Source organism: Gossypium raimondii, chromosome 5 (assembly GCF_025698545.1).
Source record: "Gossypium raimondii isolate GPD5lz chromosome 5, ASM2569854v1, whole genome shotgun sequence".
NCBI classification, from domain to species: domain Eukaryota; kingdom Viridiplantae; phylum Streptophyta; class Magnoliopsida; order Malvales; family Malvaceae; genus Gossypium; species Gossypium raimondii.
This window is the reverse complement of record NC_068569.1, coordinates 14,449,398-14,568,972: the sequence shown is the minus strand read 5'-3', so window position 1 is coordinate 14,568,972 and position 119,575 is coordinate 14,449,398. Positions and strand designations below refer to the sequence as shown.

Genomic DNA, 119,575 nt, shown 5'->3' with positions numbered 1-119,575 from the left:
AATGGCTCTCCGGAGCTTCCTGTTATATGGCTCGAGAGAGGGCTTTCCAATTATGTGCTCTAATGAGCACCCCTGAATATGAATTGACGAATTTCAGATTCGTACACTTCATGTGTATTACCCTTATATCCATCGATATTTTAAATGATTCAATGAGAAAAGTTCTGATATGAGATTATATGAATTTAAGATGAATTACTATGAGAAATACTTGAAATACAAAGATATGATATGTACGTGTTCATGGATACTTGCAGTGATAAATGCATGTATGTGGAAATTGAATATTGATGAGCTCATTCATGTTTCTTGGTATTTATGTGAATTACATGACTAACATGCTTGATGAGCATATGTGCTAGGCAATTGGCCAACTTGGTTTGTGCATGTTTATTTGCTTACCTTAAATGTGAATTAATTGGTATGTTAAATTCAATTTTGTACGAACTTACTAAGCTTAAATGCTTACTCTGTTTTATTTCTCCTGTTTATAGTATTGGAAGCTCATAAAAGTTGGAAGTTGGTCGGAGCTACATTACACTATCCATCGGCCCAATTCGGTATAAATAGTAAATTACTTTTGGTTATAATGGCATGTATAGGTTAATTAGCCAATGTTGACAAAAACATGTTTGGTTGTAACTAGTCATTTGAAATGACTTGTGATTGATATATTTTGATGTATATATGTGTGCGTGTGTGTGTGTGTCTTTATCTAGTTAATGTGAATGGTAAAATGATTGAAGTAGAAGTGAGGATGGATTATGCATATGATTATTTGATCAAATAGGTAAGTAAGTTTGTATTCCTGGTTATATGAGGTATTATATAATGCATAAGACTTGGATTGGCTTGTGAATGTGTTAAAGTGTAAAGACCAATTGGGTGAGAAATATAGCTTAGAAATGGTTACTTCGTCCACACGAGCAGAGACACGGGCGTGTGTCTCGCACACGGCCTAGCATATGAGCGTCTGTTTTGGCCGTGTGTCTTCTGCATCTTTAAAATTTCAAAACAGAATGCTTAAAATTAATCACACGGCATGGCACACAGGTGTGTGGCTTAGCCGTGTGACCCCTGCACCTACACACGGCCTAGCACACGGACGTATGACTTGGCCATGTATCCTAAGTTAGAAAGTTACACGGGTATGGGCACGGGCTGAGACACGACCATGTGCCCTATTTCGAATGCCCACATGGCCTAAGACACGGGCGTGTCTCTTGGCCATATGAACCACTCGGCCTGACCACATGGGCGTGTGTTCCCTGCACCTTGAAATTTTTTTGAGATTTTGCGAAAAATTCTTTAAGTACTCGGTTTAGTCCTAACTTGTTTCTAATGTATGTTTTGGGCCTCGAGGGCTTACATAAGGGACAATATGATTGATTTGATTAATTTCTGATATGAATGCTAAATAATATGAAATGTCAGTATTTAATCTGTTTATTTCGGTAATGCTCTATAACCCTGTTCTGGTGACGAATATGGGTTAAGGGTGTTACAATGTGTCTCAGTCGTATGTGACACACGGCCAAGTGATACGGCCTTGTGTCCCCTGTAGCTTAGTAATTGTACAAGTCAATATACCCAAAATTGTTCACATGACCTATCACACGGGCGTGTGGTTTGGTCGTGTGTCTCCTGCATCTCATAAATTGCAAAACAGAATGCTCGAATTATTCACACGGCCTAGCACACGGGTGTGTGGCTTGGCCGTGTGACCCCTGCAACTTATTAAAAATAAGTCAGTATGCTCACACGGCCTAGCACACGGGCATGTGGCTTGACCATGTGCCCTATTTCGAATGCCCACACGGCCTGAGACATGGGCGTGTCTCTTGATCCTGTGAACCACACGACCTGGCCACACGGGCGTGTGTCCCCTGCACCTTTAAAATTTTTTGATATTTTCTAAAAAAAATTTGAGTACCCGGTTTAGTCCCGACTTATTTCTAATGTGTATTTTGGGCCTTTAGGGCTCATATAAAGGACTTTATGATTGATTTATGATATGAATACTATATGATGAGAAATATTTGTTCACTTGATCTGTAAATTCCGGTAACACTTCGTAACCCTATTCCGGCGACGGATACAAGTTAGGGGTGTTACACGAGAAAAGACCTAGACCGTCTTCACACAAATCACGGTGTAATTTTGATTAAAGTTTATTAGTATAAATATCGCTATGGTTCGGTTCTAAGAAAAAATTAAATTCTCGCTATGCCTAAAAACACTATTTTTCTAAAACGGCTATTCCAACACTTCATGCTTGCCTAAGCTTAGTCTAACCTGAATTATAGGTCTAAAATTTTACTAAAAAATGCTCATATTTGAAAATAGGTAACCCTACCCCATTTTAGTTACACCCATATTATTTTCAAGTTTTTTGAAAATATTATATTATATTTAATTTAACATTTAATAAATTTATTTTTTTCATTCATTAAAATTTTATTTATAGAGAATTGAACATCTTTATAGTATGTTTACATTATAGTATTATTTATTACTATAAATTTATTTTTTATGGATTAAAAATTACTTAATATATATACAAAACATAATATGATATAATATAAACTTAGAAAACGGTCAAATTGGGTTCAAGCTTTGAATGCATGAATTCAAGCTTGATATATATTTGAAACGGACCTAAGTTTTTGCCTAAAGTCATTCTTCATACTCAACTTTTTTGCTCAAACTCTTCCAAATTATAAGCGAACATTTAAGCTTAGATGAAAAGTTTGTCCCATAAATAGATTTACAACCCATTAGTAATTGATTTTTTAAACAAAAAAATGAAACAGTTTGAATATTAAGGGTCCATTTGGATGAGCATTTACCTTTAATACAGTTCGTTTAGTTTTATTATTATTATTATTATCTTTCGTTACAACATCGTTACACTATTTAATTTCACTATCACTACTACTTTTATATTAACCGCAAGTAAACGTATTTCCCCATCCAAAGAGACTAAGAATATAAGTATCTCATTGTTGGTCCTTCGGTTTATGCAGAAATCTAGGCCAGCAAATTACACAGACACGAGCGATTGCACATGTTATGACATCATTTGAAGATCATAAACCTGGTGAATGATTTCTTGATATTTGAATAATAGTTAAGCCAATAAAATTTTAACAGCAACCAGTCACGTGCCATTAGGTGAGAATAAGCATCTCGTTAAGAGCGAGCCAATCAGGTGATTGATTATGTGGCGTGCCAAGTGCGCCCTTCTTAATTCAATAGACCATCTGATGATACAAAGTATAAAATGCCACGTCATGTGAAGGTGTCTGAAACATAAAAATGAAACCCAGTTTGCACGTGTCCTTCACGTGTTTGGTTAGGTAAGGGGTTAAGATGGATTTTGTGAAGAAATTATAACAGAAGCATTGTTGGCAAATGAAATGGCAAGCGCTCCAGACATGACAGAACTTCTGGAGTATATATAATTGAGATAAGAGTTCAAATTAAGTAACCAGATTCTTTCGAATTAACTCAAGTTGCAACCTTGGAAATTGGATTATTGGAGTAATCCAAAATAAAATTAATTCATTGCCTGACCACCTTTAAATCACATTATTTTCTTTTTGAAGATTTAAATGGCATTATTATGTAGGTGGTTAGCTGGAAAACGAGATGCTAAATTAATATGGGTTATTATTTTAGTGCTATAAAAATTTATAAGCCACTTCAATTTGTTATTATATTTTCTATAAAATGAGTAAATGATTTGAATGCGATAATGGTTAAAGTTTTTATTAAACATCACCGTTTGATATGTATTTAAATTGTGTAACTCTTATATCGGGTTCTTTTATAAAATTATTATAAAAAAATAAAAAAATAACCAAAATATTATAACTTTTTTTTATTTACCAAAATATTTTAAAATTTTTTTATTTACCAAAATATACCAAAAAAACAAAAAACAGAAGAAAAAAAACCTGACACAGCCTGATCAAGCCAATCACATTGGCGGCACCAAAGGTGCCAATGTGATTGGCGGCACCAATGGTGCCAAAGGACTAAAATGTTAGTTAAGGGTAGTTTCAAGGACCTGAGATGAAAATTACCATTTTAAATTTTGAAAGTGAATTGATGCTGCTGTGCGTGTGGGGCGCACTAAAATTAAAATGTGGCTAATTGCCTTCTAAACCCTCCTTATTTATTATTTTCTTTTTATTCCACTTCAACTCACTTTTTTATTTAATAAACAAGCCCTCAACTTATTTTTGTAGTTAAATAAGCTCTTAATCTATGATTTTTACTCATAAAAGCCCTTTATTTTATTATTAAAGTAAATATATTTTACCTAAAATAAAGCTATTTAAAAAGTATAAACTAATTAGTATTTTATGTATTATTTTGATAATTTGATGAGAATAGTTTATTTAAAAATTTACTAAATAGAGTTATTAAGAGTATATAATATAATTATAATTTATTTTTCTATTTGGGTTACATTTATGGGTGATCAGTTTTATTATTACTTCGGTTTTCAATAAGGCATGCACAGTATTTCTATTAATTTTTAATTAAATCTAATATTAGTTAAGTGATAATTAAGATACTTAGAATTCTAATTAAGTAATAACTCTATTTTAATTTAATAAACTCTTCTCATTTAATAACTCTATTTTAATTTAAAATATAAAATTCTTGAAATATAAAATTTGTTGCTTCATAATATCTTAAGAGACTATTTTAATTAAAATAGTCTAACATGTTTATGTTATAAGTCTATTAAGAATATATTAAATTTATAAATAGATAAAATAGTTTATGTTTCCATTATTTAGTCTAACATGTTTATGTTATAAGTCTATTAAGAATATATTAAATTTATAAATAGATAAAATAGTTTATGTTTCGTTATTTTTTCCTTTTGATTTAATATTAGTTAAGGAATATATTAAATTCAGAGGATTAAAATTAAAATAGTTTAATTTAATTTTTTAAATTAAAATAGAGTTATTAAATGAGAATAATTTATTACATTAAAATAGAGTTATTAAATTGAACTATTTTAATTTTATAAATTTAATATATTCCTTAACTAATATTAAATCAAAAGGAAAAAATAATGGAAACATAAACTATTTTATCTATAAACATAAACTATTAAATTTAATAAATTAAAATAGAGTTATTAAATAAAAAAGTGCGTTGAAGGGGAATAAAAAGAAAATAATAAATAAAGAGGGCTTAGAAGGCAATTAGCCATATTTCAATTTTAGTGCGCACAGCAGCAATTAACTTTCAAAATTCAAAATGGTAAATTTGCATGTCAAGTCTTTGAAACTACCCTTAACTAACATTTTAGTCCTTTGGCACCATTGGTGCCGCCAATCACATTGGCACCTTTGGTGCCGCCAATGTGATTGGCCTGATCAGGCTGTGTCAGGTTTTTTTTTTCTGTTTTTTGTTTTTTTGGTATATTTTGGTAAATAAAAAAAATTATAATATTTTGGTTATTTTTTTATTTTTTATAATAATTTTGTAAAAAACCCTCTTATATCCTACCTTAATATCTTTTTTATACAATGTTAGAACTATTTATAACCTATTTTCAACCCTTAAGTAATAGAATAAGCACACTTTAATGCTTTTGAACCCACGTCCTCCTAGATTGACAATAATGTCGAAGTCAATTGAGTTGAGACTCAATCAGTTCAAAAAAAAATACATTTAATAGCATAGTTAGGGCCTAGAGGTGTTCATGGGCCGGTCGAGTCGACCCTGGGCATGACATTAATTTACTTTGTGCTTGGCCAAGCATGCATAACTCGACTTGAAATATGAGTCTAAAATTTTACCCAAGCTCATACATATTTGCAAAAGACTATGACAAGCCAATTTTTGCCCCGTCCATATTATTTTTAAATATTTAAAATATATATTTATATTATTTTAATTTAATAATTTTTTATATAGTCATCTTAATATTATTTTAATGTTAACTTTAAAGTAGTATGATATATTTAGTATATATTTATTCTTTTATGTGTTTTAAATTACAAAATATAAAAAATAACATAATATAAAGTATTATAAACTTAAAAACTGGTCAGGTCAAGCTTTAAATGTTCAAGTTCGAGTCTAACTCATTTTTAAACGGGCCTAATTTTTTGTTCAAGCTCATTTTTCAGATTTAATATTTTTACCCAAACCTTCTCAATTTTCAAGTAGATCTGGACAAATAACTCGATTCATAAACCGCCCAAACGATTTCCAACTCAAAATAAAGCCCACAGGACTTGAAACTTCAGAGGGAGTCTATACATTAGTGTTAGCCATTAACACGTAGCCCACAAATGCTCCCTTCAAAAAGCTTGCATGAGAATGAGATAGTAACACCTCTTAATGATTAAAATTATTACCTCAATTAAGAGTCATTAAAATAGTGACAACATTTGGGCAAACCACAAATCAATTATAAATATAAAGTTTTATTCTTACCACAGGTATGATCTCTCCTACACATACTTTTACTCTATTATCTTCTCTACCAAAAAACTAAGTTAAGCATCAGACACGATTGGAGCATTTTAACCTGCAATGATCAATTGATCATTCCATGCATATTTCAAATTAGGTTAAAATGTGTTGTTAGTCTTTGTACTTATATAAAAATTAAGATTTGATCCTTATACTTTAAAAGTTAAAATTTTATATTTTTACCTTTTTAATTTAAAAATTATTTAGTCATTATTGTCTCTAATAATTTTTGTCAAAATTTATCAATTTAACATGTTTATTTTATATTAATCATATGTCCATAATATGAGGATAACCTAATAAAAATTTTTAAAAGAGTATAACGAGAACTTAAAAGAAAATGTATAATGAGAAATTTCAAAAATTGGAGGAGACTTAATTAAAATATTTTAAAAAATTCAAGAGAGAAATGAAATTTTCCAAAATAAAATTGAGAGCCTAATTGAAAATTTTAAAAATTTTAAGGAATAAATTAAAATTTCCCAACATTTTTAGGGCGCCATAACAAATGGGTTTTGTATTTTTATTTTCATTAATTAAAATAATTCGCCTACTTTTAATCAAGAATTTAAATAACAAATTGTAAATAAAATTATAATATTTCGAATCATTACATTTTATATCAAAATATAAACAAAGTTTTATCTCTTTGAATTTATTTGCTTATAATATAACGAATTTTTCAATATATTACTAATAAAAATAATTGAATAATAAATGCGATTAATCCGTGTATCTCATGGAAAAGTAAGATATGATAAAAATAATAGTAATAATTAAAATAAGTTAAATTAAAATAATATATTAAATATTCCAATGAAATAAAATAATGAAAACCATAATTTAATTATAGTTTTAGGAGACAAGACGTTGAGAGCATTGCCAATGCCAAAGCATGCATGGGGGAGTGAAGAGACCTCAATAGAGGAGAGGACAGGACAATGCCCTGGGGCTGTGCCACTCTATAAATGCATGCAATCTGCAGATATCCAATCCAAATCAACAGCACATTATCCCTCCTCCACTAACATCTAACTTTAACAACTAAACCGCTACTCCGTACGAACACGTGAGCAAGTATGATACTCGGGCCTACAGTACCCGATTCATTCCATTGTTTGTAATGTAATTACGGGGCCCAAACATCAGAATTCTTATTGCTACCCTTTGTACTGTATTTGTGTGCAGTCAATGGATAAGGTGCCGGCCAGCCCTCTACTCCACACGCCATGCATTTCACTTATTATACAAAACTCAATGCAAGCTCAAAGGAAATGGAATATTGGATCGTACAGTGAGATTCAAAACTGATGCAGGGAACCGGAAAAGCCGCCTCACCGGCCAGTGAGACTCAAAACTGATGTTAGACCCGACGAGGCTAAGGACAACCGTCGTCCGGTGACGGAGACATTGCTATCACTGCTGTTTTAATTTATTGATTACTGCTCTGTTAGTATTTTTCCCTTTACGGTTTGGTATGGTAGGAAGGAATTAGGTAACTCATGCTTTCTTTTACTGCTTGCCTATGCGCATTAGTGAAGCAATAAAAGAAAAGACAAGTTGTAATTTGGTGTGTAGTTGAACTGAAAGGACCAAGCACTAACCAAACACATTTGATGTGAATATCAAGCATTGAAGAGGAAACTAAAAATGATTTATTGTTTGCCAGTTGGTAGTAGTCACTAGCACAATAATTAATTGGGAAAAAGAAAGTGAAATTTCCTAGTAAATATTAAAAGCTGAAGTCAAAAGTAGGAATAATATAAATGAAGTGAAACAGGGTGAGGGAAGCTGGTTCATATATTAATGTGTGATTCCTAAAAATAAACCACAAAAGCAAAAACAGGAAATATAAAATGGATGAAAGAATGGTATAGTGACGAAGAAATGACAAGTGAACTACCAAGAAATAGATGAGTATGGGTGGCCCATGCGGATGGTGTTACTGAGACATCACCATACATATACTGCCAATTGCCTATTTAGTATATCCACATTGATAGTTTGGTTTTGACAGTTTGGTAACTCGACCTGCAACCTTTTGCTGACCCTTTGGTTTGCAACCACCCTTCCTACTTCGTTCTCACATTCGGTTGTTTGAGATGAAGTTTTAAGCTTTCTTCCCATGCGTCGCCTTTCTTGTTTTTGCCGCTTGTTATTTAAAGCAAATCAATAATCTAGTGCAGGGGATAGTGGTTAGCTGAAGTATCTGCAGACTCGCAATGCCAATCCCTGAAAATTTAAGACAATGTCGGGAATATTACATTACAATGTATAATTCTGTGCCTTGAAATAATATTTGTTATGATACTAACTATTATCAACCTATTTGCATTGTGTATGGATTTGCACATGAGTAGTACTCGCACATTCGTAGTATGGGCAAGCCCAATATGAGGAAACGTAATGTGTAATATGGGTTCGCCTACATATGGTGCAAACCTTATGTATGCAAACTCACTTTAAGTATATGCGTGTTAACCTTAAGATAAGGTACGTGTCATTATGCATAAAAATTTACTTAGCATGTCATATTTATAAACAGTAACTGTATCATATAATTACACAAAATTAACCATGCATGATAACATGTATCATATAGATATGATTATTTTACTATTTAAATTAAATTAACCGTATCATATAAATACACAAAAAGAAACACTTAACAAAATTAAATTAAAAATATGAAAACTACAACTTAACATTATTATTTTGTTTTAAAATTAAATTAAAAATATGAAAACTACAACTTAACATTATTATTTTGTTTTACATGGTTAAAGCGTCAATCAAAAACCTTAACCACTTTGGATATGATCTGACTTATTTTCTTATCTTTATATTGTTTTCATATTAATGAAATTTCTAAATTGGAAAATTAATTAAAGAAAAATTTACAATTCCGAAAGAACGTACTTGCTGGCTACACTAAATAAGCTTTGATTCTAAAGAATAAGAATCAATTTTGTGAGACGCCCAACCCCAGTCCACAGATTTCCTCCGGCGTAGGTGCCTCCCACTTGAAGGCCTTTTTCTTCATTTCTCTAAAATCACCAATACATTCCTCCAGCTTCAAACTTTTAACTCGCTTCCTCTCTTGAGCGAGTTTTTGACCCGCAACCCTATCGAAAATCTTCTCCCATCCCTTCTCCCACTCGCCTTGAGCGTTGCATAGCTCAAGAGTCCCGTTACCCCAGTCGGTCCAGCTCCATCCCTTGTCAAGCGACGACATCACGTTCGCCACACAACCGTCTTTACATACAGGGCTGCACGGCCTGCATTTGGCCCCACTCAGTGGACCCAGGCTCGACATCGCCGCCACCGGCACACCTAAACGGGCAGGCGGGAACTCGTACGTCCGATCCGTCACCACGCAGAACGGTAATCTATTCTCCGCATAGGATATGTTTAGGGTGGTGAGTTGGGCTTTGAACGCAGATTCCGAGTTGAGTTGCCTGTACCCTGCCTTGTCGATTTCGGGGATGAGAGCAAGGCGGGAGAGAGCAATCTTGGAAGTGAAGAAATCGCCGATGCCGAGGCGGTCATTAAGGCCACCGTAAACTGACCCAGATGGGACGGTATATCGACCCGCCACGAAATGTCGGGGATGTAACGGCGCACTCCAGTAACCGTCTACTCTGGTCCGAACGATCCAGTCATAGGTGAAGCCGTGTTGCTTTTGGTGTGACTCGATCATCGTGATGCATCCCTCCACCAAATTGAAATACTGCAGAAGACCCTATATACCAGAAACGTGAATTTTAAGATTACAATAAATTCTTGGAACCATAAACGTAAAAAATGGATCTACAAAAACTCCTTTTCCCCCCTTCTTTTTGCTTTCGGGAGTTGAAAAGAGTCTGTCAGCAGGATCATTCAATACTAATTTACTGGCACTGGCAGTTTCCTTCGACAATAACATATGGATACCAAACATGAATTTATATGACTTTACTAATAAGGTTTGGTCAGATGCTAAGGAACGAATGGATGTATCAAGCAACGCAAAATGTGTAAATTTGAAGAAAATTGGAGAACAAGTAAACACCTCCCAAAGGAGTGGGCTACCAACTCCAGCTCCAAAATATCTACCAACTCAATAATTAAAAAAAATACAAATTAAGCTTAACCAAGCATGTTAAAAAAGTGAACAGTTTCTACCTGGATGCCATTAGGGGAGTTGGCCGCCGTGAGGACACGGACTTGCTCCCCCGTCTCCGGCACTAGTTTCTGCTCGAAAATTCGAACAGAGGCGAGCCTGGGGGCAGTTCTTAGAAGCGATAGTTTGAAGGCATTTTTGTCCATGGGACAATGCAAAAAAAGGTCTGAATTGGGGTACCGTTTAAGAACCTTCTCCACGATGGAAGGTCCCGTCAGCTCGAACCTCCTGGCTCCACCAACCAAGCAAACCGCAATCCTCGACCTGTCCAACGACCGAACAGCGTTGGCCGAGTGGGGATGTAAACTTATAAAATCCGACAAGTTGCTGAAGATAAAGGAGCGGAGCGAGACGACAGAATTGAGATGCGTAGAAGTTAAGGAAGAAACAAAAAACAGAAACGAAAGGGGAACGACGACTAAGAAGAGAAGACGCCAATCAAGCTCAGACCATTTTTTAATAAACATGTTGACCTTTTGTGGCTTCTTTATCATCTCTCCTTTAATTCACTTCCCTGTTAGCAGCTTTTTATAGTTTCACTTTTACCCATAAAGAGAAACTGCAAAAAGATGGTGATGAAATGAAAGGTTTAAGAGGTATGACGGGTACAAATTAGGATTAGGAAGATGATAGACAAAACTTGTTTGGCGAGAGTTGATGATGGTTAGTTGGCGGCAGTTATACAAAGTTGAAGGGTAATTTCAGAATTTCAATTCACTGCATGCTTTAACGTGAAGGCAAATAGCACGAGAGAATGTCGTTTGGATTTTGATCCGTCGTTTCGTAGATACTGTGGCCGAGGCTTTCGTTACTTTACTCATAAATTGTTGCATACTTAACGTCCCACTTTTTGCTGTTAGCTTTACCCAATTTCGGGCTTAAAGCAATTTTTTTTCTTTCTACTCAAAGCAATTAATGGCTGACGAAAACAAGGAAAAAATAAAGAATTATGCTTTTTCTCAATTTTTTTAATATATATCACTAATAATTTTAATTTTATATTTAGTTTAGATATATATTAACATTCAGATGAATTCATTAAATTTATATTTATAATTTAATTTAATAATAATTAAAATATTTTAAAATTAATTATATATTTCAATATTTTAATCTAAAGCTATTTAATATAATGATTAATACATAATTTGGTGCATGAGTTTCACATTTTTTTCTAATGTGGTATTTGTATTTGACAAAATTATACATTTTGGTACTGAAAGTAACATTGTTGATTTTTAGTGTTTAATTTAAGTTTTAGGGTTAATGAGAGTTAAATTGTATCTGTTGGGCTGTACTTGATAAGTTAAATACAAAACTAACAAATTTACAAATAATACTAAATTTATTCTATTAATAAAATCATAAAAAATCAAACTTAATATTATTATAAATTAAATTTCATCAAATCAATTCTAAAATTCAAATTAAACACTAAAAAATCAACATTATTATATTTGAATACTAAAATATATAACTCTTTTCGAATACATATACCAAATTAAAAAGTGTCAAATTTGAGTATTAAATGATATATTAAACCTAAATACAAATACAAAAGATAACAAAAAATAAATTAATAATTAATAAAGATTAAATTTATATTTTTATTTACCATAAATAAACCTTAAAGAAATTAGTGCATTTTTTAAGATAGGTTTTTTTTCCTTAAGAAAGTGATAACATCTTTTTTAAAGTATACAAGGGCACATGAATCTTTATCAAATCTTGGAAAATATTTCTTCTTTTCTTTTAAGTTGACTTTCAAAGATATAAATATATGTCTTAATATTTCAATTTCTTTTAGTAGTTATTTATTCAATACATAAGCACGTCACCTTACCGATAATTCACTTTTAAATTCAAATTTTACTTGACTTTAAGAAGTAGATGTGATCACCCCCATTAATTATGCTTTTAAAAAAGTTGGCTTAATGACAAGTTTGGCCACTAACGTTTTTATATTTTGTCAAAATGACCCTAATTATATTTTTGAGTCTTTTTACCATCAACCATTGTTATTTTTTCAACTACTTTTTTACAGATTTAATGAAAGTGGGTTAAATAAGTTAATGGAGATGATGTAGAATATTTTTAATGAAATGTAATCTATTACTTAAATAACCCAATAAGATAATTGCATGTAGAAAATAATAAAATAAATAATATATTAAATTAAAAACAACTCTTAATAATCTAAAGAAAATAAAAATAATTATCTAAAAAATCAACTCTATAGAAAAACTTCTCAATAAACAAATGTATGAAAGATTGAAACATTAAGTTTATTCATTAAATCTGTTAAAAAATACAATTAAAAAAATTAAAAGTTGATGGCTAAAAAATACAATTAGAACCATTTTGACAAAAAAATTGTAAATATTAATGGTCAACTTTATCATTAACCGGAAAAGAAGAAGAAGAAGAAAGAAATCCTTTGCTGTATAAGGGTGGGTTTGGATGGGTGATTGGGTGCGGTGCGTTTAGCTTACTTTTTGTCTCACGCTACAGTATCGCTACAGTATCTAATCTCACCGCCACCGATATTTTTACACTACCCGCAGGTAAACACACCGCCCATCCAAACTCACCCTAAATCTCGCCCCATTCTCTGCATGCTACGTGCTTTGTCCAAATTTAAAATCACAATTTAACCTCAACAAAGTTTTAAATAATTCATCTTTTATTAAGAATAAAATAATATTTCTAGTTTCTAAATTTCATAATTTTTCAACTTTACTTGAAGTTGAATTTGATTTTTAAATTTAAATTTTGGGTTTTTTTTAATGTAATGTTGTTAAGAGAGGATGGCATATCATTTTCAAATTGTGTCACTTACCATATAAAATTTTATTAATGTATTTATATAAAAATCTAAAAAGTTTAAAATTTAATTAGAAAATTGTAAAAGGAATCTATGTCCGTCGTAATCATATTTCATCTGGAACAAGCATTAATTTCAAATGTAGAATTAAAATATTTACGCTAATTCAAATTTTATAAATTTATTTTGTTATTAACTATAAATTTTTAATATTTTTGATGTTTATTTTAAAATTTACATTTAAAATTTGTGATTATTTTCTTAATAATATTATTTTCAAAATTCAAACTTAAATCATCTTACATTACTTCCAAGTTCCAACCACCTCACACAATTTCCACCAGAACGTGATATTCAAATTTCCACTATTTCACGCGATTCACTCAACGAATCATGATACAAATGTTGTACCATGCATAGCATATACTATATTTCCCACCATATTTGTATTAAATTGATTTTTATATATACAAAGACAACAAAGTAAATTCCTGGAATTCATGTGCAATTTGCATTTCTCTCGCTCTCCCTCTCTCCAAACTCCACGTGCTGCGATGCCTATTTTTGTTTTTCTTTTCTTTTAGCTTAAAAGAAGGTTAAATTCTGCTATTAGTCACTGTACTTTACGAAAGTTATTGATATAGTCCCTATATTTTAATTTAATCAATTTTAATCTCTATACTTTTCCAATTTTAAAATTATAGTCCTAACCCAAACGACAATACTTAATTCCACTAGGTTAAATTCAATTGTTAGTCTTATATTATGTGTACAGTCGTAGATTTAATCCATATTTTCCAGTTGGATCATTTTAATTCTCAATACTTTTTGAATCTTAAATTTTCATTAATTCAGTTCGACATGGCATCATGCATATGATATTATGTCTGCCCCATTAGATTTTGAAAATAGTAAAACTTAATGAAATTAACAATTATTATTTGGTGAGTATTGGATTCTAAAATTAAAATATAGGAACTAAATCCATAACATTTAAAAAAGTACATAGAGTAATAGTAGAATTTAACCTAATATTAGTGTATTAAACATCAACCATGTATATTTTAAAATCCAGCCTACTGTTTATCCTTTGAATGAGGTTTTTTGGAATAAACAAAATTGCAGTTCTCTTAGTTTGAAAATATTGTATGCATATAGAGACAATTCAACTGACCAAAGCTCTTAAAAGAATTGCAAATGGGTTTAGAATAGTTTTAAAGGTTATGAATATAATTGCCCTCCAATTATGCACAATGGCGTAGCTGTTGCAATCTTTTTTTAACATTTAATGGATTTTTATTAATAATAAATAAGTTAACAACCTCATCCATGGGCTGTTCAGCATCGAGGATTAATTATTTAAAGGAATTCAGATTCAGAAATTATTTTAAACAACAAAAATTCAAATGGAGAAACATTATTAAATTGCTCAAAACAAATAAAAATATAGAGCTCTTAACAAATGGAAAGTATAAAAAATATTACGTTAAAAGAAATTGAAAAGGGAGGAAAATAGAGAGAGAAGCACAAGAGAATAAAAAAAAATTTAATTTGTTTAAAACGAAAAAATATGAAAACTGATTGTATAAATTAACCTAGAATTTTTGTTTGAAATAATTATTTAAAGTGTTACGTCAGCTTACTGTTATACTGTTGACGGCAATTAATGGCTTAGTGACTAAAATGTTACAGCGTGATAACGTAAGTGACTAAAACGTAATATTTTAAATATAAGTGACTAAAATGTAATGCAAGGTAAACAAAAATGACTGTTTTAGTAGTTTATCCAAAAGGATAAGAAACGATCTGTAACTATAAACAGTAAAGCGGGCTGCGCAGAGGTTGGCTAGGTTTTGATTTCTTATTCGTTGAAGTAAAAGAACTGGAAGAAGTTCCAGCCCCCCAGAGAAACCCCAATAATTTTAAAAAAATTATAAAAATACAAAACATCCAAGTTTAGACAAAACTTTCTCCCCACAAACCCTATTTCATAATTTTTTGTTTTTTTTTTGTTTTTACTTAACAGCCACGTCATTTTCCGTTACACAGATAACGAAAAAGTACACAAAAAAACAAAACAAAATCGAAAGTTAGGTGACCAAAAACTAAAAATTGATAGTTGAGTGGCTAGCAAAGAAAATGAACTATAGTTAGATGACTTGTGGTTGAATTTATCCTTAAAGAAAACCTAGTTGTTTAGAAAAAACAGAAAGAAAAGCTAGTGAGGTCGTGCAATCCATAACGGTGGTCGGTAGTCAGAGTACAGTACAAAATAATATAGGTTAAAATCTGATATAAGTCCCTATCCTTTTCATAAATTAGGAATTTAGTCCCTATAGTTTTATTTTTAGGAATTTAATTCCTTTATTTTTAAAAATTTTAAAATTCAGGTCCAACTATTAAGATTATTTTGTTAAATTCAAGTTCATTGCAACATCATTGTTTAGTTATGTTGCTACCAAGTGAGTATTTTTATTTCAAAATGTCTCACCAACAAATTTAACAAAAAGAAACAATGTTAACAATTAAACTTGAATTTTGAAATTTGAAAATAAAAGGATTAAATCATTAAACATAAAACTATAAAATTAAATTCTTGAAAACAAAACTATAACGATTAAATTTTGACTTTATAAAGAACACGAAACCTATAACATATTTTAACTTGTAATATAATAAAGTATAACATACATTGTTTCAGCATCATTCCTTCAAAAATTGTAAATAGAAAGGAAGTCATATGATTTTAAAAATATAATTATTTGATACCAATAAGTGTTGAGGTAGTGGTAAGATATATTACAATATTAAAAGAAAATACAAGTTCGAATTTTAGAGATAATATTATTGAAAAGAACAATCATAAAATTCAATATGAAATGTTAAATGTATGCAACAAATATTAAAAAGTTATCATGCATCTTAATTAATATTTAAAAAACTTTACAGACAGAGACGATGAACAGTGCCTCTAAAATAGAAAAATATCACTTTGATCTCTTTAAATTTTATAAAATTATATATTAATAAATAGTAAAATAGATAAATTTTAATTTAATTATTTAAAAGTTATAAAAATATAAATAAAAAAATTGAGCCTCCAAAGATAATTCTGACTTCACCTCTCATTACAGGTGTCAAATAATGATCCAATTTTAGAAATATCTTACAAACCATTTATATGGTAAAATAGTAATGTGGTGAGAGACTGACTAGAATAGACATCAGACAACCTTCTAGGCCTTTATGGGCCTAAGTGTTTGATTAAGTTGGGGGCTTTTCCGAAGTCTATTCGGCTCACATTGGACTGTCAAATAAACATAGCATATCATTTGCAGCGTGCGGCGTAGCCTATCCAAATCCAAATGTAAATTCAAAACGTTTTAGCAACAGCATCCGGAAAAATCGCGGGTGTTGAACGTTGTACTGTGTTAGCTAAGAAGCGCTAGCTCAATTGAATCCCCTGCTTCCTTGGCGGCGCAAGTGCACCGAAGTTCAAGTGTTTTTATGCCTGTATTAGTTTGCATTAGTTGTTTCGCTAATGGCCTTTAGCAATGACATTGACCTATATGAAGTCTGGTGGCTAAAAGATGATCGGTGGCTGTTTAATACTTTTCTTTGTTGTTTTGAAGGTGAGTCTGCAATATTGCACATCCCTGAGCTAATGGGCAGTTAAATTCGTCCCAGATTGAACGAGTTTCTTCCCTTGATGCTCATGTTGGTAAGATTAATTGGCGAGTTTCTGTGTTAATCCAAAAAGCTTGTTCTTGGCATATAGTATAGGGCTTTTTTCGTAAAATCTACTTTGGCTAACTGTGTATATGTCTATAAAAACAGTGTTCTCCGGTGGCCATCTGGAAGACATGATAAATTGATTAGCATTGATGATGAAAATATTTTCTGATGGAGTTTATATTGTTCAAAAACAAAGCTGCCCATGTTACTAGCTGAATGCATTATCTTTGTCTTTCCGTCAGTGGTCTGTTTAGTAGTATGTGGCCAACTTCTTGGTTTTACATTGACGGTGGCAATGCATCATCACTAGAATACCTTCCTCAAAGGCGCAAAAGAGAAATTTGAAATGGGTACCATTAGTTACTCATTTTGTCCTTTTTATTCACTCTCGATATATTCAATATAGCTTCACCATGTCTTTTTTTGGAAATTGGTAACTTTGCATTTAGTTTAGACTCCATTTTCCATGGTATTGCAGTGGAACATTCACTACATCTCAGTGGCAATTACTATAAACCAAAAGTTTCTTTATACTCAACGGGGTATAAATTTTAATTCCCTTTCTGATGCTTATTTGGATCTTATTGCGGAAATCTGGGTGCAATCTATTCAGCTGGTATGCTTCATTACTTATTTGGTATTACACCGGATTCACATTACATAAACGCTGTTGTGGCAACTTGTGAATCGTCAGTCAAGTTTTGGAATCTACGTATAATGATGTATGTTGCCTTAGCATATCTTAGTTTTTCTATTAGTTAATAACTGTCTGATCTTATAGCTGGTGGTCATGTAATTTAGTACTCCGTTTCCCTCCTGATTTGTACTCCTTATCCGGTTCAAGGGGTTTCTATTTCCTCACCTGCCTTCCCTCATTGGAAAAAGGAGGGCAAGGGAGAAGGATCTTGTAACTTCTACCTCCATTCCTTGAGTTTTTTATGCAGATTGTTATTCTTAAAATTTTTAACCTTGATAGAGTTTTTCAATTTCGCTTGTTGTTTCGCTGTGGGTGACAACAGTTATGTATAATCTCAAGAAGGCAAATGCATACGAGTGTGCCATTATATGCAATGCTAACTATGATGTGAAGATAAAACATATACTTGTAAGTATATACGTTGCATATTATTCTACTTTAACATCACCTTAAAATTCTCTAGTGGCCGTTGCCGTATTTGCTTTTCTACTTGAATTGTTGTGATGCTCGTAGGAACATTGAATTTTAATGTATGGATGAAATGTTATGTTACTTTTTTCCTGTTTTATTTCTATAACTATGTGAACCTAAGATCTTTCATCTTTTATGGCTAGATATTTTACGCATCCAATGGTTATATAAGTTACAACAGTATCACTGACATGGTAAGGATGAGAAATTGGTAGTATATTTATACTGACTTATTTAAAATGTACTTATCGTTCTATTTCTATATGGTAAAAAGCTGCGGCCAAGCAGGAAACTCCCTGTCGAAAATCTTCCATGCACACATGTACACTTGCAAACCTCTAGCTTAATTATTTGCACATAAAGGGCTTTGAATCACTATCCCTATTATTTGCCAATATTAATAAGGTTACCGAGTATTCAGATGTTCATCGCATTTTCTAAAACAAAAATTTATCAATTTTCACGGGTGTTTGGGAATTTCAAAGAATGAAGTCAATCCTTTGTATTTTCTCAATAATAAGAGCCATCACTTATGACAATTAGTTTCTGAAATCAGTGAAAGCAATATATATCAATTAACAAATGGTGATAGCAGTTAGTGAATGAACCAATTTAAATGAGATGGAATTTTTGCTTGTTATTAACTCTGGGTTATTATTGTCACTTCTGTCACATGTCACTGCAGAAGGCGATCTGTGATACACTAATGGAATCACAGAAGGCCAGAATTCCTGTCAAAGAGCATCCTGGGCATATGCACTGGTAATTGAATTCCCCATCTTGTAGTTCTTTTTGCTTGAAGTCATTTTATGTTTATAAACTTTACACTTTTCCACTTAATTGTGTTATATTGAATTCCCAAATTTGAGTTTATGCCTTGATCTATTTGTCTTAAAAGGAAATGGGACTATTTTATATTCAGGTGCTTTTAATTTAATGATTGGTACTTGTTTAATAATGTGGGCAGGACATGGGCTGTTGCGTTTAATCCCGAGTATGATTTGCTATCTTGTACTTTCTCTTTTTCTTTGAAACTATTTGGACCCTAGCCTTTATCTTCAATAGTTTCTTTTTTTGGTACAACTATGAGGGTCTTGGCTTGTCTAGTGTTGTCAAGGCGTGTGCCTAGATGTGCTTGTCCCTTAGCACTAGGCAACAAAAGTGCTTCAAACTCATTTGATCAGGCGCACTCTTGGTGCACCTAGGCACACTTTTTTGTAAAGCAATAGGTATAAAAGGCTGCTTGATTAAAGTTCTTTTAATTTCTTTTATTTTCACCTTTACTAGTAAGAAAGAACTCTATACTTCTAAATATTTGAGTATTCAACTCTAGACATTGACCATAAGGAAATCATGCACATTAACTAATAAAAAAATGCATGTTTTCCGGATAAACTAGACAACACTTAAGAGTTTATTATGTCTTAAGCTTTATACACTCACTGACACACGCATATAAAACCTCACACATATCCATTTTGCACTTCACTCATGCTAGCGCTTTTTTTGCATGTGCCTGAAGCAATATAAGGGTTCTAGTGCCTAGAGTACCCCTTGTGCCGTTGACAATGCTGTCTAATCTGGTTACAAATATTCGTCTGAACTATGCCTGACAATGTCTTGCTCATGTAAATGCCATCATCTCTCTGCACGATGGTCACCATAAAAGAAACTGCAAATTCTTCTTTCATTTGTATTCTGGAGTTCTATCAACAAGAATTTTCCTTCTACAGGGTGCCGACACAAACTCATCTGTTAACTTGTGACTGGCTCCTATATATTCTGGTGATGAATCAACCTCTGGAAGGTAGTTTTATATCCTACATGTAAAATCCTCCACTTACTTCCTCGTTTATTTTTGGCCTACTCTGATACCATTTCCTTAACGTTTATTTTAACAGCACAGCTGAATCACCCACTCACTGGGCAGACCCATTACCTAATTCACCCTACAGTGGCCCTTTAATTTTTACAAGATTTTAATTTAGTAAAAGGTAAAATTACACTTTAGCCTCTTTAAAATGATAAAATTTTGATTTTATCTTTTAAAAATTATAAAGATATAAGCTATTAAAATTATAAAATTATATTTTAGCTCTCATAAAAATATACAATTTAATTTCGGATTACACAATAAATTTTTTGCTTCACCCTTCCCCAGGCCTTGCAATTTTTGACTTCGCCCTTCCCAGGCCTTGCTTGTTCTGATGAGATTTGTAAATTTGCTTCATTGTCCTATGATGGCAAGGTAAGAACTCTTAACCGTACAAGTCTGAGAACTAGAAACGTAACGAGGCTTACAGGCGGTTGTAAGATCAGTTTGATTGATACTTTTCATTTAATTCAGCTGGTCGTTGAATCAATTAAGGCTCTCCTTTCAAGAAAACAAAGGTTATTTATTGTCTAGAAAGTACCGGATCATTAACAGCGTCATTGTGAGGATGTCCAAAATATTTAGGTAACTTAGGGTGGGTTTGAATTGGCGACTGAGTGTAGTGTGGTGCGGTGTGTTTAACTTATTTTTTGTCTCATGCAACAGTATCGCTACAATATTTAATCTAACCGTCACCGTTGTTTTTACACTAACCGCAGGTAAATACACCATCCATCTAAATTTATCCTTACAGTCTTTTTAATACAATGATACTGGCAGTTTGACACGGTGATAGGAAGCAAGTAAATGGAGTGCTTTAAGGGCTGGTGACATTTGCAGCCACTCTCTTCTTGATTAATGTTCACACTAAAAATACAAATTACCATGAGACGAAAATAGAACTGTGCTTTCGCTCTCTACACTTCACTTGTGCGACTTACAGGAATTTATTTAATTGAAAATTTTCTAAAAAATGGTCATTCAAAATCAAACCATCAGCACTACGACACCACCAAATGTTCTTTTCCCATTTGGACAACTAATCAAAGATTCCGCTGGAGAATGGACTAGCATGATATCTAATTGTTTTATCAGGTGGCGATTTGGAAAAGAAGAAACATATAACCATAAGCAAGGCATGGTAAAATATTGTATGTGTACAAAAGATTGCATAATTTTCTTTACGTTTTGGAGGAAAGTCTACATGGGAACCCCCTTTTTTGAGTGATATACTAGTGGTTCTGATTTATTGAATTGTGAAGTAGAAGCTGATGCAAGCAAGCAAGCAAAGTCTCGGAGGGATAACATCAACTACATGGCCACTAGTAAAATGTAGGGACTTTTGTGTTGCGCAGCGGGTCACTATTGAAGTGAAAGCAAAGGGTGGTGAAAAGTACCAACAATCCACAAATTTAGATTTGGTCTATAATTATACGCAACACACAAACACAGAGCAAGTAATATTCTTGATGAGACACGAAGCTTATCCAAACAAATGAAAAGGTAATTTGATTTTTCTTCGATTTAGTTTCCTCGTCCAGAGGCAGAGGCCTGAGCAGTGGCAGGGTGCTTTTTTTCTTTTTCTTACACTTGGCAGTTCCGGTCACCACAAATGTCTTGCCACGTTTTACATGACACGCAAGCTCCCTCCTTTTCAGCTTATCCGCAATTAAATCTCATGGTAAACAGGTGGCTTGCCATGTCATTAAAGGGTGACGTGTTGACACGCAAGTGGAAGGAAAAAAGGTACGCGCCGCACTCGGCAGCCGTTTCAACTTTCAATTTCTCTCTCCTTTTGCTTGGATAAGGTGGGGATATTGAAGTTTAGACTTGAGACCTAGCGTTTTGCATCTTTTAAAAATAAATTTCAATCAAGGAGTCCGTTTCAAATCTGTGCCCTCTCGTTTCGGCTTTGCAATGGGTATAAGCAAATCTAGTTTTGACAGTGAGAACATAAAACTATGATTATTAGCCTTAAAAAATGTCCTAAAATTAAAAAAAAAAAAGTAATCATAAGAATGAAAGATAGTGACGACAGATGTGGAGAACATGTGGCAGATCTAGAGAGGCATAAAGGATACAAAAACCCGCAAAGCGGGACCCGATTGTATGATTAAATCCCGGGATTCGCATTGCATTGCCAAGGCCAACAACCAACCAAGCTCAGAGGATCAGTTTCAGTGCTGAAGAGCTGAGCCACCGATCTGATTTATTTCTCTCGACCCACCCCAGTCGCTGGGCTAGCGAGTCGCACTTACCAAAGAAGGTCATCTCTCCGTCAAATGTTTGTATTCCCTCTTCAACCCAAAGATTCTCCCCAAATTCTCTCCTCCGTTTGCATTGCCCGACCCTCCCTCTAATTTTCCGATTCCCCCTTTCTAACTTCTACCTAACCTCTTATCTTCATCTCTCTCTGTCTACTAACGCCTCGTTTCTTCTTCTTCTTCTTCTTCTTCTTTGTTCGTATAGCTTCAAGGGTTTCTTTTGGCAAATCCATGGCATTATCTTAATTATGGTGGCGAGTTCCAGAGGATTCACGACTCAGCTTGAGTTGAAGCTCTCCACGCTCTTCATCTCCTATGGATTGGCGCCGAGTAAAAAGAAGAGAATGTGCTTTCCTCGTGATCCGCTCACTATATTGAGTCGAATCAGTTGCTGCTGCTCCGAACCCGTGGTTCCGGTTCGGAGAGGCAGTGGTTCAGGCAAGAGCAATGAGAAGGTGGAGGATTGGCGATTCGACTCCAAGAAAAGCCCTCACAGGGTTCGAGTCCAGGCCTCTTCCGCAATGCCGTTCGCTTCAGCTCAGTATGTCGCGCTCTTCTAACACTATTTTGTTTCACATCTATCTTGGAATGTGTTTTGCGTATAGTATATTCTTCCAATTCGCGTATATTTATACTCATATTGCTCGTTGAAGTGCATAATGGTTTTCTGAATTTCTTATTTATGTGTACTTTTTTTTATCGAAACAACAGGATGAGTGACTTGCTGTTTTAGGTGTTCCATTTTGAGAATAGGATTTGAATATTTTCTTTTCAGGCTCTGAAGTTAATCTCTTTGTTCTTTATCGCCACATCCACAAAAGCTTGTTGCTTGTAGGATCTCTTTTTTGTTGAATGAAGAAAATTAAAATGTTGTGATCACTGCCAATTTACCATTGTTTTTACGTTATGATCGCTACAGATCTCGATTTCCTTCCAAACAGGAAAAGTTCTACTCTCGGTGCACCCCACGGAATTCTGGTCCTCAGTCTCGTGATACTCCACCAAAAAGAGGTAACAAACGATGCTCTTTAAACTGTGGAGAGCTTTTATTATGAAATTCTCGCTGTGATTGTTTATATCTTTGGAATTTCTAATGGCATTTAATTAACCATGCCTAACAAGGACAAGGTGGTTGTTCCTTTGTTTCTTCATTGTAGACACTGGTATAGCAAATGAGAAAGATTGGGGCATTAGTTTGTTAAATGAGAGTGTTAATGAGTCTGGCACAAATGAAGATGGCAGTACCTGGTATCAAGAAAGTGGGGAAGACCTTGGTGAAAATGGGCACCGATGTAGATGGACTAGGATGGGTGGTAAATCCCACGATGGTTCCTCTGAATGGAAGGAAACGGTATAAAATCATTCTTTTAGTATGACATTTTTATTTATGAGTTTTGTTGATCTTAAAGTGGCAATGGAGAAGCAATTCCTATGATCTTTCATATATGGATGAACATGGGCCTATGACTGTAGATTAAGGCAATTAGGTGTTGTGTTTGCCATCGTAGTTGCTGAGAAAATATGGCAATATTACAAGAGATGTACGTTTTGAACATTCAAATCTTGTCGAGAAAAACAACCTTCAAATCAATCGTTTTAAGTGAATTCATTCTTGGGAGAAATTTCTTTCTGTTTCGCTGAAACATGGAAAAGATTTCTAAGAGGCCATCATTTACCATGATTTCTAAAGTACTCAAAGTTCTGCATGTTGAATGCAATTTGCTAATTGGCCAGCTTTTGGTGATTGTTATCATGCCCTAGCATCTCTTTCTGTATTCAAAATGATCAATATATTAAGTGGCATTATTTTGAAGCATATATTTGTTATTAGAATTTAAAAGAAATAACTCTAATTCAGTTAGAATATTCTTTTGTGCTTTGCAACAACAATAGATTAATCAGCCGACTTTTGTTTATTTAGGACGTGAGGCCATGTTAACTCATGAAATTTTCAAGGGTCTGTAGCTTAAGAGATCTAGGCGCTCAAATTGGGTTATTCACATTTAATGTTAGTTAATTAAGGAAGAAAATATGAACTTTAAAGACTTTGAGAGTGGAATCTAAAATCTACTAGCTAACGGTAATGATTTTTCTGATTCTGTTACTTAACATTGTTTTTATAACCATATTAAGTATCATCCCAGGTGGTTAATTGGATTTATTGATCTCCTTGACAGTGGTGGGAGAAAAGTGACTGGAGTGGATACAAAGAGCTAGGTACTTTTAGTTACCTTTTCCCTGCTTAATTTCATGAACTTAATTGTGGTAATATCGCATGGTTTGTTCTTGCTAAAATAAATTTAAAATAATCTGAGCATGGATTTGCCAAACTTTTATTTTTATCTCATAGGCGTTGAGAAATCAGGAAGAAATGCTGAAGGAGACTCATGGTGGGAAACTTGGCAAGAGGTGCTTCATCAAGATGAATGGAGGTCACTATTTGCACATTATTTAACTGATCAGGAAACATATAACTTTACATCCATAAATTATCATATAGAGACAAAAAAGGATTTTTCCAGTTTGCCATTCCCGCAATTTATCATCAATACAATCATTACTGGATTTCTGAAAATGCAGTAATTTAGCGAGGATAGAGAGGAGTGCTCAGAAGGAAGCTAAATCAGGCAGTGAAAATGCTGGTTGGCATGAGAAATGGTATGAAATCCATGGTATTAAATACCATTTTTATAATGAATTCCTATTATCAATACTACATATGATAAACCTAATTTGGTAGGTGGGAGAAGTATGATGCTAAAGGCTGGACAGAAAAAGGGGCACATAAGTATGGTAGACTGAATGAACAGTCATGGTGGGAGAAGTGGGGAGAGCATTATGATGGAAGTGGATCTGTTCTCAAATGGTAATTTTTCAATTAGCCTTTATGCAGAATCATTCAGTGTACTAGTGTGGACTACTAGATTTTTATTACTAGTAGTTCTAACTTGTGATCTTTTTTTATATGAATTTACTATCCTAAGATGGTAATATGACTGAAACTGTATCATACCATGTTTTTTCTGATTATCTTCATAAGAATACTTGAATTGATATTGGATTATAAAATTCTTCCCTTTATATTCTCATATTTGTCAGGCCACCGCCATCCCACTTCAAGTGCTTTCCTATGGTTATATTAAAATTTCTGTTTTTATAATATGCAGGACAGATAAATGGGCTGAGACTGAATTGGGAACTAAATGGGGAGATAAGTGGGAAGAGAAGTTCTTTGCTGGTATTGGCTCGCGTCAAGGGGAAACATGGCATGTATCTCCGAGTGGCGAACGTATGTATAGTCATTTCATTTTCTCTGTGTGTGAATTGTGATGCTTTTACAATTTTCCAAAGTTTTTTGTTTTCTAGTTTAGGTTGTACATAATATCTCATAGGTTGGATAAGTAACCATATTTGCTTATCCTTAAGCAAAAACTATCCTATATATTTGTCAAAAGTTTGCATTTAGCATGACAACTGTATCAGTAGGCGAAAACCTGCAGAAGATCTCAAAAATCAGTTTATGCCGAAATGAATTGCTTAATTGGTGTTACAAGGAACTTTTGGGGACAATTTATTTTTCCAATGTAGCCTATGTTGATCTACCAATGAGAAATGAAATTTATGTATGGGTACATAACAAGAAAGCTTCTGTCTTAGTTGGAAGTAAAGGCTAAGTAGTTGAATATTGTTCCCTTTCATAGAATTAACAATGATCAGTAGAATCCATCAACACTCTGAAGGCAGGCTTTAATGGTTGCTAATCTCATTCAGTACAATGGATTTATATTGTATGATTTTTTTTCCTTTTTGGTATATAGAAGTGACCTAAGGGATGTTTATCCTAAAGTTCCTCTATAAAGTTCAAGCAATTTGTGGTATTTCATGTTTGTGTTTGTTGCTCATATTGATTCTTGTTGCTAAGATATTCTTGATCTCTTAGGCTGGTCAAGAAAATGGGGTGAGGAGCATTTTGGAAACGGGTATGAAACAGGACTTCAAACTTTTAAACTTTTTGATGTTAATAAGCTAGAATTTGCATGTATTAACTGCGCATCTTCTTCTTATGCTAGATTACATTGTGAAATTAGACCCAGGCTTTTTTTATTTGATCATGTCTATCCACGGGAGAGACTAATTTGCTTTTTGATATAAACAGAAAAGTTCACAAATATGGAAAGAGCACAACTGGTGAAAGCTGGGATATTGTTGTTGACGAAGAGACGTACTATGAGTAAGAGCTTGCGGCTTTTGGCTTAGTTGAACAGTTTGTAAATGCTTTTATTTTTGAGTTAATATGAGAAAGAGTACATGTAATATATGATTGTGAAGATAGTTTGCAACAGAAATCTGATAAGCGTTCGCTTTTGTTGAAGGAGTGAACCTCACTATGGATGGGCAGATGTGGTGGGCGACTCAAGCCAGTTGCTATCCATACAACCTCGGGAGAGGCCGCCTGGTGTCTACCCTCCCCTTGATTTTGGGTCATCGCCTCGTCCAGGTGATGACCAATCAGACAAACCTCCCACTTCAGCATCATGAGGAGACCTTTTTTTTTAATTAATTAATTAATTTTTGTTTTAGGTGGTTCCTATCATTTAATCATATTGGTTTGAACTCCAAACATGTGTTAGGAGACATTTTGGATTATTTCAGTGTGATTGATTCATTTTTCGATTGGTGCTTCTGCTGTGGTAAATTTAGAAATTGCCCCTAGGGGATATTTGAAAGGTGTCTAAGAATTCATGTTTCTTAGGGTAGTTAATCAAAGCCCTTCACTAAATGTGTATTTGATTGGGTAGAAAAGTGGAGAGATGAAAGGAGGGAGTGGAAAAGTGAAAAGAAAATATAATTTAGATTGTGATTGGTTAGAAAGAAAAATAAAAAGAAAGAAAATAGAAAAGATGATATTTTTTAACCTAGGGGAAATGAAAAGTGTCTGTTAATTCAAAATTATATATTTTTAAAATGTTTTATATATATATTTTCATTTTCAACTTACCAAGGGTGGAAACAAAGTTACTTTTTTTCATCATTCCTGTTAAGCACTTGTGAAAAGAAAAAACTATATTTTCAATTCTAATTTTATTTATCCATCTATTTTCATCTTTCAATTTTTTTTATTTTCACCTATTCTTGGACATCCACCAAACTTATGGTATCTTAAATAAAAACATTTTCTCTCACCGTGTCATGCATGATCTACTTGTATAATTCAAAACAACCTTGTCTTTTAACCTCTGGTAAACAGCAAATGGCAAGAAGAGATGAAAATGAAAAGTCTACAATAAGAACGTAGTGAAAATGCAAAGGTACCACTAATTCATCTTAACTAATACAAAATCACTATTGATACCCATTTTTAGTACTGAATATTATTTAAGTTGAATTAAGTGAAAATTTTTGTATTAGTCTTTGTCAATCAAACTTAATTTGTTTTAGTACAAGTCAATTGAATCAAACAAGAAATATTCCATTATATGCGAGCATAATAAAACTAACCTTATTAAGTTTTACATAATTAGAAATCATTTAATAAAAGCTAAAAGTCGTGGAATTTGAAATTCCACTTAAAGAATTTTCACCTAATTACATCATTTTTTCTTAACGATTTGACATAAAAAATAATGAAGGAAATTCACAAAAGAAAAATAATACTTTTGTTTAGGCCATGGATTGATGATTAATCCTACCGTTGAAACACAACATCCATGAGTCCTTTTAGTCATTGCAAAAGAATCAGCTTGATCAGACCACAAATGTCCTTCCAATCATTGACTTGATCAAAACCTACACTTAAGATGTAAGATTAAACTATAATTAATTATTCCAATAACTTGAGCTATTTAATTTTAATTATTTATTCAAGTTGAATAAAAAACTCAAAATATTTAATTTTAAAAAATTTAATCGGTTTTCAAATTCTATTCACCCCTACCTATTTCTTCATATTAGTGGGATTCACATCAAGCACACGGGTCCCAGTTTAAAAAGTGTGAAAAAAGAAGCACACCACTGGTCCATAACTCTCTGGATACATAAACAAAATCTTTGTTAGTTGTTACTCAAAATAAACTAACTAGTTTACAACCAAAAAAATAGAACAAAGTTCAGAATTGTATATATATGTCTGTATGTCATATTCGTATATTATGAGAACCAAAATGAAACAGACAATGAGTGTCAAGCAATCGGCTTTAACCTTGAAGGTGGTCTGGTCTATTGGATTGAACATTTTAAAGCAGTCTGCACCTGAGGCTTTATCATCTCCATAGATCTGCCATCCAACATGCAAGTTTCTAAATGTCAATGAGGTAACTTTGCTTTAAATTATTCAATGAAAACACTGTTTGCATTTCAAATACCTCAAAGGTGAATGCCATGGGCACTCTCACAACATCATACATGTAATCTGTTGCTGTCCCATGTGCCAGATACCTGAAATCAGTAACATTCAAATATATCACTGCTCCTGCTCCAACTAGAAAGAGTTCTTAGTATTAAATGCCCATTCATGGAGTAATATAAGTATATACTATATGCCTCAACATAACTATAATGATGCTACCACAAATTAGCACAAATCATCATTGCTTCAAGTATGAGAATACAAACCCGACCGCAGTTCCACCTGAACCGACCAAGCAACGCTTGCTGCAATAAAGAACATTGAGTTCATCAAGCAACTCTCTCATTCGTTGTGATGGCAACCCATCAGGGGTGCTTTTTTTGTGGTCATATGGCATAAACAGTCCCTACAAAAATGAATTATAAAAAGAAAAAGGTCATACAGGCAGCATATCAGACCTATCCCTGAGAGCAAAAAGGACCCAAAGCATAAAACAAGATTATCCAAGATTCCACATCCAAAGTTTTTGTCTTGTTCCAATTAGTTTTGTCATGTGGGGATGCATATTGCAAATAGAACAGGATTGCTTACATCCGTCCCAGAGTGCACGTTGACCCATATGTGAGGATTAAAGGATACGGCAAGTTCCCGCATGATTTGGGTTTCAGGCTCGCTAAAAGGAGCAGTTCCAGGATACTCTTCAGCTGGATCATAGTCCTACATGATTGAAGGAATTTTTTCAATGAAAAAAGGCCTCGCCATGTAAATGGATACAAAACTTAAACTATATGAAATAGAGTTTGCATGAAGAAAATGCAAAGGCAAAATGAACCTTTTCCTTCTTTCCCCAGTCAACAGCCCAATTCCGGTTGAGATCAACTCCTCTCCCTGCCAAAAAAAACCAATTTCTTAACCAAAGGATACTAGATATTTTTATATCACATCTAGTTCTACCACCAGTCCCTTTACTTTTCAGACTTTTGAAATTTAGCCCCTCTGCTTTTAATATCAGGATCTGATTTAAAAATTAAAGTATTGTTAATATTACTGTTAACTGACTTCTGTTAAATTAAAGTATTTGTTATTAATTTTCAAACCAGACGAGCAGATAGATTAAATTCTTGGAAATAAAAATATAGATATTAAATTTCGAAAGTCCGAAGATTATAGAGACTAAGGGCATATTTAAACCTTTATATTATTGTGATAAATTGCATTACCATTTCTCCTTTCACAAAGTTCTCCTGCATCAACAATCTTGCGGCCATTCAAATTCTCTATTGGCACTATCTAACATATTATTTGGACATTAGCAGTGAAGTTAGTACAACATACATTAAATAACAAAATCTTGATCATACTTCCTCCAATGACAGATGGTACATTAGTTCATGCTGTGTGAAAACACAAAAGGCTAGAATGTTGTTGCAAGTATATAAAATATACCTTTATAACTACATTCTCGAGGGTATCATGCAAGGAAGCAGGGTCCATTTCGGGTGGAAACTGTTCTTCGCCTAAGGCCGATAAGATCCGTAAAGCTAGTTCCGACGAAATAAGCTCCCGTGCGTGCTGGCCAAAACTCTGGAAGACAAGGAATTATCCGTCAAAAACACCATAAATGACCAACCTGAGATCATCTATTAGCTTACACATCAATCAGTCAGGCTAGAAACAAAGTTAACAAAACAAGGTGGTTGTGCTTCCCATATGTTCCAATCTTTAATACCTAAGGAGAAAAAAGATAAATTGTTCTTCCCATAATATTTACCAAACATTATTATGGCAAGTAACTTACAAGAAGGATCCGGAGCTTGGACTTGTCATCACTCTGTTCCCAATTCTGGGAATAAGTAACAACTGTGATATCTGCCTTGTAGTCTTTGGTCCCAGCTTGAATGGTTTCTACCTGCTTATGGTACTAAGAATATTAAAGCAAATCCTCTACACGATAATTGTTTTCAAGTAAATTGTTACTCCACCTACAGTGAGTTTGTCAGGGTGTCGATGGACCAAAGACTTAATCTTTTCAATCAAACCTTCACTGCAAAATTGTGTAAGAGTGAATTAAAATAACAAATCTCTTAAAATCCCAATGTCCCAAGGTACTTTTTGAACCAAAGATCTAAAATCCTAGTTAGGCAGCAAGTTTAAAATCTGACATTCGAATATGCTTTGGAGTAGGTCATTTTGATACAAGTTTCTTGTTAGAGAAAGAAATCACCTGAGTCATAATGGCATTACTATTTTATCTAATGAGAGATAGAATAGTTGCTCATATGCATAGAGGTTATGGGTTTAAATCGTCAGCACTTGAAAGATGTCTTGCGTTTTAATAGCATAAATTTGTATTACCATGTTAGATTTTGAGTTCAAAACTTTCATTTAACTACTAAAATATTAATGAAAATTTAAGCAAAGCGAAGAACATAAAAAAGCATACATAAAGCAAGTTCAAGGTTTCATCATGAGAATATTAATGTGGAAAAGGATGTTCCTTTATGCATAGGGGAAGGTCCTGTTCCCTTTAATTCAAATGGTCAAAATATTTTTCTAATTCTTCTAAACAAATATACTCAAAATTTCTAATTTTATTTTGGTTCCTAATATGCCTTCAGGCATGAATTTGGTGATGCATTCATATTAAAACAAAGAAACAAAAAGTACATACCCGGAATGATAGAGATGGTGGTTGATGGGAGTCCAAGAATGTTGAGTGGTATTGGCATTAGCGTAAACGAAAGAGAAAATTGGGAAAGCAGCAAAACCGGAGAGGTAAATAATAAAGAAGAGATGATATGAAGCAGCCATTGTCCCACAGAATGAGATGAAAAACGCTGCTCTGAAGATAATCTAAATAGCCAAGAGAATTGTTCCATTATATCAAAGGCTTCCGGTGGTTGGATGATGAGAATGAGAAATGTGTGGGTTTGTGAGTTTGCCTCCTGGATTTTCGACGTTCAACGCCCTTCTTCTCCTATTTCATATACAAGAACTAGATTACTTCCTGCTATGTCGGGGCTTCTTCTAAATCTTCTTTTCTTAATTATGGAAACTACATTTATTATCATTAGATGTTAGCTATAAATACATCGTCTAGAGAAAATTAATTGATTCCTAGTCTTTTTAAGTAAAAACAAAATAGGCTTAAACGTTAAAAACAACCTTAGTAAAAAGAATATTCAACTCTTCAAAAATCATAAAAATTATTTAAATTTTGGAATATAAAACATTAATAATTTATAAAAATATAAAATTAATAATAATGCACCTTTGATGAAATAGTTATCCAAATTCATTCTAAAATAGTGCAAAATTATAAAATTTTAGAAATTATAAAAAAGTTACTAATAAGAAAATTATAAATTCATTCCACTATTAGATATAGTAAAATTTAAGTTATATTTTTATTTTTTTTCATATTTGAATTTTTATGTCAATAAATTTTAATTTTTGTATTTTAATTTTTAAAGTTATTAAATAATTATAAATTTTAGAAATTTCTATTTTATAGCTATGCACTCATCTAGAATGAATTTGAAAAATAGTTGCTAAATTCAAATGATCTAAATTACGCTTTTTTCAAATTCATTCCAAATGTAATTTTTATTATATATATTTTTAAAAATATTAATTTTCAGTTAATGTGGCATGACACGTCAACATCCTTTCACGTGACATGCCATATTTCATCTCTTGGTGGTTGTCGTAAGTTATATCAATGTCATTAATGTAACAGCCCGTTTTTAGTAAAATCGAAACAGTGGTTTCGGGACCACAAATCCGAGGTCGAAAAAAATTTATTTTAATATTATTTTATAGTTTATGATGTGATAGGAATGTCGTATGAAAATTTCATTAAGAAATTTCACCGATTACATGTCTAATTTGTTAAAAAGGACTAGATTGAAAAATAAAGTGCAAAACTTGTTAATTAAAAGAAATGGTGATTAAATAGCTTAAATAGTAAATAAGGAAGGACTTTAGGCATAAATATGCCTAAAGTAAATGGCTTAGGCTGCATAAGCTTAGAAAAATGACAAAATGATGTGAAATAAGGGTAAAATTGTAAAATTTTCCAAATTTAATGAAACAAATGGAAAATTAAAGGATTCTCGACATTTTCATCATCATTTTTCAGTTCTAAAATAGACATTGAATAGGGTTTAGGCTGGTTTTTCAATTTTTTTCTTCTTGTAAGTTCAATTATTACCCGTTTCTTGCAAATTTTATGTTTTTGTGATTGTTACAATTAGGTCCAATTAACCTATACCTTAATTTTCGATTTTATTGAAAATCTTGGAAGTTACCATTGATGAGTTCATATGATTTTAGTTATTAGATGATGAATTTGAGATGTTGATGAGTATTTAAATTTATTAAAGAATTTTGATGAAATCATGATTTAGGGATTAAATTGAAAAGATGTTGAATTCATGGAAAATTCTAAATTTTATGGAATTCATGGGTTGCTATTGATATATATATAAATTTCTAGGCTTGGAATGAAGATTAAATTTCATAAATTTCATTTCCGAGCCTAAGGATGAAATCAGGATTAATTAAAAGTATAGGGGCAAAATGGTAAATTTTGTCAAAGAAGTGAGTTGGACTGAATTGAATATGAAATGTATTAAATTGATGTTAAATTTATTTATATAGATCCGAAAAGATCATATAAGGAGTTAGATCGAGGAAAAGAAAAAGTGTTAGATTAGTAGATTTTTGTACACGAACAAGTGTTGAGGTAAGTTTGTAACACCCCTAACCCTTATCTGTAACACTCCTAACCCGAGTCCATTGTTGGATTAGGGTTACGACGTTACCAATCAATGCACATCATTATACAATTATTTCACATACATCATTCAATCATTAACACATTGTAGCCATTCAATCTCTATTATCACCAATCGAAATTATGCTTATTATCCATACCAAAGTGTACCAAATTCACATGCCACAACCATTCATTCATCTATAACCATTATCTTAATTTCAATACAATCATATAACAATTATAGACCAAATTCCTTAACTCATATACTTATATAATTTTATACTATCGCATATACCAAATTTAAGCCAAATCGCAAAGCTTATTACACATCAAATGCATAGATATCAATTACCAAAATTACTTATACCTATCAAATCATCACAAGGTAAATACATGTCATTTTTCAACTTCAAAAGCTATTCAAGTGGTCATTTATATATGGTTACATTCATGCTCATCACATAACTTATATGTCAATTCGAAACGTCATCTCAAATCACCATGATTCAACTATCCAAAACATATACCAAAATCACATACCTTACTAACCATGTTATATATATATATATATATATATATATATATATCTATACCATACAATTAACCAATTCATCGTTCCAAATCCAATCACACCAAGGCATTTCTCAAGCAATTATATACCAAAATGAGCCGTAATGTATGATTATACAAACATTAAATCACAACGGTAATAAGCCATTTCATAAAGCCAAATACATAATCATCAACATGCCAAAATGACCATTTCTCATTAGGTCGTATATACATAGAAACATACCAAATCTCAACACCAATTACATATCATAATTAAACCATAATCACATTTAATATCATGCCATATCACATGGCAAGATTTTCACCTTTCAAATCAAATTCCAAGTTCTCTAGTCTATACATGCCATACTTTAGTATTTACATTTCAAAAAAAAAAAAAACACCACAATAGATGTTCGATAGTGTGATTGAGTCACTGACGATCCCCGGATCCGAGTTAACTTTATAACACTATAAAACAAAGAAAACTTCACACAGTAAGCTCAGAGCTTAGTAAGTTCATAATATAATACATTTAACTCATTATAAAAAAAATGTTATATGACATAATTGCTAACACATAGTTCAACTCAAATTACTATTCAATCTTATTCATAACTATTACTCATTTCATACCATTTCTTTTAAATCACATACAAGTATATTTATTTCTATTCATTCCCAACTTATTCAACCATGTTCATCCATTCTCATACTCTTGCTTCCATTTCATACATAATAACATCAACCACATAGGTTTCGAATATACCTGTACCATCTCATACATATCTGTTACATTTACCACTTCAACGTTCAATGACATCGCACACTTAGTGCCAACAAATTCGCCAAAGCTATAATATATCGCACACTTAGTGCCTTTACGTTAAACCGAAATTTGGCTAAGTATCGCACACTTAGTGCCAATTATTCAGCCAACGTGACTTTAGTCTCGCACATTCAGTGCCATTTTGGTAGCCGTATATATAATATTCACACACTTAGTGTCGCATATATTCGATCCACATTTCACATTATAAATTTCTCAATCCCATTTCTATTCATTTCATCTCATTCAAATATTATTTAAAACCGTATGCATTATATTCGAACTTACCTTGGACGTAGCAACGACGAGATTAGTCAATCAATCGAGCATTTTGTTCTTGCCTCGATCTAGATCCGAATTTCTCCTCTCTTGATCTATATACAATTAAATTCACTTATTTAATCTCACATTTTATCCACATAAATCCATAAACACATAGTTAGACAAATTTTTTAAATTAGTACTCATATTTTCACCTTTGGACATTTTAGTCCCTAATTTATAAATACACAAAATACACATAATTTCTTTGTACTCCTGCTTGGCCGAATTTTTATTGAGTCCCTAGCAACCCATATTCTTCATTTATTTCACATCTAGCCGCTCAATTTCTCATTTTCACAATTTAACCCATAATGCTCAAATTCATCAAAATCCAATTACAAAACATATTTATTTATTACATATCCATCATATTTCATCAACTATCATCACAAAACTTACAAAATCATCAATGACACATTTCAAAATCATAATAAAATTTTAAAATTGAGGCATGGGCTTGATAGATTATTGAGCAACAATCACAAAAATATAAAAATATTGAAAAAATGAATCAAAACGCATACCTTAATTAAGAAAATTTCTAGCCGTAACCTAGCTAGCTTTTTCTTTCTTTTCTTCCTTTGAATTTTCGGCAAGATGAACACCAAATGCCACTATTGCATGTTTTGTTTTAATTTAATAAACATTAAAACATCAATTACCATTTTACCCTTAATGAATTAACAAGAAAATCATTTAATATAAACCCATTTATGTCCATTCCCACTATCCATGGTCTAATATCATCATAAGGACCTTTCATTAAATAAACCTTAGCAATTAGACACTCTTAACTTATAGCAGGCTACTTTTACACTTTACACTATTTAGTCCTTTTATCGAATTAAGTACATAAACAATAAATTTTTCACACGAAATTTTTCACACGAAATTTTTCACACATATCACCTATCATGATGTAACATAGAAAATAACATTAAAGTATTATTCTAACTCAGATTTATGGTCCCAAAATCACTGTTCCGACTAAGGTCTAAACCGGGCTGTTACATTATATGTTGCCGAAACAGGGTTATGCAGCATTACCAAACTTTTCAGATCAAATACAAATATCTCATATCATTTAACATACATAACAGAAACTATTTATAAATCATTCATATTGTCCCTTGTATGAGCCATCAAGGCCTAAAATACACGTTAGAATTAAATCGAGACTAAACCGGAAACTCAGAGAATTTTTCGCAAAATTTCAAAAAATCTTCTTAGGTGCAGGGGACACACGCCCCTGTGAGCCACACGGGCAAGAGACACGCCCATGTCTTAGGCCGTGTGGGTATTCGATGTAAGGCACATGGCCATGTCCTAGCCTGTGTCCATGCCCCTGTAACTTTCTGACTTGGGTCACACGGCCAAGCCATACGCCCGTGTGCTAAGCTGTGTGATATGAAATTAGGGTGCAAGGGTCACACGGCCAAGCCACACGCCCATGTGCTAGGCCGTGTGAAAATACCTGGGCATTCTATTTCTCAATTTAAAGGATGCAGGGGACACACGACCAGACCACACGCCTATGTGCTAGGCCGTGTGTCACACACGAATGAGACACACGCCCGTATGGACGAAATTAGGCCATTTTAAGGCCACATTTCTTACCCATTCTTGATTTCAATCTAAACACCTCAAATTTCATACTTATAGGCCATAACAAGACCTTCAATACAACCAATTCTTAGCTCTAAAAATGTCATATTATCACATATAACCTAACATTCTAAACTACCACATCAATAAATTCACACATTTGATTACCTATATCAACCATGCTTTACCAACTCATTCATCATCATGCCTAAAAACTATCCATCAATTAGCCACATCTATACATATATCAAGCATGATAAAACTATATATATAAGTTGATTGGAAATATAAACAAAATGTAATTCTTAACATTTACACAAACCAATCCAACCCTATACATGCCATATAAACCATAGTATTCGTTTAAAAAACTACCGGGATGAGCTAGATAGTGTGACTTGATGTGTTGATTCGATCTCCCAACCCCACGTTAATCTAAAAGAATATTAAACAACATAAGTAAGCTTAATGAAGCTTAGTAAGTTTGATGGGTTAAACATAAATCTTACCAAACTTAATATAACAAATCATTTAAGTAAATTATTCATGCAATCTCCCTGTCAATCACAACCTTAATCGATGAACACACTTCTTTCAAATCAATATCAACAATAAATAATAAATCTTTCAATTTTAATTACATAAGTCACTTACCAAATCTTACTCTTTCGTAGAACGTCTTACGGATAAGAGTACATCATTTTTAGAAGCTTGAGGGCTGAATAAAAGCACATAAGTGCTAAACAGAAACCCATAAGGGTTGAACGGAAGCTCATAAGAGTTGAACGGAAACCCATAAGGGTTAAATAGTAGCTCAAAAGAGCTGAACAAAAACTCATATGAGTTAAACAAAAGCTCGTGAGAGCTAAACAAAAAGTAAACATGAGAGTTTGCAAAAAATGCTGAACCTCGGTTTACTTAGGTAATTTGCCACATTTTCCTCCAATGCCGTCAATTCATCGATTACTGAATGTACTCATATCCCGCGTTCCATTCGTTTCGAACATTCAATTCAATTTCATAATTTTAACAATATTTCTTTTTCCTCAATAGACATGAACAAATACATAATACCAATCATCAATTCAATATATATATATATATATATGTATATATTTCTATTTATATATTAAATTTTAACCATACAAACTTACCTGGGTTAAATTGTAAGATTTGCAAAAGTTCAGGGACTATTCTACTAATTTTCCCTTTTTACGAGTATCTACAGGCTCTTGATCTAAGATATAAAATTACTCATTCATTAGCATATAATTCAATTCCAATTCACTTCACAATTTATAACCCTTAATTTTTGAAATTACACAATTACCTCAACTTTTCCCACTTTTGAAATTGAGTCCCTTCACTAATTAGTCTATCAAATGAACTGATTTTTCTCAATTGAAAATTTATCTAAATATTCTAGGCTATCATACAACCCTTGATAAATATAAATTTAATACCAAACTCTAATATTTAGCCTTTTCACAATTTAGTCCTAAAATCAATATCTATCAAAATCACTTTATAAAATCATCATACAACTAAATTAAAGCTCTAAATCCATGTTATTTCATCAAAAACATCCAATATTAATCAATGGTAATTCTTTAAAATTCTTAATAAAATAAAAAACTAATGAAATAGTTAATTGAACCTAATTGTAAAAGTCTTAAAAACATGAAAAATTCAAGAAAAATACAAGAATTGAACTTACATGAAGCAAAATAGAAAACCAACTTCTTAAGAGCTCTTCAATGGTGTTTTTAGGCTGAATTTTAGAGATGAAATGTCTAGAAATCATCCTTAACCATTTGTTTTAATTTTTTAATTCCCCAAATAATCATTTTGCCCCTAAATCATATGATTTTTTTTGTTTCTTTTCTGTGCTTATGCCACCTCAGCCATCTCCCTTGGCTAATTTACTCTTTAAGTCCTCCTTATTTACCATTTAAGCCATTTAATCATTATTTTTTAATTAGTAAGTTTTGTACCTTTTTCAATTCAATCCATTTTAATTAATTAACTATCAAAACGTTAAAATTTTCTAACGAAACTTTAATACTAATTTAATGACACTCCATAAATATTTATAAAAATATTTACGGCTCAGTTTATAGAATCGAGGTCTCGATACCTCGTTTTCTAAACCATTTAACCTAATAAATCCTTATAAAACACAAATCACTAATTCAAAACCTTTCTAAAATCACATTTGACTCGTAAATACTAAATAATAAAATTTATGAGCTTAATCATCGGATTTGGTGGTCTCAAACCACTATTTTCAACACCAAGCTATTACAAATTCGTGTAACTAAATTGTATATTTATATTTTTGAATTAAATATTGTGTATGTGAATTAAATTGTGTAATTGACATGTATGAAAATTGAACACATATCCAAGTATACCCGATAAGTATTAAGTCCCGTTTGAATAAGTGAAATTCGATGGATATAAGGTTCCCGATTGGTTATGGTCTTGCATGTGTTGCGGACACACCATAGCTCGGAAGAGCATCCCGTTATTAGCTCTCATGAGCTTCCCGTTATATGGTTCTTGCGAGCTTCCTGATAATAGCTCTTCAAAGCATCCTGATTTGGTTGTGATTCTACATGTGTTGTGGACACACTGTAGCTCTTATGAGCGTCTCGATATATGGCTCTTCGTGAGCTTCCCGATTAATAGCTCTTCGGAGCTTCCCGATATTGGCTCGCTTGAACTTTTCTAATATTGGCTCGTATGAGATTCCCGTTAATGGCTCCCCGAAGCTTCCTGTTACATAGCTCGCATGAGCTTCCTGTGTTATGGCTCGAAAGAGCTTATTGTTTATGTACTCGTATGAGTATTCCCGAATATGAATTGACGGACTATAGATTTGTACACTTCAAGTGTACTACCCATGTATCCATCGATATTTCAAATGATTCAACGGGTCAAGTTCTGACATGAGACCACATGAAATTGAAGTGAACCATTACCCGTATATACTTGAATTACATGAAATTGATATATAATCACAAGATTGAATAGTTTATGTAGATGGAAGTTTGATATCCAATGAGTTCATATATGTTTCTTGATATACATATGTAATACATGACTAACATGTTTGATGAAGTTATATGTTTAGGCTATTGGCCAAATTGTTGAATGTATTTTGTATGCTTACTTTTAATGTAAATGAATGGTAAGTTAATTTCCGTTATACGAACTTACTAAGCATTAAATGCTTACTTGGTTTTATTTCCTTTGTTTTATAGTACTTGGAAGCTCGTAAAAGTTAGAAGCTGGTCGAAGCTATATCACACTATCTCTAAGGCTTTTCGGTATATATAATATACTAGAACTTGGTTATAATGGCATGTAAAGGATATTTTGGCAAATGTTAGCATATATATATGTTTTAAATTGTAACTAGCCATTGGGATGGCTAGTGATGACATGTTTTGATGTATATTTATATATGAGGATATACCATGTTTGTCATGTATGTGCTTGGTATGGTTGTGTTAGATTTAGTAAATTAGACATAAACATGTATAAGTGTGTATTTGATTAATTTGGTAAGTTTATGTGTTTGAACAAATAAGTAAGTTTGTAAACTTGAACATATGAGATGATATATCATGCATAAGACTTGGTTTTGGCTTGATTCAAATGTATGGAATTGGCTTGAGGATGTGTTAAAATGTTGTTGTAGGTGAAAGACAAGTTGGGTAAGAAAAATGGCCCTTGAAAATGACCTATTTTCGTCCACACGGGCAGAGACACGAGCATATGTCTCAGCCATGTGTCACACATGGCCAAACACATGGGTGTGTGATCTGGCCGTGTGTCCCCTGCATCCTTAAAATTTAGAAACAGAATGTCTAGGTATTTTCACACGGCCTAGCACACGGGCGTGTGGCTTGGCCGTGTGACCCCTGCACCTAATTAATGCAAATTAAATTGTTCAAACGGCCTAGCACACGGGCATGTGGCTTGGCCGTGTGACCCAAGTTAATAAGCACCCTAAATTAGATACGGGCTGGGACATAGTTGTGTGCCTCTATTTCGAATGCCCACACAGCTTGAGACACGGGCGTGTCTCTTGGCCGTGTGAGCCACACGGCCTGGCCATATGGGTGTGTGTCCCCTGCACCTAGGAAAAATTTTGAGATTTTGTGAAAAATTCTCTGAGTTTTTGATTTAGTCCCGACTTGTTTCTAATGCATATTTTGGGCCTCGAGGACCCATAAAAGGGACAATATGTTTGAATATGACTGACTTTTGTTATGAATAGTAAATGATATGAGTTAATTGTATTTGATTTGTAAACTCCAGTAATCTTTCGTAACTCTGTTCCGGCGACGGATATGAGTTAAGGGTGTTACAATTAACAATTAAATTGATCAACTAAAAGTTTTTGTTAACAGAAGTGCTTATTATTATTATTATTATTATTATTATTATTATTATTATTATTATTATTATTATTAAGTAATCAATAAGATACTTCTTTAAGGGCAATTGTGTTTTTTACTAAGGGCGTTTTTCATCCTTTTGTGTTATTTAAATGATTTATAGATTTTTGTTGAAGGAAGTACTACATATATTGATTTTTTTATAGAGAAAGAATCATTAGTGGGTGGGTCCTAGTGTCACGATCATGGGCTTGGGCTTTAACCAAGCAAATTGTGCGGCCTTCAATGGAGCTTTACGTTCTAGTGTCATGATCACAATCTTAAACTTTAATCGAGCGAATTGTATAACCTTAGGCAGAGCGATAGGTCTTAGTGTCACGGGCCTAAACTATAATTATGCGGCCTTACACGAAGAATTCGCTTAAAATTGCTTAAATCAATCTGGATGCACCGAAGCTAAAAAGTTACTAAGTGAAACAAGCAAAAGGTTATAAAAAAAAAAAACCTCTAAATACTCTTTATATATTGATTAAGCAAGCTAAAAAGTAAGAAAAACTATAAATGCACTGAAACTAAACTATAAATGCACTGAAACTAAAAAGCTATTAAGCGAAACAGGCAAAAAGCAAGAAAAGTAGAAGAAAAAAAAAAACTCTAAATACTCCATATATTGATTATTCAAGCAGAAAGTAAGAAAAACTCTAAATATTTGTTGTGTATTGATCACTCAATGGTGAATGATACGGAAAGCCTCAATATAGCTCCCCTTAATGGCATAAACTAAATTACATCAAGGTTCACATTTAAACTTATCTACAATATAGAGTTTTAATGAAGGTTGAGTTCCCATTAATTGTACATTGAATAATTCACTTTTACACTAATCTATAAGATAGAGTTGTAAGAAAAATTAAACTTTCTACTATCTTATGTTTAGAATACAAATTACTCGAATGTTTATCGGATCACGAGCAATTTAACTCGATAATGAGCGCCTTAATCACAATCACAAACCTTGATGCACGGGTCTTAACACTAGCATAGGTGTCCTTTTGGGCTGAACTTTCGTAGCTTGATTGTTGGGGTCTCAACCTTCATCTTGCCGGTCCATTTCCACTTTGGATGTTGGACTGGATGGTCACGGTGATGAACTAATCTCATTCATCACATTGGTCAAATTCTAATTACCAGCAACACAACATACACTTGCAATTTACCATAGTTTTTACTGCATATCTTTTTCTTTCATTGCCAGAAAAAAATAAAAGTGACTAATCGATATGAACAAGCTAATGCAGGAATGAGTTGCTGATCATCAAAGGACTGGGATCAAACATAGCCAATTGGAGGAGCTCCCCGTCACGTTCAAGTGCTGCCATGTGTTGTTCATCCAAGGTCACCCATGCTTCTATGCCATCACCAGCTCCGATGTCCACCAGAATGATGAGATTCATGTACACTGCATTTTCCATCCCAAAACTGCTGACCCATACAGGTTTTCCCCATCCAAAGTCAGCTTCGTAAAACCCCAACTTACACCAACTGGTGAACCCATAATGCTCCAGTCCTTCTTTGGAGACCTCATCACCTATTTCTGTAAGAGCTTTAGAAAACAGAGATTTCCCTTGATCATTATCTCTTAGTTTCTTTATAAGGTCACCATCAACCCTTGATATTGCTTCCCTCAACCGTCTTACCAAGTCAGGCAAATCTGACAAATTCTCAGCCTTGCTACTTTTCGCTGATGCTACCCACAGGAGATTCCCCGTAGAGTTCTCCATGTTGTGCGCCATTCTTCTCCGTAGATTTACTAGGTGGGTCAATAAAGAAGGTCTACTGCTATGGCGACCATTTTTTTCTTTGGAAGCGGCCATGGTGCACTTCCATAAGAAAGCTGAAACAGTCTCAACTTGAGTAGGGCATCGGACGCCTGAGATGGTAGCTTGGGCCTTGAGAGCGGCTACTGATGAAGCACCGAATACGATTCTCCTAGTAACACTCTTGCCTTTCTTGAACAAAGAACCCCACATCACCAGTGATGAATCCCTAAGCCACAAATCATCGGTGGCGGGGAACAAAGACGTAGAAATGAAATTGGGATATATAGCTTCCTTACAGCCACGAGCTGTTGCAGTCCACGCTTTGAGAAAGGTGCTTAGGGCGGCGCCGTCGAGAATCTTATGTGAAATGCATATGCCAATGGCCATACCGCCACAGCGGAACTTGTTCACTTGAATATTGGTCACACAAGTTCCTGCAACCGGTTCGTTCGAATTGAAGTCGCGGGGAAGGAATTTAGGCAATAAGAGGAGGTCGGGTCGATTGAGGAACTCGTGGAGATGACAGTTCACTCGAGCTTCAACGAAATAAGCTCCTTGGTCGTCGCACGTGATGGACAAATCATCTTTCATCCTTCCTGCAAGAGGGTAAAAGCGTGTTAAGGTGTTGGATAAAGATTTCTTCAGCAGCTCGAATCTGTTGGGATCCATCTCGAGATGGCTAGTGGAGCCATAATCCATAGGGTAAAACAGGATGATAGGAGCATATGGATCTGGAATAAGATGGTCCAAAAGCGAAAGTTTGAAGATTTTAAGGTGTGGAGGTGTTGGAGAAGATGGTTTTACGAGTTGCGTAGAAATGATTTCCACTTCCATTTTCAGTATTTTTGTCTTAACTAAATCCACTTAGTTTTTGAGCAAGACTAATAGCTTCAACCTATATATATATATATATGTATATGCAAAGGTGAAGCTGAAATGTCTAGAGTGAGATCATCACCAAGCACTCATTTACAAAGATTCCTCTGCTGTCGTTTACTGTAATTTTAGAGCAGAGGCGAATCCTTTTAACATTAGATGCTGTTCCTTCTAAGATTGGATGACATATAGAAGAAGTCGGATTTGTCAAATAAAGAGACTAAAGCTACCACCAAATTGATCCTCTAGTCTCCACGTCATCGTCCTTGTTATCATCGTCTCTAGTCTTATTTCTTTGGTTTATTGATAACATTGAAAAGGTTAAATTATGATATTACTCCCTCTACTTATCCACAATATCCTCCTATTTTTTAGATTTAAAATTCCGGTTGAACCATTATTGTTGTTTATAATTTTTGTTAAAATTTTGTAATTTAACATATTTATTTTTTGTTACTCATATGTAGCGCTATATGAAGAGTCTAATCAACATGTCAACTTAGAAAATTTTGATTAAAAAAAAATACTAACAATGTGGACAAGTTTGATGGGAAATGTAAATGATACCGAGGTTTCTGCTTACTTGGACTCTAACACTAGTGCGAGCTGTTATTCAGACCCTTTAATTAATTGATTAATTAAGCATACCACCAAGCTTTTGTTTTGGGGACTTACTAGTTGTTTTATGGAAGATTTGCCGTCCGAATCTCAAAGAACTTGTGCTATATTCATGCAACATGTCAAGCCAAGCATCTCTTTATAGGAATATATTATTTTGTGTTTCCTCCACCATATCTCTTGTTATCATCTCTGAAACGATCATTATCATGTGACATAATATTCACCGCACGTGATCCCTACTAACAATTGAATTAGCGCATTTGGAAAATGCATATGAAGCTGTGAATCTACTCACCTCACTCGATTGTTGTTGCTACAATTCCTATTGTTTGTTTTTAGGACGTGGGCTCCTTACATGGAAAAAAATACGCCCCACTTTATTTCTACACGTGCATTCCTTATCTAGATGTTGCATTTTGTCAAAGTGAAATGCTTCTTGTGGCCTACTTTTCTTTTTCTGAATCTTCTACATGGAAAAAACAATGCCCCCAATTATTTCTATGTAGGCCACTTGTTTGAAATGTCCTTATTTAGCTGTTGCGTTTGGTCGATATGGATTGGGATGAAACCAGTCTAGTACGGATTCATTTTGAAAAATATATTTACCAAGTATTCTAATTTTTTTAGAAATCAAATCAAATATAAAAATAATAATTAAACTAATTCGAATTTTACCCTGTGGTTTGTCCATTACTATTTTAAAGTTTCGCCCACTAATTTAAATACGAGTATTTTATTTTTATTTTATTTCCTAAAAGATTAAAGCCACTCGATTTGTTTGAGATAATTATTAATTTTAACTTGTAAATTGTAAATTGAACCAAGATGAATAATTGATTTAGTATATTTTCTCTATTAAATTTAACTAATAAATTTATTTTTTAATTTTAGGTAAAAAAAAGAAAGTAAAATTGAAAAGAAAAACTAAATTACATACGTCTAAATGTTGAGGTTTAATCTTTTGGAATTTATACTAAATTGACACAAAACATAAATGTTGAGGATTAAAATTACAAAATTACTAGTATGCCAATTTTAAAAGCTGCCAAGTCTTATTCTCACTAACCAATTGGTTATTAGAAAAACAAAATCAAATAATTGAATAACTATTTTACAAATTTTTTATAATTAAATCACAAAAAAAACCTTACTACTAATTGACTCATCTCCACCCTGTGTAGTTTGCACTTTAAATAATAATGGAAAAATAAAATTGAAACTCAACTAAAATTATGACTAAAACCGATTACCTGTAGTCATTATAAGCTAGGGGTGTTCAAATTTCGGTTAAAACTGAATTAATCGACCGAATCAGTCTAATTGTGTTAATCGATCGATTAACAGATCTAATTTGGTCAAAATTCGATTAATGATTTTTTTCAAAGTTCGATTATTGGTTAATTTGGTTCAAATTCGGATAATTAACCGAACTTAATAATTAATTATACAAATTATATGTAGTTTTAATTTCGTCAAATGAACATTATCAAAATTTTTGATATGTTCTATACTTATTTTGACCAAAAATATAAAAAATATAAATTTCGGTTAACCAACTTAATTAACTGAAATATTTTGGTTCAGTTAAATTTTTTTTAAAAATTTCGATTTAATTAATAATTAAAAAATTAAAAAATTAATTAATTTAATTAATACTAATTCGATTCGATTAACCTTTCTAATCACTTCTCCTATTTTGCATCCCTTTAGTCTCGATCTAGACCGCTTACCTGTGTACTTGGGATGCGGGCTATTGGGCCTTTAATTAGTGGCTTAGTTTTCAAGCAAGGCCTTTTATGGTAAGTATCCACTGTCCATCACCATCTCTTACCAAACCTACCATTTAAATCTGAATATATTGTAAACAGTCAAAAATCGAAGGACATGACCGTTTGAAACGCTCCCTCATCTCTCATTTCCAATTTCAAATTTTAAACCTTACTTCACTGTCTCGCAAAAAAACAGCCGACATACTGAATCAAAAAAGTAATAAAAATAACAACACCCAAGAAAAGTAACCAAAGCCAACGCCACAAAAAGTTGAAACAGTCTCGACGATTCAAACATACCTTCTGCTCTCTCAATCTTTCTCGACAAGCAAGCTTCGTTAATATTCTGTTTGAAACTCCGCAGTTTCTCTGTAAGAGGGGAAAATTAGACAACATGTCTAAGATGAGATACGATCGTAAGCCTCCGCTTGCTAAATCGCCTATCCGCGTACGACCCCGTCGTGTCCTCCGTTCCAACTCAACCTCCCTGCAAACCCCGCCAGGTTTCTACGGTTATAACTCGTGATTCATTTCGTTTTCGTTTTTTTTATTGGTTTGGTTTTTTAATTGGGAGTAAATGTTTGTTTGTAAAGGTTCTTTGACGAAATCCCAAAAGCCGGTTCGTGCTTGGACAGGCGAAGAATCAGTGATTCGACCCGAATATCGGTCCATTTCTTGCGAGTTACAGGCTTTGGCTACGATGGTTAAATGTGAAGTTGGGAATGGGGAAAAGGAAAACGCTGGTTTTGGTGAGACCAGTATCGGCGCCAAGTCGACTAGTCTGTTTGAGAGAGGCAGGTTCTACGAGGAGTACTCGGCGAGGAGAAACGAGAGGCTTAAGAGAAGGAAAGGCGAAACTGGGACGGAGTCAAAGAGTGGGCACCATCATGGACTTGGTGTAAACATTGAATCATCAAAGAAAAGAGAGTCGAAGAAGCTGGAGAGCTTTAGGAAATCGGTGTCTGCTGCTTATTCCGTGGAGAGGAATGAGAGTCAGACTCCCAGGTATCTGCTCCGAAGCATGAGCAAGGCTAATGAGAATAAGTATAAGAAGCCTCCCCTTGCTGTCAATAATTACAACTCGTCTATGTCTGTGACAGGCACTGCAAGCAAAACTACGACTAGACGAGTTGGTAGAAGGGTCTGAAAATTGAAAACTGGATTTCTATTAGGATTTGGTTTTTTTAAAGAAATTTGGGCTTCCATTCTTTTTAATGGATTATGATTATGCTTTGGATTTAGTAGGTAAATGTTTTTGTTTGATGAATATGAATAGGACATGCTCAAATATTTGTAGCATTCAGTTTTTATATTTTCTTGTTAAACAAAAGCATAGAAACAAAGAAAAGGATTTGCTGAATATGAAATTTGCTGCTTCTCTTCATTCATCAACAGTTATGAGAAGCTATAAAAATTGTTTGCTGCAGAGTCTTCACTCCTTCAAACATCTGCTTTGAGTTTCTCTGTGACCAAAAGTTATTGAAACCTGTAGACAGTAGGAAATCGAATCAAATATAAAAGCCAATAACAAATATATGCTCTGATTTATTGATATTTAAATGACACAATTTAAGGACTTGCGGGGATCAAACAGAGGACGGGACGAGAACCAAAATGTGAATCATAAGAGCAAATCAGCAGACTCCAATCTGGCTGTATAATTTGACGAGGCAGGACACAACATTTGAAGGTTGATGTTTGTTGGTACCATTTGCCAAACTTCAGACTTTACAAACCTATCCTTTTCCTCTGAAATGAACCTTAAAAAAGAAAAAAAACCCTTTCAAATTATTAGTCAAATTTAAGGTATTTGTGTTTCAAAATACATTTTTTTATTTTTTTGTGAGAGTAATGTCGAGTTTAGTATAAAGTTCTCACTATTGAGATATAATGAAAGAGAATTTTGACTGATAAATTCGACTTAGAATCTCGACTCAACGACTATTGAGTTTGGCTTTAATATTTTGATTGTCATTTAAGTTTGTGTAAAAACTAAATTTTGGGAAGTATTTTTTAAGGGTAATCTACCTCTACTATTATTAAATTATTAGTAAATTTATATTTTGGTAATTTAATTTTAAAAATTATAAAATGATAGATATAACTAAAATTTAATGGCTTAAATAAAAACTTTTAAATAATTTAATCATCCTTTAATAAAAATTTTAAGTTAATATCGTAAATCAGTGACAGGTGTAGGTTTTTCTTTTCAATCTGCTACTAATCCGAGCAACAAAGCCAAATTTGATCCAGCACTAGGATTTAGCGAAGAAGTGTAGCAAGTGATCAGCGATAAAGAAAGACGAGAGCGAAACGATGAGCCGGGGCTTGGGCATTCCGGTGAAGCTGCTACACGAGGGTTCAGGTCACGTGGTAACGGTGGAACTCAAAAGCGGAGAGCTTTACAGAGGAAGCATGATCGAGTGCGAGGATAACTGGAATTGCCAGCTCGACAACATCACCTTCACTGCTAAAGTACTTCTCTTTTCTCTCTTACCTTCGTTTGTTTTCCTTTTAGCTGTTCGATAGTTTATGAGTTTGATTTCTTTATGCTCAGCCAGTGATAAACCTTAAAATGCTTTAATATTTGATGTTAGGTGTAGGCATTGTGTGACGGACATCCGTACTTACGTTTATAAACGGGTTAAATCCTAGGAGACAGAGATAGTGGGGGATATGACTGGGTAATCACTCTACTTTGTCTTTGGATTTTATTTCTTTGTTGTATATAGACACAAACAAATTTAGGCTTGAAATCATATCTTATAAAATTCATGTAGTTACCCGATTAATGAAAGGTTCTAGTTCCTTGCATCTTGGTTCTTTTCTTCATATAATTTATTTCCTTGCAATGAGGGTTGCATTGGGGAAATCAGATATTTACTCAGAATTTACCGGTTTTCTTTCCAAGGAAAATCATTGTGATTTAAGTGCCTGTTTTTTCCATTTATATATTCAGAAATCAGAAGTAGACATCCCTTTCAAAAGCATGTTCGCCTTCTCTTTGGCTTTTGCTTCTTTGTTTTCTTCCTCTCCTTTACATCAAATTGTAAGTGATTCTACAATTATTTGCTTTGGCTTCACTTCAGGATGGAAAGGTATCACAGCATGAGCATGTTTTCATTCGAGGTAATAAAGTCAGGTATCATGTCTCCTTCTCTTCGTCTTGTACCGTTGTTTTTTATAGGATTTATAGGTGGTGTAGTATTTGAGGGTAGTCAAGTAGGGTTTGCATATGTTTAGATCAGACTTTGTTTTATATTAAAATTTGGTTGTATTTTGACAGATTTATGGTCATACCAGACATGTTGAAGAATGCTCCTATGTTCAAACGTCTGGATGCTAAAATCAAGGTGTGTATCTACTTGCAGGTTATGTACTTTCTTACACTATGCACATGTTAGAAGATTTCTAACATATTTCATAATTTCTTGAAGGGTAGGAGCTCCTCTCTTGGGAGTTGGCAGAGGTAGAGCAGTTGCCATGAGAGCCAAAGAAAGTCCACCTTTCCCGTAATTAAGATGAAACCCTCTATTTAGTAATGTCTTTAACTTGTTCTTGTGCTCCAATCTTTTAACTTTTTTTTTTTTCCATTTTAACATGCTCAAGCTGCTGGCCGAGGCACAACAGCTGGTAGAGGTGTTATGCCATCTGTTCGAAGGTAACTTTGTCTTGTTAAGTGCATTGCGGTCTCTTCTGTCAGGAGCAGCGTTCATCATTGAGGCTACCGGAGAATACCTTGACTTTAAAAACCAAATTTGTGCTCCTCATGTTTTGAGGTCAAAGGGGGTTCTCTTTTGTATGTTGATTCCTGAGAATTGCCATGAGTTTAGGAACTAAATTTGTAGTCATATTTGAGGTAAAAGGGTACTCATTCATGATGTTGATTCCTGAGAATTGCCTTGAGGTAAAAGGGTACTCTTTCATTATGTTAATAAAGAAGAAACTAGATTGAGGTGAAGTTATTTTGCCCGCATATGTAACCGGATGACTGCTCATATATTTTCCAGGATACGATAAAGCATGCACATCTAGTTTTGTGTTTATAGGTTAGTGCAAAGATGAAAAATATAATCTGACCCAGCACCTCTAATGCCATTATGCCATAAAGGAATACGAGTCTTTTTGCAGTCAACAGCTTTATATAATCATTTGAATGCAAGTAAAAGTGAACAATGGTAATCTCGGTAGTCTCCAATATACAACATTAAGAACTATCTACCTCTGATCACTATGATATCAAGTGTATCGGTGGATTCAGTGTAGAAGATGCACCTGCCTTGTGCAGAGATGGGCATTGGTTTTTATGATATAAAGTGTATAGGTGATGTATTGTATCTTGAGGGCGAATGACCCACAACAACATACTTTTACATGGAATTGCCATGTTACATATTTTCGATCGACGGATCTTTTCAGTGGCAGGAATCGCACGAGGTAAATTCAGTTCTCAACGTCAACTACATAAATTTTATTTGGTAGAACTGTACGTGGTGGTAGGTCAAAAAAAAAAAAAAAAAACTTGAAAAGGATCTGCTATTGGAAAACCCAGAATAGATGCACATATTAATTTCACATTCAACGGAAGTAACCATAGAGCTCCAGGAAGCAAATGCATAAGTTCCAGGGGTTTGAGGCATCCGTGGTCGGACCAGTGAGTAGAACCCTGAAGAATCTAAATGGAAGCAGAGCATTCGGTCCAGTTACAGGCCATGATGCAAACTGACCTGGCTTGCACATTGTTTGGTCATTCTCGTGCACTCTCAAATCTATCCAAGTCTTTCCATCCATACAACCCTGGAACGTCAAGGAGAGTTAAATTACAGTGCTTCCACTGTTAGAATTTACTTAATAGTACATATTTACCTGAAATTTCCAATTCCTTATGTATGCCCTGGAGCCGTCCTGTCTCAATGTGTAGTAGTTGCACATAAGCTGAATTAATAGCATTTGGCATTTAGAAGATTGTTAACAGTTACTCAAAGCGACACTTCCACTTAAACTCTTTTAGTAGAGCGGAGCACACTCAAATTAACCCAGTACATACTATGACTGTAAGTGACCAACAGACACCAGGAACTTGTTCGCTCACAACTTAGTACAACTAAATGAACGATCTTTTAGCATGGCAGGTTAATAAGAGGAAGAATAGAGCAAAAACCTGATGATCTTTGCCAATGTCAACCATCCACCAAGCACAGATATTTCCGTTTTCCATACGAGGCCCAGCAAAACATGTTCCCTGATGCAGGGCATACCATTTAGTTCGAGCAAAATAATGAATGCATTCTGCTTTAGGCTTGTTGTAGAGACCTTTGAAAAGGTTTGGTTCATCATACCTGGTAAGTTCTTGATACCAAAACCTTGGGATCTGTGTGCCTTGAAGCAGGGCTGCTAGCTGTAATAGTAATTCTCTGAAGCATGGAAAGTTAAAGAGGGGGTAAGGAACAGTAACTGCATTATGAAAAGAAAAATCAAAGAGGATTGATTCGAGTATTTCACCTTAGACAGAACAGGGTTAACCCAAGGATGTTCCCCATATGATGTCCCGGAGAAGTACAGAACTCCATTGCTATCCCCATCACATATATACTGTAGCTCCTTATAACTGGAACGTCTATGTTGAAATCTTTCACTTCATGAAATAGAAATCAGTGTTGGTCAATTCATTACCCAGGAACACTACTCCTAAGCCATTCAGTATTGGCTCTTTGGAAATTCATTTCAAACAGAATGCAGATAAATACCTAAAAGTCTTCTATAACAAGTCTAGCATCAAAAGGCAAGATTTTTAAATTAGCTCTTTCAGAAAGAATCAAAAGACCTTGACTATAAGAACTGCCCTGATGGCCAAGTGAGAGGATAACGGCAAGCAAAATAAACCCTAAGAGAGGAGATGATAGTGGACTTAGTTTCTCTTCACTGTTTATGTGTTGAATTCTCAATCATAATTTCCATTTTCTCACTAATGAAATTGACATTTTAGTTACGAATGTAAACCCCATATAAGCAAAATATCAAGATTTATAAGCACAAAACAGGACTTACTTCTGGTCGTTTCCATGTGTTGCTGCTCCACATTCTATATAATTAATGGCTTCCTTAACCTATTTTATTAACCAAGATACATTAGCCAAGGAGGAAACAAAAATATAGTATCAAAACACATATCCAAAATGTTTCCTCGAAGAGGAATGGCAAACTTACAAGATCACCAAAAGCAGATATCTGCGTGCTTAGACTGGTATTTTCTAACTGCAACATCATTGAAAAAACAAAATAGCAGTTTATAGCCCGGCCATAGGCATATCATAGCACTCCTTGATAGATATCCTTGGATCCAGGGGTTTTTTACCTTCTTTAGCAGGGGGTATGGCAATAAAGAGAACCGCACTGATGCAAGCAAGTCATTCACCAGTTGAAGCCTGTCCTTGAACACACTTTCTAAAGTTGAATTTGTAATTAGCTCATTCACCACTTCCCATCCACACAATTTCTCTGATTTCATGTACCACATCAAAATTGCATCGAGAACCCTTTCTTCAGATATTACAGTTAGATCCGGATGCTGCAAGGAGTCGATAATTTATAACAATAAGGAAACCTATAAAATCCCAAGTCTATCAATGTAAACCAAAAGAACCTTGACAGAGAAATAGAAATAATTTTAGCATATTTCTTTAAGCTTCTCATCTCTATCCATATAACTACGTACTGACTAGCCACTTAAATTGTAGCATCATAAAGCCATCACTACACAGCTTCTCAGTCTCCATGTTGGAAATTATGTTCTATGGGTAGAGCATGTCAGCCTCATCCTAAGATAGCCAACATATCATACAAGTTTTGACGAGTGAAGACCCACCTGAATAATATTCCTGAAAGTTGTCTCGTCTAAAGAGATGAAATCAAGGCTTGCAGTAGTGCGGTAGTCAAAGTGCATTGCAAAATTCCTTTCACAAGTTTCCTTGATAAGTTTACATGATGGGATTGAGGAAACCACTTGGAGGATTGGACAGACAGAGTCCTGCAACAAAGTTCAACAGTTAGCTTCACAAGCAACAGCCCTATTGCGAACATCTGTAGGACAACTAATTATATAAGCCCTATTGTCTGCTTCCTCGTCCATTAAACTTGTGCAAAATAGAAAAAGTTGTTGTATGACCATCTTCCACTAGAACTCCGTCCCTGCATGTAATATGTACATGAAAGGTATCAATATTTTTATAATTCATTATTTATAAAAGGGGTCTCATCTTTTGTTTTCAGAACTCCGAAACCGCAACTCACTTCTCCGTTCTTTTAATTCTATTCATGCAAAAAAACATGTGACATTGGCAAGAAAGCATATCTGCATGGAAATACAAAATGATAAAATCAAATTATTCCATAAGCTATAGATCAACAAACTACCTCTGAGAGGCATTCTAAAAGCATTTTGCAGCATTCCTGATGAAGAAGAGAGATTCCGAATTTGTCAGATAACAGAAGGAGCTGGAGTAACAAGGTACCAAAGTCCTCATTATCCTCAATCCTGAGATCCCCGCAGTACATGAATTCAAGCATAGCCTTCAATGCTGCTGGAGACTCATCCCTTAAACAAACCTCAGGTGAGTTGCTCTCACACATTCCATTCGTGAACATCTGTAGGGCAATTAATTATATTAGTCAAAAACTGTTGACACAACCAAAAACAAAAAAAGTTGAAATGAAGAGGAAATATGATGAGCACAAGGACCTCTTCCTTTTAGAAATAAATATGAAGGTTAACCACTCATTTTGTGATGAAACAAAAGTTTTGCCTATTTCAGTTCCTTCTCCAAAGGCAGCTGCACTAGTGAGCAAATCTTAATGTAGACAGTTGGAATAAAACCTCTATCAAACTGGAAGCTATTTGAGCTCACCATATTATAAATTTGATAGCAATGGCGAAGCAGAGAAAGCCAAACAAGAAAATCATTTCTTTATCCCAAAACTTTCAACTTAAATATTATGGTGAGAAGCAATATCTTGGCAAGCTATAAGAAACATATCCTAACACAACTGCAGCTAAGTTCAATAATATATACATCTGCAAAAGACCTTACAGTATTATTTCATAAGAGGTATGAGGACCTCACCTTTGTAAATGGGACACTATATAACCCGAGAATGACTTTATGAGCCCGAGCAATGAGACCTTGACCCTCAATGTAAATGCTAATGTCACTGTACTCGCCTGTTGAACGCAATTGTTGGAGTCTCTGCATGTTTATTGGGAGCCCACAACAGAAATTTCCTCCAAAGTGGATATGAGAACTCGCATATGATAACTCCATAGTCTCACCTGAGTCCGACAACTTTTTGTTTGCTTTAAACCTCTCCATTGCTTCCTCACATTGCTTCACTAGTGGCATCACTTCGAACCGTAAAGCCAAACCCCACAACGAACTAAGTTGTGCCTCTGAAATCTTTGTCAAACAGACAGCAAGAAATAAGAAAACTCAAAAAGCCAAAAACACTGAAGCCTGTAGGCTTTAGGGGAAACATTAGTATTACCTGTGTTTGGCCTGCATACACATACTGAAGAAGCGCGTGCAGAGTTGGATATGCTACCTGCTGTAGCTGAATAACATCTTCATGTGATGAGCTCAGACCAAAGTTCCCTGATGCTTGCAATATAACCTTATGAGCAGGGACAGACCTTGCCTCCTCACCAACAATGAACACCATATCAGATAATTCCCAACTCTCAAGAAAATTTTCAAGCCCCCATTTGTCATAGCCCGTTTGTTCATCTCCCAACTCCTCATCACCGTCGCCATTGTATTCGCTGTTAACTTGCTTCCACAGCGACAAATGATTTTGAGTCAAGGGCAATACGTTAACATTCCTATAGCCAACATGTTTATCCCAGCTACTAAGGCCAACATACTGAACACTGCAATTTGGATTTGTATCTAGCCACTCAAACACAAGATTCTGAAAAGGGTATCTTCCTTTACCAATACTAATCAACCCATCGTAGATACTGATCCAATAACTCTGAAATGCAGAAGAACAACATAGACCAATACCTACCACATCAACCACAGTTTTCCCATCCACCTCAATTTTCAACCTACTATTCCTATGGCTACCAATGATTACAGTATAATGAGGACTGTTATCCCTCTTATAATGATAGTGTTGACTTCCAACATTCTCCCTAAACACCACAGTAACATCATTGTGAGCGAAAGCATCGAATGATACACATCCTCTGCCAGCTTCACGGAATTTCAGATCCTTTATCCAAGCACACTCAAAGGGAGCGACCGTCAGGAACTTTTTCTCTTTCGTTTCCATATTTTTTCTTTCTCCCTAAATGAAAAAAAAAACCCAATACTTTCCACTTACTTAGAACTTCAGCTAGAAAATCAGCCTTATTTATAGGAACCTGAGATAGCGAGGGGAGATATCACACACCACCTTTCATTTATCTGATAAAAATACATATTAAAGAAAAAGAAAGAAGAAAGAAGCAAGTTCAGATTAAATCTTACCTTGTAATTAATCAATCTAAAAAGCACATTAGGATGCAAATCAAGACCAAGATCTCTCCAAAAACAGATGCTGATAGGTGATCAACTAAGGGGTTAAAACTAAAGCAAAGGAGTAAGGAGTCAAACATCGCTATCTGATAGGACGCTGGAAGGAGCTGGAATCGTGCAACTTGAAAAAAAATCTAAACCCACCCAGCTGCTTCACTCTCGCTATCAATCCTACGCCACATTCTTATCCAACCACAACACCAATACGCAATAAAATATCTCCAAAGGCAACCTTAAAATAAGCCCAAGAAAGTCCACACAACAGACAAAATACAAGACATAAGATGATAGGCACCCATGCTTACCACGCTATCATCACTTATGACAACATTATTTTATATCTATACATTATATATACTTATATACCTGGAAATTTTCACGGAGGCAATTCTTTTTCCCACCCTCTGATTTTCAATTACCTGGCACTGGCAGAATACTCACGGGGCCATAAATGAAAGGAAGTATATTGGATCCAGGAAAATGAGTAGTCCATCATTTAAAGAAAACGTGGGTAGGGTATCTCTTAATCAGGCAAACTTGATCTTTTGATAATATAATTTCCAAAATAGAAGTTCAAAAGATCTGAAAATAAAATGAATTTTATGGCTAAAATTTGGTGATGGTAGAATCGATGGTGAAACGTGGCGAAGATTGCGTGGCAGCTATGGATGTTTATGTGACATTGACACGTAAAAGAACGCAACCAGATTTTTTTTGCGCTTGTCCCTGTCTTTGTCTGATGATGATTGTGAAGTCAGATTACATTTGGATCGCTGCTTTCTTTCTTCTTTTTTTTTTTTTTATAAGTTTGTTATTTTAATTTCTGGACACATTAGAACCATCGACTTTACCAATCTGTTTTGTTAAAATAAGATATCATTCATTCTTTCCTCTTTTCTTTTTACTAAAAATAAGAGATTATTCAAGATTTTATATTTATTATTATAAATTATTAGCTTAAAAAACAATTCCGTTGTAGTCTAGGTGGTTAGGATACTCGGCTCTCACCCGAGAGACCCGGGTTCAAGTCCCGGCAACGGAATAAATGTTTTTCCAAATGATTTTTTCAGTCCTTTGTAGAACAAAGTCGTAATTTTCAGGCCCAAAAATTGTCATATGACTATCAGATTTCTGCGATGGCCGATGGCTTCATGATTGGGCCATTAGGGTTTCCATTCCCATATATACTGACACAAAGCAACTCTTCCGCTTAGTCATTTATAGTGACTAATATGTTACTGTATTAATTTAATTTTTATATTATTTAAAAAATTAAATAAATTTAAATCATAACAAAGTTAATATTGATTATATTAATTCCGTAATTATTAAATAAATAATTTTTTAAAATTAAATAAATTTAAATTATAATAAAATTAACATTTTCCATATAAGAAATATCTTAAAATTATTTTTAAATACAATTCAATTTAAAATAAAATTGATCCATTTAATAATATAAAATTAATTTAATCAAATCTTTTATACACATCTTAACTCAATATCTTTTGTTTCGCATACTTTCTCTTAAAAAAAAGAAGAAAAAAATGGTATAGCAAAGAGACAAAAACAAAAACAATGTTGAAACATGAAAATATAAAACAAAAGGCATGCTCGAAATCACACATTATTACATTGTCGGATAATAAATTTATTTGATTTAACTTGGAAATTAAAAAAAAAAAAACTGGATAACCTTAGATCAAATTATTACATCCTTGGGTGAAGAAGCAATGTTGTGGATAAAGCTCACCCTCCCCATAAAAACTCGCTACTCTTTCTACTAGTTAACCTAAACAGAGGGCACATGTTTTAAGGACTTTATTCCATACGTGTCATCATAGAAGTGGTCCATGTCACTCCTTACATAAATGTTTACGTATTTTCTCTCCCAAAAATCCAAACCTTTGTTTTGGATAAGATAAGGATCAAGGAACCAAAACAAAGTTCTCATGTTATTTTATTTTTTCTTACATTTCTCTGTCATAAAATAATTTCATGATATCCAATTCATAAATATCGGGTGGGGATTTCAATTTCTCGCTTACTTCTTGTTTTATATATCTCAAGCTTATTCTATATGAGTGGAGTTTTGTTTAATTCATGCTTTAATCACAATTAATAACTAATTAATTGAATTTATATACGATATAATTTATTGTGATGAGAAGTAATAACCTATTTTAAGTCTATTTGTTCATAAAATAATATTTATGAGTTACTACTTTAAAAACAATTAATATGTATTCCTTCCACGTAAATAAATTCTGATTTATTTCTAATTATAATTATTTCAACGTATTGTTTGTTTAATTATAATTATGACTATAATCACAATTTATTTATAACTTTTCTTAAAGACATTTAAAAAAGTTTATTTTTATATAAAATATCTATATTGATATTAAAACATAAATCACCGAATCGTTATGAAATTATAAAAATATTTTTTAATTTATAGCTAATATCATTATGACAATATTTTATTATTTCATATTTTTATATCATCTTTCAATAAAATAATTAAAAATTATGAATTTAAAAATCGAACACAATTTAATAGTATTAAACTTCAATGTAAAAATTATGAAGAAAATGAAATAATCACTACACAATTTTTGACATAATGACCTTTTGGCCCTCTAACTTTATAAAAAAATATCATTTTAGCTCTCCATTTAATTTTTAATCTCTTTTGGCCATTGAATTTCATTTTTTATCAAAATACTCAATAATTGATGAAAATTTTAATATTTTTTAGCTTTATTAACATAACATATAAGTGAATTGTCATGTGAAGGACATATTAGCAAGTAAATAATTTTAAAAAATAAATTTAAATAAATTAAAAATCACTAAATTTATTTAAAAGTATAAAAATATTTTTAATATTTAAAATTTAAAAATTAATTAAATCTTTGAAATGTCATTCATATGGCAATCTACATGTATGCTACATAAACAAAGTTAATAAAGCTTAATTTTTGATCCATTACGAGATGGTTCAACAAAAATTGAAAATTAAAAATTCAAGATTTAAAAATATGAAAAATTAAATAAGAGTTAAAATTATTTTTTTTAATTTGGAGGGAAAAATTTATTATCCCTTTTTTTTTCTTTCTAAAAACACCATATAATATATATTTTATATAACCATATAATATAACACTTAACAGGAGAGATGAAAAACATTAAAACCACCGAACTTTTGTCCCAAAAAAATAAAAATAAAACCACCAAACTAAATTTGTACTCCGTCAAAACCACGACATTTCACTTCCTCCGTCTCCTTTACCTGCTCTGCTCTTCCTTTGCTTATGGATCCCTACAAGGTATTCTCTTTCTTCTATTTCTATTATTGTAATTTTAATCGTTCGCTTGATTAAATTCGACTCTCTATTTCTTTTTCTGATGTATCAACTTCCTCATTGAATCAAATCGAATGTGATGTGTCCCTCCTTTCATCTTTGTTGATTTTTCTTTGTTTTTGTTGTTGTTGTTTTCTTTTCTTTTTTTTAAATTGGACTTTTTTGACAAACTGTTGCCTGCTTCCTCATGGGTTCTTCAAGATTTGTTTCTTGAGGTATTGGGAATTCGACGAGGAATCATGAAATATATTTCACTTCCAAGCATAAAATATCAATCATTTCAACCAAGCTTCTTTCTGATGATATCTTTGATGTTTGATGAAACAAGTTGTATTTTTTCTTTTTGCACGTCTCTGCAGTTTTATCTTTAGTTACTGCCTAATCATTCTTTTATTGGTATTCTGAATTGGATGATGCAGCACCGTCCTTCAAGTGCTTTCAATTCCCCATTCTGGACAACCAATTCTGGTGCTCCAATTTGGAACAACAACTCATCACTTACTGTTGGACCCAGAGGTATATTTCCTTTTTTATTACCATGAGAAAATTCACTACCTTGACCGTAAGATTATCAGTCATGATTTTTTTTTGAGCGATCTTCCATAACCAGCATCTGCATCCTCGATGTTATGGTGTGCTTATGTTATCATATCTGATTATATGGCTGATATAGTAGTTTCATGCAATGCATTACCTCAAATATTCTTCCATTTTCTGCATGTTGGGCGGGGGACTGAGGTTTGCAGCTAGCATTTTAGTCAATCAATTATATAAAACTTGAAAGACAGTTGAAACACTTTGTGGGAATAATTTTCTTTTGAATACATGGTGTTAACAATATGGATCCTACACTTCCTCTTTGACAGGTCCAATCCTCCTTGAGGACTATCATCTGGTGGAAAAGCTTGCCAACTTTGACAGAGAGAGGATTCCAGAACGTGTTGTCCATGCTAGGGGAGCCAGTGCAAAGGGTTTCTTCGAGGTCACCCATGACATTTCTCAGCTTACATGTGCAGATTTTCTGCGAGCCCCTGGAGTTCAGACCCCTGTAATTGTACGTTTCTCAACTGTCATCCATGAGCGTGGAAGCCCTGAAACCCTGAGGGATCCACGTGGTTTTGCGGTGAAGTTTTACACCCGAGAGGTAAGAGTTCACCTGCCACCTCCTTTCTGTCTCTAATCTGGTTGGCAATCTAAAGGGCACATTTAGTGCATTCTAATTTGTAAAGGAAAAAGAATTTTAGAGTGCTTGTAACTTTTGCTAAATCAGTTAAAAAGTTAAAACATGCTTTGAGGATTTTCTTATATATTTCATTTTATAATTGTCTTTGTTGGGTTTAAGGCATAGTTTGTGAATACAATCCCGAGTCTATAATGCATTACTTCGTTGAAATATGATTTTTCTCCAACTTGCGTGCCTCTTTCTATTCTAAATTTATTTATGTAAACTCAGGGTAATTTTGATCTTGTTGGAAACAATTTCCCGGTCTTTTTTATTCGTGATGGAATGAAATTCCCTGATATGGTCCATGCTCTTAAGCCCAACCCCAAGTCTCACATCCAGGAGAATTGGAGGATCCTTGATTTCTTCTCACACCATCCCGAGAGCTTGCACATGTTCACTTTCCTGTTTGATGACTTGGGTGTACCTCAAGATTATAGACACATGGAAGGTTCTGGTGTGAATACCTATACTCTGATAAACAAGGCTGGGAAAGCACACTATGTGAAATTCCACTGGAAGCCCACTTGTGGAGTCAAATGCTTGCTAGAGGAAGAGGCAATCAAGGTTGGAGGATCTAATCACAGCCATGCCACTCAGGATCTCTATGACTCAATTGCAGCTGGCAATTATCCTGAGTGGAAGCTTTTTATCCAGACAATCGACCCTGACCACGAACAAAGATTCGACTTTGATCCACTTGATGTGACCAAGACCTGGCCTGAGGACATCTTGCCCCTTCAGCCTGTTGGTCGCTTGGTTTTAAATAAGAACATTGACAACTTCTTTGCTGAAAATGAACAGCTTGCATTTTGCCCTGCCATTGTGGTTCCTGGAATTTATTATTCAGATGACAAGTTGCTCCAGACTCGTGTCTTTTCCTACTCTGATACCCAGAGGCACAGGCTTGGACCAAACTATCTGCAGCTCCCGGCTAATGCTCCCAAGTGTGCTCATCACAACAATCACCATGAAGGTTTTATGAATTTTATGCACAGGGATGAGGAGGTACTTTACTCTTTTTCCATTAATTTCTCTTAGTAAATAATGGATTCCATAATGTGCTAATGAGATGAATTAAATATATATGTTTGTTTACAAGAGCAGCACAGATCTTTAACTTGCATTCTGTAGTTGTGATGATCAGTGCTCTGATCAGATGCTATTCTGCTGTTTTTCAGATAAATTACTTCCCTTCAAGGTATGATCCTTCCCGTCATGCTGAGAGGTTCCCTATCCCTCCTGCTCTTTGCACTGGAAAGCGTGAGAAGGTCAGTTCCTCTTCAAAGTGGTGTTTGTGATTTCAGCTAATTTTAGCAATGTGGTTCATTTTTTATTCAGTTGCATGAGTTTATATGTATGTTTTTACATAATCCTATTCCACAAAACCATTGATTTGACTTTGTTAAATTTTGATGTAAAAGCTGCAAAAGCAGCATTGGAAGTAATTTTTACTTTCCAACCATGCAATGAGCAATAGCAAAACAGCACGTTTGTCTGGTTTCTAGGCATAGGGAAGACGGTAGGGGATAAACATTCCCTTTTTCTTTTTTCATTTCTGTTTAACTTTTCAAGCTTTGCTTCGTCTCTATAAACTTTTAGTATGCAACTTTAAAATATTATCTACAAATTGCTATATGTTTTGTTTCTGGAAGTAATGAACTCATCAAGTCTTTTGGTCACAGTGCATTATTGAGAAGGAGAACAACTTCAAACAGCCTGGAGAGAGATACCGGTCCTGGGCACCAGACAGGTTATAATTGGGTTCCCAACTATTGTAAATTAAAATAAATGGAATAAATAAAAATGCGAGTCTCAGAGTTTCTTTTTTGCTGCAACTAGGCAAGAGCGATTCATCAACCGCTGGGTTGATGCCATGTCTGATCCACGTGTCACTCATGAAATCCGCAGCATATGGATCACATACTGGTCTCAGGTTGAATGCTTTTTCCTGTTAATACTTGTCAATTTATATCTCTGTGTGAGCTTTATAGGCCCAACCTTTGGACTTAGCTTACTGATAGTATTATCCGTGATGGGCATATGATACAGGCTGATAAATCGTTGGGTCAGAAGCTAGCATCTCGTTTAAATGTGAGGCCAAGCATTTGAAAGGACTATTGACCTGGATGCTTTGGAGTTCCGCAGGGTAAGGACTGAATTTAGAAACGTCCATCTGGTTCTTTGGAAGTATAAACTTATTGATCCTTTTGTTCTTGTGCCATATTGTAATACCGAACAAGCTTGTAATAATATTGGCTTTGTCGTGTCTTGCTGCATGCTCCGACTAGAAATATGTTCTGAAAAGATTATAGCTATGGTAATGGGAAATGGCAAACCTTAGATTCCCCGCAGCACCAAAACTGGGAATATAGTAACATCACTTGTAAATTGTAATATCTTTCAACGTTCAAGCTTACTTTTACTGGCTTTGTTTATTATATGGTCAGAGGCATGTGCTTACTGTTTATCATTATCGGACCATCTCCAACATTCGGACAGCTGCGGTAACTAAACTAACCTAGAGAGAGAAAACAGACTTTAATGGGTTGACAAAATAATCTAAACTTGTTGAATTTTGATTCAACCCAGCTGTATGGTTTTTCTTTGAGTGCGGATTGCACAAGGAAACCTTTTCTCATTTTGAAGCTAACAATTGATTCTCATCAACCGCTCCTTATCACTAAGAAATGGTAATTAAACCACACACTTATAAGGGGGAAACACAGATGTGTCACTTTAATATTTGTTAATTTGAATCCATTGCAAAAATATAGAACTCTTGAAATTGAATTCGGGCTATGTTTGAAACCCTAATAATCGACACTATGATGCAAAACTCTTGAAATTGAAGTTAGTCCATGCAAAAGTTTGGAGATTCTCAAGTGAAATTTGGGTGTAATGGAATGTTGATATTAGAAACTAAGATACTCAATGTTGCAAGTCAATATGTGCATATTCATTGTAGGGATAAGGGAGATAGTATTGTTGTTGTTCATGGTAGTCTGAATGCTGCCAAATATAGACTATTTTGGGATCAACCCTATAAGTTGGTTCCTTAGGCAGATGAACTCTGGTCCTTAGGTGGTGATTTTAATTTAGTTTGGTGATGAGAAGAGCGCAAGGGGGAGCTCTCAACAAAAATGGATTATGTTCTTGCCGTTTTAGGTTTATTGCTACTTGGCAAAATCACCCGAAGTTTGCTGAGTTTCATAAATCTACTGGGAAGGAAGATGGGGATATCGCTACCAATGTTTAACGTTTCACTAGTGAAATTAAGGTTTGGAACAAAAATGTTTTCAGCCATATGAGGAAACGGAAAAGGTAGTAGTTGGTGAGGATTACTAGTGTCAAGATGGTGTTAGACGGTTCATTTGAATTACCGTTTGAATTTAGATAAGTAGTTAGTAATTGACCATGATGACGTCTTGTCTCACATGGAAAGGTTGTGGCACCAAATGGCAAGAAGGTAGTGGCTTAGTAGTGGGGATAAAATTATCTATTTCTTTCATGATAGCACTATTAATAGAACAAGAACTAATACCATAAAAGATTTGAAGCTTAGTGATGGAGAGTGGTTTAATGACCCGATTATGCTAAAACAAGATATTTTTACTTGCTTCCATAGATTTGATAAGAAAGTTAAGGAAGAGGTATTTAACATGTCGTTGTTAAAAGCAGTAGATATTTATGGGATGCATGCTTCGTTTACTCAAAGAAATTGGAATTTGGTAAGATAGACCATATGCGTTTTTGTTTTTAAAACCATGGTGGGTGGTGAACTTGATGGGTGGCTAAATTTGACACTATTAGTCCTTTATCAAAAGCATTGATAGCCCAAAAAAATCAGTCCATCAATTTCTTTCGATTAATCTATGTGCGATCCTTTATAAGTTTGTACTCAAAGTCATTGTAAACAATACTAAAGTTCAAAAAGCCTTAAACTTATCTCACTCAAAACACACAATTATCCACATAAAATAGGTCAATGAACAATATTTAATAGAATTAATTTAGGAATTTCGATAATATTTTTGATGCTAGAAATTGAATCTCATCAACTTCACCTTTTCTATTGGAGTCATCCTTATAATTAAAAAGGGTCAATAATGTCTTTTTTTAATTTAATGGTAATTAAAGCACACTCTTGTAATTAAACCTGATCATGGGTCGGGCCACCCGGCCCGGCTCAAAGTCCCACCCGAAATGTGGGAGGGTTTGGGCAAAAATATAAGCCCAAAAAAGGGCTTGGACAAAAAATAAGGTCCGTTTAAAAAATGGGTCGGGCCTCGAGTAAGATATTTTTGGCCCGGGCCCGGCCCAAATTCACTAAAGGACAAAAAAATCTGCTCTTCTTTTTTGTTTTTGAATGTTATTTTCTTGTTGCTTTCTCTCTATTTTGCTACCATTTTACTATTATGTTGCTAGTATTTTGTTGTTATTGTTTGGATATTGTATAAAACTTATTTTATTGTTAATTTTGTTATTATTTTAAAGACATTTGTTAATTTTGTTATTATTTTAGAGGCATTTGCTTGTTAAGTTGCATTTATCTTAGTGTTATTTAAGTCTACATGTTTTTTAAAATTTATTTTCAATTTGTTGGGAAATGTTTATTTTGATGTTTTTAATATTTTTAATGTATTATATATCTTTAAAAATTATATAAAAATAATATAAAAAATTAATACGGGCGGGCCAAGTCGGGCCCGGATTTTATCATTTTTATTCGAGTCGGGCTTAGACAAAAATTTAGGCCCATTTTTTGGGCCGAGCCGGGCCAGGCCTAGTAAATGGGCTTGAACTTTTAGTTAAGCCCGGCCCGGCCTATGAGCACCTCTACTTGTAATGGGGAAAACACAAAGTTGGTTTTATATTATATATAGATTAGTAGATACCGAAAATAAAGTGATGACATAGAATATTTTTTAAAATAACCTTAAACATTTGACAAACATGTAAATTCATTATTAGTCAATCAAATATAATTAACTAAATTTTTAGTTGACCATGATTGTGTAATCGAATAACAGTGAAAAAGAATTCAATATCATCACTATAACAACAGAAATTAATGGTCCATAAAAGTAGAAGGCCAAATGATGCAAATTAAAGTAAAGTGATTAAATCTAAAATTGCAGTACAGTAGAGGGCTTAAAACCAGAATTAGACCTTATAATTTTAAACAAAGAGACATCAGTGGCTACCCTGGTCACTTCGCTCTTCAACGTCAGCGTGGATAACACACGCCCACTTGCACTTGCAACTAAAATTCTTTTAACTCTCACCGCAAATTCTTTTATCCAATACAAAAATAACTTAACCGTGGAAGCAAGCTGGTTGTGGGAAAGGAATAAGGGAAAGGGAAAGCATCTCAACTCAAAAGGAAAAAGGACTTGAAAGATCAAGTGGTAGACTAATGGTGCACACGAAAGCAACCATTTTTGCCACTTGAACAATTCTGGTTCAACTTCTTATTTTAATAATACAACAACAACAACAACAACAATGCCCTCCATTCCGTTATTAATTTAATCAAAGTACCGCATCAGCAAAGCAAAGCGGATTAGCCGTTCCGTTTGTTCTTCTCCAAGGGTGGGCTTAAAAAAGTCTGCCTTCTTCTCATTGAGAATTTCAAGGCCCAAGGAAAAGGATTTGTTTATGCGTGGGGTGTGGGGACTGCTGCTGCCACTGACAGCCAATGCAACAAAGGCCGAATCTTGGGGAGATAATACCTATGACTATGAGAGACAAGTACAGCTCTTATCCTAGAGAGTTTTGAAGTTTGAACCGATACACCCTGTTTCAAGCTTTTACCAGATCTTTTCTTTGTTGCTGACGTTCTTCACCTGTTCCTGTTTCTTCAGACAGTTTTCTTTTTGAGGCTGCCGCTGTTTCAACTTCCAAGAGCGAATATATATATATTTATAGCTCGGAAAATAAACAATTTGGTATGGTCAATGGTGATGTAGTACTCGTTTAAGATTTGGCCATTTGGGGTGTCTTGGAGAATATCCGCATAGTACGAAGACTACATGGTGAGTTGCTGCCGTCTTTTGTTCTTCTTTTGCTCGGTTTTAATGGCTAAAAATGTTTTGGGTTATATTAGTCCTTAAACCAGATGCAGTTGATTAATTGCTTCTGGTAAAACGAGAATCTTGAATGAAAAAGTGCTGAAGCTTGAAGGAATCTGCTTATGTCAATAGTGGGTTCTTATATCTTCCTTCTTTTGTTCTCGTTTTGACTTTGCATCATAAAATACGGTGATTCTAACTTTGGGATTTATCCGCTCATTGATTCTTTTCTTACTTACTGCTGATTTGCACTTCTCTTTTTTGTTTTTTCTTCCCTTTTGACTGATATTGGGATTTATCCACTCATCTTTATATGATTGATACATATTAATTATCTCATTGCCTGAAGCTTTTAGTCGATTAGCTTTGCTGTTTCCAGTTCTCTTTAGAATCTCAGCTTTCTTATGATCAGTCATATCTGTGTCAATATGGACAGATTATCTAGTGAAGACTGGAATTGATACTAGAAGTTATTGTTGTCAAGTTTGTAGTTGACATAAACATCATCCTCTAAAATTAAGTGTCATGGAAGATTCCATTCTGTTACCAGGAATGCAGTTGGATTACATGGATGAATTGTTGTTAGATGGATGCTGGTTGGAGGCAAGTCCAACAGAGGGATCTGATTTCCTTGATCCTAATGCTTTCTTTGATCCCACATTTGAATGGCCTACTTTGGACTCTAATGGTGGTGATTTGGGTGGTAGCCTCTTTCAAGGAGAGGATCCAATATCTTTCTTGCCTGGAAATCCACATATGAATGAAAATCATTCTCAAGGTGCTCATTTGAGCCATAACTTGGATGATGTCGATGGCGTGAGTCGCAATCTACATGGTGATTGTATGACCGATGCTTCTGAGCTGAGTAGAAGATGGTGGATTGGACCCAGAGCTAATCCAGGTCCTTCAACCTCTGTAATGCAGAGGTTAATTGGGGCACTTAATCATATAAAAGATTCTGCAAAAGAAACAGATGTCCTTGTACAACTATGGCTACCTGTAAATAAAGGAGGTAGGCGTATTTTGACTACCAGTGAGCAACCCTTTTCACTTGACCCCAACAGCCAAAGGCTTGCAAGTTATAGGAACATTTCTGCGAAATATCAGTTTCCAGCAGAGGAAGATTCCAAGGACATGGCAGGACTGCCTGGTCGTGTTTTCTTGAGTAAGGTCCCAGAGTGGACACCTGATGTCCGATTCTTTAGAAGTGATGAATACCATAGAGTTGATCATGCTCAACAACACGGTGTCCGTGGAACCTTTGCTCTTCCTGTATTTGAACAAGGTAATAGAACTTGCTTGGGTGTTATTGAAGTTGTGATGACAACCGAGAAAATCAAGATAAAGCCAGAGATGGAGAGCGTTTGCAAAGCATTAGAGGTAATTTCTTTTACCTGTTTGATCAATATTTTCTATTCTGCTTGTTCAAACTTGATGAACTTTTAGTGCTTGTCCCGTTATGTTTCTCCCTATAGATTTGATCTTTATTCCCTCTTTGGTTATCACATATGATAGGAGTAATTGTAAATATTGTTGACGCTGTTGCATGCCACACTGTTAATTGCATCCTATTTTGAACTATAAATGAAAACTTGAATTTGTTTCTCTTCTTTTTTGTTCCCATGATTTTTCATTTATACTATGTCTTGAGCTGTTGTGATTAACTTTGTGCTTATTGTTGCATTTTGGAGCATGCAGTTCAAGTCCTGATAATGCCCCTTCTTCCTGTTTTTCTTTGTAAGCAGGCTGTCAATCTTAGGAGTTTTACAGCTTCCAGCACTCGAAACATACAGGTAATTTCTTGCAGTTATGGAATAAATTTAATTGTTAACAGTTCTAAACTTGTTCTTGCATTTAAGTGTTAATCTCACTTTTTATCAGGCATGTTATAGTTCCTACCAAGCTGCCCTACCTGAGATCAAAGAAGTTCTAAAACGTGCTTGTGAGACGCACAGATTACCTCTGGCTCAGACTTGGGTTCCTTGTATGCAGCTAGGTAAAGAGGGTTGCCCGCATTCCACTGAGAACTACTTTCATTGTGTGTCTACCGTGGATGATGCTTGCTATATAGCTAAGCCCAATATCCGGGGTTTTCATGAGGTTTGCTCTGAGCATCACTTGTTAAAAGGTCAAGGTGTTGCTGGAAGAGCATTCATGACTAACCAACCATGCTTCTCAACTGACATAACCTCCTTTAAGAAGACCGAATATCCTCTTGCACACCATGCAAAGATGCTTAAATTGCACGCCGCTGTTGCGATACGTTTCCGATGCATTCACACTGGTAAAGCAGACTTTGTCTTGGAGTTCTTTTTACCTGTGGATTGCCGAGATCCTGAAGGACAAAAGGAGATGCTTAATTCATTATCCATCACTTTACAGCAAGTATGCTGTAGCTTACGAGTTGTAACAAATGAGGAGCTAGAGGAAGATAGAGATATGGGAGTTAGTGAAGTTATAGCCTCTTTAGATGGCATACCTTGTAGAAAAGAGTTATCAGAAGAGCAGTGCACTTATCATTCAGAAAAGTATTCAAGAGAAAATTCATCTTGGACTGCCAGTCTCACTGAGGTTAATCAGAGCAGTAGCACTAGCACTGCCATGAAACTCAGAAAAGAAAAACCAAGGGCGACGTGGGATGAAAAAATATCCAAGGTGAAGCAGCACAAAAAACAGATTAGCCTAAGAGGAACTGTTGAAGGTGGAGACTCTACTATTAATGAGATTAGCTTTTCGAGTGCGACTAAGAGAAAAACAGGACAGAAGAGACATAGCAAGGCAGAAAAAACAATCACATTGCAAGTTCTCCGCCAATATTTTTCTGAAAGCCTAAAAGATGCAGCAAAAAGCCTTGGTGGTAAGTGTCAATGATATTTTGGTTGTAGTGTAAACTTGGTAGATAAATGGCCTAATATTACTTCTGCTTAAAAGAAGCTGCTGATGAAAAATGGAGACAGGAAAAAGGTTAAAAGCTGTATGTGATCTAGTATGGCATGGTATACTAATGAAGATAAAATGTATTGTTGCATGTTATTTCTCTATAATTTGATGTTCATTTCCTGTTTTCTTTCAATATTTTTCAGTGTGCCCCACAACCTTGAAAAGAACCTGTAGGCATCATGGAATAGAACGCTGGCCATCTCGAAAACTCCAGAAAGTTGGAAACTCCTTAGAGAAACTCCAGCACGTCATTGATTCAGTACAAGGTGTGTCTGGTGCTTTTCATATTAGCTCCTTGTACCCAAACTTCTCAGAGCTGGCCTCGCCAAGATCATCAGGAAAGAGTACATCCTCAGCCTCAGTCTTGGGACTGAATGATAAGCCAAAGAAAACAACCATACTGCCTGAGGGTGGTAATTTTGTGTCCCAAGCTGCTACTTCAAACTCACCCTCCTCCTCTTGTAGTCAGAGTTCCAGTTCAAGTCATAGCTGTTCCTCTGGAACGCATCATCCTTCAAAGTCTAACATATCTGGTAATGGAGGTCTTATAATAGGAGAAAACTCTGGGAATGGTGAGCTGAAAAGGGTCACAAATGACACAGAGTTGCACACCTTAAGTCAAGAAGGACTAAAGCTCTTCCCAAGATCACATAGCCCTGCATCTGTTAAGGAACAGCTTATCTCTGACAGTATTCAACCCGTAGTTACAGAGAATAATAGTCAAATTGCTCAGGATTTGGATGCTCAAACTCAAAAGGTAAAGGTCACATACGGAGATGATAAGATACACTTCCGCATGCAAAGTAAATGGCGGCTTAAAGATTTATTGCTTGAAATTACAAGAAGATTCAATATAGATGATATAAGTGGATTTGATCTCAAGTACTTAGATGATGATTCTGAGTGGGTGTTATTAACATGTGATGCTGATTTGGAGGAGTGTATTGATGTATGTAGATGGTGTGAGGGAAACACAATTAGACTCCTATTACAAGCTTCTCATCATCACTTGGACCGGTCTTCAGGTAGCACTTGTCCTTCTTGATCTAAAGTACCTCCTGTATGATTCGGATTTGGTTCTAATCAAGAAAAACAATGTTTTTGAGAGCAAAAATCTTAATGCTGGATGCAGTGCTGAAGGAAACACTCGTTTCCTGCTTTCTTCACATAGCACTTGCAGAAGAAGTACAGTAAAGGAAATACTTGTGACAGGATTCGGAGAAGTGAAGTTGATGACCATGTTGTGCATGGCCGAAGGCGGTTTTAAGTTTAAAAGTTTCATCCAACCTTAAAGCTGCATCTGTTTTTGTTGCTGGGGTTAGTAACACTTGTAATCTCACCTTCTCTGGGTTAAATTTATTTTGCTGTATATACTAAGAAACTCTCAAGTTAGTGAAAGTGCTAGTAAACTAGTACAATGAAGGAGCTTTTTTAACATTACCTAGACAAGTTTTACATGCATGCTACTGTTCCTGGGCTTTAAACAAGTCTTTTGGCTATTGATCTTGAGAATTGAGAATTACTGACCCTACCCTACCTCGTAAAGAATGAATATACGAGAATGTGCAAGACCAATGCAAGACAACTTATATATGATGATGAAAACTATGATTTTATATTTTCAAGAAATTCTTTGCTTTGTACAAGTGCATTTAAAAAACTGCTGATTAAAACAGAATAGTACAATGTTCCCTGGTTCGACCGGTATCTCAATGGCTAAAGTCCAATGTAAGTGCTGATCTAAAATTAACATAACTGCGTATATGCTCTCAGCATATTATGTATGTATATATTATTTTCATTTACAAAAAAATTAAGAAATAGAATTTAGTGAAAGCCTCTGCAGAAAGAGAATCTCGGTAGAGAAAACTAGTGCATTCAATGCGTCATCAACAAATATGACCCTTAAAATTAAAATATTTGGAGGGCTCAGCTAAAAACTTGAGTTAAAATGGTTTAAATTGCATGATTAATTTTTTAGAGTGGTCAAAAATAAATTTTCCATTTGACCATTAAACAATTAAATCTCAATTCATTAAATCCATGGCAAGTTGATTTCTTCCATTATGGTCCTGCCATGTAATACAACATTACGAAATCAGTGAGTTTTACTTACATCTTATTTTATGTGCAAAAACTATCAAGGTCTAGAACCAATACAAACGATATTAATATAAATAATGTAATTCTATTTATATTAATTTGCTCAAATAATTACAAATACAAATGACGAATAAAAGTACATTTATGGCATTAAATCCTAACACAATTTAAATGGAAGCTTCCTTCGTTGGAATGGTGTAAGCAAAATCCTTAATAGCACATGCTATAATTGTGGTGCAATATAATAGCTTACATAAGGGTAGTCCGCTAAAAATTGAAGGCTTAATCACATTGCATGATGTATGTGGGAATTGTTTGGAGAAGAAGAGTCTAAATGGTGTAAAACCTGATCCTATGACTTCCGAGGAACTCAACGGACCTTCCAATGAAGAATGTAGTAAGTAAATTCGACCAAAGCTTAACATTCGTATGCAGGCGTAGACCTAATAATACAATTAGCACAAACAAGCCACATCATATGGAAATAGTGTTTGCTAATTATTTGAGCTGCAATGCTAAATATGGGCGCTGGGGTGAACAAATTGGATCACTAGAACTAGGTGACCCCGGCGCCAGAAATCTCACATTAAGATCAGGAGCAAATGGAAGGAAATTCGGTTCATTATAGGAACTCCACTGAAGCCCGACATTAGTTGCCACCGCATGTGACACCATTTCAGGCTCCACAGCCATTGCATTTCCAGAATGTAAAGCGGTTGAACTATCCGCCAACTTGGCCTCTTTTGGAAGAAAATCACTAGCACCCAAAACCATGACGTGCGTTGGAGTTGGCACTGAAGTCTCTTCAGACAAGGAATTTACACACTGTGTTACCAACTCCGTTTGAGAGGAATACCCAAACCCAGACCCACCAATAGAACCATTGATACCTGAGTGCAGTACAAGACTTTGCTGAAACTGATGAGAAGGTTCCAAAGTCGAGTCATTTTGAGAAGTTAGGCCTCTAACAGCTTCCATGTCTTCTCTACCTTGTAAAGGAAATCTACTTGCCGCAATGGAGTTTGAACCAGAAGTAGCTGTAGATAAAAGTCTGCCAGGAGGGTTATCAGATAGAGAATTCGGAGATCTCTGCTTATCAGAAAAGGAACATTGTGGCTGCTCAACTGTCCTATTTTCTACAACCCATCCAGGACCAAACTTGAGTCCACTAGGCAAAACACTTTCAATTTTCCTTGTAGCAATTTTCCAAACAACTGGTCCAAGAATTGCAGCAAAACGTGCCAAGCTTGTAGCATAACCATTTTCTGCACTTAAACCAACCTGATAGACAATGAAAGGGGAAAAAAGGGTTACCATTTTCTGCAGTCAAACCAGCCTGATAAACAATACAATTGACCAAAATAAAATCGAGGGAGATAAAAAGAATTAGTCAATATAAGGGATTGAGCATTCTATTCTGCCACTGATCTGGATAGTTTTGTATTGTTCCCTCATAAACACTAGTTGTCAGAATATTCAAACACCCTTTTGGCTAGATATATAAACATATCAAATTACCAGCGGAAACCTACCTGCACCACAACTTTTGTATGCAGTTTATTAATAAACAAAAAGTTTAGGATTCCTTACCTGCACTCAATGAGTCTAAGGTCGATCATACATTCCAGCTATACAGCTCATACAATAATCTTCTAACTAATGCATTAATAACTGTTATTGCCATTATACAAACATAAAACACACCGGAATTAGTTGCTTCAATTCTCCAACCAAGGTGGAAAAGGTACGTTGCTCATGTCCAGAAGTCGATGAGTGGTTGTAGGTGTCACGCCCGTTCTCATCTACTGCAAAATGTTTCATCCCAAACTTCATCACAGCCCTCACAACAGAAGCTACAAAATGAGAGAAAAATAGCTCAATATGAAATATAGAAAATATGTAGTTAACATTTCACATCAAAAAGTTTAAAGACTCAAGGATATTTATATGAAGTCAGAAAAATACCAAACCTGGAAATTCATTCTCCCATTCAGACAAACAAATGGCATGATTTTCTTTGCTAGGAGAACCCCAGGAGGACCTGATGAATGTATCAGCAGGCCGTAGCTTGTGGGAATTGTAAGTGTTGGAAAGGCTGGAAGTATATCGTCCAGCAGCTAGAGTTGCATCAGAGTACTCAGAACCAACATGGTCAATAGATGATGCTGAAACTAACGACTTTTTGAGGCTCTTTTCAGGTGACCTTCCTCTCCTCACAACTTTCAGTTGTGGTTCACCTTCATCACTATCTTGCCTCAAATTCTCAAAGTCCTTTTTGGCCAGCTCTTGCATTGATCGTGCCTACCCAACCAATCCAGATGTTTAATATAACAGAAACCAGAGTATCATAATGAAGGAGTTAATACAATTGAGACCTCGACAAACCTGTCGAAAGTAAATTGTATCTGGTGCATTATACTGCATTGCATTCGAGCATATTAGAAAAACATCTCTCTGCACAAATAAACTTACAAATTTCAGTTGCAGTCCTAGAAACATCAAGATTATAGCCAGAAAACCATATGCAGGAAACTAAATCGCCTAAAACAAAGTTCTGTTACAACATGCTTGTACAGACTATCCTCACTGGACGAGTCCAGAGCATTCATACAAACTTGAAAATCATTTCATTAGGATTTTCATCTTCTCAGTTAACCTCAAAAAGCAACTCACAGCATATATAGTTGTCTGCTAGGGAAGAGTACGCTGTATGATCCCAAGCTAAACAAAACAAGTTCTGCAATCAAATTCCACAAATCATGGGCAAATCATTGGCAGTACCAATTAAATTCAATATCGTATAAACATTAAAAACAAAGGCAAGTAGAACAATTAATTATCCCCTCAAACCAAATTAAAGAACCTTTCAGACATAAGAGACCAAAATGCCATCCCAAACAACTGCACTCAAAATGAACAACTAAAACATCATAGCCAACAACATTACTACAGTATTCTGAAAAGACATAGCATGCCTCCGGTATTCAACAGGGACTTGCTTGATTGACAACACAAACTTGACTCAGCATATACATTTTCTACAAAAACACACAAATCAACCAGAGAAATCCAGAAAACATCATCAAAAACTTAATCAACATTGACGGCAATGCAGTCAAACAACTTACTCGGCCTTCCCTCTCCACCATGTCTGAGGGTAGACAGATAGATGAACATTGTATCCACATTAGCAAAGAGAATGCTTGCAAAACAAACCTCAAATTGTTCCAAGGTAGTATAAGCTCCCTTATCAAGTTTTTTCCTGACTGTCAAAAAGTCCATTGGGTGTGCAATAATGTCATGGTAATCTGGAAGCTGTATCCAATCCAATATTATATCAGGAACAGGGATTTCACTTTTCAGTAAGCTAGATTTATGCTAGAATGAAAAACAAAATGCACCTCTTCAGGATCTACTGGTTCAGAGAATACCCCATAAGTGTCTTTCCTGGAAGTAGATTAAGTAAAAACGATCAAATTCCATCAAACGGAAGATAGGATAAGAAAAAAAAAATCAAATGAACCAAAAATAACAAATACTTTTGAAGCCTGTCAAGAATGAATACCAACAACTTTTTGTCTGGCAAAGGCGTCAAGGGGGTGGGGCCAGACTCCACCGGTGACTCTGTCCACATATATATGAAATAAAATTAATATAGTTAACAAAACCCAACACTTCTTTTTTCTAAGAATCCCAGAAATGCCTTTTCTAATGAAAACCCAGATAGATTTATACCATGAAGAGTGTCCGTCACTTTCGATAACTTTTCTCCCTGTAAATAAGGTAACTCTCGTGTCAATACATATATTTATTTAACTCCCAAATTCAATGAAAAAAAAATATTAAAAGAGATTTGCGTTGATTATTGAAGAATCACTGAGGAAAGTTACAGTAAAAAGCTACAACAATGCAAAGCAAGTACCAAAAAAAAAAAACATTTTAGTCTTATTATTAAAGAACAGACAAAATTGAAGCTTTACAGTCTACAGACATAAAATATAAAAAACTTGAAGTTTTGCTGAAAATCAAATAATATCCAATAAAAAAAGGTACATGACTTAGTCAAACTCATTCGTTCATCTCCGTTGCAATCATAAATTTCGGCACACGAGAAGCTATTTTCGACTTCCAAAATATAAACCCTAAGATAAAATATCCAAATAAAGTAGGAAAATCCTTTTTTGATTCTGTTTCAAAAACTCGCGAATTCTATATATTAATGTATGATTAATCACCATTTGATCAGATCCAGGCTTGACGGTGGTAAACTTGTGACGCTTGAGTGACGCGTCGGGATCGTCATCATCCGCATTCGAATCGGACCCATAGGAGGCCGAATTGAGCGCCGAAGGAATCGGATAATGCTGATCAGTACGAGAAGAATTGAAGCCAAGCAATGGTTTATGCTTCTTCTGTAGGCGGTCATCGTCGTCGTCGTCGTCTCCTCCGGAAGTCGATCCGGAAACTGGGGACCCACCGTTGAGATTTGCGTGGCGGCGAGTGGATCGGCGGTTCGAATTGATAGAAGAATTAGGGGTATTTTGAAGAAGCAATTGCGGTTGCTGCGGCTCCTGAAGTCGTTGTTGTTTGAGAGAGCGTTTTTGAAGCTCTAAGAGAGAGGGCCTTCCCTTCTTCTTCCTCTTCTTCATTGTCTCCGCTGCTATCTCACCACCAATATCACCTCCCATTGCTTTTTTCTTTTTCGCCTTTTTTTTTTTCCTCTCTAAACAAGCTTTCGATTTCTGGTATTATCGATACGTCTATACGCTAGTAGTGTCCAAACCATTCCGTCTGCCGACACCTGTCTAAAATCCAACAAAACTTTTTTTTTTTGAAATTTTAAAATAATGATATAATTTTCTGCCGAAAAGATTGTTTTGTAAAAAAGTTAGGAAATAATTTAGATTATCTTACTTGAAACATGGATAATAATTCAGTTTATAATTTATTATTATAAATATCATAAATGATTTCTATTGTCCAAAATTAAGTTTTCTCCTCGTAATACCATGAAGAACAACATACTTCACCAGTATTTCTCAGCTAATATATATTTTTTAAAAGCGTAATTCACCATGCTTTTGACAATGTATAAAGTAAGTTATCTAATTCCACTACAATATTTCTACTGATTGCCCCAGAATCCATAATAATTCAACACCTCAACGAAGAACATATGCAGAGGATGAAACCTTGACTCAAACACATATAATAGAAGAAAATTTCTTTACTACCACCTTGCGTTGTAGCTTATACCTCACTGAGGCAATTACTTCCTCGGGGTACTAAAAACTTCTACAATTCAATATTGTTCGCATCTCGGCTCCCCTAATGGTACATTCCAATTTATCAGTCGTTATAAGGATTCTTATTTTCCTTTCTTTTTCTGCTTTCTTCACTTTCGTAGCTTTTTCCTTTTCTTTTTCACATTTTTCTTCTTTTTTCCCTTACCAGCCATTATCACCAAAATTATCCCAAATCCCACTATGAAATACAAAATAAAGAAGCCCTACCTCAAAAACTACAAATCCCAACCAAACCCATATTCGAAATAGTAACAAGAAAATCTATAAACAACAAACATCAAGAAAAGATTAAAAACTTCACCTAAAAATCTTTTTTGGTCCACCTAAAACCTTCACATTATAGAAAGATCGCTAGAATATCATCACTGATATTTTTTAACTCTAAGAAAAAAAATCTAAAAGTTTCAAAAAAAATTTCGTGACATCTTCATCAAGTTTTATTCAATTGTCAATAATAAAACAATACATGGAATGACAGTCTATCATGGCCAATTGTATCTTAACAAGTAGGCCACAATTTACTTTATATATACCTTTTTACGTCATTAATCCACTTAATGTGTTTTCCCCAAACACAGCACTCTTTAAATTTATAGATACATTATTCAATTACTATGTATATCTTACAACACAATTATATATTGTACATTTTATCTCAAGAAATGTTATTTTATAACTCTCTTTTAAATTGGGAGTAATTATTATACTTAAGCATAAGTATACCTCACATAATTCACATCTCATCCTTAAAGATACCACGTTTTACTTTGCCTTAGAAGAAGATTATGTTTTGTTAAAATATTTAACTAATCATATGACAAATCATATGACATAGGACTTCGCACAGTCCCATCACAACAAACATAGGTGGATTTATATATATATATATATATATATATGTGTGTGTGTGTGTGTGTGTGACTTTCCATAGTCATCAAAGACACGTACTTAAGCAATACCATGACCCACCAAGCATCCCAATTAAAAGGATAGCTGGCAACACGAAGAACACACAAGGTTTATACATTAAGGACCATGAAACTTGTGCAAGGGCATGTAAATTTTCCCTTCAACCACACAATTTACCATTTTCTCTTCTTGGACACTGTCAACATGCAACAATTCTCAGCACACTTCCATATAAATTATTACGACCAGTCACCTTTGAATTTAACTCTCAATAAAGTTAATGAAAACTTGATATTAAAGAGTTTGTTTTTAGAATTTTTCAAAGAGGCAAAGTTGTATCTTTCAAAACCATTTAGATTCTGTACTAGTAGTGGTATTCAACTAATATACCAAATAAAAAGTAAAAATAGCTTTACCCTATCATATCATAAATTATGAATCATCTTATCTTATGTACAAAATCCCTTCCTTTTCGCAAACGCACACATGCCGTCCCATCTTCAAGCCTAATGAAAGAAAGAATCCTAACTAGCTAATAAATTTTTAATATGCCGGGTCTCCAGAACTAGTATACATCATCTGCAATAAAAATTCCTTTCGCTCCTCAGCTGAGCAACCAAAAACGGCTCTCACCCTCCCAGCGTTTGCACTAAGGAAAATATATGCCTTATACCACAAGTTCCGCAACTATATTTCAACACCTATGTTCACTAATTCTGCGAATACTTCCTGCTCCGAGTAAACGCGTGGTTGTCCTCTCTCGGCTATAACATTCTTCTGCAACACCTTTAATCGCTTCCCTTATGCTTGTAACTCCCTTTCAAATACTTCAACTCTTGTCGCCTTTCACTTTTTTTTCGGTTTCAATGATGTTGTTGACTGGGATGGTGCTTGCGAACCAACTTGGCTGGTATCATTCGTGTCTTTTTCCTCCATACTTGCACCAACTACATCTTGCAAAGGGATACCATCAGATACTCGGCCACCTATTGGGCTGCCCAAGTGACCCCCTTTAGCCCCATCCCTCTTTTCTGTATCTTTAGCAAAAAGCATCAACAGCTTATCATAATTAGCAATTCTTGTATTCATCCATTTCATTGCATCAGGTTTTGACTAACAAACAAGATAGCACAAGCTGGAAATTTGTTCCATCATAACCAAGCACATAAGGCAGATAATTTGAACAACAACATTTTATAACATCACCTTGCAAAGGGGAAACGAAAAAAGAGAGAGTAGAGGCGTAGCAAGGCAGAAAAAACAATCACTTTGCTGGTTCCTCGCTAATATGTTGCTGGAAGACTAAACGATGAAGCAAAAAGCATTGGTGCTAAGTGTTAATGGATGTTTTGGTTGTGGTGTAAGCTTGGTAGACAAACAGCTAATAATTTTAGATTAAAAGGAGTTTCTGTTGAAAGTTGAAGACAGAAAAAAAGAAAAAGTAGAAGCTGTATGTTAATGTTACCATGTTGGCTTGTTATTTTCCTTCTGGTTTATTTGGTACCTATGTGTTTCAGTAAGTATCCCTGTCATATAGCATGGTATGGGATACTAATGAACATAATTGCATACTGTTGGCTATCATTGCTCTATAATTTGATGTCCTTTCCGGTTTCCTTTCAATATTTTTTAGCGTGCCCCACAACCTTGAAAAGAATCACAAAGCTGGCTGAGGATGGTAATTTCGGGACCCAAGCTGTACTTCAAATTCACCTTGCTCCTCGTGTAGCCTGAGTTCCGGTTCAAGTCATAGCTGTTGTTATGGAACGAACCAGCCTTCAAAGTTTAGCATGTCTGGTAATGAAGGTCTTATAGGAGGAGAGAACTCTGGGGTGGTGACCTGGAAAGAGTCACAAGTGATGCAGAACTGCATGTCTTAAGTCAGGACGAACTATAGCTCTTCCCAAGATCAAAGAGCCTTAGATTCCATAAGAACAGCTTATCCCTGACAATTATACAACCCATAATTACAAAGAATACTGGCCAATTTGCTCAAGATTTGGATGCTCAAACTCAAAGGGTAGAGGTCACGTACGGCGCTGAGAATATACTTCTCCGCATGCGAAGTAAATGGCAGTTTAAAGCTTTACTGCATGAAATAACAAGACGATTTAGGACAGATGATGTAACTAGATTTGGTCTCAAGTAATGATGATACATGTAGATGGTGTGAGCGCAACACAGTTAAGACTCCTATAATCTTCCAAAGGGCTCTGCTCCAGTTTGCCAAACAAAAATATGGGAGGCTTTGAAGTCCCTCTAAACTAAGATTCCACTATTGTCTGATGTATGCAAAAACGCCAAGCATTAGGTGGCCACCATGGCTATTTTAGGCGGCATAGAATATATTTCCAAACCTGGCCATTATTGTACAGTGAATGATTGAGATTTTTTTAACATAATGCATGCTATTGTTCAAATAAACAATTCTCTTCACTATTGATCTTGGAAAATGACTACTACTGCCCCGACCTTACCTCTTAAAGGATGAATATGCGAGGACAGCATATGTAACTAGGATGCAACTAGAAATATGCCAGGACAACTTATACAAGATCACGAAAACTATGATATTATATTTTCAAGAAATTCTCTGCCTGGACTGGTATCTCAATGTGGGAGCGGAGGAAGGAAACAAATTAACACTGATACAGAACTAACAAGAGAACTGCATACATGCTCTCAACATATATAATATAATTATATATGCACATGTATATATAATTGCAATTTACATAACATCACTCAAACTCCCTTGGCAAAGTTTTCAGTATCAGTTGCCCTCAATTTTGCATCAACTAGTTTAAGCACTACTTCATTGCTCCAAACATGAACATTTCATAATTCATGACATGAATGATATCTCGTACGTAATACCAGTAGTAGTATTGGTAACAATATTCATTAACAACTCAAAATATAACATGTTAGATATCGTATATAAATCTGTAATTTTTTAACCCTATGAAAGAATTTGATATATCAATCTATACAAAATCTCCCCTACAATCTGATCCTATGACTTCTTGAGGAACCACTACTCAACCGACCTTCCAATGAAGAATGTAGTAAGTAAATTTCGACCAAATCTTATCATCATATACAGGCGTACTTGACCTAATACTACAATTAGCACATACAAGCCACATCATATGGAAGCTGATTATTAGAGTTGCAATGCTAAATCAGGGCGCTGGGGTGAACCAATTGGCACACTAGAACTAGGTGAACCCGGTGCCAGAAATCTCACATTAAGATCAGGAGCAAATTGAAGGAAATTCGGTTCATTATAGGAACTCCGCTGAAGCCCGACATTAGTTGCCACCGCATGTGACACCATTTCAGGCTCCACAGCCATTGCATTTCCAGAATGTAAAGCGATTGAACTATCTGCCAACTTGGCCTCTTTCGGAAGAAAATCACTAGCACCCGAAATCATGTCGTGTGTTTGAGTCGGCACTGTAGTCTTTTCAGACAAAGAATTTACACACTGTGTTACCAACCCCGTTTGAGAGGAGTAACCAAACCCAAACCCACCAATAGAACCATTGATACCCGAGTGTGGAACAAGACTTTGCTGAAACTGATGAGAAGGTGCAGAAGTCGAGTCATTTTGAGAAGTTAGGCCTCTGACAGCTTCCATGTCTTCTCTACCTTGCAAAGGAAATCTACTTGCAGCAATGGAGTTTGAACCAGAAGTAGCTGTTGATAAAAATCTGCCAGGAGGGTTATCAGATAGAGAATTCGGAGATCTCTGCTTATCAGAAAAGGAACATTGTGGTTGCTCAACTGTCCTGTTTTCTCCAACCCATCCAGGACCAAACTTGAGTCCTCTAGGCAAAACACTTTCAATTTTCCTTGAAGCAATTTTCCAAACAACTGGTCCAAGATTTGCAGCAAAACGTGCCAAGCTTGTAGCATAACCATTTTCTGCACTCAAACCAACCTGACAGACAATGAAAGGGGGAAAAAGGGTTACCATTTTCTGCAGTCAAACTAACCTGATAAACAATATAATTGACCAAAATAAAATCGAGGGAGATAAAAATAATTAGTCAATATAAGGGATTGAGCATTCTATTCTGCCACTGATCTGGATAGTTTTGTATTGTTCCCTCATAAACACTAGTTGTCAGAATATTCAAACACCCTTTTAGCTAGTTATATAAACATATCAAATTACCAGGGCAAACCCACCTGCACCACAACTTTTGTATACAATTTATTAATAAACAAAAAGTTTAGGATTCCTTAGCTGCGCTCAATGAGTCTAAGGTAGATCAAACATTCTAGCTATACAGCTCATACAATAATCTTCTAACTAATGCATTAATAACTGTTATTGCCATTATACAAACATAAAACGCACCGGAATTAGTTGCTTCAATTCTCCATCCAAGGTGGAAAAGGTATGTTGCTCATGTCCAGAAGTCGATGAGTGGTTGTAGGTGTCACGCCTGTTCTCATCTACTGCAAAATGTTTCATCCCATACTTCATCACAGCCCTCACAACAGAAGCTACAAAACGAAAGAAAAATAGCTCAATATGAAATACAGAAAATATGTAGTAAATAACATTTTACATTAAAAAAGCTAAAGACTTAAGGATATGTATATAAAGTCAGATAAATACCAAACCTGGAAATTCATTCTCCCATTCAGATGAACAAATGGCATGATTTTCTTTGCTAGGAGAACCCCAGGAGGGCCTGATAAATGTATCAGCAGGCCGTAGTTTGAGGGAATTAGGTGCTTTCCTCAAATTGTAAGTGTTTGAAAGGCTAGAAGCATCTCGTCCAGCAGCTAGTGCTGCATCTGAGGAGTACTCAGAACCAACATGGTCAATAGATGACGATGAAACCAATGACTTTTTGAGGCTCTTTCCAGGTGGCCTTCCTCTCCTCACAACTTTCACTTGTGGTTCACCTTCATCACTATCTTGCCTCAAATTCTCAAAGTCCTTTCTAGCCAACTCCTGCATTGATCGTGCCTAACCATCCAATCCAGACGTTTAAAATAACAGAGACCACAGTATCATGACAAAGGAATTAATACAATTGAGACCTAGACAAACCTGTCGAAAGTAAATTGTATCTGGTGCATTATACTGCATTGCATTCGAGCATATTAGGAAAACATCAATCTGCATGAATCAAACTCACAAATTTTCAGTTATACATCAAGTATCATTCCAGAAAAACTATATCCCCTAAATCTAAGTTTTGATTACTACATGTTTGTAGCATCTAAAGACTATCCCCACTGGTCCAGGGCATTTATACTGACATGAAAATCATTTCATTAGGATTTTCATCTTCTCAGTTAACCACAAAAAGCAACTTACAGCATATATAGTTATCTGCTAGGAAAGAGTAACACTGTAAGATCCCATGCTAAACAAAACAAGTTTTGCAATCAAATTCCACAAATCATAGGCAAACCATTGGCAGTACCAAATAAATTATATATCATACGAACAGTAAAAAACAAAGGCAAGTAATTATCTTCTCAAACCAAATTAAAGAATCTTCCAGGCATAAGAGGCCAAAATGCTATCCCAAACAAGTGAACTTAATGAAGTACTTAAACATCATAGCCAACATCTTTACTACAGTAATCTCAAAAGGCATAGCATGCCTCCAGTATTCTTCAAGGACTTGCTTGACTGACAACACACACTTGACTTGCCATACACAATTGCTACAAAAACACACATCAACCAGAGAAATCCAGAAAATAACATCAGAAACTTAATCACCATTGACAGTAATGCAGTCAAACAACTTAGTTGGCTTTCCCTCTCCACTATGTCAGGAGGAAGACGGATAGACGAACATTTTATCCACATTAGCAAAGAGAATGCTTGCAAAACAAACCTCAAATTGTTCTAAGGTAATATAAGCTCCCTCATCAAGTTTTTTCCTGACTGTCGAAAAGTCCATTGGGTGTGCAATAATATCATGGTAATCTGGAAGCTGTATCAAGACCAATCAAACATTATATCAGGAACCGTGATTTCACTTTTCAGTAATCTAGATTTATGCAAGAATGAAAAACAAAATGCACCTCTTCAGGATCTACTGGCTCAGAGAATACCCCATAAGTATCTTTCCTGGAAGTAGATTAAGTAAAAAGGATAAAAACCCGTCAAACGGAAGATAAACTAAGAAAAAAAAAATCAAATGAGCCAAAAATAACAAATACTTTTGAAGCCTGTCAAGAATGAACACCAACAACTTTTTGTCTGGCAAAGGCGTCGTGGGGGTGGGGCCAGACTCCACCGGTGAACCTGTCCACATATAAATGAAATAAAATTAATATAGTTAACAAAGCCCAACACTTCTTTTTTTCTAAGAATTCCCAGAAATGCCTTTTTTTCATGAAAACCGAGATAGACTTATACCATGAAGAGTGTCCGTCACTTTCGATAACTTTTCTCCCTGTAAATAAGATAAACTCTCGTGTCAATACATATATTTATTTAACTCCCAAATTAAATGAAAAAAAAACTATTAAAAGAGATACTTGCGTTGATTATTGAAGAATCACTGAGGAAAGTTACAGTAAAAAGCTACAACAATGCAAAGCAAGTACCAAAAAAAAAAAACAAAAACAAAAACTTTGAAGTATTATTATTAAAGAAAAGAAAAGACAAACTGAAGCTTTACAGACATGATGGTCTGTGCATCTATTATTTTGCACAAAAATAAAGGAAGGATTAAATCCAAGACAAGAAATAATAAAATAATAATGGAAAATTCGTAAATCGGGAAAGAAAAGGAAGACAAACTATGTTCAAAACAACTTGAAGTTTAGCCGAAAATCAAAAAGTTGAAACAATATCCAATAAAAAAAAGGTACATGACTTAGTCAAACTCATTCGTTCATCTCTGTTGCAATTATAAAATTTCGGCGCATGAGAAGCTATTTTCGATTCCCAAAATAAAACCCTAAAATAAAATATCCAAATAAAGTAGGAAAATCAATTTCTTGATTCTGTTTCAAAACCAGGACTTTAAAAAACCCGCGAAATCTATATATTAATGTATGATTTATCACCATTTGATCAGATCCAGCCTTGGCGGCGGTAAACTTGCGACGCTTGAGTGACGCGTCGGGATTGTCACCATCGGCATTCGAATCGGACCCATAGGAGGCCGAATTGAGCGCCGAAGGAATCGGATAATGCTGATCAGTACGAGAAGAATTGAAACCAAGCAATGGTTTATGCTTCTTCTGTAGGCGGTCGTCGTCGTCGTCGTCTTCTCCTCCGGAAATCGATCCGGAAACTGGGGACCCACCGTTGAGATTTGGGTGGCGGCGAGTGGATCGGCGGTTCGAATTGATAGAAGAATTAGGGGTTTTTTGAAGAAGCAATTGCGGTTGCTGCGGCTCCTGCAGTTGTTGTTGTTTGAGAGAGCGTTTTTGAAGTTCTAAGAGAGAGGGCCTTCCCTTCTTCCTCTTCTTCCTTGTCTCCGCTGCTATCTCACCACCACCACCACCTCCCATTGCTTTTTCCTTTTCGTTTTTTTTTTTTCTTCTTTTTTTGCTATCTAAACAATCTTTTGATTTCTGTTTGATTTATTTATTTTATATTATTTACTTTTTTATTATGTTTTTAATATGAAGGAACATTGGGAGAAGAGAGGGGGGAACAGATGCCAGCGTGGAGGGAAAGTCACGTGAAATAGAAGGATGTCCGCGTGCCCAGCACTCACGTGAAACTAAGTTGCATTGATTTGCAGCGTTGCACCTCTTTTGTGGTAAATCAATTTAGGTATAATATTTATTTACCCTCTAATTTTATAAAAAGGTTATTTTAGTTTTTGATATTTTTTTGTCTTTAAATTTATATTTTTTATTAAATCACTTTAAAATAGATGAAAAATTGTTTTTTTTATTTTGTTAACATTACATGCATGTAGAGCATCACGTGGATAACACACCAAGATTCAATTAATTATTTTAAGTTTTAAAATTTTAATGATTTTAATTTTTTATAAAAATACTTTTAAATTTTTAAAATTTAATTAAATGCTAACATCTCATCTATATGACAATCTATGTATATACCGGATCGGTAATATTAAATAACATTAATTTTTTCATCTATTTTGGATAATTTAAAAAATAAAAGTTCAACATGTACAAAAGACAAAAAAATAAAAAATTAACTAAAATAACTTTTTATAAAATTAGAGAGCCAAATAAATCATTATACTATTAAACTATTACTTTACTTTTACCTTGAGCACAAAATAAGAGGATGAGCTTTCCAAAATATTTTGTAATTAAAATATTATAATTTTAAAGTATTTAGTGTAATCTTATAAAATATTATTTAATTACACAAATTATTACAACATTAATAATATTTATGTAATCAGAGAAATTGTTACAAATATTTAATATTTTGTGTTATACGAATTACATAAATAAATTATATGTTATATGTAATGTTGGAGTTGGTTAGACCTCAGACATAAGTGTACCTCGCATGGCTCACATCTTGTCCATCAAGATACCAAGTCATACTTTCTGTATCTCGTCAAAGGACTATAATTTGCTAGAATACTTCGCTAATCATGCGACACATGGACTCTATCATGTCCTATCACAAACCAACACAGGTAATCCTATACGGATCTAATTTCCAAAGGCATCAAAGACACATGGTGATATTTGTATGGAAAACCATCATTTGTTGATATAGTTTTCCCAATGGTTAATAATAGATAATGGGACACAATTTTAAAGACAATTTTATATGCACATAAAGATAATTATATATGCACAAGTATATATAATTGAAATTTATATAACATCACTCAACCCCCCTTAGCAATCAGTTGCTCTCTATTTTGCATCAATTAGTTTAAGCATTACTTCATTGCTACAAACATGAACATTTCATAATTCATGACATGAATGATATCTCGTACGTAATACCAGTAGTAGTATTGGTAACAATATTCATTAACAACTCAAAATATACAATGTTAGATACCGTATGTTGCATACAAATCTGTAATTTTTTAACCCTGTGAAAGAATTTGACATACCAATCTGTACAAAATCTCACCGACAATATGATCCTATGACTTCTTGAGGAACCACTACTCAACCGACCTTCCAATGAAGAATGTAGTCAGTAAATTCGACCAAATCTTATTATCATATACAGGCGTACTTGACCTAATACTACAATTAGCACATACAAGCCACATCATACGGAAATCGTGTTGGCTAATTATTAGAGCTGCAATGCTAAATCAGGGCGCTGGGAAGAACCAATTGGCACACTAGAACTAGGTGAACCCAGTGCCAGAAATCTCACATTAAGATCAGGAGCAAATGGAAGGAAATTCGGTTCATTATAGGAACTCCGCTGAAGCCCGACATTAGTTGCTGCCGCATGTGACACCATTTCAGGCTCCACAGCCATTGCATTTCCAGAATGTAAAGTGATTGAACTATCTGCCAGCTTGGCCTCTTTTGGAAGAGAATTACTAGCACCCGAAACCATGACATGTGTTTGAGTCGGCACTGAAGTCTTTTCAGACAAGGAATTTACACAATGTGTTACCAACCCCATTTGAGAGTAATAACCAAACCCAAACCCACCAATAGAACCATTGATACCCGAGTGTGGGACAAGACTTTGCTGAAGCTGATGAGAAGGTGCAGAAGTCGAGTCATTTTGAGAAGTTAGGCCTACGACAGCTTCCATGTCTTCTCTACCTTGCAAAGGAAATCTACTTGCAGCAATGGAGTTTGAACCAGAAGTGGCTGTAGATAAAAATCTGCCAGGAGGGTTATCAGATAGAGAATTCGGAGTTCTATGCTTATCAGATAAGGAACATTGTGGCTGCTCAACTGTCCTGTTTTCTACAACCCATCCAGGACCAAACTTGAGTCCACTAGGCAAAACACTTTCAATTTTCCTTGAAGCAATTTTCCACACAACAGGTCCAAGATTTGCAGCAAAACGTGCCAAGCTTGTAGCATAACCATTTTCTGCACTCAAACCAACCTGATGGACAATGAAAGGGGAAAAAAGGCTTACCATTTCCTGCAGTCAAACCAACCTGATAAACAATACAATTGACCAAAATAAAATCGAGGGAGATAAAAAGAATTAGTCAATATAAGGGATTGAGCATTCTATTCTGCCGCTGATCTGGATAGTTTTTTATTGTTCCCTCATAAACACTAGTTGTCAGAATACTTGAACATCCTTTTGGCTAGATATATAAACATAACAAATTACCAGCGCAAGCCTACCTGCACCACAACTTTGTATGCAGTTTATTAATAAACAAAAAGTTTAGGATTCCTTACCTGCACTCAATGAGTATAGGGTCGATCACACATTCCAGCTATACAGCTCATACAATAATCTTCTAACTAATGCATTAATAACTGTTATTGCCATTATACAAACATAAAACACACCGGAATTAGTTGCTTCAATTCTCCATCCAAGGTGGAAAAGGTACGTTGCTCATGTCCAGAAGTCGATGAGTGGTTGTAGGTGTCACGCCTGTTCTCATCTACTGCAAAATGTTTCATCCCATACTTCATCACAGCCCTCACAACAGAAGCTACAAAACGAAAGAAAAATAGCTCAATATGAAATATTGAAAATATGTAGTAAATAACATTTTACATAAAAAAAGCTAAAGACTTGAGGATATGTATATAAAGTCAGATAAATACCAAACCTGGAAATTCATTCTCCCATTCAGATGAACAAATGGCATGATTTTCTTTGCTAGGAGAACCCCAGGAGGGCCTGATGAATGCATCAGCAGGCCGTAGCTTGAGGGAATTAGGTCCTTTCCTCAAATTGTAAGTGTTTGAAAGAATGGAAGCATCTCGTCCAGCAGCTAGAGTTGCACCTGAGGAGCACTCGGAACCAACATGGTCAATAGATGACGATGAAACCAATGACTTTTTGAGACTCTTTCCAGGTGGCCTTCCTCTCCTCACAACTTTCACTTGTGGTTCACCTTCATCACTATCTTGCCTCAAATTTTCAAAGTCCTTTCTAGCCAGCTCTTGCATTGATCGTGCCTAACCAACCAATCCAAACGTTTAAAATAACAGAGACAACAGTATCATGACAAAGGAATTAATTCAATTGAGACCTAGACAAACCTGTCGAAAGTAAATTGTATCTGGTGCATTATACTGCATTGCATTCAAGCATATTAGGAAAACATCAATCTGCATGAATCAAACTCACAAATTTTCAGTTAAACATCAAGTATCATTCCAGTTAAACAACACAAACTTGACTCGGCATATACATTTTCTACAAAAACACACAAATCTACCAGAGAAAATAACATCAGAAACTTGATCAGCATAGACGGTAATGCAGTCAAACAACTTAATTGGCCTTCCGTCTCCACCATGTGAGAGGGAAGACAGCTAGGTGAGCATTGTATCCACATTAGCAAAGAGAATGCTTGCAAAACAAACCTCAAATTGTTCCAAGGTAGTATAAGCTCCCTCATCAAGTTTTTTCCTGACAGTCGAAAAGTCCATTGGGTGTGCAATAATGTCATGGTAATCTGGAAGCTGTATCAAGACAATCCAACATTATATCAGGAACCATGATTTCACTTTTCAGTAAGCTAGATTTATGCAAGAATGAAAAACAAAATGCACCTCTTCAGGATCTACTGGTTCAGAGAATACCCCATAAGTGTCTTTCCTGGAAGTAGATTAAGTAAAAACGATCAAAACCCATCAAAAGGAAGACCGGATAAGAATAAAAAACCAAATGAACCAAAAATAACAAATACTTTTGGAGCCTGTCAAGAATGAAGACCAACAACTTTTGGTCTGGCAAAGGCGTCGTGGGGGTGGGGCCAGACTCCACCGGTGACCCTGTCCACACATATATATGAAACAAAATTAATATAGTTACCACAACCCAACACTATTTTTTTTTTTTAAGAATTCCCAGAAATGCCTTTTTTGCAAGAAAATCGAGATAGAATTATACCATGAAGAGTGTCCGTCACTTTCGGTAACTTTTCTCCCTGTGAATAAGATAAACTCTCGTATCAATAATAAACATACATTTATCTAACTCCCAAAATAAATAAATAAATAAAGTATTAAAAGAGATATTTGCGTTTATTTTTGAAGAATCACTGAGGAAAAGTTACAGTAAAAAGCTACAACAATGCAAAGGAAGTAGCGAAAAAAAAACTTTTTAGTAATTATTAAAGAAAAGACAAAACTGAAGCTTTACAGACATGGTGGTCTGTGCATCTATTATTTTGCACAAAAATAAAGGACTAAATGCAAGATAATAAATAATAAAATAATAATGGAAAATTCGTAAATCAGGAAAGAAAAGTAAGACGAACTGTGTTCAATCCAACTCGAAGCATTGCCAAAATTCAAAAAAGTTCAAACAATAACCGATTAAAAAAAGGTACATGACTTAGTCAAACTCGTTCATTCATCTCCGTTGCAATCATAAAATTTCGGCGCACGAGAAACTAAAAATATGAACCCTAAAATAAAATATCCAATTAAAGTAGGAAAATCATCTTTTGTTTCTGTTTCGAAAACCCGCGAATCCTATATATTAATGTCTGATTGATCACCATTTCATAAGATCCAGGATTGGCGTTGGTAAACTTGCGACGCTTGAGTGACGCGTCGGGATCGTCACCATCCGCATTTGAATCGGACCCATAGGAGGCCGAATTGAGCGCCGAAGGAAGCGGATAATGCTGATGATTACGAGAAGAATTGAAGCCTAGCAATGGTTTATGCTTCTTCTCTAGGCGTTCGTCATCATCATTGTTTCCTCCGGAAATCCAGCCGGGAACAGGGGAGTCACCCTTGAGATTGGGATGGCGGCGAGCGGATCGGTGGTTCGAATTTATAGAAGAATTAGGGTTTATGAGATTAGGGGTTTTTTGTAGAAGCGATGGCGGTTGCTGCGGCTTCTGAAGTTGTTGTTGTTTGAGAGAGCGTTTTTGGAGTTCTAAGAGAGAGGGCCTTCCCTTCTTCTTCTTCTTCTTCTTCTTCCTTGTCTCCGATGACATATCACCACCATCACCTCTCATTGCTTTCTCTTTTTCTCTCAGTACAACCTTTCGGCTACCGTTCCATATTTTGTTTTTATTAGAAACAAGAGAGAGAAGGTACAGGATTACATGCCAGCATGGAGGGGAAAGTCACGTGATATGAATGGATATTCGCGCGCCCAATACTCACGTAAATAGTAATACCTGCAAATCATTTAGGGCACGTTTGGTCCGCTGTATTGGATTAGAGGTGTAATGGAATAGAGGTGTAATAGAATAGAGATGTAATAGCAAATCAACTCTTTGGTTGAATGTAATGGAATAGAGGCGTAATAGTAATCTTGTGTTTGGTTGAATGGAATAGAGTTGTAATAGCATAATGGAAAAAAACTAAAATGACTAGAATACCCTTAGCATAAATTTGTTTGGGTAAATGATTATTGTTATTGTTATTTAAAATTTAATAAGATTATTAATATCAATAATAAATAATTTAATCATATTTAAACATAATTATTATTAAATATATTATAATTAAAATATATAATTTAATAAAATTCTTAATAATTAATATTCTTATATGAATTTACTCAAATCATAATATAGATAATTTAACATAATTATTATTAAATATATTATAATTAAAATATATAATTTAATAAAATTCTTAATAATCAATATTCTTATATGAATTTACTAAAATCATAATATATAATACTATAAATATAATTTGAAATAATTAATATTAAATATATTTTAATTAAAATATATGATTTAATAAATTTAAAATAATTATAACTAACAAAATTTTCCCATTAGAAATGCATTGTACAAAATGCCGGTCAGCTCATTTCAACCTTCCAACTACCAGCTAATATGTTTTCCAATTTTCTAGCCCACCCAAACTTTACAAAATGCTAGATAGCATATTAGTCACAATCATATTCACATCACTAACTATATCCGAAAATGAATGACCCTCGGAAAAATTACAAATATTACATGGATTTCATTCAATCAATGTTGATGCAGAAGCATCATTGCCCTCTGTTGAAGTTGAGTCAATGACCTAATACAAGTGCCCTCCTCCCATGTCTTTAAGCGTGTAAGGTGATTAGTTCCGAATAAAACTAACATTTCGTCAAGACTACTTTGCATTGGCAACTTGTCTTCGATCCCTTGCTTGGTGTTTCCGTATACGACCTCAAATTCTCTAGATTTTCTTGGCATTTGTCAGTAGTAATCTTGAGTCGTGGTGCCTGAAATGATTACTAGTCGGTGACATTCATCATAGCAGATGCTAAAATTTTGCAATTCAATCGATTCTCTATAAACAAAGATCTAAATATATTCAGAATTAACGCTCATAATAATAGTCGATGAATTAACGCTCATAAAATACATACCAAAAACAAAATTATGATAGTAAGGTTCCATCACCACCTATCCATATTGGCTTTACGATGTTAATAATACCACGGTATATTATGAATAAAAGTATAATCATTAATGTAATTCACAAAGGCTTTTACTTAAGAATATGGATCATGTATAAGAGTGTACCATAGGAATTCTCTTTTCTTTCAAAAAAAAACTTTACATATCATTAGAAAAGAATGGCTAGAATTTGGTTGAAATTTACTCCTTGTTAAAATAAAAGTTTGAAAATGAAAAAATTGAGCAACAAAATTTATTCACACGTGCAGAGGTAGCAAGTGTACACCCCAACCATTTGCATGCACATACAAAAATAAACCCTAAAATATATAGGAAGAAATTTCTTTGCTGAAGCAGTGTGAGATAACTCTGGTTAAAACTCATTTAAAAATCATAGAAAATTTGATAAATAATAACTACTAGAAAAACAAGCCAACAAAACTCATTCATACATGCAGAAGTAACAAATGTACACCAATCACTTTTGTCTATTCATTTCTTATCTCTCTCTTTTGAAATCATTGCTCATAAGTCATAAGCCTGCCACTCATTGCTTGAGCTTTAGACTGTTATTTTCAACCTCTTAAGCAATTAATAGAAAGAGCTAATTTGTGGTTAATCTCTACTTAAAAATTTGATACACCATGGTAGTACATCAAAATCTTTGAAAGGTAGATTCCATTAAAAGGATTCTACAATTTTTGGTGGAAAAGACAACAACAACAACATTCAGTAACAGTTAAGAGTAAGACTATTTACTCTAAACAATATAGAAAATAGAACTTGAGATCTCTCCAGTGGAAAATAAAACCTCACCTGCACTATGAAGGCATTAGGAGGAAGAACTTTGAAGCAAAGAAACCAAAGAAGTATTACAAACTGAATGATTGGCTCAAAGAAGAGCATTAGTGGATAAAGTATCTTTGGTAGGCAATGAGAGTGCTTTTGCCATTGTATCTGTGAATTAATTAAAAAATTAAACAATAGATATTGATAGCCTAGTAATAATACCTTAGCCTAAAGATGCTCCTCCAAACAGTACCATTGTGTGAATATGAAAAGATTCATTCTCTATAACAGCAGAGTGGGGTTCGGAACCTATCAAAACATTTAAATCCACATTCAATTAGTATATTTATTAATATAAGAAATTCTTAAGATAGTCTATCTAAATTTAGAGTTCAAACAGAATAATCTTTCGTATATGGTGCATAATGTAAAATTTAGGTTCACAAAATCTCCCATCATACAGGAAAATATCTCTTTTATCATAATTACTACCATAATTTTATTCATCAATTAGTATCAACTACTTCAGCTGAATAGTCTGAGCAGAATTAACGCTCTGCATCCCCAAAGGATAACATCTCTTTTGCCCAATAGAAACATAACGTTTGTTTCTCCATTGAAAATTCTCCTAGAAAATTCAACACCACCAAGGGAAAAAAAGGAAGCAGAAGCAGAAGAAGTTACAGGTAATAATCTCAAATATACATCATCTCAAATTCCCCCCCCAAGAACAGAAGAGTAAAAATACTCTACAACAACTATTATGAAACAGAGATATTTCAGAGCCATCACTTGAAAACGGTTATTACACAAGAGCATGACACGACCACTGAACATATTGATGAACTGTATATTGCACAATGCACACGAGATGCCTAAAATAATACGATGGAATGGTACAAGATTAGCAAAAGACTTTAAAACCAACTAGCTATGGATCTTTCCGGGATTGCAAATTAAAGCACAAGCACTTATCTTTTATTGCTTCAGCTTCCTTCCCATACTCCTTGAATTTATATTCATCTTGTTTAAAGTTAGGGGGAACCTTACCCTCACTGTAGCATTGATTACAAAGACTTAAAATGAGACTTTACTTCTTTAGAGCGAGAACCAATAATTGGGTAAGCAGCAAACCGAAAGCGGACATGGCGTTCATGACGATTCCTATCTCCGGTTTCTAACTTCGGAGAGTGGACAAAATACCAAAGCCCCAATCGGGATCATTGAACATGATAAGGAACTCATTGAAAGATACCATTGAGGTATTTGTTTCTCCATGAACTTCCAAAGATTTCACTAGCTCCATGAGAAGGGATAAATATAACCTCAACAATTTGATGTCTGAATCGCATCTACCTTTCTAATATGAGAACCACCTTCATTTACGACCCTCAACAAAATATAAACAGATAAAAGAGTACCAAAAAGAGAGAAAGAGGTGAAAGCGACCATAGATTTGAGCGAAACAAAACAAAGACCACGAGAAGAGAAGATATCGACGGACAAAGCTAAGGAAAATTGGAAATAAAAGATAAAGAACGAAAGAAGTAAGAGGAAAGTTACCTGGATGAAGAAGGAGAAGAAGATGAAGAACGGAAGAAGGAGTAGAAGGAAAAAATAAAAGAAGCGATCAGGAGGTTAAAACAGGGAGGCTAAACTTAAGCGGCACCTAAACTGGGCAAAAGGAGGGGATTAGAAATCGGTGGATTTCACCGATTAGGTCAGGAATGTATTAGGGGTGTATTACCCTATGAACCAAACAACAGAATAAAGAGAGATTAGGTGGGGCCCACCGATTAGGGGTGTATTGGCATACCCAATACACCCAACCAAACATGATGTTAGTTTGTGCCTTGCCAATCAAAATTCATCACATTATCAGATAGTATAATCGAAGAAACCCCTAAATCATTTAAGTTTGTTCTTTTTATTTTCGCCCAATTAAATTAAAATATTTTTTCCATCCATACAACATCAACTCAAAATTTTACTTTAAATAAATATAATTAGACCTTTCATAATTAAAACTAAAACTACATATAGAGTGCCGGAAAGTAGTAGTACTCAACTAATGTACCCAAAAAAAAGAATGCCAATAGCTCTACTATAACACACCATAAATTATGAAGCATCATATCTTATGTACAATATCCCTGCTTGCCAACCCATTCAAGGCTAATGAAAGAAAAAAGAATCCTAACTAGCCAATAAATTTTAATATGCCATCGCCCCTCAGCTGTGCAACCAAACAAGGGTCCCAGCGTTTGCAATAAGGAAAATATATGCCCTATGTTCACTAATTCTGCAAATAGTTCCTGCTCCGAGTAAACACGTGGTTGTCCTCTCTCGGCTATAACATTCCCCTCCCTGATTGCTTCTGCAACATCTTTAATTGCTTCCCTTATGCTTTTTAAACTCCCTTTCAAATACTTCCAACTCTTGTCGCCTTTCGTTTTTTCCCTTTCAATGATGTTGCTGACTGGTATCATTCGTGTCTTTTTTCTCCATACTTGCACCAACTACTTCTTGCAAAGGGATACCATCAAATACTCGGCCACCTATTGAGCAGCCCAATTGACCCCTTTTAGCTCTTTTCCTCTTCTCTCTTATCTTTAGCAAAAAGCATCACAAGCATATCATAATTAGCAATTCTTGTAATCATCCATTTTTTTGCATCAGGTTTTGACTGACAAACAAGACAGCACGAACTGGAAATTAGTTCCGTAGTAACCAAGCACAAGAAGCAGATAACTTGGACAAGAACATTTTACCAACCTTCGCAAGTGCTTTCCATAGTTCAGGCTTAGCAGTCCACATTTTAGTGCCTGGACTCCAAGCAAAACCACTTCTGCAATTGAAAAGGTCGTAACACTCATAAAAGTTATGCTTCAGAGTCTTTATACGATTTTTCAGGAGGCCTTTCTCAATGGGGATCCCAATCTTTTCATGCAATTCATTCGCCATATTTTCATATGCCATTGTAGTGAAGACTCTATCAATCCTGTTTCCCAAACTCTGTTGGTGCAAGAGAGCATCAATGAGGACATCATCCTTAGGCTGTGTTTACTTCAACACGTTCCTCTTATTCACATTAATATTCTTAAATTTACCCATTATTCTTCCGTGCATTGCAATAAGATGTTAGCCGTGAAAGCAATTGAAGGCATTATGTTCGCCTAAAGATAGGAAAGAATCAACACCATAAAAAATAGCATATGGAGGATGCATTCAAATTGACAAAAAAGAAACATGGATCCCTCTAAAAGAAACCGAAGTGCACCCTAGAAATGGGCATTTCCAGAATGCACATTATTTATTTTAGAAACTGATGTTTTTCCTGAAGTGGTAGCAATGGGATTCGTGCACTTTACATAACCCAAGTTGAACGATTATCATTTTATATCTTCATTGACAACTCATTATTCAGTCTGTGGACTAAGCATTAATTGTCAAAAGAGTACAACATACTACTAGAGAAGAAAAGTAAACATGCACTAGCAAAATGTGAGTAACCTACTTCTCAAAAAAGGTGTGTAATCTAGCTACTTTTTGTAGAAGTATTTGACGAATTAATTAGATATTTGAACTCATCAAGATAAACACAAATGAAAAGGCTTCCTTTACATGGATATGGGTCATCTCTTAGGCTTTGCTTGGTAGAGTGGAAAGAAAATTAGAAAGATGGAAATTTGAAAGGGTAGAAACCTAGAAGGATGGAAAATATAAATTTCTTTCCATAGGTGTGCATAGTAAAAGAGATGGAAAAACGAAAAGAAAATTATTTTTTCTTTTTGTCTATTGCTTGGTAGAATTGAAAAATGGAAGTAAAGAAAATAGAACATTTAAAAATGGATGGAAAATGATCATCTCTCCTATTTTTTTTCCTTTCACTTTTCTTCTCAATTAAGCACCCTCAAAATTTATTTTCTTTCCACTTTTCCATTCCCTACTCCTATCCCGCCACATTTTCACCTAACTAAGCACACCCTTATTGCCATTGCTATAGAATTTGTGCAACAAGGCACACTAACAGCAGAAAGCAGATCAAAGAATTATTTTCTTTTAAAAAAAGAAAACAATACATTAGAAAGACGAAAGAAAATATTCTATTGTAATTTGTAATATGCAGTGCAATGAAAGCGCATCAGCAGATATACTTCTCAACAGGTGAGCTCACCAGAAGTTCAGAGATCAAGTGTAAGCATCACGCGCCCTAACTTTGCACCACAATTTTCAAGTCATAACAACATTTTAAATGGGTTCCATCATTTCTCCTCTACCCACCACCAAGAACTAAATGAAAAATAATCAAAAGATTGCATCACCGTTTTTACACAGTGAGCCAATGACTCAAAACTGAGAACACAAATCTAGAATCCTTTTAGAGGACTGACCAAATATATGGTTAGCTAGTAAGAGTAGCACTTTAATAAACAAACAACGGTCACTCATCAACACTGTTGAATCACTGCATCGCAATTTCTTCCCTCAATATTTCTTGAGAGCCAGAAGGACGAAACCCCAACTATAAACAACCGTGCACTCTTTAGCAAGGTTTGTTAGCAAATGAAATTTAAGAAACCCAAATTCCGAAAATCGCAGGTAGTGAGGGTCAGGTAATAACAATTACAACAATAATAGGTGAAAAAAAATAAATTCAGAAAATAAGAGCATAACGAAATGAAAGGATTAATGGATGAAAGAAAACCTGTTAAGGACCGGAGAGGGCGAGCTGATCCTCCGTCTTCATCTTCGTCAACTGGAAATTGATGCCTGGCAGTGGCAGGGTGCATCCAGTGGACTGGGAAATAGGGGTGTGCAAAATTCGGATAAAACCGAAAAAATTCGGTTAATCGATTGATTAACCGAATTCGGTCAGTTAACCGAATTTTGTCGGTGGTCAGTTAATTATTTTTTGATTTTTCAGTTATCGATTAATTCGGTTCGAAACCGGTCGGTTAACCTAATTTTTTTGATTTAACCGAAAAATTAATAAATAAAATTATAATATATAAATAGGCTCATTATTCACCTAAACCCAATTCAAACCCAAGCATTCAACCCAACCTAATTACCCAACCCAACTTAATTACCCAACCCAACCCAATCATAAAAATTACAAATAATTTAATAAATAAAAATAAAATTCTAAAACTAAAACTAAAACTAAAACTAAAGTCTAAAAGTCTAAAAATAATTTAATTACATAGTGATTTAATTCAATTAATTTGAGGAATTTGGTTAATTTTTAACCAAAAATAAAAAACATATAATTTTCGGTTAATTCGGTTAACCGACCGAATTAATCGAAAAAATTTCGGTTCGGTTAATTTTTTTGAAAAAATTTCAGTTCGGTTAACGGTTAAAAATTTTGAAAGGTCGATTAATTCAGTTAATGTTATTTCGGGTCGGTTAACCGGTCGATTAACTCGAAAAAATCGAAAAAAATTCGAATTTCGAGTTAAACCAATCGAGTTATTCGAACCAACTCGAATTTTTTTTGAATTTCGAGTTCGAATCGAGTTGAGTTTTCGAATTCGAATAACTCGAATAATTCGAATACCAAACTATAATATTTTACATTTTTAACCCCAACTCCCAAACCTTTTTACTTTTCCCTCTAAACTTTTACTCCTTCCCACTTTCCCCCCAAAACTTTTACTCCCCTCCCCTCCCCTCCCCTCCCAACCCCCCAATCTACCCAAAATCCATTTCCCACCAAAATTTTACTCTCCCATTTATTTTTTCTCAAAATTTTACTCTTAAAAACTCTCAAAACCTTTTATTTTCCCCCAAAATTTTTACTCACTCCCACTTTTTCCTTAAAACTTTTATTCCCTTCTCATCTCACCTCCCATCTATCCCAAACCCTCTCCCTCTAATTTTTTTTAATATTTTCTCTCCAAAATTTTACTCTCCTTATTTACTTTCTCTCAAACTTTTATTCCCCAAAACTTTTTATTTTTCCCCTAAACTTTTACTTCTCACCCTTTACTCTCAAATAAAAATCAAAATTATCCAAAAAATCACTAAACATAAAAAGTAATAATTTTATTTATATCTACTATTTATATTATTAAATTAAATTTCACATTTTATATTATTTATATTATTGAATTGTTTAGTCATATTGAATATTTATATTAAAATTGAATTATTAATTATGCCATAAAATATTCGTGTTAAAATTTTATATTGGTATCAATTTCACATTTTATTTTAAAATAACTTTTATTAAAAATTATATTTTTACATTTAATATATTTTTAATTATAAAATAAATAGCGACAAGAATCAAGATAATTGAAACAACCAAGCAAGCAAAGAAGCTAACCAATATATAAAAAATTAATAAATAAATTATGAAGTGATGAAAGTTAATAAAAAATTTGATTAATGTGGATAAATTTTATTACGATGGGTGACAATAGTTACAAGCACCCAAAATTATTTTTTAAAATTTAACTCGAACAAATATATTCGATTCGATTCGATTCGAATTTCATCTCACTCGACTCGATTCGAGAAAACTTCAAATAAATTTAGGATGATAAAATGAGATTCGAAAACTCGATACAGTACAAAAATTTTCGATTCAATTCGATCGAATGCTCACCTCTACCTACTAGGAAACCGGTAAAAAATCACATTACGTTAGGGGTCTTTCCATTAAAACAATATATGGTATGTACCATATTTGCTACTGCTCTCGTAAGTCAGCCCATATTTCTCAACCTGATATTATCTCCTTTTTAGTGAAAATTCCAAAATTAACGAAAATCAAGAAAATAAAACACGATACAGTACAATTAATATTCTTTATTCCCACCCCCACCCCCACGCCCCTCTTTTGCCAAGGCTTCAAATTCAGGTGTCACACGTTAATCGCCGAACTAAAATATTTGTTTGAATAAAGTACTTTGTGTCAATAAAAATGCTTATTAACCTGCAATAAACATCGTCTTTTAATGTTTTTTTTTCAGAGTTAGTAACATTGGAACACTTAATTCAAATTTAATATTATATAATATATAAAAAAAATCAGTTTTACGTAATCACAAAACATAAAATATATGAACGCATCAACATCATCATCTAAAAAGGATATTTTTACAAGCCATTCTTCAACGTTAAAATCAAGAGTACAATATAATATAGCACCAAATCTCCCACCATCTACAGCTATTAATTTCTTAAAGGTCGAAAGAAACTAAGAGGATTAAGAGGTACATTTTTTTTTTCCCTTTAGATGACATGCATATGCCCATCTAGAGAGAATAACATGGGAACATCAAAAGCATTAACATATAAGCAATTAAGCACCAGCCTATATTCGTTATGCTATCTCTCCTCCCACAAGTCTTCCTTGCTTCTTAGTCATCATCTTCTTCCTGCATTTTAATATAGAAGTTCAATAACCAACTTGATCGGTAACGACAATAAAAGGAAAACAAAATATTGCAACTCACCTCTCCGCTGCCTTCTTCATCGTCCTCATCCTCCTCATCATTCACCTCAGACACTGACTTCTCAGACTCCGACTCTTCTTCTTTGGGAGCCTCAGCCTGGAATCCAAAAAGGAAAAAAAAATCACGAACTATAAACAGCCCTAACAGAAACTTTAAAATCATTAAACAAGAAAAAAAAACAATTTAACTAAGAAATAAAGGAAATTACCTGTCTCTTAGTGTAGGCTTTCATGTTCTTTTCATACTCGACCTTTCGCTTCTCTGCCTTTGCTATATAAGGTGCTTTTTCCTAAATGTTTTTAATTATTACGATTGTTAAGTTAATCAGAAAATAGATTTGTGTGCTTTTACAGAATTTTAACGATGAACAAACAAAAAAAATTTACTTACAGCATCAGACAAGCTCTTCCATTTATCTCCACCAGCTTTGCCCACCTAAATTTGACCACAGAAGAGAAATAGAACCGAGAGAAACAATTTTACGGCTTTAAAAAAGAAGAAATAAAAATTATAATTCATGCTTACAGCAGCGACAGATTTGTTTTTTGGGTGTTCCTTCTTGTATTGCTCACGGAACTCCTCCCTGAAGATCAAGAAATGAAAATTACCGAATTGGATAAGAAAATGACAGTAAGTCAAGAAACAACTCCTCGAAGCTTGAAATTAGCTTTGACCATAAAAAGGATCATTCGATTCACCTCGTCGATCGGCGTTTTACGAAGAATAGAAACGCCAGAGCTTTCCTTGAAACCAAAAATATATAAAGAAAAAAAACCTACATATACAGGATAGAATTTTGAATGATTACATGAAAACGAAGAAGGCACTAGCAGGCCTCTTTGGCTTGTTTGGATCCTTAGCCGCCTTCCCCGATTTCTTTCCAGCTTTGGCGCTAGATTTCTTGTTCACGGCGAGCCTATCGACAAATCAGAGAATAAAGTCAACCAATAAGAAACGTAATCCTCATCTAGATCTGAAATCTTAGAACAATCGGTATGAAGAAGATAAAAGAAAAAACGAACCTGGAGCTCTTAGTATCTGACTTGGATTTACCTCCCTTCATGTTGTATCCTGCAATTAAGATCGCAGATCAGGAAAAAACCAATAAAATCGACAGGAAGCCGAAAAAGTTGTGGGAAAATGATGAATAGCAAGGGCGAGGGGAAATACCTGATTGGTGAGGTAGGGTTAGGGTTGATGTGAAAGGGGGAGGGGGGAAGAAAGTGAACAGAAAAGGAAAGGACAGAGAGAGATTAAGTGGCAAATTAAAATTCAATTGCGCTGTCAATCCAAAAAAAAATCTCAATTTGCGCTGGAAATGAAAATTGAGAGGATGAGGCTGGGTTGACGTTGGGCTTTGAGCTTTGGGCTGCAATTTATGATTTCAACAGGGTTCGATCAATTCCACCCAACTGGACTTGATAGAGCCTTCTTGTTTCATCATGCGTCCAGTATTCTTGGTCTAATACCAAAAATGGATGGTTTATGTATTGTATTTGTTCAATACGTATAACCAACAGAGTCATAATGCGTCTAAATTTAATAATGTCTTATGTCCAACTGGAGATTTTTTTTATGCTAGCTTCTTTCATCATGCATCCACTCCAGTAGGTTTGATCAACCCCCTTCCATTTCTTTTGCTTTGACTTTGAGTTAGGCTTTGCGCTTTATGATCAGCCACAAGAGTGTTCTTTTTGTAATAAAACTTCTTTTTTATTTTTACCGAAAAACTAATTTATGTTTCATACATAATTGACATCCTTTATTAATAAATTTAAATAACTGTTAAAATGTCTAATCTCTATATTAGTATATCATTAACTGTCAATGTATAAATCTATACACTAACAGTAGTAAATATAAACCCATATTAAAACATATATTAACTTTTCTAGTCTATAATTAACAACTGATTGAAACCTCAATTCTGGTTTGCTTTTAAAGAAAAGATCATAAGCAACTAGCTAAAAATGCTATGTCCCGGTATTTACAAAAGGTGGGTTTAAATGAACGATTAGGTGCGGTGTGGTGCGTTTAGTTTACTTTTTATCTCACACTATTGTATCGCTACAGTATCTAATCTCACCGCCACCATTGTTTTTACACTAACCGCAGATAAACGCACCGCCCATTCAAACTCACCCAAAGTCATTAAACCGGGTTTAGTAATACATCCTCTCAAAAGAAAAATGCGAAGTCAAACCTGGATCTGTGGAAACAAAATAGATGAAACCAAAACTAAAACGCCCCAAAAAAATGTACATATATGCCCTATTAAACGGACAGGACAGCAATCTCAGCTTCATAAATTAGACTTGGATATGGTAAGCCCATAATTTCTGCTGGCTTGCTCTAAGGTATTTTATCAGACTAAAAAATACTCAACTCACCAAATGTACATCTCCCTAGTCACCCCACCCCCACCCCGGGAGCATCTCCCCAATGGAGGGTTTCACAAAGAACAAATTTGACTTATGTGCAATTGACATGTTCATGCCCAACACTATTTCTTGGAAAGTTTTAGCTGCAACATAATAAATATAAAATTAAAATTAAAAATAAATTAGGTTTTAGAATAGACAGAATATCTTTGTGATTAAAAGCTCCGCATTTTTTGTCTAACCTTCGATTTTGTAGTCCTCCATCCTCCCAAGTCTGTTTGCTTGGGAGAATATGCAAATTTTTCAATGGATTTTAAAATGGTAGTCTTCTTTGTGATTGAGCCATTCACCTGTAGCAAATCCTATAAAAATGTGTTAAATCCTATGGATAGGTTTTTAGCAAAGCATCGGCATGTAATATTGTTTTGCATGATTGCCAAGTGGATAAAGGCAAACCTATAGAATTTCAGCTCATTTTATCCTTAATATTCCCAGTTTTCTTAGTATCATGGCATATTCGAAAAATACAAAGGTCAATGGTAGAAGAATCATTAGGCCCAGTATTACAACATACCTTATCCTTTGCTGCCTGGTCACCTGCTGCTTCAGAATGTCCAATTACCACACTTCCATGGTAAAGCATTATCTGCAGATGAAAAAGTATGTTTCAGAAGAGCATTTTTAAAATAAGAGTACGACAATGAAGAATCGCAAAAAAATGCATAGTTCTGAGACATAAGGTTGCAATAACCTACCTTGTTTAGTAACTGCACATTCTTTTCATCAGCTGCTTTGATTTGCACACCAAGACAATTGTTAGGGTTAGTGCAGAAGGGGCAAAAGACCTTTTTGAATACACACCCGTCTTCTTCACGCCAAGTGCCCTGGTCTCGATCACCTTCAAGAGTTCCATTGCAAAGTCTTGGATCAACTGATGAAATATCGGTTACTATAACCGGTACAGTTGGTGGCGTATTTGAATCACAAGAAGTTAATCTCTCTTTGAAAAGAGATAACAAGTAGACTTTTGAGGACACAGTCAGTGAGAAACTGAGATACAAATTATTTTCAGGGCGACCTAAAGGACTTCTGCAGAGTAAACAGAAAATCTGTAATCTTTTATCCATAACCGGAATCGTATTACCAGTAGCTAATGGCCGTGGAACATTTGTCTCCTTAGGATAATCGTTTTCAGCTGAACTAGTTTCAAAACTAAAATCAATTCTGCGAAGCATATCTCCATTGGTTAGTCCCTCAAAATTCGTGGAACCTGGAATTTGAGCAGAAATATCACTGTTTTCTTCGTCAACAAGGTTAATAAAAGTTGAACTTATGGGTTTCCTCCTTTTCTGCATATATGAACAAACACTGAGATTCAATGGTGTGTTCTGATCCGCATCTTTTCCAGGGGTGATTGTTGATTCAAAAACAGAAGGAACTTCGTTCGGGCTTGTTGAAGACATTGGATGAAACAGAAATTGATCCGGAGAGTTGGTTGAGGCCTGAATTATAGTTGAACCAGAGTTAGCATCCTTGGCTACGGAACCTGGACTAGCTACACAGATACCAGCATTGACAACTGGCGTTTCCTTGACCACGAGCAAATCTTGATCTTCGTTGGAGAATGTCATAGTTGAAGCCTCAAAACACCTGCAAGAGGATGATTCCAAGTCAATAATACCAGTTTGATGTTTCAAGTTCTTAAAAACACTAGTTATGTATGGTTAGATGAGTAAGAATATCAAAAATAGTCCAAAAGCAAATGATAAAACAACAGAAATCTCCTAAAAATGATGCAGCCAGTTTTACTACACCGCGTTGCACCAGTGAGGTGGCATGCACAAGCATATAGTTTGCTACCATTACATTTCAGCTTCAAAGTACAGAATAAGTGTCAGTCATTACCCTGAATCTTTTGGTGAGTTGCATTCTAGATCAACACATTCAGTGCAGGTCTTCTCGTCCTTATCTGCTTGAACCCTTGTCTGAGCTGCAATATCACTTTGAGGCTTCATTTGGGGAAAAGTGGTATCATATTTTGCCAAAGAAGATAGTTGCTGTCCACCAATGAATAGATAGGTTAAATTTCAAATTTCTCTCTGGAAATTCTCAGCTCTGATCCATAGAAGGGAAATCTTCATTAAAGTTTGAGTTCATATTACAAACCTTGTTCTTGGAAACCAAGTCCTGCAAACAAGTGAAGCCAGAGAAAAGACCTTATGTAACACCATTAGACCACAGTCCACGCACAAGAAAACCAAACAGTCTAAAAAGAAAGGAGATATTAATAAAGGAACTCAAAACGGACCTTGACTTCTCTGAAAAAGGATCTCAGCTCGTCCAATGACTTCTCAAAACTTCCATACATTCTAATGGATGGCCTTAGCCACTTCGAAATATGTGCTCTATTCTTTTCATCCTGAAAACGCCAATCTGATCACAAAAAACCATTTCCATTTAAATATGCATTAAAAAGGGGAGAATTACTATCATTTTCTTAATGTTATGAAGAACATTACCTCAAATGCAGCAAAATATCACAAGCCATATTTTAATTAAATAAATATATGGCATCAGACTGTTATACTGCTGAACTTTGGTACGAAAGCATCTAATGGAAGACTCTGAGGAAGTACAGCTACTAGCTAATAGTAACATCTGCACATTTCTAGGGGCAATGCTTCACATATTTATACAAGTTTGATGCTTTGGTACAATCAAGTAGAGCTGACAAAATTCTCCAGAAAAAGAAATAGGGAATTCTCAGAAGCTAAAGATTTGTTTTACTTTCCCTGCACAACTCATCCTAGCCAAAAAATGCACAAAGCAAAACTAGAAAACAGTTCTAGACTTAACCCAAACCCAACTGGTTATCATATGATATACATTTAATTATCCATGAAGTAGCAAAGACCAGATGCCTATGAATCTCACTAGAGGCAATGCAATAAACCATCAATGAATACTCTGTTTCATATAAAAGATTACCCTAGTCCACATCTTATCCTATCCATCTACGTTTTTGGGAAGAGCGTTGCTCTCTTCCATATCTGCTCACCTAGCAGACAAATAGTGAACTATCACAAGTCCATGGCACCACTGGTAATTTGAGCAAGGGACTAGACATTGGCCACAAAGATTTTCCCTTATATATTCATTTGATAGTAAGTTGTGTGATTTATCAAAAAAAAAGTTAGTAAGTTGTGTGATGTTAGCATTTTATATTCAGAAGCTTGTGTAATAGCTAAAACCAAATCCAAAATGATTACCTAGTAGGATGATGGCTCCATAATCATATCTATGGCGTATACAGCGCCCTGCATAGTAAAAAAGGTAGTCATTGAATAACACCATTGAACTGAAGAAAGTTCCTTTTCCTTTTTTTTTAGGGGGAGATTTAGGAAGAATATATGCTTAAATGACATAATTAACCATCTGTATATAACCTAAATATCATGCAAATACTTGGACTTAATGTATTATCAAATCACATAATAAACAGTGCAAGAAGAATGAGCAAATGAATAAACTAGAAGCTGGAAATTTACAGGACATACCAAGAGCTTGATTTAGAGCTCTGAAGGCTTGCTGGCAGTACCACTCATTTCCACTCAGAAGGTTTTTAGATGATCTGTAAGTATTATTATATTTCTTCTTTAACTCGATCTGTTTATCATTTCTGCAAAGTCTATAGGAGTCAGAAATCAAGAAAAATAAAATTTTTGTTTGAAAACATCATCATGTGAGAATACGTACATATTCGGGAAGGGAATGCCAACAGCTATCTTAGATAGTCAAGAATGACAATTAGTTAGCAATCATACTACAAAATATGCCTTTGTGCTTTTAAAGGCACAGGCAAACAGCAGATAATCTTAAGAAAAATGAACACAGGTGATCAGTGGCCAGAAAGCACCAAGTTAATGACTGAAATATAGGAAAAGGACCAAAACCTCAAAGCAATCAAAAGGATACAACCACCCTAGCATTATCATCAGAAAAATCTATGCCTTCTGACACCTGCAAAGAATAGAATCAACTTTTAATGAACCGCATAAATGAATTTCCACCATGAAAAAGTGCCAAGACATAAGACATTAAAAATTGCATTTCCACTAATTAGTCCAAATAGGGACCAAATTGACCAAGCCTATGGAATAAATATAGTGACAATTGGATTGCACTGTCCCCAACTAGACAATGAAATTAATCCCTTAAAAAAAGTCTCCTGTCAGTCAAGATTTCACAAGGAAAAGAGCAAAGCTTACCTTTCCTCGGAAAACTGCAAGAAAAGCCGCCCCTCTGGGGCTAGTAACTTCTGCAGACTCAACCACATTGTCATCTGTTCTTTTTATCCTTCTCTTTTTCCGAAGAACAGGTTTCTTGACTCGAGATACTGAATTATAATAACCTTTCAGAACAGTCTCAAATTCTTCCTGATTACCCCCTCTTGGCTCTGCACAGACACCACTGGATCAGATTTCCAATCCAATAAGAGATATCTGAGAATGAACAATATGAGTTATAAACACCGAGCATATCAGGCCATTTCCAACATCCAAACAAAGGGCCAGGCAAATGTGCGTAGAAACAGTTTTAAATAGCAATTCCTAACAAGAAAATTAATGATTGCACAACCACATTAGATCTAGGGAAGGGATAAAATATGTATTACCAACAAAAAGGGGCTTTCGTGCTTTAAGTTGTGACCATTGGCCTGTGTTATGCCAACGATCACAAAGCTTCTTCATCAGCTTGTAACTTGGGAAGAAAACCAGACAGCCACCTGGAACAATCTTGAAAATTTCTTCCAAGGATTTGCCAAGTGAGTCCTGCAGAAGGAAAATTTCAGATGTGCAAATGTCAAATAATAATTATTTCTCACTCAAACAAAAAATGAAAAAAAAAATCCAATATACCTGGAAAGCATATTGATCCGCTGTTTTGTAACTTGCATCCAATTGGTAATTGTCTGGACCATGGGAGATTACAGCAGACCATACCTGTAACAGAATAGCTGATAACTCATAATTGAAATGAAGTGGAAATAAGAATCATAAGCATGAGGCAAATAAAACTTATACCTGGGATTTGATATCAATAACATGAGGAGCCTCCAAACAGTTTCCAAACTGCACGCCAAGTTCAGATGAGAAGGAGTTCATTGGCGATAATGTCCTAGATTATAGAAATTAACAAAATTACAAGTGGAAAACACTATTTGGAAATACAAGTGAGCCCAAAGAAACCAGTAAATGGAAAAGACAAGAATATATTTGAGAACCTTCCCTAAATTGCATCGCATTATCAGGCATCATAAATGGCAAGTTTCTTCAGAAAGGATAGCACACCTATGGGATGATGTCATATATTATGTGTCAATTAGATACTACAAAGATCTTTCCAAAGAAAGATATCTTTCCAGATAGGTAGAAGCAGTTAATGGCTTTGACTTGGCTATAAACTTGCAAAAAAATTTGGGAGACGATATTTCAAGGCTGCACAAAGCTGAACATACTTTTTTATGATGCATAGAAGGTTCATTGATGCAAGGCAAGCAACTGAAACATTCAAATAAGGACCATTCTTACCCAGAAGTTAAGATGACTGATAACGAAAGATCAGATACATCTCTGAATACAACGAACGGGTTCAAGCACCACAAACCTAATGAACATGTCCAACTGCCAGAAGCATTTTCTGCATGCAAAACAATATCAGTAACCTTTCTATTTTAATCAAAAGAGCAGAAAACATATAGGCAATAACAAAAACTGAGTTCTCTTGAGAAACTTTTTAACTATTATAGCACTGAAGGGAACAAATAACAATTAAAACAAACAGCAAAATTCCAAATTCATGCTTATTATTATGTAAATTCTTTGTAAGCTATGAAACTTGACTCTGACCATAAACTGTAAGACCAACATATCCCATTCACTAATATTAATATTGATGAAATTCTCCCTGAAAGTTACTCATGGCATGACAATGATACTGTTTGCCTGAAAATTAAGAATAACAATGGATAGTGTAAATTTGGATATTCTTAAACATCCAATTTGGTTTTTGCATATTAAAATCAACAAATTTAAAGCATATGCAAATATTAACCCTTGAATATCAATTATCTGAATCCAAAATACTTAAGCATATATATAACAAATTCAAATATCTAAATCCTCATCCATTTTCGCTTATTTGTAAAATGCAATAATAATAATAATAATAATAATAATAATAAACTTGACTAAATGAACTCAAATATTTAGCAAACCCAGATATCTGGTAGAGAATATTATTTAATTCAGGTGCAAATAATAAAGGAATCGGATTTTAAAGTAGTTATGCTAATGTCAATACAGATATTACAAAAAAATGTAGATATCAAACCTATAGTCATCTCTAATTAAAATGACAGAATAAAAATATAGTAATAAACTCATTAACAACTCACTCTCATCTTTTTTAAAATATCGTTGTAGAGCAAGCTGATAATCAAAAATGTGAGAACCATCTCTTGAGAAGAAATATGTCAGTGAAGAGAACAGCCCTGTAATACATTTCTTGATGTAGTTAAAACCAATATTAAGACTGCAGGGGATTTTAAGTAGCTTGCAGTATAAAAACAAGAAAATAAAATATATACCTTCCAAGGTTATGACAGACATGCCACTTAAATGAAGTACATCTGATTCTGTATCTGAAGCAGCTCTGATTGCCTTGAATAAAGTGCGGTTCATAGTCAGTATAAAACAGTAAGAATAAAGCCTCAGAATGTTGTTGAGTACCTTTGTTGCACATTCTAGCAAGACAGGGAAGAATTGCTGTGAAATGTTAGCTTCTTGGAGTTGCCTTACCGCCTTGTCACCGGTCCAGCTAAAGACATGTTTATAGAAACATGTAAGGCCATACAAACCAAATTCTAACAGGAAAAAACAATGAAAAGACACATAATAACTTTATAACTTTCTCAAACAAACTTATTTGCAGGAACTAAGGTGAAAATTGACATAGTTCCATTGATTTCTTTATTACAAAAGAAAGCATGATATTACAATTTACTTTAATGCAATTGCAGACATAATGCAATCTACAGCATGCATCCCGCTTTTAGAAGCTCAGCTAGTTTGAAGACAGTGGCATACCTTCAAGTAGATGTTAACAAGATTGTGTGTGCTAAAGAAAGAATTTTTTAAGGCATTCCATTATATTCGCCGACATGACAGTCCCACAAGGAGAGATAAGGATAACCACAACAATGAAGTTTTTTGCAACACTTACGAGGAGAAGTAGTGCTTAGATTCATTTGTTGCTTCTAATTTGCTCTTTGTCTGCTCAATCCAACTTATTAGGTTCTACACATCCATGACATCAAAAGCAAAAAGTTAACTAATATAACATCAGACCTCACTGTTGCATGATCAATTACTTCCCTTACCATTATCATTTCAGACAATGGTTGGTAAACGTCAGCCTTGATCATCTTGAGTTGATGAAGCTCCATCTGCAATTCTACCATAACCAATAATTGCTATAAGAACTAGAATCCTAACATGATAAGGTAAAAATAGAAGTTCGGTAACCTACTGTGCAAAGCATCTTCTTCAAGATCCACACTACCACCTTCACGAGCAATATCCTCTAAATTGCTGTAACAAAAGAAACTCTTGATATTCAACCTTCCCAAACAAAACAAATATAAAAGAAAATCAAATGTCAACCAGTCATCCCAAATGGCATGAGAAATCAGTTCTAAAGCACCTGCATTTGTCTATATGTCTAATTTAGCAAGCCACCGACTATCATTGACCTCAATTTCCAAAACTCATATAAGGATCTAAAGAGATGTTTCTTAAATCCTTTGGGCTCAACCAAATCACATCTATTCTATGTAGATCCCAAGAATGAAACACAACTTTTGAGTGCATCTGAGATTGCAGACTTGGAGGAGTTTGTGTACTAGGAATAAGAGAAAAGTTAAAAACCAAGGGAAATAAAGTGAATTTGACATACTTGAGTGTTTCTACAATCGTAAAAAACCACAGAAAGGTCAAAAGGTACATAACTTCTGGGTACACCAGATGCTAAAACCAAAACCAAACAACAAACAACCCTACAATACAAAACAAAACAAAAACAATTTGGCTACCCCAACTCAGCAAAACTAAACGGCAGAGCCAATATATAGAAACAATTACAAGATCTAAGTCGATACTATAGAATGTTTGGTTCTGCTAAAATTTATCAGAAAATAATCAGGTGTTCATCAGGAAATCATTATGAAACTTGGCAGTAACATACTGAGCTTCATCAAGAACTATAATGGCTCCTTTGATATCTACATCCATTGCCCCTCGAATAACAGGATTGATAATGTAGCTATACGGGCAAAAAATCAATTGTGCATCATCTGCCATTGAACGTGCAGCATAGTATGCACATCCTGGAAATTGAAGAAAAAACCTGTGTCAGATTCAGAAGAGCAACGTAGTGGTAGAAATACATTTGAACGGGAAAAGAATAACCTTTAACAACTTGTCCAATTTTGACAATATCTTCAATATCATGGGCCTCATGACAGCCTCCTTTCTGAACTGAGGGATGACATTTGACCTTATGCATATTTCTGCATGAAATGAGTAATTTCTGTTGGCTATACTCTTACTTCGAAATTGACAGTGAAATTGTGGACAACCAAAACTAAGACACCATAAATGGATACCAGACAGAGGACCAACTCACTTAAATTCAAAGCATCCTTCCTCTTGACTCAACAGAAGCTTGCTGTCAAATTCCAGTAGTAGGCTTAGTATGAAAAAAGTAACGGAAATCATACTAGGTAAGAATAAAGAATTCTAAGGTCCAGATATTGCACCATTCTTCATCAATATTCTCCTTGGAGACATGAGGATTTGTGCAATAATGTTTCCTTGAAGCCTGAGAAATTTTCAAAAAAATCAAATTTTGACCAGTTTTCCGTATCTGAATCTGTTACATAAGAAAAATTATGTAACAGAACGCAATTGATGAAAGCTTTTCCACACACACAAAATGGAAGAAGAAGAAGAAGAAGAAGAAAGTCAAAATGAAGAAACGTATAAAATACCAATATTGCCATGGGAACTCGATAAGAAGTTTTCCTGTATTCACGAATCACTTGAGAAATTTGTGAATGAGTCCTCCTGACATTAATAGGAAACCACAATGCTTAATAACAGATCCAAACCTTCAATCATACAAGTCCTTGCAGCTTTTTCACACAGATTAATGAAATCAGAATATTAGCTCAGTTATCATGAATATTTTAAAGGCTTAAACCAGCAATGATCCCAAGCACGATACCAACTCCGCAAGAACCATTCTCTATCACACAAAAAAAAATTAGTATCCTTTTCACTCGACACAAACCATAAACCTTTGTTCCTGTCATAGCTTTGATAATAGGCTCTAAATCAGATTATTTCAGAACCAAATTCAAATTTGAGTGATAGTTTGATGTCAAAAGGAATGGAGAGAAGGATATTTTAAATAGAATATGACCTTAAAATGAAGCCTGCTTCAGACAAACCAAAGGTAATAAAAAAAATAAAATAACCAAAACGCTAAATTGATTTTATTATTACACTTACGAAGCATAATATATGGTAGGAGCCAACATTTTCTTCTTATTCTTGCTATTTGCAGCATTCTGAGGTGACTCTGAAATGCTTGATGAAGGAATGCCTAAGAAAATAATCAAGGATCATCATGCATGCACCCTTGAATATAGACGAACATACTTATTCTATCAAGTTCAAATTTGAAGCAAAGCAATGCCGGAAATCGAGATCCTGAATTATCAAATAGAATGCCAAGGAAATCTGAGAAAGTATCGCAAACTTACTTGAAGTTGAAGGTTGTGTTTCGGGAATAAAACCACCGCCATGACCGAGAGGATCAGTGACGGCCTCTGGATCCGGGATGGATTGAGACAGAATGCCTTTGATGTTATTGATCTTATAGTTTTTCTGCCAAGCAAGAGTGGAGCAAAGAAGCGATAGTGATTTACCGGTACCAGTGGGCGATTCAATCAAGGCATGACAATGGCCGTCTTTCTGAGCTCGATCTAGGGTTGATATGACTCTGTACATGAAGGAAAGCTGCGTCCCGTACGGCTTGTATGGGAATTCCACCGGAATCCCTGCAATATGGTGAACATTTTTGGGATTCTTGGGACTGATGAAGTAAGGGTTAGGAGTTTTGCTGGGTTTAGCTCCGTTTCCAGTTCCGAGTGTTGCAGACATTGTTTGCTTGATTGGGTTCGGAAAAAGAGAAGTGCATGCGGACGCTTGACTAGAGTTATAGAGAGCTTGAGACTGAGGAAAGGAAATATAAGCGGGAGAAGTGAAGTTTTGGCGGGAGTTTTGAGCATATTGCTTCAGTTACAAGAATGCCAAAAAAGGAAAACTAAAATCAAAATATAAAAAACAAGTAAAAGCCCATCTAATTGGGCTTGGTGGAAATAATCCATTGGCGGTGTTGTAGTTCAAATATGAAGCTGATCCGCGTCGGTTTGGTGGATTGTGTCGTTACAAATGTTTGGGCCAGGGTCTGAATAAATATATCATAAGTTTTTTATTTTAAAAGTCAAGCAATATATAATTATTTTTACTTGATTTAATAATATTGAAATCAATATTTTCTATTTATTTCTCCCTTATCTTCTTTTTATTTTGCCTAAACTAGTGAATCAATTATTAGTATTTTTTTCATCAAATTACGAAAAGTTACAAAATGACTATTAGGAAGATTACAAAATTGTCACCCGGACAATTCAATTTTATCTTTTTTTTGTCACTAATCCACTAATAGTGGTAACTTTTAAACTGACATGATAACAATTTTAAATTTCAACATTTATGTATTATGTCAGTTTAGTATTTGTTCTAAAAATTTTAACCTTCGACCCTAAAATCCAACAAACCTCAAAATGCACATAAAAAAAAGAAAAGAGATTATCCATTTTTAGACTCGACTGGTTCTTGGATGTCGTAGCATCTGTTTCAAATTTTAGGTTAAAATTCATAAATTTTGACATGAATTTTGAGAAATCAAATCAAATTGTGTGATAAAAGATGATAAGACAAATTCGCCAATACCCATAATGATCAAAGAAGATGACGAGGAATGGTGATTCCAAGAACTATGTGATATGGAGGAGGAAACCATAAAAGGTTTTTTTTTTTTGTTTGAGAAGATGATGAAATCAAAAAATAAAGAAAGAAGAAATAAATGTCATGTCATAAAAAGTTGTTTTTATGCCCCATTATTAAGTGTCAAAGATTTAGCACTAGAGCAATTAAAAAAATTAAAATTAAAAATTTTAATAATTAAATTGAAAATCTTAATAGTTAGATGATTAAAATAAAAACAAACTGAAAGTTGGATAACGAATTAGGAAATTTACCGATAAAATTCACCTATACAATAATACAAAACTCAGTCTCGCCTCTGGTGTAACAAAAGAAAGATAAACGCTCAGCATTTCTAGATCGAACTAGTAACCGAGAACTGCTTTTCAATGGCGTTTCATGTCCGGCGACTCCCTGGATGGTATTTGAGTTTTAGCAGTGGCAGGTATCGTTTGCCCCACTTTAGTTCGCTCCTTTCTGTATTCCGATTTTCAACTATTAATGGTATTCCCGATTCCTCAATAAATGATCCGTCATTTCATCAAACACACAACCGGTGTAACGTCGACGAGCGTCGCGTTCTTACTGAACTCTCCGACTTGTTTCAGCTTTCTCATATCAACACGACTATTCCACTGTATCCATATAAGGAGAGTTATCCGGTGAAACAAATAGAAAGTAGAGACGTTGATGAATTTTTATTGCCCGAAGAGAAATTGCGAGGGATTTTTCTGCAAAAGTTGAGGGGTAGAACTGCAATAGAAAGTGCTCTGTCAAATGTTAGCGTGGAATTAAGCATCGATCTTATTGCTAAGGTCGTAGATAGAGGGAATTTAGGCGGTAAAGCTATGGTTTTGTTTTTCAATTGGGCAATCAAGCAGCCAGGGATACCAAGAGATGCTCACAGTTACTACATAATCATTAGAGCTTTAGGTAGAAGAAAATTTTTCGAGTTCATGATTCAAGTCCTGCATGATATGGTGAAAGATGGCGTAAAACCTAATTTGGAGACAGTTTCAGCTGTAATGGACAGTTTCATTAGGGCCCGGCGTGTACATAAAGCTTTGGACATGTTTGAGAACTTAGAAGAGTTTGGATTGACGCCAGATACTGAGTCTTTGAATGTGCTTTTACTGTGTTTGTGCCGTAGAACTCATGTAGGTGCTGCAAATTCGTTGTTCAATGCAGTGGGTGGGAAGATAAAGTTTAATTGTGTGACATACAATATCATGGTAAGTGGATGGTCGAAATTAGGTAGAGTTAGCGAAATGGAGAGGACAGTGAAAGCAATGATAGCAGATGGATTTACTCCAGATTGTTCAACTTTCAGTTACCTCATTGAGGGCTTAGGAAGAGCAGGGCAGATTGATGACGCCGTTGAGATTTTTGATCATATGAAGGAGAAAGGCTGCATTCCAGACACTAGAGTTTACAATGCAATGATTTCTAATTTTATTTCTACACAGAATTTTGATGAATGTAAGAAATATTACAAGGCTTTGCTGGAAAGTAACTTTGACCCTGATTTGCATACTTACACGAAACTGATATCTGCTTTTCTCAAATCTCAACAAGTGGCTGATGCTCTTGAAATTTTTGAAGAGATGTTAGTTCAGGGGATTGTCCCCCCTACAGGGTCTTTAACCTCTTTCATTGAACCTTTATGCAGTTATGGTCCACCTCACGCAGCTATGATGATCTATAAGAAAGCAAGAAAATTTGGCTGCCAAATATCACTCAATGCCTATAAGTTATTGCTCAAGCGGCTATCCAGATTTGGTAAAAGTGGAATGCTGTTAAATTTATGGGATGAGATGCAAGAAAGTGGTCATACTTCTGATATGGAAGTTTATGAATATGTCATTAATGGTCTTTGCAACATAGGGCACCTTGAAAATGCTGTACATGTTATGGAGGAGGCTTTGCGCAAGGGGTTTTGCCCAAGCAAGATTGTATGTAGCAAATTAAATAACAAACTACTTGCTGCAAATGATGTTGATAAGGCTTACAAGCTATTTTTGAAGATTAAAGATGCTCGCCGCAATGAAAATGCTCAGAGATATTGGCGTTCTAATGGCTGGCATTTTTGAGTCGCACATTTATACGTAATTCAGGCAAGTATACTTTGCCTTTGTACTTTGTCTATTTTATTAAACTAGCTTGTATTGCTGATGTAGTTATTTTACTGGTATTCCTAGAGCCTGTATCTAAGGTTTCTTGCCTAGTATGAAGACACTGCATATCATTGAAAGGAGTAAACATTGGCTTTTCTTTTACCTTCCATCTCTAGTTTACTTCTCTTTTGTTGCATTTCTGCTCTCAATTACTCCCTCAACTCGATAATGTTCATGCCTATATAGTAAGAATAATTGCTATTGGTAACATTATCTGTTGATTCTTGCCACTTTATATAGTATTATGTCTTTGTAAATTTATGGGTTTCATATCGCGAATCATTGGCATTATAAAATATTCAGTACCCTGAAATTGGTGAACTGGAAACTGTCATTTCATGAAGTGCTGGATGAGTTTATGAAGTCTTGTTAGAATACTCACTTCTCTGTCAGCTTGTAATGTTTCATTTTATTCATTTAATTTTGAAGGATTGTTCAATGTTCACAGTGGGAGAGTTGTTTGCTGCTTAGTTCTTATGGACAAGATGTTGAAACCTGTTCTGATCCAGCATGTCACCCCATTCATGTATTAGTGTAGCGGGCAGTGTCTTTATCGATTGCATATCTTTTGGAAAAGCGTTATAGCTGTACTGATTCTTGAATTTCTTAAATAGAGCATGATGGGCTAGTTGAACCATAATATTATGTGTATATGTGTCTGGGAATTGAGGAGCTTCTAGTAGAACAATGTTGACAATCAATTGTGAAGGGAGATTTAGATTATGCCAAAAAGAAAAAGAATGGAAATGGGTAACCGAAGCTCTCAAAGTAGGTAGGGATTATGAATTCATGACCTTATCTGTGCTGTCTGGCATTTCATTTGAAATTTCAGGATTTGGCAATGAGTTCTCTGTCAAAGTGAAAAATGTGTCAGTCTCTCAGAGAGGAAAAGTATCTCCAGATGGTAGCTCGACCTCTAATTCCTCTTCCTATTTGGATGAAAAAATGGGTAATCTCTTCACTGCTGCTGGATATCTCATTAAGAGTGAGTCTGCCTATACACAGTGAAGATGAATCTGCCAGAAGTCCTTGTGACAATCCTACTGAAAGAAACTCACTAGAAAGTCAATCTCAACAATTTTCTGATGACCGTTTTGGAAAGAATACAGAAGCAGATGTAGAAACAAATCAGTATTGAAGTAGAAAATTGTTTTCTAGTCAACTTTTATTTTTCTCGTCAGACTCTTTTTTTTCTCATTTGTTCTTGCTTATTTTGTTCATTTTTTCTGGACAGAAGTTTTGGTCAATCAGCTTGGGGGACTGTTGATAATGACGATGCAGACTGTGTGGGGATTAGGTGTTTAATCCTGTTAATACCAATGTGGCCTGAACTTCTTGAAGCATTTTCCCCTGTTTTCAGCATCTTGATAATTTAGGTTATGTAGATTTGTCATTTGTGTAGATTGCCAACACATTTGACATGTACCTTGTCTGGTGATACAGAAAAATGTATAATTTAGATTAGATAGATTTGTCATTTGTGTAGAGCTAAGAGCTCTCAGTCAGAAGGCTGGTTATGATCCATTTTAGTCTGATGGTATGAGTTGCAGATTGAAATATTTACTCATGATATTTAATCCCACATGGCAGGGTGGGGACTCTGACAAGCACAATGAAGTTTTTGGTTCAAGTGATTTTGGTGTACGCCCAACAAGAACAGAATCCCCAAGCGCAGAAAGCTTTTATGATGAGAAGTGTCCATTCACATTTCAAGACTGTTCTCAGCACTCCACTCTCCGAGTTTGGAAATTCCCCTTCAAGTGATCAGTTATAAAGTTCCTCTAGGTTTGTTTCTATCAGCATGGGCGATAGCGGATTTTCACAGCAATCTGAGATACTCACTAGGTTTGTGACTCCATAAGTAGTACCAGAGAGTTTGGCCATGGATTTTCTTTTGATGACGCGATCCATTTGGCTCCAGTGGTTCATTTAAAGTCCCATCAGATCATCACAGCCCAAAGAAAGGTTCTTCTGATAATTGGAGTGCTTTCTAACTGGTAATCTAATGAAAAATGGAGACCGGAAGAAGAGAAAAAATTTTCTCTTCAATTTTCCATTTCTAGTGGTTTCTAAGTTTTTGGTTAGGTTTGCTGTTTGACTACCTTTCTCCATATGCTGTATATTCTGCTTGCAACATGGAGTTGGTGCTTGTCTGGATATTTATTATAGAAAAATAATGAATGAATCAAGGCAGATATTTATTATAGGTTAAACTAATCAACTAGTCACTGAATCATGGGTAAATTTTTATTTTGATTACTTAATTAAAAAAGTTTCAATTTGGACGTTGAATTATTCAAAATTGTTATTTAAGTTACTGGGTTATTAAAATCGATGTTATATGAGTTTTTTTTTTTGTTCACCCTGTTTGTACTAATCGAAAGCTCTCTTTTTCTTTTTATTTTACAGTTTAATTTTTTCATGAAACAACTTTACACGTTATAAATTTACGAAGCAAAATAAAAACAGCTTGTCTTCGATCTTCAATATTGATCGTTAGATTGATTTGAATTTAATGTATGTTCTATTTGTTTATGGGTATTAATCTACTTTACTAATTATCAAATCTCTCTTGAAATTTATTGGCGGAGCTTTAGAAAAAACACTTAACAATCAATAATTTAAATGAAAATTTTTGAATAATTCAATGATTAAATTATATTTTTTTCTAATTAAGTAATCAAAATGAAAACTCGTTAGTAACTAATAATATAGTTTATAGAAGCAAAAAATGAAAAATACTTGATCGATTTATGAACAGTCATGAAGACACTACAAGGAAGACTACAATTGACCGTACCTCTTCCAAGTCTGAATAAGAGCTAGAAGCCAGTGGTGGTAATTGTCATTCTACAAATCCCATAAATTCAGAGGTCGAAATACACGAGCAAAATCCCCCAACTAGCAATAAGTATTTAGAATTTTCTGATTCGATGCGTGGCAAAGAGATTCCTTATAGATGTGGCATCGTCATTGTCTTCGTCATGCAAGCAGCAGCAGCTAATTCATGAACCATGGGATTCCAGTTCATCTCCATATCACACACAATGAAGAAATCTAACACACAACCGAACATTAAGTTCCTACCAGCAACAAAAGCAGGGGTTCTTTTCGCATTTCATCGTTCAC

At 34.6% G+C, this 119,575-nt stretch overlaps 17 protein-coding genes and 2 non-coding genes across 36 annotated transcripts; 8 read left to right on the top strand and 11 right to left on the bottom strand.

Moving 5' to 3' along the window:
* Positions 1–8,243: 8,243 nt before the first annotated feature.
* On the bottom strand, positions 8,244–11,517 carry LOC105770133 (uncharacterized). 2 transcript variants are annotated; one of them, XM_012591196.2, is made up of 3 exons: positions 10,678–11,517; positions 9,433–10,255; positions 8,244–8,745 (listed from the first exon to the last, which is right to left on the bottom strand). In XM_012591196.2, exons 1-2 carry the CDS (start codon positions 11,167–11,169, stop codon positions 9,476–9,478), a joined length of 1,272 nt encoding a protein of 423 aa, XP_012446650.1. In that variant the 5' UTR covers positions 11,170–11,517; the 3' UTR covers positions 8,244–8,745; positions 9,433–9,475. The 2 variants fall into 2 exon arrangements, with proteins under 2 accessions (XP_012446650.1, XP_012446649.1); XM_012591195.2 differs by lacking the exon at positions 8,244–8,745 and having other exon boundaries at positions 9,200–10,255.
* A 5,320-nt stretch (positions 11,518–16,837) lies between these two features.
* Positions 16,838–20,984, top strand: LOC105769575 (uncharacterized). Of its 2 annotated transcripts, XR_008196118.1 has the most exons (10): positions 16,838–17,220; positions 17,337–18,339; positions 18,546–18,596; positions 18,677–18,724; positions 19,088–19,164; positions 19,370–19,396; positions 20,136–20,209; positions 20,304–20,396; positions 20,564–20,650; positions 20,750–20,984. XR_008196118.1 is itself a non-coding variant. In XM_052631269.1 (9 exons), exons 2-8 carry the CDS (start codon positions 18,256–18,258, stop codon positions 20,366–20,368), a joined length of 426 nt encoding a protein of 141 aa, XP_052487229.1. In that variant the 5' UTR covers positions 16,838–17,220; positions 17,337–18,255; the 3' UTR covers positions 20,369–20,396; positions 20,564–20,984. The 2 variants fall into 2 exon arrangements, 1 of the variants encoding a protein (XP_052487229.1); XM_052631269.1 differs by having other exon boundaries at positions 20,564–20,984.
* Positions 20,985–22,391: 1,407 nt separating this feature from the next.
* Positions 22,392–27,213, top strand: LOC105769574 (uncharacterized). 2 transcript variants are annotated; one of them, XM_012590290.2, is made up of 12 exons: positions 22,392–22,541; positions 22,745–23,080; positions 23,459–23,550; positions 23,697–23,890; positions 24,717–24,756; positions 24,890–24,971; positions 25,120–25,197; positions 25,280–25,405; positions 25,707–25,828; positions 26,480–26,519; positions 26,696–26,770; positions 26,913–27,213. In XM_012590290.2, exons 2-12 carry the CDS (start codon positions 22,788–22,790, stop codon positions 27,076–27,078), a joined length of 1,308 nt encoding a protein of 435 aa, XP_012445744.1. In that variant the 5' UTR covers positions 22,392–22,541; positions 22,745–22,787; the 3' UTR covers positions 27,079–27,213. The 2 variants fall into 2 exon arrangements, with proteins under 2 accessions (XP_012445744.1, XP_012445743.1); XM_012590289.2 differs by having other exon boundaries at positions 22,408–22,559.
* Positions 27,214–27,703: 490 nt separating this feature from the next.
* Positions 27,704–31,922, bottom strand: LOC105771445 (uncharacterized). Of its 2 annotated transcripts, none has more exons than XM_012592916.2 (12): positions 31,557–31,922; positions 30,872–30,929; positions 30,684–30,794; positions 30,332–30,469; positions 30,106–30,175; positions 29,718–29,773; positions 29,477–29,602; positions 29,152–29,291; positions 28,902–28,974; positions 28,739–28,813; positions 28,475–28,566; positions 27,704–28,331 (listed from the first exon to the last, which is right to left on the bottom strand). In XM_012592916.2, exons 1-11 carry the CDS (start codon positions 31,694–31,696, stop codon positions 28,498–28,500), a joined length of 1,056 nt encoding a protein of 351 aa, XP_012448370.1. In that variant the 5' UTR covers positions 31,697–31,922; the 3' UTR covers positions 27,704–28,331; positions 28,475–28,497. The 2 variants fall into 2 exon arrangements, with proteins under 2 accessions (XP_012448370.1, XP_012448369.1); XM_012592915.2 differs by having other exon boundaries at positions 27,706–28,326.
* Positions 31,923–42,074: 10,152 nt separating this feature from the next.
* On the bottom strand, positions 42,075–44,266 carry LOC105771067 (stemmadenine O-acetyltransferase). The gene has a single exon (XM_012592473.2). The coding sequence runs from the start codon at positions 44,036–44,038 to the stop codon at positions 42,674–42,676; it is 1,365 nt and encodes a 454-aa protein (XP_012447927.1). The 5' UTR covers positions 44,039–44,266; the 3' UTR covers positions 42,075–42,673.
* Positions 44,267–46,582: 2,316 nt separating this feature from the next.
* On the top strand, positions 46,583–47,780 carry LOC105770759 (hypothetical protein). Its single transcript, XM_012592096.2, has 2 exons — positions 46,583–46,973; positions 47,064–47,780. Exons 1-2 carry the CDS (start codon positions 46,865–46,867, stop codon positions 47,615–47,617), a joined length of 663 nt encoding a protein of 220 aa, XP_012447550.1. The 5' UTR covers positions 46,583–46,864; the 3' UTR covers positions 47,618–47,780.
* An 855-nt stretch (positions 47,781–48,635) lies between these two features.
* Positions 48,636–50,435, top strand: LOC105768784 (small nuclear ribonucleoprotein SmD3b). Of its 2 annotated transcripts, none has more exons than XM_012588949.2 (5): positions 48,636–48,945; positions 49,560–49,612; positions 49,757–49,823; positions 49,913–49,982; positions 50,080–50,435. In XM_012588949.2, the coding sequence occupies exons 1-4, from the start codon at positions 48,787–48,789 to the stop codon at positions 49,955–49,957; spliced, it is 324 nt and encodes a 107-aa protein (XP_012444403.1). In that variant the 5' UTR covers positions 48,636–48,786; the 3' UTR covers positions 49,958–49,982; positions 50,080–50,435. The 2 variants fall into 2 exon arrangements, with proteins under 2 accessions (XP_012444403.1, XP_012444408.1); XM_012588954.2 differs by having other exon boundaries at positions 48,639–48,945; positions 49,908–49,982.
* Positions 50,436–50,771: 336 nt separating this feature from the next.
* LOC105768783 (BTB/POZ domain-containing protein At2g30600) lies at positions 50,772–56,243 on the bottom strand. 2 transcript variants are annotated; one of them, XM_012588946.2, is made up of 13 exons: positions 55,995–56,243; positions 55,009–55,888; positions 54,591–54,920; positions 53,884–54,114; positions 53,336–53,497; positions 52,826–53,038; positions 52,678–52,725; positions 52,519–52,577; positions 51,973–52,105; positions 51,810–51,884; positions 51,632–51,712; positions 51,337–51,405; positions 50,772–51,267 (listed from the first exon to the last, which is right to left on the bottom strand). In XM_012588946.2, the coding sequence occupies exons 2-13, from the start codon at positions 55,795–55,797 to the stop codon at positions 51,049–51,051; spliced, it is 2,409 nt and encodes an 802-aa protein (XP_012444400.1). In that variant the 5' UTR covers positions 55,798–55,888; positions 55,995–56,243; the 3' UTR covers positions 50,772–51,048. The 2 variants fall into 2 exon arrangements, with proteins under 2 accessions (XP_012444400.1, XP_012444401.1); XM_012588947.2 differs by lacking the exon at positions 55,995–56,243 and having other exon boundaries at positions 55,009–55,900.
* A 768-nt stretch (positions 56,244–57,011) lies between these two features.
* TRNAE-CUC (transfer RNA glutamic acid (anticodon CUC)) lies at positions 57,012–57,084 on the top strand. The gene has a single exon. It is a non-coding gene; the product is annotated as a tRNA-Glu (tRNA).
* Positions 57,085–59,226: 2,142 nt separating this feature from the next.
* LOC105769880 (catalase isozyme 1) lies at positions 59,227–63,073 on the top strand. The gene is made up of 8 exons (XM_012590826.2): positions 59,227–59,374; positions 59,830–59,926; positions 60,277–60,554; positions 60,864–61,640; positions 61,814–61,903; positions 62,318–62,385; positions 62,475–62,568; positions 62,685–63,073. Exons 1-8 carry the CDS (start codon positions 59,360–59,362, stop codon positions 62,742–62,744), a joined length of 1,479 nt encoding a protein of 492 aa, XP_012446280.1. The 5' UTR covers positions 59,227–59,359; the 3' UTR covers positions 62,745–63,073.
* Positions 63,074–65,985: 2,912 nt separating this feature from the next.
* On the top strand, positions 65,986–71,086 carry LOC105769932 (protein NLP4). Of its 4 annotated transcripts, XM_052631236.1 has the most exons (6): positions 65,986–66,386; positions 66,500–66,670; positions 67,143–68,086; positions 68,452–68,499; positions 68,588–69,563; positions 69,790–71,086. In XM_052631236.1, the coding sequence occupies exons 3-6, from the start codon at positions 67,232–67,234 to the stop codon at positions 70,689–70,691; spliced, it is 2,781 nt and encodes a 926-aa protein (XP_052487196.1). In that variant the 5' UTR covers positions 65,986–66,386; positions 66,500–66,670; positions 67,143–67,231; the 3' UTR covers positions 70,692–71,086. The 4 variants fall into 4 exon arrangements, with proteins under 4 accessions (XP_052487196.1, XP_052487197.1, XP_052487198.1 ...); XM_052631237.1 differs by having other exon boundaries at positions 65,986–66,670; positions 67,257–68,086; XM_052631238.1 differs by having other exon boundaries at positions 65,986–66,670; positions 67,239–68,086.
* Positions 71,087–71,814: 728 nt separating this feature from the next.
* On the bottom strand, positions 71,815–76,537 carry LOC105768776 (uncharacterized). The gene is made up of 9 exons (XM_012588939.2): positions 75,985–76,537; positions 75,485–75,521; positions 75,289–75,373; positions 75,151–75,196; positions 74,966–75,064; positions 74,135–74,203; positions 73,720–74,050; positions 73,454–73,602; positions 71,815–73,030 (listed from the first exon to the last, which is right to left on the bottom strand). The coding sequence occupies exons 1-9, from the start codon at positions 76,435–76,437 to the stop codon at positions 72,248–72,250; spliced, it is 2,052 nt and encodes a 683-aa protein (XP_012444393.1). The 5' UTR covers positions 76,438–76,537; the 3' UTR covers positions 71,815–72,247.
* Positions 76,538–80,847: 4,310 nt separating this feature from the next.
* On the bottom strand, positions 80,848–85,533 carry LOC105768775 (uncharacterized). Its single transcript, XM_012588938.2, has 9 exons — positions 85,024–85,533; positions 84,368–84,404; positions 84,169–84,253; positions 84,031–84,076; positions 83,841–83,939; positions 83,039–83,107; positions 82,603–82,954; positions 82,334–82,482; positions 80,848–81,910 (listed from the first exon to the last, which is right to left on the bottom strand). The coding sequence occupies exons 1-9, from the start codon at positions 85,471–85,473 to the stop codon at positions 81,131–81,133; spliced, it is 2,067 nt and encodes a 688-aa protein (XP_012444392.1). The 5' UTR covers positions 85,474–85,533; the 3' UTR covers positions 80,848–81,130.
* Positions 85,534–86,922: 1,389 nt separating this feature from the next.
* LOC105768774 (uncharacterized) lies at positions 86,923–91,160 on the bottom strand. The gene is made up of 9 exons (XM_012588936.2): positions 90,594–91,160; positions 89,981–90,017; positions 89,778–89,862; positions 89,641–89,686; positions 89,452–89,550; positions 89,125–89,193; positions 88,689–89,040; positions 88,420–88,568; positions 86,923–87,997 (listed from the first exon to the last, which is right to left on the bottom strand). The coding sequence occupies exons 1-9, from the start codon at positions 91,059–91,061 to the stop codon at positions 87,218–87,220; spliced, it is 2,085 nt and encodes a 694-aa protein (XP_012444390.1). The 5' UTR covers positions 91,062–91,160; the 3' UTR covers positions 86,923–87,217.
* Positions 91,161–95,219: 4,059 nt separating this feature from the next.
* LOC128041285 (uncharacterized) lies at positions 95,220–98,039 on the bottom strand. Its single transcript, XM_052630983.1, has 2 exons — positions 96,024–98,039; positions 95,220–95,858 (listed from the first exon to the last, which is right to left on the bottom strand). The coding sequence occupies exons 1-2, from the start codon at positions 96,225–96,227 to the stop codon at positions 95,712–95,714; spliced, it is 351 nt and encodes a 116-aa protein (XP_052486943.1). The 5' UTR covers positions 96,228–98,039; the 3' UTR covers positions 95,220–95,711.
* On the bottom strand, positions 97,389–97,452 carry LOC128041490 (small nucleolar RNA snoR101). The gene has a single exon (XR_008196509.1). It is a non-coding gene; the product is annotated as a small nucleolar RNA snoR101 (small nucleolar RNA).
* Positions 98,040–100,318: 2,279 nt separating the features above from the next.
* Positions 100,319–102,020, bottom strand: LOC105768778 (high mobility group B protein 2). Its single transcript, XM_012588941.2, has 8 exons — positions 101,888–102,020; positions 101,740–101,788; positions 101,526–101,633; positions 101,243–101,300; positions 101,108–101,152; positions 100,926–101,006; positions 100,718–100,813; positions 100,319–100,639 (listed from the first exon to the last, which is right to left on the bottom strand). Exons 2-8 carry the CDS (start codon positions 101,778–101,780, stop codon positions 100,622–100,624), a joined length of 447 nt encoding a protein of 148 aa, XP_012444395.1. The 5' UTR covers positions 101,781–101,788; positions 101,888–102,020; the 3' UTR covers positions 100,319–100,621.
* Positions 102,021–102,927: 907 nt separating this feature from the next.
* On the bottom strand, positions 102,928–113,462 carry LOC105768773 (uncharacterized). 3 transcript variants are annotated; one of them, XM_052631278.1, is made up of 29 exons: positions 112,985–113,462; positions 112,731–112,824; positions 112,208–112,283; positions 111,977–112,038; positions 111,844–111,885; positions 111,627–111,727; positions 111,403–111,544; positions 110,689–110,780; positions 110,540–110,613; positions 110,383–110,456; positions 109,890–109,977; positions 109,748–109,820; positions 109,556–109,651; positions 108,690–108,798; positions 108,183–108,276; positions 108,018–108,101; positions 107,774–107,930; positions 107,367–107,554; positions 107,074–107,118; positions 106,855–106,883; positions 106,656–106,777; positions 106,368–106,415; positions 105,407–105,531; positions 105,265–105,285; positions 105,004–105,155; positions 103,854–104,748; positions 103,673–103,744; positions 103,341–103,460; positions 102,928–103,241 (listed from the first exon to the last, which is right to left on the bottom strand). In XM_052631278.1, exons 1-29 carry the CDS (start codon positions 113,382–113,384, stop codon positions 103,221–103,223), a joined length of 3,696 nt encoding a protein of 1,231 aa, XP_052487238.1. In that variant the 5' UTR covers positions 113,385–113,462; the 3' UTR covers positions 102,928–103,220. The 3 variants fall into 3 exon arrangements, with proteins under 3 accessions (XP_052487238.1, XP_052487239.1, XP_012444388.1); XM_052631279.1 differs by having other exon boundaries at positions 103,341–103,448; XM_012588934.2 differs by having other exon boundaries at positions 110,689–110,750; positions 112,985–113,461.
* A 1,116-nt stretch (positions 113,463–114,578) lies between these two features.
* Positions 114,579–118,663, top strand: LOC105770048 (putative pentatricopeptide repeat-containing protein At5g43820). 7 transcript variants are annotated; one of them, XR_001126144.2, is made up of 3 exons: positions 114,579–116,386; positions 117,279–117,395; positions 118,037–118,663. XR_001126144.2 is itself a non-coding variant. In XM_012591083.2 (2 exons), the coding sequence occupies exon 1, from the start codon at positions 114,662–114,664 to the stop codon at positions 116,360–116,362; it is 1,701 nt and encodes a 566-aa protein (XP_012446537.1). In that variant the 5' UTR covers positions 114,579–114,661; the 3' UTR covers positions 116,363–116,386; positions 117,279–118,663. The 7 variants fall into 7 exon arrangements, 2 of the variants coding, with proteins under 2 accessions (XP_012446537.1, XP_052487395.1); XR_001126140.2 differs by having other exon boundaries at positions 117,684–118,663; XR_008196177.1 differs by having other exon boundaries at positions 114,579–117,395; positions 117,681–118,663.
* Positions 118,664–119,575: the final 912 nt, after the last annotated feature.

Coding starts and splice junctions, on each gene's coding strand:
- LOC105770133 (XM_012591196.2), bottom strand. CDS start 11,169: ATGATAAAGAAGCCACAAAAGGTCAACATGTTTATTAAAAAATGGTCT. Junction 10,256..10,677: donor ACTCCCCTAATGGCATCCAG/GTAGAAACTGTT, acceptor TCTGGTATATAG/GGTCTTCTGCAGTATTTCAA.
- LOC105769575 (XM_052631269.1), top strand. CDS start 18,256: ATGTATAATCTCAAGAAGGCAAATGCATACGAGTGTGCCATTATATGC. Junction 18,340..18,545: donor TGAAGATAAAACATATACTT/GTAAGTATATAC, acceptor TTTTATGGCTAG/ATATTTTACGCATCCAATGG. Junction 20,210..20,303: donor GATGAATCAACCTCTGGAAG/GTAGTTTTATAT, acceptor TTATTTTAACAG/CACAGCTGAATCACCCACTC.
- LOC105769574 (XM_012590290.2), top strand. CDS start 22,788: ATGGTGGCGAGTTCCAGAGGATTCACGACTCAGCTTGAGTTGAAGCTC. Junction 25,198..25,279: donor GCTGGTTGGCATGAGAAATG/GTATGAAATCCA, acceptor CTAATTTGGTAG/GTGGGAGAAGTATGATGCTA. Junction 26,520..26,695: donor GAGGAGCATTTTGGAAACGG/GTATGAAACAGG, acceptor TGATATAAACAG/AAAAGTTCACAAATATGGAA.
- LOC105771445 (XM_012592916.2), bottom strand. CDS start 31,696: ATGGCTGCTTCATATCATCTCTTCTTTATTATTTACCTCTCCGGTTTT. Junction 30,470..30,683: donor CCAAGCTCCGGATCCTTCTT/GTAAGTTACTTG, acceptor CTTGTCTTCCAG/AGTTTTGGCCAGCACGCACG. Junction 28,567..28,738: donor TAGACCAGACCACCTTCAAG/GTTAAAGCCGAT, acceptor TTATGTATCCAG/AGAGTTATGGACCAGTGGTG.
- LOC105771067 (XM_012592473.2), bottom strand. CDS start 44,038: ATGGAAGTGGAAATCATTTCTACGCAACTCGTAAAACCATCTTCTCCA.
- LOC105770759 (XM_012592096.2), top strand. CDS start 46,865: ATGTCTAAGATGAGATACGATCGTAAGCCTCCGCTTGCTAAATCGCCT. Junction 46,974..47,063: donor CTCCCTGCAAACCCCGCCAG/GTTTCTACGGTT, acceptor TTGTTTGTAAAG/GTTCTTTGACGAAATCCCAA.
- LOC105768784 (XM_012588949.2), top strand. CDS start 48,787: ATGAGCCGGGGCTTGGGCATTCCGGTGAAGCTGCTACACGAGGGTTCA. Junction 49,613..49,756: donor ATTCGAGGTAATAAAGTCAG/GTATCATGTCTC, acceptor GTATTTTGACAG/ATTTATGGTCATACCAGACA. Junction 49,824..49,912: donor GTCTGGATGCTAAAATCAAG/GTGTGTATCTAC, acceptor CTTGAAGGGTAG/GAGCTCCTCTCTTGGGAGTT.
- LOC105768783 (XM_012588946.2), bottom strand. CDS start 55,797: ATGGAAACGAAAGAGAAAAAGTTCCTGACGGTCGCTCCCTTTGAGTGT. Junction 53,498..53,883: donor TTTTAGAATGCCTCTCAGAG/GTAGTTTGTTGA, acceptor ACTTTGTTGCAG/GACTCTGTCTGTCCAATCCT. Junction 51,268..51,336: donor TAAGGAATTGGAAATTTCAG/GTAAATATGTAC, acceptor TTGACGTTCCAG/GGTTGTATGGATGGAAAGAC.
- LOC105769880 (XM_012590826.2), top strand. Junction 61,641..61,813: donor TTATGCACAGGGATGAGGAG/GTACTTTACTCT, acceptor GCTGTTTTTCAG/ATAAATTACTTCCCTTCAAG. Junction 62,386..62,474: donor CGGTCCTGGGCACCAGACAG/GTTATAATTGGG, acceptor TGCTGCAACTAG/GCAAGAGCGATTCATCAACC.
- LOC105769932 (XM_052631236.1), top strand. CDS start 67,232: ATGGAAGATTCCATTCTGTTACCAGGAATGCAGTTGGATTACATGGAT. Junction 68,500..68,587: donor CCAGCACTCGAAACATACAG/GTAATTTCTTGC, acceptor ACTTTTTATCAG/GCATGTTATAGTTCCTACCA. Junction 69,564..69,789: donor TGCAGCAAAAAGCCTTGGTG/GTAAGTGTCAAT, acceptor AATATTTTTCAG/TGTGCCCCACAACCTTGAAA.
- LOC105768776 (XM_012588939.2), bottom strand. CDS start 76,437: ATGGGAGGTGATATTGGTGGTGAGATAGCAGCGGAGACAATGAAGAAG. Junction 75,065..75,150: donor AACCAGTAGATCCTGAAGAG/GTGCATTTTGTT, acceptor GATTGGATACAG/CTTCCAGATTACCATGACAT. Junction 73,603..73,719: donor ATGGGAGAATGAATTTCCAG/GTTTGGTATTTT, acceptor CTCATTTTGTAG/CTTCTGTTGTGAGGGCTGTG.
- LOC105768775 (XM_012588938.2), bottom strand. CDS start 85,473: ATGGGAGGTGGTGGTGGTGGTGAGATAGCAGCGGAGACAAGGAAGAAG. Junction 84,254..84,367: donor AGTGACGGACACTCTTCATG/GTATAAGTCTAT, acceptor ATATGTGGACAG/GTTCACCGGTGGAGTCTGGC. Junction 81,911..82,333: donor AATTGAAGCAACTAATTCCG/GTGCGTTTTATG, acceptor ATTGTCTGTCAG/GTTGGTTTGAGTGCAGAAAA.
- LOC105768774 (XM_012588936.2), bottom strand. CDS start 91,061: ATGAGAGGTGATGGTGGTGATATGTCATCGGAGACAAGGAAGAAGAAG. Junction 89,863..89,980: donor AGTGACGGACACTCTTCATG/GTATAATTCTAT, acceptor ATGTGTGGACAG/GGTCACCGGTGGAGTCTGGC. Junction 88,569..88,688: donor ATGGGAGAATGAATTTCCAG/GTTTGGTATTTA, acceptor TTCGTTTTGTAG/CTTCTGTTGTGAGGGCTGTG.
- LOC128041285 (XM_052630983.1), bottom strand. CDS start 96,227: ATGGCATATGAAAATATGGCGAATGAATTGCATGAAAAGATTGGGATC. Junction 95,859..96,023: donor TATGGAAAGCACTTGCGAAG/GTTGGTAAAATG, acceptor TTTTTGCTAAAG/ATAAGAGAGAAGAGGAAAAG.
- LOC105768778 (XM_012588941.2), bottom strand. CDS start 101,780: ATGAAGGGAGGTAAATCCAAGTCAGATACTAAGAGCTCCAG. Junction 101,153..101,242: donor AAAACAAATCTGTCGCTGCT/GTAAGCATGAAT, acceptor GGTCAAATTTAG/GTGGGCAAAGCTGGTGGAGA. Junction 100,814..100,925: donor AAGCCTACACTAAGAGACAG/GTAATTTCCTTT, acceptor TTTGGATTCCAG/GCTGAGGCTCCCAAAGAAGA.
- LOC105768773 (XM_052631278.1), bottom strand. CDS start 113,384: ATGTCTGCAACACTCGGAACTGGAAACGGAGCTAAACCCAGCAAAACT. Junction 112,039..112,207: donor GAGTTCCCATGGCAATATTG/GTATTTTATACG, acceptor AAAATTTCTCAG/GCTTCAAGGAAACATTATTG. Junction 110,614..110,688: donor TGAAGAAGATGCTTTGCACA/GTAGGTTACCGA, acceptor TGGTTATGGTAG/AATTGCAGATGGAGCTTCAT.
- LOC105770048 (XM_012591083.2), top strand. CDS start 114,662: ATGGCGTTTCATGTCCGGCGACTCCCTGGATGGTATTTGAGTTTTAGC.